This window comes from Battus philenor, unplaced genomic scaffold (assembly GCF_028537555.1).
Source record: "Battus philenor isolate CCGP_79_NKW_IND1 unplaced genomic scaffold, ilBatPhil1.0.hap1 SCAF_2, whole genome shotgun sequence".
In the NCBI taxonomy this organism is placed as follows: domain Eukaryota; kingdom Metazoa; phylum Arthropoda; class Insecta; order Lepidoptera; family Papilionidae; genus Battus; species Battus philenor.
The window spans coordinates 16,338,896-16,483,074 of NW_027181682.1; the positions used below are offsets into that span (position 1 = coordinate 16,338,896).

The 144,179-nt window shown below is 34.8% G+C and overlaps 3 protein-coding genes across 5 annotated transcripts; 1 reads left to right on the forward strand and 2 right to left on the reverse strand.

Moving 5' to 3' along the window:
• Positions 1-1,444: 1,444 nt before the first annotated feature.
• Positions 1,445-10,539, reverse strand: Atg3 (Autophagy-related protein 3). The gene is made up of 7 exons (XM_068765077.1): positions 10,342-10,539; positions 9,571-9,759; positions 6,101-6,214; positions 5,604-5,753; positions 4,757-4,915; positions 3,015-3,142; positions 1,445-2,269 (listed from the first exon to the last, which is right to left on the reverse strand). Exons 1-7 carry the CDS (start codon positions 10,411-10,413, stop codon positions 2,116-2,118), a joined length of 966 nt encoding a protein of 321 aa, XP_068621178.1. The 5' UTR covers positions 10,414-10,539; the 3' UTR covers positions 1,445-2,115.
• Positions 10,540-10,973: 434 nt separating this feature from the next.
• Fis1 (fission 1 protein) lies at positions 10,974-16,161 on the forward strand. Its single transcript, XM_068765118.1, has 5 exons — positions 10,974-11,146; positions 11,220-11,333; positions 12,392-12,562; positions 13,842-13,978; positions 14,678-16,161. The coding sequence occupies exons 1-4, from the start codon at positions 11,102-11,104 to the stop codon at positions 13,962-13,964; spliced, it is 453 nt and encodes a 150-aa protein (XP_068621219.1). The 5' UTR covers positions 10,974-11,101; the 3' UTR covers positions 13,965-13,978; positions 14,678-16,161.
• A 1,276-nt stretch (positions 16,162-17,437) lies between these two features.
• LOC137922108 (protein abrupt-like) lies at positions 17,438-54,054 on the reverse strand. Of its 3 annotated transcripts, none has more exons than XM_068764984.1 (14): positions 53,941-54,054; positions 53,033-53,263; positions 45,818-45,963; positions 42,400-42,515; positions 42,068-42,209; positions 37,968-38,134; positions 32,064-32,196; positions 30,748-30,919; positions 29,548-29,592; positions 25,422-25,563; positions 23,751-23,888; positions 22,913-23,109; positions 21,993-22,181; positions 17,438-21,321 (listed from the first exon to the last, which is right to left on the reverse strand). In XM_068764984.1, exons 2-14 carry the CDS (start codon positions 53,046-53,048, stop codon positions 20,918-20,920), a joined length of 2,007 nt encoding a protein of 668 aa, XP_068621085.1. In that variant the 5' UTR covers positions 53,049-53,263; positions 53,941-54,054; the 3' UTR covers positions 17,438-20,917. The 3 variants fall into 3 exon arrangements, with proteins under 3 accessions (XP_068621085.1, XP_068621081.1, XP_068621082.1); XM_068764980.1 differs by having other exon boundaries at positions 45,818-46,005; XM_068764981.1 differs by lacking the exon at positions 53,941-54,054 and having other exon boundaries at positions 45,818-46,005; positions 53,033-53,310.
• Positions 54,055-144,179: the final 90,125 nt, after the last annotated feature.

Consider the following 144,179-nt stretch of genomic DNA (forward strand, 5'->3'; position numbering starts at 1 on the left):
TTTCCTTGCAGACTTACTGCCAGAAGTTACTGGTCGATCGCACTCTTATAGGAAAAATAATGTAATATCTCAGAATGATTCAGTTTTTGATGATACGTAAAATTCTCACTTTAAAGCTTTTCTTAGGAAATCGGCCCAATACCACATTTTTTTATTCTGTGGACCCACTATTGGTGACCTCTACTTCCACGCCTATTTGTGTGGGAACAGGGATTTTACTTTCAATAATTTTTCTCACATTTCCAATACCACACTTAAACTGTGAAGGTTCCTTGGAGACGGCTTCCTTATTTCCTGAGGATTATAAACCAAGTATCTTCAAGGTCAGAGTGAAGTCACATCATCGCTTACCAACAGACCAGTTGGTGGTAGAATGCGGACAAGCAATAAAGTTACTAATTTTGGTAAGTTTTTTTTTTCATAAAATTTTCAGGCTTAAGATGGAAAATAACTGAAGACGCTTAAATGGCTTCTTCTCTTCTAGAAGGTGAACCTACTAGATATTGTTACTAAAACTAATACTCTAAACATATCTTGCTCCAATCCACTCAAAGTAAAAAAACTTTTAACTTTCTTCTTCAAGTTCGTACTGGTGTACTAATATAATTGGACTATGACGAAGGATTAAGTCTCATTCAATAAATAAAGTGAAAACATTTTCTCGCAAAATAATTTAATTGAGTAAACAAAACATAAATACATAACAGAATTAAAAAGCGCTATTTTGGCGCGAAAATCGAAACAACAAGATGGCGGCAATATGCATAGTTAGTAGTGTTCTTCCTTATAACTATATTGTTATAAAAATGCTTAAATTTATATTATATTATTCACTGGGTGGTCTAAACAGTGCATATTGTAATTATTAACTTCGATGACTTATTTTTAACTCAATTATAACACGTATAGCACAGCTCATTAAATATATTCTTTATTAGGGGGACCGGAAAGTATGTCGATATCTTAAGTTAAATTCACACGACAACATTTTTAACAAGTCTTTATTTCTAATCAACAATATATTCACCTTCGCTATCAACAACCTTTTGCCATCTAGTATACAAATCAATTGCAGAGCGGTAACAAATCAATCGATTTTTCTCTAAAATATGACAACAGAAACGACATTACTTCCCGGTCACCCTAATAATTCCATAATTAAAATAAAAAAAAACATTATTTTTTTCTTTTTTAACTCTCCAACGCTTGTTCAAAACTGTATACAGTTAATTCTGCATATTTTTTTTATAAAAAAACTTAAATGTCATTTCCGAACACACTTCAATTACCACAGACAATAAATCATAGATTAATTTATTATATATATTATGATTTAAATTTATATCATGCATTACGACATATTGAGCAGTTAATACAAATGTTATACATTATTTTTTTTCAATTTAAAATAATTACGATATTAATAATATCAAAGTGACTACATTTGCTGCCTTTATAGACATAAAGCGTCCAGCTTAATTTTTTTAAATTGTAATTAGCCAAAAGCCACGAATCACATCGGTATCATATTAAAACTAAAACTGATTTTTGTATCAGAATATATAAAAAAATATATTGTATATACAAATTTAAGACGCTGTTTATGTTATATATGCCACACGATATTTTGTTTGCTATATCTGTATGTGGTAAGGCTATTTATTGTGCTTCCTCGTATATCTAATATTTATATCTACTAAAGACATATATATATGTAGAAATGCATCAAACAATGTTACATGCTAGATGAGATACCTTTGACAATATATAGTCTAAAAGAATTGTACAGAGCTCACAGCAAAAGGATTGGTATGGTCGTATATGTCCCCATCTTTATGACTTAATCCTGGAATTGCCAAGTATTGTGGACATATGCCCACAGCTGGACACCGGCCTTCCCAATCTTCCAATAGAAGAGGTTGGAACCAGCCTTCATCCAGTGTCTTCCAACGGCTTCAAGGTCTCAGGTCCACGTTGTGCCGGCGCATTGATATTATTATTTATAACAATTACTAATACTAAAAAATAATTTTGCTCATGTGACTTGTATGCGATGCTTATATAATTGTAGGCAAGTTATGTGTAGCTACGTAGGTGGGAGTATGTGGTGGTGGGTTAGTTGATGGCAAAGTTCTGAGTAAAGTCGTACTCTATGGTGGGGATAACGCTCTGAACGAACTTGAGGAAGACTATCAGGTAGGAGTGCACGCCCATAGCACCTCCGCTCTCCGTCACCGTTTCTATTATCTTTTTCATCACCTCAGCGTGTCTACAGACATATAATAAAAAGGTTATATATAAATAATCGTTATAATTATGAAACAAATGAGAACTTGGTCCTAAGTCGACGGCTGTGTCCATAAAGTTGATAAAAAATTCGGACATTTTTTTTAATTATCAAAATGTGTATCGTTGCATGTTAGTGTTCCATATGACATTAAAATATTTAGAAAAAAATTTTAATGTATTTAATATGTATAATTTGTAATACTGTAAAAAATATTTAAACACTTGAAGGTGCACGGTACATCTCAAGTGGCGTGAGGTTGTGGAATAGCGCTATCGGCTCAGCAGATCTTTGTTTATATAACAGACATTCCAATGCGCCCACGCACCAACCACAGGAGCGCAGATTCATTGCCCGCGAGAAGGATCCTGACCTCGGTCGCGTTCACAAGCTATGTGACGTCTCATGCGCCGGGGTCAATTCGAATTTACGTTATAAATAATATTACATTATCATCGCTCCTTCCAACAACCGCAGCGCTCTCAAAATCCCCACTTTTGTAAGTTAATGTTATTAAAGTTAAGACTCATGGTATAAAATTATTACTTGGGGTTGTGCATAGCAGTGTTTCAGTATGTATATAAATACTATTTAAATTTGGAGATATTCAGATCCTTACCGTCCAGATGGTCACATATCAGCTCAAACTGTTTCTGGATGTGTCATTACGAAAGTGTGAGTTTAGTGGGCGTGTCTGTACGCGTGCGGTGGGCGTGTCCGTACATACCGACAGGGGTGCACGGAGGCCATGCTGGGTCCGGAGAGATGCGGGTGCGCCTCCATGGTGACGGTCTTCTTCGCGTGGTCCTGCGACACGTCCTCGTACATCTGCTCCACGCTCAGCAGCCTCCTCTCCTGCAGGGTGTATATACACATATATTACACTCATACTAAGTAAACTCGACTCTGTGTTTGGCACTAATCGGTGTAACATAACTCCTGAAGATGCCCCGTGGAGGGGTGAAACACGCGTTGAGTAATTTGACGGTGGCGGTTGTGTGATTTGCATTGTTTGCCGCATACGCATTTATCAGCGGGCTGGCGGGCGGTGCACTTTATTGCATGACTTACCACTGCATTTGCGGAGGTGGCTAAATATTGGTCCTTTTCTTACTAAGTAAACTCTACCCCCTAAATCCTAAACGTGAGCTGCTTATAAATCTCTTAATTTAGAGTAATCCTGAACATTAGAACTCATGAGTTAGGTACTGTGTTTCTATGTCCATGTGGAGACTTACTTAAGAATCTAAATATCCCTGACGTCACTCAAGAAGACACATGTCTCGCATTGAAATACGAGATAACAGTATACAAGATCTTCTATATCCTATCCTAGTTTAATTGCACCAAAGCAGAATACAATACCCAATATCCAGTAATGCCCACTACCCTTTTTAATTAAATATATTTTTCTTCTGTTGCCGAGTTCGCTGTTTTCTTTACCTTCACCACTCACAGCAGAAACGGTACATTATTTTATATATACTTATGTAATATAGAATTATTTACTATTTTTTTTCATCACACTATTTTTTAAAGTTGTGAAATATATCCCCAAATTAATAATGTAAAAAGAATTGGGTGTATATAACGTATGTACATTGGTCATCAGCCCCTAGCACCGTATCATAATAGTATGGAGAGAGCTATCTGAATAGTGATTATTCTAACAGCATATCTTTATTATACAAATGTGCACTGAAGCGAATATGTGACCAACACTTGTACACACACCGAAGTTCAGAGTATAAGAGATATTTAATGTATATGATTTAACTAAACAATTTGCATTTTTTTCTTGTTAAAAAAACGCTCATCTTATTTTCTGTACAGGGATATTCTCCTATTTTCACCTTTTCTCTCTCATCATATACAATTTCTCACATTATATCCCCTTTCATCCTTCATATTTTCTATCATTCGATATACAGCATTCACCCACATTATCCAATCTCTTGCCACACTTCCTGTTACACGATTTTGTTTTGCCTAATTACGCCACCCACCACCCTGCAACAAACCACAAGAAAGTTTGGCGGCTCTCTTCTTCCAAAAGGAAAGCTATGTTGCCGCAAGCAATGCTCCCGTTTCCACTTCACAAGCCACTGTAAGTCTTCCATATGTGGGACAGCAAGTAATTACGTGCAACCCGGTCTGGTCCACTTATGAGTCACAGATGCACGAGGATCTCCCTTTGAGCTTAAACCTATACAGGTACTCCGAGAATCCCCCGTGCCCCGTGAACATTTGGACCAGACATGTCCAGCTCCAATGTGCTCAGCACCTGGGACGCTATTTCAGCGTCCGGGAAGAATGTCCTCGTTGTCGAAGCCTCCTCACCTTCCACATACCTCATATTATATTCACCAGGCGTACCCAGTCTTCAGCTGTCGTTACAATTTTCATTTTAGAGATGATGGTTCATGAAGGTGATAAAGACAGGTTGTTATATAACCTGGAGTGACCAACCTCGTCATAGCCGATGAGCCAGAGGCGCGGCGTCTGGTAGTACTTGTCGTAGGTGATATGCAGGTCGTAGGTGCGGGTGCGCACGATGTCGTCGCCGTCTGTCTGCCGTTTCCTCTCGCACTTCGGCTTCGAGTCCTTGCGAGTGGTCAGGTCCGTTGACTAAAACCAAATCAAATCCATTTATTTCATAAAGTTCATGTCAAATATCATGATGGTGATGATATTTGACATGAACTTTATGAAATAAATGAATGATGGTGATCACATAAGTACATGAAATAAATTCTACCATATATCTTCCCATCGTTCTCAGCTAAAATGACTGGATATTTTTGGTCTGTGACTTTACAATGGGTTTGGAGTTTAATGATGTATAAGTTTATTTTGCCATTTATTTTAATAAATGAACAAATAAATAAAACAAGAATTTAAACGCTTGTGTGACTTTGACGTGCTTAAAGTGTCACATGTAAATTTAAGAATAGATCTCATATGAATAAGGTGACAGTGTGGGACAAAACAATGTCCCCAGTTAGTCTTGTTAGACTTGCGATCACAGGTCTCAGGTTCGAATTTGGATATAATCTTATGTTAGGGGAACGGGAAAGTAATGTCGTTTCTGGCGACATATTTTACAGTAAAACCGATTGATTTTTACCGAAAATCTGTATACTAGATGGCAAAATGTTGTTGATAACGAAGGTGAATATATTGTTGATTAGAAATAAAAACTTGTTTAAAATGTAGTCATGTGAATTTAAATTAAGATTACTTACAAGATTATTACATTACTTTTCGATCGGGAAACAGGCCAAAAATATAAACGGACTAAGTTCATTGTACTCACCGGGTCCACCTCATCCAGCAGACCGGACTCCTGGAACTGCTCCATGTCTTCAGCCTCGCCATCTTCATCATCCTCTTCCTCGTCGTCGTCTCCCTTGCCTTCTTCATCGCTGTCTCCGTTATCAGCCGCCTCCAGGGTCATCTCACACACCTATAAGCAATCCATACAAATAAAACTTACTTTGCAATACAAACATACCTTGCTTTGTAATACAAAAATTACATTAAGGTAGGTATATAATTAAGACGTTGACCATATTTCTACCCTCAACACATCTGAAATTTTAAAACTGACGTACATGCGACCATTTCGACCATCAGACAGACAGATTTCTACCGCTCCAGCATTCAAAATTTGTATACTAGATGCCAAAGGTTGTTAATAACAAAGGTGAATAATATATTGTTGATTAGAAATAAAAACTTGTTAAAAACGCAGTCTTGTGCTTTCCGGTCTCCATGATATAATGTGATCAGGGCGATATATGCAATATCTACCTTTTCCTCTACGGTGGGTGTTCCAGTGGAATCATAGTGATGAGTATCAACCCAGCCTCCGTCCTCATCCTGTTCATCTTCAATTATTTTCTCTTTATCCTCGCAGTACTCTATCTGGAAAACAATATTTTTTTATTTTTTTAAAACAAAAAATATTTTCAAATTTCGAGATCTTTAGAATATTTTAAGGTTATGCCAGAATAAAAAAAAAAAAACAAATTAAAAATATAAAAAATATGAATGATATCACTTTGCATAATGAATTTTTGATTTATGTGTGATGATAACTTTTTTTTAGCTGTTAACCTAAAATGGGGCAAAGGTAAAAGTCAAGAAGTTCCACTCCGTGAACTCTGGTCGATGAAACTGTAAAAGCCTTAGGGCTAACAGCACTAACCAATCATGACTTTAGTTATTAGTAGTTTAATATTTAATCATGCAAAATTACACGAATACTACTCAATAGTTTTTTTTTTAAAGTTTAAGCAATTAAAGTATTATAATTACAGTGCAATCTCCGTAATTCGAGCTAATTGTTGCAAGAAGATGTTCGAATTATGGAATGTTTTCGAAAAATTAAAAAAAAAATTAATATACAGCTGCTGGATTTTCTGTCTTATTTAAATAATTTAATTTTGACCATAGATGACTGATGCCATGTCCGAATCTAAAAAGAAATGTAGACAGTACAGTGTTGATTATTTGAAATTTAGCTTCATTCCATTCCGGACAAACAATTGCCTATGTGCCTTTTATAAAAAAAAAAGTTTTGGACAATGACGCTATGAAACCATCTAAACTGCAAGATCATCTGAAAAGATGCCACCCTGATAAAACAGAGAAAGATTTGAAATACTTTCAAACACTCAAAGATAAACTACAGAAGAGACTGATCACAAAGAAATGATGATGGTTTGCGTTACTTATATAAAAATCCGGAAAACCACATACTATTGGAGAGAAGTTAATTTTGCCAGTCATTGAAGAGGTTTTAAAATCTGTTTTACACAAACTTGCATCTGATATCATTAAAAGAATTCCCTTAAGCAACAATACTGTTGAAAGACGTATTGATAAAATGAGTTCTGATATTGAAAGCTTCTTATGTAATTATTTGCAAACGAACCATTTCTCTATACAACTGGTCGAGTCAACTTTATCTGATAATGCAGCATTATTATTGGCATATGTTCGTTTTATTATGAATCAAGAAATCTACGAAGAACTGCTCTTCGCTAAAACTTTGATAACCGACACTAAAGGTGAATAGATATTTCATGTTTTGAAGGATTACTTCATTGAAAAAGCAATTCCTATATCAAATATAATATCAGTAGCTACAGATGGAGCACCTGCCATGGTTGGACGTTATCGTGGATTTATAAGCTATTTAAAACATAATGTGTCAGAGGTGTTAGCAATACATTGCGTCATCCATCGACAACATTTAGTTGCTAAAAATTTGAGTGTTAGATTTAGTCATTGATGCAGTAAACCGAATCCGAAGCAACGCGTTGAATACGCGGTTATTTGCGCAGTTGTGTGAAGAAAATGACGAACACTTTCATCAATTACTCCTTCTCACTGAAGTACGCGGGCTGTCGAAAGGCTTATGTTTGACAAGATTTTTTGCACTTTTTGAGACTATTTTAGTTTTTCTGGATACTAAAGAAAAATTAATGAAGAGGAAAACAGACATCGCCTATTTAACAGATTTGTTTACAAAAATTTAATATGGTTAATTTGCAATTAAAAGGCGACAGTTTAAATTTGAATAAAACAAAGTCCAACTTATCAGCGTTTCTTGCCGGAGTTAAACAAATGAAGCAAAATATTGGACGGGCGAATTTTCTGTGCCCCAATTTGTCACAGACAAGCTACCAAAAAGACGACGGTCAACTTACGTTCAACATTTAAATGCCCTCTATTCAGATTTTGAATCTAGTTTTGAGGATATTTTGAGTATGGTAATACCACTGTGGATAATTAATCCATATGGTGACATAGGAGAAACTAATGTCATAATACAAGAGGAACTGACTGAACTAAGAACTTAAGGTTCAGTTTAAAAATGGATATCAGCAATTCTGGCTGCAAAACAACATACCCATTACTTATCCCGTATTATGGAATATAGTGAGAAAATTTTAAATTTCCTTTCCATCATCATACCTAGTGGAAAGGGGGTTCAGCGTTGTTACCAATCTTATAACGAAAAAAAGAAACAGGCTGGACATCATTAGCCGAGGAGATTTAAGATTAACCCTTACAAAATTGAAGCCAAATGTTGATAATTTATAATTAAAGCTTCAGGTTCATCCTTCTCACTAAAAATATTGACTTATTGCTTATGTTATTTTATGTTTATTTAATGTTACATATATTTTACATAACAGATACAAAATTTTATTTGGAGTAGTTTTAATTTAAATTCAATTAATAAATGTACAAATTAACATATGTTTTTATTTTAAGTTTTTAACGCTAAACTTCACTACAGTTAGAAATTTATAGGAAATCAATATCAGGTAAGTAGGGGGTCTACCTAGCACGAAAAAACATGGCAAGGGCTCTACGACACAAAAAAGTTTGGGGAACTCTGGTCTAGATTGAAACTAATTATTATTATAGAAGTACCCTATACTTATATGATTTTCTTTTACTAGAAGTTGACATGGGCAATGTACAGGGTAGCAGTCTGCCTTCCTCGCTCCTGTACTGAACCTGGGGACCGCTCCTAGCAACTGCTCTACCTGTTGATACATGGTATATGTGGGTGGATCTTACACCTTGTAGTAGTAACTAAGCTCCAGACCTGACTGAATAGTCTAGATTTTGGCATTTACACAATGTAGTGGTCTTAAGATTCTGAAGTGGTGAGCACAGACTATAATGTGTTGCAATGGATATCTACCTACAAGGTGGTCAGATAAACTTATTACAGTCATTCGAGGACTTGGATGTAGGCCTCATCTATCCAATCCTTTTGGAAACCCACGGGGGAACATATATTATGTATAATCCATTTGTGAAGCTATCAAGCTCTTAAGTCACTTGGGTGGACACTGTGTTTGTACAACAATGTATGCACTGAGACATTCTATACAAATACTGATAACCTTATAACTTCTTTGTATCGAGAGAAAGTTGCACATAAATCTCTTTGTTTTATGTAAACTTTATATATATTTGCAATATTTACCATACCAATATTTATATGTATATATACATATGCATAAATATAAATATTAGTGAACACATTATTACATGTCAAATAAGTATATATTGAATATATATGTACATACACAAAATCTAACAAATAATTTATAAAAACTACTTTGTTCTTTTATTAAAAAGTGTAAGAACACTATTAGCACCAATGAGTTTCATTTCCAAATAAAGCAGTCATTGTATAAAAAAAGAAAAAAAAATCTCTAATATTTTCTAAATATAGAACTTTAATGAATTACTTGTTTGCACCGCCTGTAGCAAGGCACATTCCGGGTGATGAGAAATTGTTTATCAGATGGCAAGTATGGGCGCAGTTTAGCCTCTTCACCTCTTGCCCACTGCCAGGTTGGACAGTGGTGCACCAAATGATCACCAGCTGCCACAAACTCTTCTGGGGTGAGAACGCCTGTTTCATGAAATTTTGATTCCTGTGAAAGTAAAATTCTCAAACTTGTTTAACATTCTTTAAGAGATACATCTTTTTGAAGTATCAACAACCTATAAGGGTCAAAATAAGAAAGTTATAATAAATTAGTTTCTTAAACACAGAAATTCATTTTAAATAATTAACATAAGCATATTTGTTAGGTACTGATTTATTCTTGTAAATAATTTATTTTTTTTTCACTATCATATTATAAAATATATATATATATATATATATTATTTAATTCAAATTTGTTAGTTTGTTACAATAAATCAATTTTACTGATTTAAAATTGTGAACATAAATAATATATAAATGATTCTACAATAGTCTGTATCTAATTTTAAAAAATGCAGTCAAAATTGTCTACCCTCTGTATTTAATTAAAAATCGCTGGCTATAAACTATATTTAAATGTTAATCGATTTCAAATAAACAATGTCATTACAATTTTATCCGCCGGTTATAACTATAATTGTTAATTATAAATCGTTATAAATTATTTTATACGATCAGACTAGCTCTGCAAACAGATAACGTTATTGTTGATTACAATGAAGCGTTTTAATATTCCCGTACCCACCTTTAATACTGGAGTCAAATATCCAGCGACGCCCAGAGCGGTTCCTTTTACCGTGTTAATAACACTTTGCATCGTGCGATATCCGAATTTAATTAGTAATTGTTAATATAACTAAATATAATTATTCCACCAACGTATGCGGTATGCAACTTCGTTTGAATAAGAAACAAAGCAGTTGAACTTACACCGTATGAAACACCGAAATGTATTGAATGGTCCGGTCTGTCAGTATCAGTTACCAACTGTCAACGTCAGCTTTGTCTGACATTTATAACAAATAAATAATTAAACAAAACATAAAATAACTTGAAATATACCGTACGTGCTAAAAGATATCGGATACAGAAATACTAAATAGAAAAGACATATTGAAATATTATACATTTTCATAGTTTGTTTTTTTAAGAATTATCTTAGATTTAGAACGTTCTTCTAATGTCGATTACCAAGAGTTAGATTAACTTTATTAATTCCAGATGGTTTAATGGAGATAAAATGAAGTCATAGTTAAAATAATATGGATAATATTCGTAATCAGATAAAATTTATGATTGTAAGTTAAGATAATTTTATTTATTTCCGCTACCGCATGTAGCAGCATTTCTACAATTGTCAAATGTCAATGTCGCATTTGACAATAAGAGGTAGTAATCATTTTCTTATATCATATATATTTTTTATTCGTCATCGTCGCAAAATAATGTTTAATTGTTCGTCGGAACACGCGTAAATTGTAACGCTTGAAAAATTTCGAATCATTATGGAGGACGTATTAGATGAAGTTGTATCTTCCGAAGATTTACAAGTAAGTTACGATCTTATCCGGTAATTTGTAACAAAAGCGTTGTTATCAATTTAACCCATCTTTTGTTTTGTAGAAGTTCGAGAAAGTTTTTCACGAACAGCTGCATCAGGGCAAAGTGACTCATAAAGCGCAGTTTGAGTATGCATGGTGTCTCGTAAGAAGTAAATATCCTACCGATATTAGAAAGGTTTGTGCAACTTTGTTGTTTTTCGTCATATCATTCTCGACAATTCCGTTTATATATAACATCTAGTCATTTATATTTTCAATAGTGTTTTTAAAATTATGTAAACACAATAATGTGTAGATTTATATCATAACCAAGTGGTTCCGAAATATTAATTGCGTATCATAGACTGTGGGTCAACTCTGAGCAGATGTGTATTTTGTTTAAATTATATAATATTATGACTTCCACGGACAGTGAAGAACAATATTGTAAGAAAATCAGGATATATCACAACCGTGTACACTCTATGAGAGGTTAAGATTTGATCTCAACAGTGCAAAATTTAAAAGCTAATAAACATAACTTATTCATTATATAAATTCTGGCAAATGATGTCTTATTGTAATATATTATTTAGAATTAATAACAACATAAATAAAGTTTAAACAAACATAATTGCAATCTCTGGTGTTAGTGATACAGGCCTGCATTCCAGGTGCAAACATAAATAGTAATGATGCATTTTTAAATCTTAACTTATTTGCATCAAAAAAGACTTGCAAGTCCTCAACCAAAATTTAATAATGTATAAAGCAGGGATGGTCCTTAATAATTTGAGCCATTATTCAAAACTTGAAATTTTTTGCAAGCTGAAGTATAATATGCACTTAAAACACACAAATGGATTTTTTTTTACAAAAAATATATTTATTGTAATTTTAACAAAAGTACATAACATGTGTATTGAAGTTAGTAATAATGGCACACATATATGACAGCACTCCTAATAATACTTAAGATGCCAGTTAGTTAATTATGGTTGGTCCTTGGCTTTTGCTATTTTATGGTGGAATAATTATAATAATTGTTGACACCATTAATTTGTTTCGATTTCCCAGGAGCTGACATAGGTTATATAAATTTAAATATTCAAATATTTCGATAATCAATTTGAGTCAAAATAATTGTTCAAGGAGCTGTGTGTGGCTTGCAAGCTGCAGTTTGGCCACTGCTAATGTATAGCCCTCCAATTTTTGTGTAAAACGGTGTAAAACAATTGGTAATAATTTTTTCAGGGCATTCTACTCCTGAAAGAGCTGTTCAATTCACATCCAGATGGCAAAAGGGACTACTTATTCTACCTTGCCATAGGCAATGCTAGAATCAAGGAGTACAACAAGGCACTTCATTATGTCAAAGCATTCCTTGAAATCGAGCCGGCGAATCAACAAGTGCTGGCACTGGAGGTAATAAGATTTGTTTTTATGGCCCCATTTTTGGCACATTTCCTTCTCCACTAGACATGTGAACGGGGATCTTTTTTGTGATAATAATTTTTTCATGTGATGTTTTATTTTCATCTTACATCATTCTTAATGTCTACCATTCATTCTCATTTCTTTATGTACATTATCTTTCATTCCTACTCATTCTTTTCCATACATTAATGGCCTGACTTTCAGTGCCTTCTCTCTTAGATTCTACATTTATTTATTTATTACCTTATATCTTTAGTTTTAAGATTCTCTATCTTCATCTTCTTTTTCTTAGTGGCATCATTAAACTAACATTATACTTTGTACCCACATATTTTGTGTTGTTTACAATGGAATCATTGGACTTCGGTGAAAAAGATTAACACTTGACATGCAGGCAACATATTTTTACATGCTTTGCAGTGTGCCTCTGGAGCACTTTTTACATAAAGTTACTTTCTTAACACATTCTCCGCTAATGCGGTCAGTGCTGACTGATAGTCAAGTTTCCCTTTAGGCCTATAAAATTTATAAATCTGTTCAAAATATACTGAATTTTTTTTTACTTTTTAAGCTTTTATCTTTTACTAAAATTTCTCAATAAGAGCCGTTGTTTATGGAAATAACATCAGGCAGCATTGACTAACACAGCCTGGACAGAAAACTGTATTTTTTGTGACTGTGAATTTTCTAATTAAATAAACAACTTTCAGTAATATCTGTCTTTACCAAACTTGAAAGTTACTTATATCACATATTTAACAGTTCTATGTAATTTATTTTAGTGTGTGATAATATTATCTTTATACAAATAATAAACTGTACAACTGTACAGTAGTAATTATTTACTACATGTAAACATTGCAACACTGGGTTAATCTGACAAAAATTACACTATCCGGCGATAAATATTGCACATTGACCTTTGGAAAGAGACAATCAGCTAATTTCGGCTTCATAGAGCGTTATCTCTGTCCCACACTACCTATGTGACGTTTTGTCGGTGGTTGTATTTCGTGCGACAGAGTCGCCGGGTACTGTACATTGTTGCCCATTTAAATAACCTTGTAAATAAAGTCGAATATTTCTATTGTTCATACTAAAAATAGTAAAATTATATTTTTCTTCTATTTGGTTTTAGATGTAAATTAGTTCACTAACATTAATCAACAATATTATTGTTAAACGAAAAATATGTTCTTTATTGTATAATATTGATTATACGAAATTATCTTGTATATAATAGACATGGATTTACTATTTTCTTCAGAGGCAAATTAGTAAGCGCATGGAGAAGGAGGGCCTGATGGGTATGGCTGTAGCTGGTGGAGCAGTGCTGGCAATCGGAGGTCTCGTGGGCCTGGGAATCGCTCTGGCCTCTAGTAAAAAATAGCATTTAGCCTTGCTGTGAGTATAGTCAGATTTTTTCAAATTTTAACTAAGCTGGTGATTGCGTGCAGAGTTAATAAACTGCCTTCAATAATTACAATTGACCAAGTTACTTCAGAAATAAATTATAACACCTTAAAATCTATGTACATATATTTATAAATAAATTTTTATTTCCTTGTTCATGTCGTAGATTAAAAATTACTTTACCGATTAAATGCAACATTTTTTTTATAAATTTTCCACTGATTTTGTGATAGTTTCTTTGAAAGAAAATTGATGCAAAATCTCGAAAATTTTTAAAAAATGTGTACTGAAACTTCTAACTTTGCACATATGACTAAAGTTTAAATGCAATGAAAGAGAATCGCGAAATACATGTTTGACGTGTACATAGTTTGTGAAGTTTTTTAATTGTTAAAAGCCAATGTTTGAAAGCATTACAAAAGAGATTACTACTATTACATTTATTGAACTACATTTAACCGCTTGCATTGTTGGTTAAACCAAACATTTTGAGCTGTCTCCTGGTGTAATTTGGTAGAGAGATGGTGCTCTAAGAAGTGATATACAATATTTATCGCTGGGTACTGTATGTACTTATTAGATCCGTGAATAGTGAAATGATGGAAGTGCAAATAAGGAACTTTTACTGATTTTACAGTTGTTTATAATAAAAAAAAATGATTGATAGTTTTTTTACTGTCTTTTTTTCAGAATGAACGTCCTTGTTGGCGTTCATTGCTTCTTCACGAAGAAAAAGGAGATAAAAAAAGAGTAATGCTGAATAGAGGCAAACTCCACATATAATTTATGTTATAGAATTTTCCACATTAGATTTATATCACTGTACAAACATAAATCTTGCTTCTGGTCAATACGGTATAAAGCTATGGGATTTCAAATGCACACGATTTCATTATTATATATCATTCGCTATTATTTTGCTGATATTTTAGAAATTTAGAAAGATATTTAGAAAAAAAAGTCTCTCTTTAGTCTTTATTTAAAATTTTTGGGTAAATAAATAATCTTAGGTCATACTGATATTATCAGGTGAATAAAAAAATATATAGAAAGGAAAACGGTTTAAATGTATAGACATCATGTTTTAGCCCTTTTGAATATACATATTAAATATCAGGGGTGACCAACCTGCGGCTTGCAAGCCATATGTTGATCTTTGAACGATTCTTTTTGGCTTGGATTGCTTGTAGAATTATTTCAATATTTAAATTAATATTAGATATATCATAGTCCTGCGGAAATTGAATAATTTTGAAATAATTATCTATATCAATCCTATACATATTTTTAATAAATATTACTTCTGTTGTAAAAAATGTTGCCCATTTGTATCTTTTAAATGCGTATTTAATAGTGCTAACGAAATTTCTCAAATTTCTAAAAATGACTAACTGTCAAAGAAATTGGCCACCCCTGATATAACCATAGCTAATAGATGAGATAGAAAAATAATTAAATAGAGTTATAAAAACCATTGGGTACTATTTCTTAGTTCATTTTATTTTATGTAAAATGTTACATATTTACTTCAATTATAATATATTTATTATTTCACTTCATTGGCATAAAAAGCGCGGTAAATTTGATGTAGTCACAAGTGCTTTTGGCCATGAACAATTTATTGCAAAAAAAAACTGCTAAATTTATTCAAGTTCTTGCCGATTCATGCTAAATATACATTTCATGTTTGATAAATTATATTAATATTTATAAAATAAAAAAATTTAATTGTAATAAAGATATTTTGCCGGCATGTTAAACTAAAAGACATCAACTTTTTTTTTGGGAATTTATCTATTTAAGAATAATTATTAATGTGTGTAAAGAAGAATTGATTTGAATTTTTTTCTAAAAACGTTCCGAATATTTCCAAATTTCTAGTGTTTGTATCTTGTAATAAGAATTATAAATGTTATGTTTATATGATAGTATTTATTTCCTTAGCTCTAGGCACTCTCGTAGTTTAAAGGCATGTGATGATAATTAAATGTAATAAAATATTTTGTCGATGCAATTCGGTGTAATGTGGTTTTTGATTTTGAAAAACGAATTCTAGCTTACAACGATAACAATTAGGTTTTTATAGATGTTACAATACAGACCAAGCAATAGATGGATGGATATGATATGAGTTCCCAAGTCTTTCTCATCAAAATTTAGCTGATTCTACCATATCTCTTTCCCACTTATACCATATTCTAAAAATTCGTTATCTAATGAGAAAGTTAGATCTATGGAAATTTGTGTTGCAGACGAGATCCAACCGCAAATAAAATGTTTTAGGGAAAAAAGGGTGAGAATTAATTGGTTAATTAATTCAGCGATTGTCATTAAAAGTAAATTGTTGACCTTTTTAAAACATTATCTGTTGTCATTGATGAAGTCAAGCCATCATTTTATTTCCTTATAACTTTAGTAACTAAGAGTCTAAGTTACGATTCAAATTAATCTGGCATAATTTTTAAAGTATTGTCTAGAAGCTACTCCTTGAAAATTTTAGTTCCATTAGCTAAACGATTTTGTTTAAATAATTTCCAGGTGATTTGTATATTTGGCTATGGTGAAATTGACTTTCCATAAGTATACTATCGAATCTGAAAAATGTAAGTTTATATTGTTTTTGTTTGAAGTTTTTAATAAATAATAAGTTATGATTGAATTTAGAACAAAATATAAATTTTGTTTATTATAAGTTGTAATCACAACAATTTAAGACTTCTTGTTAGTAGATCAAAATGGCAGGAAACAATATTAGAAATATATTTATAATGTTATCTAGAAAACAACCTTAAACATTTGCTCTCTAAAATAGATTTTATACTGTGCACTTAATACTTAGGTAGAATTATGATATACAAACTCTAAAGTAATTTATTTATGCAGTTGAGTCATAGCATGGTGTATGTTCGTAAACATTACTATAGTACTAACATTTTGCAAAATTCAGAATTTAAATAAATAAGTGGAATAATTCGTAATGCTCTTTCTCATAAGTCGGTCCAATAATATGGCAGAAGTGAAGATAAGACTGTTTGGCACTAATCGGTGTAACATAATTCCTGAAGATGCCCCGTGGAGCGGTGAAACACGTGTTGAGTGATTTGGCGGTGGCAGTTGTGTGATTCGCATTGTTTGCCGCATACGCATTTATCAGCGGGCTGGCGGGCGGTGCATTTTATTGCACGACTACTACTGCATGTGCGGAAGTGGCTAAATATTGTTCCTTTTCTTACTTAGGATGGATTCCATTAAATATATGAGTGAAGATATATCTCCCTGAAAAAAAAAACTTTCAAAAGAGTACAAATAAAATTGAAACGACAATATCAAAACAATTACTTTTATTATTCTTGTTTATTATAACGTATCGAAGCGGCATACAGCTAGTACACTACCGTACATCGGCGAAGGCGTGGCGTTGAGCAGCGACTCAAATGCTTCGATCTTAACGACCGTAGTGCGTCTATTGCAAATCACTGCGTCCGGCTAAAACGTAAGTACACCCTGTGAAGTGGCAACACTGACTACACTAGCGCCGCCACAGTCAACAAAGCAACGGCAGAAAACTAAATTCTTAATTTAAATGAAACCAAGTGATCACGATCTTAATTTTATATAATAATCTGTGACAGGCTGCGGGTAAAACAAAACATCGTACAAATTAACAAATCAAACGTCAACTCAACTAACGCTACTGCCACGCTGCTCCTTGTTTAAGTAATTTGTGCCCATCTATTTAAATACATCTAAAACATCTCGTAAATTTTACCGAAAAATAAAATAAATACGAAGAAAGAAAAAGCAAATTGATACTACATTACCAGGCGATAAATATTGCACATCGACTTTTGGAAAGAGACAATCGGCTAGTTCGGCTTCGTAGAGCGTTATCTCTGTCGCACGACTGACAAAACGTCACATAGGTAGTGTGCGACAGAGATAGAGCTCTAAGAAGCCAAAGTTAGCCGATTGTCTCTTTCCAAAGGTCGATGTGCAGTATCGCCGGGTGCTGTACATCTTAAATTTCAATAATTAAAAAAATATTTATACGCGGCACGGAAAAGTTTTTGTAAAATGCTAATAAATTTACGAGTATTAATGTCAAAAATAAACATACAATATCATATTCGTTCCTCGAAAGAATCTAAACTTTTTTTTATATTTATATAATATAGTAGTATATACGCATATAACTTATTGCTATAGTTTATATTTATTCTTAAATACATTTTCTTTCAATAGAAGACATTATAACAAAAGAAAAGAAATATTTGTGCAGAATTATATATTTTTTTTACTCTTAAATATGTTGCCATAACCTAAACGTCAAACGGATAGGTTAGCTGAATGAATATATAATGGAGGCAGGCGATGAATCTTTCGGGGAACGGTGAATAAGACAATTATCATAATGAGTACACGATCAGCTAATGAGGTAAAGTAGTACAATTAAAAAATAAAGAAAAAAAAACACTAATATTGAACTTCCGAAGTTCACAAGGTAACTAAACGTAGTTTATACATAATACGAAGAGCATAATCATTTATTACAGACTTAAAGTCCACATTATTACATCTTCACTGGTATATATTTCAACAACTCTGCGGCGCGACAAGAGTTACATCGACCCATTTGTATTTTATGATTTTAATACTTTTTTTCATTGCAGAAAATATAAATATTTTATCAATAAATTTCGCCAAGTCATACATAAACACCAAAGCTTTTCTCGTTCCAAAAATAGCCTCCATAAATTTATAAAAGTTTGCAACAAATCCGTCGAAGTAACTCTAGCACGCGCATATTCAACTTGTAGCATGCAAAAGTGTATCTGAAAAAATATATGGTTATTTCCTTAAACATATTATTCTGGTAACTGTCTATTGTAGTGTAGCGTGCGTCAACCACCTATCAAGTAATCGAATTATTACATTGCCGAATATTTAATTCTAAATAATAATAATAATAATAAAAAAAACGACAATCCATAACGTAATCGTGGATTAAGCACACCCTTCATCTAAACAATCAAAACTTATTTATATACAGTCAAAAATAATTACTCACTATGGCAACACTGTTAACTGTCAACAAGGTTATGTTTTCGCAAACCAATCCGACGCAAATCGTCAACTCTCACTAACACACTAAACGAAATTAAATTCAATCAACCCGTAGCGCTTAAAATCGAGCTAAAATATTATTATCTCTTACCGTCCGTACGTCCGCACTCGTTGTGCGACTAATAACAACTGTCACGTCTGACAGCTCGCGTCACTCATCTGACAGCCCGCCGAGGACTGACAGGCAACATGGCGGCGCAATAAATTCACAATCGTACAATCGTATTCTCATATAAAAGATTAAATGCTTCACCTATTGCTCTATATTCTTAAATAACGTGAATTTCTAATCGGGAAGTAAATATTTTTTTTGTGACTTCGCTTACATCGTATTCCTTACCACATACTAAATAACTATAACATTGTACTCTAAAAAATATGTATAAGTATCGAAGGCTAATATGAGATTGTGATCACAGTAATTGTTACTCAAGTAACGAGCCCACGTCATTACTACAAAATAAACTTTCTTGCATCTATTACGATCCGTCCATCTGTCCGCGGACCGACACAATCGGACTACCCACAATATATATATATACATATACACGAATCCGAAGGCAACATCAAGGTATACATTATTTATTGCTTTTGTATTACATTATGTACTTTACATATCACCACAGTTTATATACAACGTAATATTATGTCATAGGTATTGCATCGTAATTACTTTGAACTCTCGCGTACTTTAGAAACTTAGTTGAGACGAAAAAACATTTTGTCTCAAGGCAGCTGTGATAAATTTTAGTTAATTTGTGGCGCTTGTACAACTTTAAATAAGTAAATCGATTTGTTTTCCTCCGCCCAATCGACCTGTGTAAATAGTATCAGTACATATAAGCTCTGTTGTTTGTTCGTATACAAGATATCTTCCTAACGCTAGTGCGTCCGGCACGGGGGTACTCGCGGGTGCGTGTATGCTCCTCTAGTGAGTGCGTCTCCTATACAAATGATAACACGTATCTAAAGGGCAGCGCTAAACTTCGCCTAAATGACTTGCACAAAATTTTACCTACAATATACTCTATATAGTATATATAAATGCAATCTGCAAAATGCATAAAACAACAGTTATTATATCTATAAATTGTATAAAATATTAAATAAAATCTATTGAAGTGAGGTAGATGGATGGAATTTCACAATTTGTGTGGATTTTTTTTTTTAATAATTTATAACGTCGCCGCATTGGCCCGATTGCTGAGGTAGTTGGATGGAATTACTATGTAAGAGGTCCTACTCGTGACGGGACCTCTACACGTACGATACAAAATCACTACTTGCTAGTATAACCTACTAAATCAATCTCGCGGGTGTCGAGTCGACGGTCTGGACTAAGTGAATGCAGGTTTCGCTAGGGAAGGTGGCTCCGAGGTATCACAGGGACGAACGTGGTCTCTACAGTATAGCACTGCAGTCGGCATGTGGAAGAGTTTGAGTCTCTTTCCTCTCGTACCGTCAGCGATGCTCTTGATGATGCAGTTCCTCGCTCCTGTTTAATGCAGCCCTAACATTCGACATTATCAACCAAGTCCTTTGCTCCCAGACAAAAAGTAAGTCACATGTCCGGTTTATTAACGCTACACGAGGACCCGGTTGGTAATGACGTCACAGCAAACGACACGAGCCCGACGCGTCCAATCTTACATTTAATATACATAACACAGTTAATGGCACCAAGGACATTCCACGGGTCAAGAATTGAAACCGTTAAAAACGAATCGGCTAACAGAACACACAAGCACCGTTTGTAAACAACAAAACATTTGTCCTTCCAGCATTCAGTTCCTACTGCGTGCCATTTCATGAGGCGGTCTTGTGTTCGTCCTCCGAGTACTCTCCCTCCTCCTGGCCGCTGTTCTCGTGCTCCTGCTCGGAGCTGTTCACTCTGTTCCTCTCGTCGTATTCTTTGTTGTAGTAGTCCTTGTTGGTTTCCTTGTCGAGGTCCTGCTTGTCGGTCTCGAGGTCGCTGATGCTGTCGTTGCGCTGGCGCTCCTTGCCGAGGTCGAGGGGCTCGTCGGCATCGCGCATGATGTCAGGCTTGCCCATGTTGTCGGTGTACTGGCGCTGCATCTGCTTGAGGAAGCGCTGATGCGCGAGCGTGGTGGGCGGCGGCGGGAGCGATCCCATCTGCGGCGACGGTTCGTCGTACGTCTTCCTCTCCATGTGCATCGCGTTCATTTGTGCCAGTTTCGCTGCGTTCATACCTGCAATTAATGTAATTGTTTATTAAGTTAGTCAAACTTCGAAAAAGATCATTTACCGGATTGTCAGCACTCAGGAAGCTTCTTCTCTAAAATACCACAACGACTAAAAGCAAAGGTTCTTGGCAAATAGACTTTAGATTTGGTCGTTTACGATGGACCTTATAAGGCTTCGAAGGTCACACAGAGAACAATAGAAAGGGCTTTGTCCAGATGTCAGATCGAAATAGATTGTCACTTTATATATTTCGACAAAATAGGCCTGCCCCAAAGATAACAATGATGATTGATCTTGCGCTATCAACGTCCAACGACTTTCGGCGACCACGACTTTACGTAGTAGTTGGTTCTCCTAGTGGGAGGCCTACCCACAAGTGGTCTACCGGCTCATGGACGATCAGTTGCACAAGCAATGCGCCCCGCCCGCCCACTGCCACTAGATATGAAATTTTCCGAGCTACATCGGCGACTGGTTCTCCTGCGCATTTCATTTCTGGTTGGATTCGAAGCTAGCATAGCCCGGTGATGCCTAAGACCTCCAGTCTCCTTATAAGGTCCATCGTAAACAACCATATCTCAGGTCCATAACTGATCCAAAGAGCTTAGTCTTCAGATATTTCGGTATTTTGTATGTCAATAAATGTAATAAGCAAAATAGCATTCGTAAAACTCACCGAATACGTTCTCCCCGATATATTGCAAGTACGTGTCCAATATGGCGGAGCCCCCACCGAAGCCGGGAGGATAGTCGTCGTGCTTCATGACGCCGCTGAGTCCGTGTGGAAGGTTCTCGACCGCCTTTGCGGTCACCGCCCTCACCGCCGGCACCTTCGTGATGGTTGTGTTCGTCAAGTTGTTGATGTCTGTGAACAATCGAACCTCTGAAATACTTTGCGTGGTCTCATTAAAAACACTCTCAAATAAATCCTTAGGTATGTTCCCGAAAGGCTGTGTAAATATCACAATATAAGCAACAGTAACCGGCGATAAATATTGCATATCGTCGTTTGGAAAGATACAATCGGCTAATTTCGGCTCCGTAGAGCGTTGTCTCTATCGCACGACTTACAAAACGTCACGTAGGTAGTGTGCGACAGAGATAACGCTCTACGAACACATATATACAACTCACTACTCGCCCACTTTACAGCTGTTTCGGACAGTTACAGTCAGAGAAATAACGTTTAGATCTTATTAATTAAATATTAAAAGTTTTGTTTTTAAATTTAAATACGTTATGTACTCTCATAAATTGTATTTTAATCGCCAGGTCTATAAGACAGTTGTGTATATATATTAAAAGAAATAGAGTACGACAAAATTAAAAAAAATGTTGGGTTAGAAATGTTACCCTGTTTGAGCATTTTAGGTACCTTTGTCTATACTCAAGGTTCAAGTAACAGATACACATTTATAAATTAACCTTCTGTTAGTGCAACATTGCGATTCTTGTACCCATTTGTCATTCAACGTTGCCAAATACGAAACTTAATGTCTCTGACGTCACTTCTCCACGACGCACTGGAAATATCAAGACACCATCTACTATCCAAGTATCAATTGATCAAGAGTTCCGAGATGTTACAGGACTTACGAGGTGGTGAAACAGCCATGCTGTCCTGGTACCGCGACTGGCTAAGATCGTCGTGCTCGGTGTCCCCGCAGACGGAACTGCTCTCTGATGCAGCGGACTTGGCGTCCAGCTTTATGTCGGAACGCCGAGGTCCGGTGGGCGAAGCACGAGCTCGAAGCTGCTCCGGTGACACCTTCACACCTGCTTTAGCTAGCAACCTGAAAAATTACACACTTTATTAATCCAGCTGGAAGAACTAAAACAATATATGTGTATATATATATATATCTTATATATAAAATTCTCGTGTTACGGTGTTCGAACTTGAACTCCTCTGAAAAGGCTTGACCGATTTTTACCAAATTTTACATGCGTATTCAGTATGTCTGAGAATCGGCTACTATCTATTTTCCATACCATTTTTTCATTTTTTTTCCATTCCATAGTGATAAGGATGGTCCACCCCTAAATTTTATTTTTAATTTTTTTGGTTTTTATTTTATTATGATACAGCATACAAAAATACATACAAACCTAAATTTTCACCCCTCTACGATCAACCCTTATCTTACATTTGTTAATTAAAAACTTTAATTTTTTTGCAAAACAACGTTTGCGGGATCAGCTAGTCTAATATATAAAATTCTCGTGTCACGGTGTGCGTGATTGAACTCCCCCGAAACGTCTCGACCGATTTTCGTGAATCTTAAGGTGCATATCGACCAGAGTGAAGAATCGGACAACATCTATTTTTCATCCCCCTAAATGTTAAGGGTGGTCCACCCCTAATTTTTTTTATAATTATTTGGTAGAGTTGGTAGTTTATGTATGACATAGAAGATATGAGTGTGCTACTTACTGGCTGGCGAGTTCAGGGTCGAAGCGCGTGGGCATCTGGAGAACGGGAAGATCCTTGGTGGAGATGCCGCGATGCTGCCGCGACATGTGCGAGTGCAGCGAATTGCGGGACTTCGCCACCGTGCCGCAGAGCACGCATCTGTACATTCATGTATTTTATTCATCCACTTTTAGATACAGGCTTCATTCATAGATCTTTGATATTGATCCTGTGTGTGTTTGTTGTTGTCTGTACCTTGTCAGTGGATGTGACAAAGCCAGAACTTTAAGAGCTTGGTGTTCACCTGTCATATTGCTCACTGTCACTTTAACATGCCAGTTTGGTTAAATCAGTTAATTTCTTCATTACCGATTTAAAATCGTAGAGAAATTTAACCCCCCCCCCCCCCCCCCCCTTCAATGGCTCTTTAAGCTTGTGAAAGACATCCAAAGTGACAGATCACGTTTCTATGCAAAAATTTCAATGTCATTATCATATAACAACTTGTTCGTTGCATTTATCTCGCTCGTTTTATTGCAACAGAATGAGACAAAAAATATTAGATGTTTCAATGCTCCTCTTACGTCCACCAGTGGACTTTATATAATGGAATGATTTTGATATATACTATTGTAATCAATGCTGTCTGTACGTTTGTGTTAATAATTTCTGATTAGAGATACTTTTAACTAATAACGTCTCTGAACCAAGGTCACAGATATAGATTGATCAATTGATCGTCTCAAATGGCAGTTGGCGGAGCACGTTGCTCGTGTACCATTGGCCCGAAAGGTTCTCTAGTTGCAACGAGCCGTCAGGTGGACCAAAGACATAGTAAGGTTGAAGGAATCAGCCGGATTTGGACTTGTAAAGTAAAATTATAAAAGGAACAGTAGAAGCCTTATTAAGTTCTTAGGTTGTTAGGATAGAGCAGTGATTCCCAACGTGGTCTATATCGACCCCTAGGAGTCTATGACAACCTGCAAGGGGTCTACGTCAGCGAAAAAAAATTTGGGGCTCCATGAAATGAAAATGGGGGTCCACGATAGTGGATCTCAACATATACACTGATAGTACCAATTTACTTACATCATACTATCTTATAATATGAAAATATTTACATTATTTATAAAAGTAACTATGAAGTAAAAAAATTATTATATATGTTTATAAAATTGTGTAAGTTGTAGGATGTTGGTTTTCGCTTTGTGGTCGCAATACATTTTGAACTTGTAAAAACCTGAGAGTCGCAGTCTCAGAGCTTCGCTACCTTGCACTGACTTGTTCAATTCGTCACTCTATAAATACAAATGTGGGACAAACAAATAAATTTACAGGAAATCAATATCAGGTAAGTAGGGGGTCTACCCAACACGGAAAAACATGACAAGGAGTCTACAAAACAAAAAAGTTTGGGGAACTCTGGGATAGAGTAATTAAAACAGCACTGGCAGAGTGAGCACGTCGACCATAAGGAGTGTAGGGCAACGAGAACAGAGAAAAAAGAACAGTCCCTTCCTTCTCTTCTGCAAGATGTTCCGGTTGTTGATAAGACTAAAACGAATTCCACTGTGTAAGACAACGAACTCGTCACCATTGTGCATGGGGGTGGCGATTTTTAAGGAATGCTTTTCCTTATGGCGTCTACCATCATGATGAAATTCGAGGGTTTGAACAGAATATAGCAATTACCGATAGCCAGGGCAGACGGTGTGTTTATCTTCTAGATGTGTCCGCAGCGTGTGCGCAGAACGATAGATCTTTCCGCACTTGGGGCAAGGTCGTGGATCGGTCGCGCGCACGCGGAGCAGGTCCTGAGTTCTTCGACATCCGCCTGATGATGAGAAAAAAAAACTTTTTATTTCATGACACGATATATATTGTTCATTATATATATGAACTTCTTACCTCTGTAACTGTCAAAAATGGGATATATATTTATGAATTAAAAAAAGAAAAAAAAAAGGTTTTATTCTACTTCGTAGTTTTAATGTTTAATTGTTTACATAAGCAGACACTTGCTTTCGGGTAAAAATTAAATAATTACGTATATATCGTATCACTAATACAAAAATCAACTAGATTCGTTTAATCACGTCGAACATTTGGTTATTTGAGATTATTAAATTTACAATGTATTACAAATTAAATATATTAATATATATAGATAATGCCTCACAGGCCTCAGGAACAATTTCATCTACTCGCTAATTTTACGAATACTTTTTTTGTTTTATTCATTCGAGATCTATGGCAACACTTTCTATCGCATATATTTTTAAAAGGCAATGCGGCGTAGGTCGACGAGCCTTTCTGCCATGTGTTATTAATTTTTTTTTAATTTATTTCGTCTCAATATTATTGTGTTATATTAAGCGAACATTATTAATACTTTTTATATTATTATTATTTTCTAATCTTAAATCCACTTGAATGCTAACCTAAATTAATCACACATACATAAGTCTTTCTAAATATTTTCTTCGGTAACGAATGACCATCGCTTTTAGCATCTGCTTCCAGATAACTACAATATACATTGGGTAGGTATACATCTTATATTTAAATTTAATAACTAATTTGTTGGAAGCGCTTCATTTGAAGTAATAAAAACACCGCGAGGCACACTATTTATTATTAAGAGTAAAAAAATATATGCGATGGAAACCGGGCATATATACACACGACGAGACAAATCTCTCACCTACAATGACTAGATATGTGTTATATTGTGCTCTTAATAAATGACTTCTTAACGAACACTTACCAAAAAATAATCACTCTATAAATTGAAGTTAAACGAATGCTTAACGGTATGGCATTAAAAGGCATTACTTTTTTTTAATTATTTTTAATCTATTTCGTATTGTCTTATCTATGGTCGAAATTATATAGGGCACGTACAGGATGTACAGGAAGCGGCATGATTGTCAAATGTAGGAACTGTCATTACTGAATCTATAAATCTACTAATACTCGTATTTTAATTTTGATTATTCGGAGTATATATATAATTATTATTTAAAAAGTTTGTAATGATAAAAAATATTGTTTATTGCTTATCTATTGCATACCGCTTCCTGTTTTGAAGTATCAGTGTTTAGACGCCCTGAGTGACATATGTCAAAAGGTTGACAGATAAAAGAAAATAATTGCGCTCGAATGTACGCGTCAGTAGAGACGGATAATCAGGGCAATCTCAAGAGAGAAAGAGTAAGAGAGTATTAAAGAAGTCGAAGCAACTATGGAAGTCAAAGAATACCCGAGTTGCATTTCATAACCTATTAGTGGCACCAATCATCACAAGTTATAACGCGCTTAATCAACTATAGCTGAATACACTGGATAATACCGATCCCTTATATATGACCTCGTATCATTTGACGGTGGTTTTATAAAAAAATATACACATATATATATATATATATTCTAAAATCACTAACGCTGTATTTTTGGTAGAATTATTGCATGTATGTACAGTCAGACGTGTCGACTGTACCGTATTACAAATGCGCCGCTGACTGTACGAATATTTTCTTAAATATGTTGTCTATTGTCGTATGCAGCCGTCAAACCGCCAGTGTATTCGCAGCCGTACTTAAACGATATCAGTCTATTCTACTACAAAAATAATTTTCAGTCGATTTCTCCTACAGCTCTATACGTGAACCAGCGAACATTAGTTTGATCTGGCGTACACCGCTGTCCAAGAGGTTTGGAGAGAGGGGGCAGAGGGCGTTTAGCCTAAACCTTTTAAGGTAGCGAAGCTCGAAGGCTCTCCGAGGAGACCGTCAAACCTGCAGATCACACGGACGAACACGTCAAAAAGCGACCTGACTTAGGATATCACTCAATACTCGTGTAGCGTTTCTAGGGTTTCCTCCGCCATCTGTTTACCCTAAGGAGCCTCGACACGGGTCGCTACAGTTTCACCGGATGGAGTGTATGAGAGTAAGTGCGTGAGGGATGCGAGGGTCGGCCAGGGGCTCAGTCGGCCCACCCACAGCTCCACTTGAGCGTTTTCATGCGCTCCCACTGGCGGCGGTGCTTTATCCGCATGTGGTTGCGGACAGAGTTGGGGTGCGCGAAGAGGCGCGCGCAGCCGGGCACGGGGCAGACGGGGCTGTCGCGCGGGTAGTGGGCGGCCAGGTGCCGGCGCGCGGCTGCCGGCGAGCGCAGCGGCGCCGCGCACAGCGGGCACGGCGGCCCCCGCCCCCCGCCCGCCCCTGCAACGCCCACACCACGTCAGTACACGCCCCCCTGCCCGCGTCACCACCAGCCCGGCGGACGGCCCTCGCGCCTCTAAGAGTTCTGCCGCTGGCGGATCCCGTGCGCCTGCAGCTGGTGGTTGATCAGGTAGTGTTTTGTTTTGCAGCGCTTCCCGCAGTGCTGGCACGGGAACCACTGGTCGCGGTCGGTCTGCGAGTGTACGTTGAGCATATGCTGGCGGAGGTTCGACGTGGAGGAGTACACGCGGCCGCAGAGCGGACACTGCGGCCGGTAGCCCATCGCCGCGCCGCCCGCCAGGGCCGCCCCTGTAACACAGAGGCGGCGGTCAGAACACACAAGTGGGCTGGCCGGCACCACCGCGCGCGCGTAACGCCGGCGTTACTGCCGAGTGCCGACTGTCGACGGCCGAGACAATCGTCGTGACGGCGATGGGCTACATATATCGCTTTGCTTTTGTTCAATCATTCTCCTAGCCTCACTGAAACAGTTATGAACGTCTCCGGAAGAGGAACGGAGAGCTATCTGTCCATCGGGGACATTGTCTTAATAAAGCTGCGCAGCGGGCGCGGGGGGCGTGGGTAGCGCGGGGGGCATGGGCAGCGCGGGGGGCATGGGGAGCGCGGCGGGGTGGTCGCGGTGCTTGAGGCGGTGGATGGAGTTGGCGTGTATCTGCATGTACTGGCGCGTCTTGAATGCCTTGCCGCAGACGGGGCAGCGGTGCAGGACGGTGGGCGCGGTGTGCACGTTGAGGAGGTGCTGCTTGAGGTTGCTGGCGCTGCTGTAGCGCTTGCCGCAGGCCGGGCACGCGGGCCGCCCGCCTGCGCACAGTGACCAGCCTCAGTGCCTCCGTCCCTCGCCCTACTACGCACCAGTCTACCGGAGAAGTGACTCCGGTCTCTACCCTCGAGGGTAATCCTACATTTCATATACATTATACCGGACTCCTAAGACTCCACTGTCTTCTTTTGCTAAGACTGCACGAACGCTACAAACTACCGTAGTTTTAACGGCGGTGGCTTAATACCTCTATGTCTTAGGATCGAGCTGCCCTTCACACATAACCACAAGCGACCAGATTTAGTTCACGCGCCACTGCCGGGCCAGGCCTCACGTGGACATCACCATAAATCCGTCACCATATGGGGGTTGGAGAAGGCTCTAACGCCTGCCTATACGATCCCTAAATATTTCCATTATACAATCTATCACTCATTTAAATCGACGATAAATTCATACCTTATCGTTCAATAATTACTCATTGCATCACTAGATGTCGCTTTAAGTGTGTTCATATAACGTAACTTTCATAGTTGCTATCGACTTCATTCGCGGTAATAAGTCCGTGTGTAATACGTCACTCGATATTGAGTGTCCGCGCGTGTAAGATTCAGTAATGACTAATTAATGATGCAGTTTACTGTTCGTGCCCTTAATTTCGTTTTGATTGTTGCCTTATACATGTCAAACATCGATAATGTAATATTTAACTCAATTTAAAGATTATTTATAATGGTTAAAGATTATATGATTACAGTGCGGTCAAAGTTAGTAAGTGGTTAGTAAGTGGTTATTTTAAAATGGTACTCACCAAAATTATCCGGTATCCCTGATGGTCCTGGAAGCCCGGGAAATCCTGTAATCGGACGATTTTTTTTGTTTAATTTTTATAGTTCAATATCTTAGTGCCGTGCCTTCTTTCGTGCCGGCAGAAGTTATTTGCCTGACACAGTCCAATAAGAAATTAACCATCAATGCAGATGCCCACCTCCACTGCCCACAGACCCTCCACCGTCCCAGATATTTTTAATATGATATAATACATTACAATAAACAGTAAAATCTAGTCAAAATTGTGGTAATATACCAAAATGTGATAATGTAACAAAGTGACCTAGAAACGAAGATGAGAGGATGAAAGTGATAAATGGGACACGATTTGAATGCGAAGAAATATAGAAATTGTAAAGGATGAAAGGAGAAACTGAAATAATAGTAAAAATGAAAAAAAAAATCACTTTTTATCAGAGTTGAAACATCTCTGTCCCACACATGAGAGAGTTGAACAAGAGATCCCCTATGGCACGTTTTGTCAGTCGTTGTATTCCATGCGACAGAGATAACGCTCTACAAAGCCGAAATTAGCCAATATCTCTTTCCAAAGGTCGATGTGTAATATTCATCGCCGGATACTGTACACATATAACCAATCACCCTGTATTCTGTACTGTATTTATGAAATATACTCAAGGCTCATTATTGGTTGTTTTTCGTTTATGATCCTTGTTCCAATATGAAAATTGCTATATATTAAAATTATATTTAAATATATAGGTTTAATTGAAATTTAAATGGAACTATTTTTATTTTAGAAAATTATTTCTTTTTTTTTTTTACTAAAAGCACGCTGTGGTTGCTTGTGATTAAAATTAATGTTAGTAATATTTTATTTAGTTTTTTTATTGGTGTGTAATATTGTAAAAAATAATTTTGCTACCTCGACATAGACAATGGTTAAGCCCTGGTTAAATTGATCAGCGGATATCCTAACGTGTCGAGGCCAACCATTCAAGCTAGTCAAGATAAGTTGGCTACCAGTTGAAATATAATTATGAGAATTTAACCATAAGTTACATCGTCAAGCACCATTAAACCTGGTAAGCAATAAAAAACCAGTTGACAAGTCTTGTAGTGTCAGGTGAGTGAAGGTCGCTCATTGGTGGTGGCATTTTCTCGTGGTATCTTTAGGGACGTCCAGCCGCTGATATAATTAAAGTTTGATAACACATACCTGGAAGATTGAGGAGGCCTGGAAAGTTGTGTGGGAGGGCGCCATTGGTATGCGCAAGCGCAGCCGGGTCGTCGTAGTCTATAGGCTCCTGTTTCGCTCGCGGTTCACCCTCCGTGTCGCTGGCGCCGGCGTCTGATGATGATTCCTCTCCCTCCCCGTCTCCAGAACCCGACTAGAATCGAAATATAAGCGTGTTATTCAAAAACTTACTTAATTTCAATGTAATAGGGTCCAAATTACTTTACTTGATTAAAATGATTATAATCACCATTGGTAGAGGGTTTCACAGAAGTACTTCAATCTATGATTTTTTATTTTTAGACTTGACTCTAACTGCTGGTCAAATGACATTTGCAATTTGGACCTTAGAGGTCATTTAAGGTAGTGAAGCCCAAGAGTTGCAGAGGTAGCGTCGACACAGGCCACTACAAACATGTATTTCACCAGATTGATGGACCGAGCTCTTAGATCGATACCGTGGACGCTCCATGGGACTAGGGTAAAAGAGACCTTCGTTGAACTTTCCACGCATCGATCATACTGGCTTAGCATTTCGACACAAGTGCACCCAGGCTCTTGACTTGGTTAGGTGCCACTATGGTTGAAATGGCATTATAGTAATTATAGTGATGTAGTAGAGTAATGAGAGATTGAGATAGTTTCAATCTAAAAAAAAAGACTTTTTTTGAATCACGATAAATTGTCTAAATTACTAATAAATCTAAATGATTTTAAAGTATTTTTTTTTGAAGATTAAAAAAAAAATCTCAAACTTAATTTATTTAATAACTTGATGGGTACAAGAAATATAATACGAAAGTAATTTTATGGAATTTTTTACTAATTAAATACTCTGACAAAAGGGCGTAGAAGGTCTGTGTTCAGCTGTTAACATCCTATTTGTAATGATGATGAAGTAGGCTTTCATTTTTTTTAGTAAGAAAAGTACCACCGTCAATTCACTCAACACGTTTCACCCCTCCAAACACCGAATCACTAATCGGTGTGACATAACTCTTGAAGATGTCCCGTGGAGGGGTGAAACAAGTGTTGGTGATTTAACGGTGGCAGTTGTGTAATTCGCATTGTTTGCCGCATGCGCATTTATCAGCGGGCTGGCGGGCGGTGCACTTTGTTGCACGACTACCACTGCATGTGCGGAAGTGGCTAAATATTGGTCCTTTTCTTATTTAGGATGGACTTCCGCAAGGTGACGCCTGATTCCATTAAATATATATTTTTAGTCTCATTGTCATTATCATAAACGTTCACGAGTTAAATGATGTGGAGGAAGAGAACCTCTCGAAGCAACTTACCAGGTTGTTGGAGACACCGGATAGGTGGGGGTTCTGTGTGCCGTCGAGCGTGTGGCCGAACAGCGCCATCTCGTGGCCGTTGGTGGCGAGCGCCTCAGGGCTGGCGCCCTGCGCTGCTAGCAGCTGCTCCGTCCTAACCCCGTAAATCGTACATCTTGTGAGTAAACGACTGGACATTCATTTTTATCATACATACATACTCGGCCTTTCAATTGTGGAATGATTTACCGCTGAATATAACACGTGGTAAATCGCTACCTATTTTCAAGAAAATGTTTAAGAACCATTTACAAGACTTGTAATTATCTATCTGTTATTTCATTTCTTTTTCTTCTTCTGTTTCTTTCTGAGGCAAATGCGATCGAACCAATACTGATCGAAGTCAGTTAGATGTTTTTTATTTATTATTGTATTATATTTATAATATGTATTAAACCTTATTTATTATAAGTATATAATGTTATATACGTATGTATGTATATATATGTCTATGTTCGTTTGTAAATATCTATTTTTTTGTACACGTAAATTACCCATTATTAGTACTTTTACCTTTTCCATACTATGATTGTCTGTAAGAGATTGCCTTGTGTGATAAGACCGCCTGTTGTACTTTTTTGTATATTATTGTAAAACTTATTAAATGTATCTTAACGTGTACAATAACGAATATTAAATAAATAAATAATTACTTAACCAATAACGTGATCTAGTTACAAAGACATTACACTGTAAGACCGACAAAATTATTTCGTTTAGCATTTAGTTTTAAATTCCCGAGCGATGGAGAGGGGCGAATTTCAGGACATTTGATAGAAACTCTAGAATCTTCTATCAAATATGATCGGGATTTGGGTCATGGTCTTTTTGAAAATCTAATTACATTAGGCGTTACGTATAGTCCTTTATGCAGAGCGTGTTCGGAAGAATACTGCTGCTCACGTATTACTTCAATGTACTGGAGTAGCATCCTACAGAGCTATTCATCTCGGATCGCCGAGGTCTACTGGACTTTCTCGAGGAGTTGGATTAGTTTGACCAAGGCCAACCATGAGGAAAAATGACCGCAGTGACGTTTGGTTGCGGAAACCAGGCTGAGACAAGAAGACGATCTCCCGTTTCAAAATGCCGGTGAGTTTTTGAACTGAAACGTTGGTTGCATCTGCAAATGGGATTGTTCGGAGAGTAATTTCGTTTTTTTTTGTGGTGAAAATGAAAATGGATCTTCGTATAATGAGTAGATATTTAATTAAATTACATATTGGTCATTCTGATCCAACACCTTTTGCCATCTTTCTGGTAGTAGCAGAATTATACGCTCATAAAATTTTTGGTCTTTGCTGGTAAGAAACTGAACCAGGTGATTTTTGACGTGTTCATTTGAGATAAAGGTTTTATCGTCCAAAAAATTTTGCAGTGACCGGAACAAATAATAATCCGAAGAGGCCAGGTCTGGAGAATATGGTGGGTGTGGCAGTTCATCCCATCCAAGCTGTAAAAGCTTTCGGCGAGTGACCAAACTTGTATGAGGTTTCGCATTATCTTGGTGAAACACTTCACCTTTTCTGTTGAAGTGCTTCAGTCAATTTGTTCAGCTGATGACAGTAGATTTAAGAAGTTAGAATAGTTTAACCGTCGTCGCGTCGACCCGAGATATATATTTTATTTCGGTCTTAGGACGGTAGTGTTTGAAAGTAAAAGATGGAAATATTTTGTAGATAGCACATACAACGACAAACATTTTATGTGATTACTTATCTTACGTTAATATATTATTCATATAACGCCATCTATTGCAATATTTTGACACTAGCATTAATATTTTAGTTTTCAATATTTGACTATAGTAATGTTCGATCATGGGGCCCTCCATTTGACCATCATATGCAAAAAAAATAGCTGTTAAGGTTGCATGCGTTCATAATTTTATTATATAAAATAAAGTTAACATACACCTAATAAGTGACGCAAAAGTAATGTCATAATGTGAACGCGCCTTAATTTTTAGAAATGGCGCCAAATGTCACTGCGCTTTGATATTTATGATGTAGATATATAGAGAATTAGTTGTCAACAAGTAGTAGAGCGATATACCCGTTTTATGACAAGATTTCAGTATGTAGTTTTACCGCATCAAGCGTTTGGCCAAGCGCCTCGTGCCAAGGGTCTACTAGAGATGTCGCAAGTGGCCACGCATCTTACAAGCATTGAAAGCTAACATTAAAGAATATATCGCCAATTTGAAGCTAGATGTTTTGCAGGCAACAATACAAAATATAAATAAAAAGAGCGCATTTATACATTTACTCGGGAGGTGGACACTTGAGTGATACTTTTTTTTAAATTTATGTCATCAATGTTACACTTTCAAATACATTTTTTCAGGAAATTACTTTTGCACCATCTGTTATTTAGACAATACTGTCTTGTATTGTTTCTGAAGATCTGGTTGTTGTCAGTTGGGGGAGGTTTTTTATAGCTTCATCGGCATTGAGTTGGTGGAATTGAAGGCTTCTCACGCTGACAACCGCACGAAGGGCCGCGCGTAATTATAGAGTGCAGTAAAAGTGGGTGTCGTACTTGGGATAGCAGCGGGTACTACTCGGCGATCGAAGATAGGATCCGAATCGTGGGGGGGTGGGGGTGGGGGCAGGCAGCCGTCTACGAAAGCGAAGCGGTTTTCGAGATGGGTTGTATTTGATCTTGTTGCATCGCACGCTCATTTGTGTGCATGTGTCGTGGGAGTGGAGTGTCTGTTACAGTGCTGGAATTTCTGCGGAGGATTCCGTGTAGCTCTTAGATTGTGGAAGCCTTCTCTTAAACATAAGATCTATTTTCAGTTATTATAGATCTAGACCTCGTGGTAAGAAGCGTTTTGTTATTGCATCTAATATGTAAATTTTTTTGGATATCACAATGGTGTTACGCTTACAATGTATTTTTCTTATGTTTACTCTACGGAGGTAGTTGGGAGAGAGGTTGTTGCTATTTGATACGAATCTTTCTTCTATCAGCTGCGAGTCACGCGATAGCCTTTTATGGTATACAGAGTAGGAACGCCCACAGCAAGGAATAGACTCACTCCGAAGATATATACCAGATATACCATAATCGCCACTTTTGGTAGGCGGGTTGGGGATGGCAGTGTGGTATTATGGTACGCAGAGGACGCTGCTGCCCATCAAATGGAAACTTTTTTCTGAGCAGAATTAATGCACTAATTGTGAATTATTCAAGATGCCTCAGGATTCGAACCCGCAACCGCGCTCTCTCTCTCTACCAATGAGCTACTACTGTTCAATTCTACAAAATATTTCTTATATTGTATTTGAAATGGCTGCTCAAGCACTAGAGTCCGTTAAATTTTAAAACAATGTACTTGGCCATAATGAAAAGATTTAGAGGTTAGTTTTGCGTTTTGTTATTGCTTTTAAAAAATATTTTTCTATATTTGAAACACTTATATAATTCAATTTGCATTATCAAAACGCACACTAAACTTAAGGAAGTTCAATAATAATAACATAAACACGATGTTACAACCGAGGAATCTGCCCGCATGATGTTCATCTCGAACGCTTCGAGTTATATAAAGCAAATCGATTGTCTCCGCACGGCTCGGCGGTCATGACCAAAATGCAATGAAATTTTACGAGCCGAGAACGACGGATGGATTTTGCATATTTGAACGCTCGCCTCCCCTCCCTGCTTGCCTCCACTTACCCCTATAAGGTGCGTCCCGAGTCAACGCGGAAACGCTCCGCTTATAAATTTTAATTTTGGAATAATTTTAAATAAACGAAATCTTTGACCACAGATAAACATAAACTAATAATAGCTCGAATAATTGCATGTCTGTAGTGACAGTGGGCGGGGTACATCGCTTGTGTAACCGAAGGCTATTGGGGCGGAAGTTTCTCGATTGGTGACCACGAGCCGGTGGACGTGGTGAGGGTAGATCCCACTAGGTGGACCGAAGCCAAGGATGTGGGAAGTCGCTACATGTGAACAGCGTGGGATCGGTCATCGTGGGGATCATTGAGGAAGGCTTTAGCCGTGCAGTGGTCGCCTACCGGCTGACGTAATAATGAACTTCACATTATTTTTCTTTATTGTATAGAACCTTACAGTCTTAGATGGTGAACCCACGAAATAGTGTTCGACTCACAGATTATAAACACTAGCTTACACCGACAATACCATACTTATTTCATAACGAGCTATCTAGACAGACTGTCACAAAATCTCCAAATATTTTTCATGTAAATCATTTTAATTAAGTCTAATATACATAATTTAGCCGATGCATAGGTAAACGAAAATATATTTTGGTGCGCGCGAACTTTCAAACACGCCATGTTTTTTCTGTGCAATTGTTTAATTTTCAGGCGTTATGCGTTTTGTTTTATTTATTTATTGTGCGTCTCTCACTATTTTATGTATATATGTATATGTACATATATATATATATATACATACATATAAGTATGCATTATGTATACATATTATATATATATATAAAATCTGACCTCTTTGAGAGCGCATGTAGTGAAAAATTGGTCTATTTTATACAAAAAATAAAAATAATTCTAAAAAGAAGCAAATAATACTCGTTTCAACAGCTCCTAATAGATACTGGACTGTTTGTAATTCGTGCGACAGAGATAACGCTCTACGGAGCCGAAATTAGCTGATTGTCTCTTTCAAAAAGTCGATGTGCAATATTTATCGCCGGGTACTGTATATAAGTTTTGATATATTGACAATATGTTATCTCAAAATACTGATTCGGGTTATTTACCGTTCAGTTCGGAAAATTATTCTAACCATATTACTCTGCATTAAAACACTTCCCCAAATAAAATACACAGCCGTTGCAATATTTATTTAAAAATAAAATTACCATCGACCGTTGCTCGGGACATCGGTCGATGTAATTCATAACAAATATTTTAAACGATCCGTTCGATGCTTCTTTTAGGTGTTCGAAAATCAAATAAATTCGACATTTAAATATACAGATAAAATATCGATAATAACAAATATTAAAAAAATTTTACGTATACGCATCTTAATAATTTTGTTGTGAAATAATTTAAGGAAGTTTATATAATTTAATGCGCTTTCGTTTGGCACAAAATATGTAAATAAATCATTGGCGTTTAAAAAAAAATATAACGCGGGCCATGTTAGAAATCCAAGATGGCGGCATGGCGATTCAGTGAATTTATTTATAATCATCGCAAACTTTTCGTTTTAATTTTAAATCACATCCCGCATATTATTTAAATAGAAATAAATATTAATATTATTTTAAAAATTAACATTGATCTGTAAATAACTGTAGAATTGTATACGATGCATCATTTCTAACATTTTTATGTAAAATATTTTTACTAATATATCTATAATTATGTATATATAATGTATTTATTATTAACATATAAATAAACGTATACGTTAGTTTGTATATATTTTTATTTTTTATGCATTTATGTATTTCTTTGCTGACATGTATGATGAAAAGTGTTGAATAAATAAATTCTATTTTTAATAAATAACTGTTGAGTTTGTCGGCTTTTCTCTGCAGATCAACGTTCCGAGCCGTTGGTAACTTACTGCTTATAATGTTAAAATAATCGACGATTCAAGTATGCGAATAAAGATATCATAAATAAATGTATAAGAATATGAGCATAGTGATCTGAATGGATTCCGTGATACGGAAAGATACAAACAATGGATTCTGCTCGTAGGTTTTTTTTTAAAGTTCGTGCAATTGAAAGGCAGTGACTCGTCTATCAAGCGGTCAGAAGACAGGTCATGGGCGCAATTTCAATTCACGGGCCGGCGTGAAAAATCAAACACGACTGTTCTGTATCGCAAATGGGGTTTGGTACACACCTGGTCTTCAACTGCGCCTGGTACAAGTCTGAGGAGCGCGCACGCTTCGGCGGCGGCGTGCTGGCGGGCCCGTCCTCCGCGCGTCGCGACCTGCGGCCCTCGCGGCCCTCCCGACCCTCTCGGCCCTCACGTGACGCTGCACTGCCCTCCGTCCATGATGACGCTGACTGTTGATACATCGCAAGGTTACTTACCAATACGTAATAAGAAAGAAAATTGATATATTAGGGGGACTGGAAAGTAATGTCGCTTTCTTAAGTTAAATTCACACGACTAAATTTTTAACAAGAATTTATTTCTAATCAACAATATATTCACCTTCGTTTTCAAAAGCCTTTTGCCATCTAGTGTACAAATTTTCAATGCCGGAGCGGTGAAAATCAATCAGTTTTACTGTAAAATATGTCCACAAAAGCGACAGTATTTTCAGGTCCTCCTAATATATATAGTTAGCAAATGATTTTTTAAAAAAAAATAACATTACTGAGGTGTAAGCCATTTACCATAAAAAAATCTAGACCGCATATGAAAAACTCGCTGTGACATCACTTCTCGGATAGCGATTACGAATGTTCTTAATGTACTTGGGCAATAGTCTTTGGTTTATTACCGTAAACGTACTTTCACATAAAAAATTCCAATGTCATGAGATCTAGGTTCCGGGGAATTCCCTTGATTTTAGTTTTACGTTTAACATTTCGTTTTTTAAAACTTCAATAGATTTATGACATGTTGCAACACGTTTTTAGAATCTATACCAAAAAAAAGTTATTTAACCCTTACTAGCCCAGAGTTTCAATTTTGATACCAATCTTTTAAACCGAATGTTCACATTACTATTAGTTTTTTTATAGGTTAGCTGTACGTATTTTACTGTTGTATAATATTCTTTCCAACGAAATTAGAAAAAAATCTATTTTTCCCTTCATCTAGACCCTCAAGCAAACAGTAATATTAAAAAAAAATCACTTTCGTAAATCAGGCTATTAAGGGTTAAATTTGATTTTTTTTACTTTTTGGCACATGTATCAAGATGACGTCATGCCGCAAGCCACAGTAGCTATTATGTAATATTGTGTAATCTGTGCATTATGTGCGATTGAGGTATGTGGTTTACGTGTCGACTTTAATGAGGGTGCATTTAAATTCCAACGAACATCGGCGACATTCCAAGGGCGCCATTTTGAAATTTTGCGTTTTGTTTATGCTATTAAAGTAATAATTGAATAAAATATAATACGAATTTTTATTATCTATTGCAATTTTAAAAAAAAAAACTTTTTGAAACGTTTATAAGATTAGTTATGTCGTAAAAATATTGTGCAATATAGTGACAAAGATTCTTCGAATTGCTCGCTCATGTAAATTACCTTCAAATGGAGTTATATTGGTACAACAGAGAAAGCGTCTTTGACACGGACAAGTGTGACTCACTCATAGGTGAAATTCTTTTATATGTAGATCTTCGCAAATGTGTCTCCGGTATGGCGTCACATGCGCTCCTTATATGGACATTAATTGTATTTAATTCCGTTTGAAATTGAACCAACCTCATTTGAATTGTATACATAACAGATGTGAAACGATTTTAAAATACTTCTAATCTAATGCCTTGGTACAGATTAAGTAAATATTTGCAATAATTTTTGGCGCCAATTAAATGACAAATGTCAAACATGACATTTACTTTTTTTAAACATATTCCATGCTGATAATTTAGTATTTTATTATTAGAAACACTTTGATGTTTTTTTGGAAATTCAACGCGATCTTTAAATAGAGCTTTTAATTACGGCATACTCCAGTGAGGAAAGATTTTTCGTAAATTATCTGTGATTCACGGAAACGTAAATGTCAATGACATCAGTTTTGAGCGGAGGAGGCTCCATCTGTGTCGCGATTCCAAAAAAGAACAATACAAGTCCATACGCGTGTAGAAAAAAAATTGGAATAAGGCTTACGTGACTTTTAAGAAAAATGTAATAGTTTTTTTTTTCACCCCGATTCCTTTCTTAAGATTTTGAATTTGGAACGGTAAAATTGTTTACACGATTCTCTCACCTTTTGTGAGATTTAATTCAATTCAAATATGTAATATCGGTTAGACTTCTTTGAGGTAATCTTGTGTGGGACAGACCTTGCTATAATATTTCGAATTGAATTTTTAAAGTATTTACAATTGATGAGGGTAATCTAATATGTGATGCCAGATACAGTACCCGGCGACAAACATTACACATCGACCTTTGGATAGAGACAATCGCCTATTTTCGGCTTCGTAGAGAGTTGTCTCTGTCGTACGAAATACAAACAGTCTCGATATCTATTAGGAGCTGTTACAACAAGTATCATTCTTTGAATAAAAATAATTATCAAAAGAATAATATATAGATATATATGTAAATGAATGAAAATGAGACATTGCAATAAAAATAAGAATAATTCTGATTATCAGTTACTTCCATTTCACTATCTGTGCTTTTAACAATAGATATAATAGGGTTTATTATGTACAGTTGTAATTTTCTTAAATAATTAAATACTCAAATTGAACATGTTTTTTTTTATTTTACCTCAACCTAAAGCCACCACTTATAGAAAAATTGGTGTTGAAAATAATTATCAAACGAAGCATATGATACTTGTTTTAACAGCTCCTAATAGATACCGGACTGTTTGTTTTTCGTGTAACAGAGCTAACGCTCTACGAAGTCGAAATTAGCCGATTGTCTCTTTCCAAAGGTCGGTGTGCAATATTTATCGCCGCCTGTACATTGCTAACACTGAGTTTAAAAGAAAAGTACTTTTATTATCCCGTAAAGACACTAACAACCTGATATTTTGTAATTTTACATTTAATATATTCATCTTATTATACGCTAAGAATCATTTACAACTGTCACTTGTTTATTAGTGAGGAATATCAGAGATGCCATATTTATTGCAATGTTCTTTCCTATAATGGAATCCTTTAACTTATGTCCGGGTAGGTTAATATTTTATTTGTGGACAGGAATTGAACACAATAATAGAGGAGTTCAAGTAATTAGAATCTTTAACCCTATATAAGGATTTTTTGAAAGTATTTGTTAAACATCTCAAATTTATTTCGTGATAATTATTAAATGTTGGTTTTTTTTGTTGACCTTACACTTCTGTACAAGTGACATTTGTAGATACCACACTTGCGACGGAGCAGGGCCTTTAGCATAAAACCTCTTTTAAGATAGCGCAGGCTCCGTGGGGAGTTCTTAGATCGCTTCGGAGAATAGTCCTCATCGTCACAAGGTTACCTCGACGTGGACTCTCACGTCCATAATACCCGCTTAGCATTCAGACTATATGTTTTGTAACACCATACACCATAGTGTTTCCCAACGTGTCTATATCCCACAATGGGGCAATTCATAAAATGAACAACACACTTTTAACCCTTTAGATTTAATTTAAAAATTACATAGGAGTCGTAAGTATTTTAGAAAGGCTCAAGTGCATAGCTCAAAAAAGGTTGTTAACACTGCCATGAACAATTGCAGTACGTATTTCAGTTTCATAAAAGCGTCTTAGGATGTACCTCGATGGTGTTATGAGTTTAATACTATTTATTATTATTTCTTTATAGCCTTTAATTATAAATTGTTACTAATATTCGACGGCATCACTAGTTTGGTGTTTTTGATATATTTTTTTTCAATACGAAAACAGAGTACGTTCTTTTGGCCAACAAAATCACTGATTTTTTTTTAAATGAATTTCACGAAGTATTAATAAGATCTAAGATGAAGGAAATTAGTACAAACCTAGAGAAAATATGATTTTTTTTATCTATATATATTTTGACAGTTCTTTTTTTTAAATAAAAGTTTGGCCAAATGTCGTCGTTGTTTCAGCCTATAGACGCCTACTGCAAGACGTAGACATCCACTAAAGAAATATATGACGCCACAATTTTATGCATCGCAAAACAAAATTTATTATTTTTACTATAACTATGTTATTATAAAGTATGATGCTATACGGAAGATCGTGGTGGATTCTGGCTGGTGACATATTCCTTGAAGTGATTTTCTATCAACTGATATACTGATGATGGTACTGACCGGAGATGGTTTCTGGTCGAGGGTGGGCAAAGGCGCCGGAGGTGGTACATCCGTCAGCCCCCGGACCTGCAGAAGCTGTGCAGCCCGCAGGAACTCCTTAAGCTGTTCCTGTCCAATATGCACCTCCCCTTGATACATGAACCTGGACATAGATGATGTGTTTACAGCAAAGAAGAAACATGATAATTATTGTATATGGCATAAATATTTAATCATTTTGAATTTATAATTAAAAATTACATTTAAAATATGTCATTTTAATACTAATGTTTATATAATGCATAATTTAATATGAATGGCTGCGTAAAAATTGTTTTTTTTTTTATTCATACCTGAGCAAACTCTCCATGTCTTTGTCGTGTACGTCGCGAAGTATCACTATGGGATGCTGGCAAGGGTTTGCTTTCAAAAGCCGCCGGAAGTATGGACTGCACGCTGACAACACCACCTGTTATAAAACCATCTTTAATTAAGAACATAGCATTCGTGTCTTCGATCATCAAAGTCTATTGTTTTGAATACACGTAATAAGAACGTATCGGTTATTAAATTGATTCCTTTTTCAAATCGAACAATATGCTGGTTTGAATTTTAAAAATGGAATTCCCAATACAATAAGCCATGTGGTTATGATCGGGATTTCACTTCGAAATCGAATCGAAAGGAGATAGACGAACGAAAGTATCCGATATAAACCAGCTGATCGGTCGAAGTGGCACTGAGTAGCATAGTTCGCAAAATAGATAGCCATTGAGGTCTTAAAGGTCTGAACTTGAGACCATTGACCAGCAGAGAAGAGGGTAACCATAATGTGGACAAACGACTTTGTTAAAATTGACAAAAGAGGCTTAATGCCGCCTTTGAGATATGTCCAGCAGTGGGCATCTTATAAATTGATGATGATGCACGAAATATGTAAATAAAAGATATTAATTTGACTGTATTTTAAATTCGAACAATTTGCAGGTTTAAATTTAAAAATGGAATTTCCATCATATAAAGAATAAAGTATGTAGTATATAGCAGTAGACAATTGTTTTTGATTTACACGTAAATGTATGGCAGTATTTTAAAATACAGAATTATTTACAAACGTCGTACAGGTTCAATTGAAAATAGGTTATTGCTCTTTGAGTCGGTTTTTCTATTTAGTTTTATTTTTATTATTTAGAAAAACACTAATTAAAATGAGTATAACGAAGTATTATGATTACAAATTTTGATGTTCCTGTAAAGAAGAGTATGACATTTAAAATATTATAAGAAGAGAATGAACAACTCATGTATAATAGAAAAAAGAAGAAAATAATTATTATAAACAAATTAACTTCGAAACCTGCATAAGATGTACCAAAGAAGTTAGAAGACTTGAAATCATCGCAAAGTCAGCAGAATTCGGATTTCAATTTCATATAACAAAGAACTTTAATTAATCATTTATTTCAATCAAATTTTTAAAATTTATTTATGAATGTTGTCCACTATATCGGGTAGGAATTTTAGCATCATAATGACGGAGAAATATTTAAAATTCGAACGCATAAAAAAATTCCATTTCATTTTTAAATTATACTTTTCTATGCCAGCGACAATTAAGAACTACGTAAGTACATTCTAATCGTGAGAAACTAGTTACATATACAACATATACAATTAAGTATTTATTTAAACGAATGAGCACGTCATATTTCTCCGCTAACCATAAACAAGACGCGATACATTCATAGATAACCGGCCAGTACTTTCATACATGTTTTACTGTGTCATTAACGTTATAAAAAAAAAGTTAAAATTTTTGAGGGCGCATATTTCATTTGAGCGCTATCTCTAAAAATGTCAACGCAATTCTTCGATTAGATAAATCTCTTATTACAGGTAATAAAGTAACAGTCTCTTTTATAATTATTCAATGTTTCACTTTAATTTTTTTATATATATCAGACTTGAGTTGTGTGAGATTATAGAATAAATAATGTCAAATTTTAATGCGTATATCTAAGATATAAACACCATATCCAGTTTTCGGTGTTAATTAACTATTATGTTTTACGATGTTAAAATTTGATAAAGATTAAAATTAATGATGTACCTCGATTGGCTGTAGGAAAATATCTTTGCCTCCTTAAGATTTTTTTTTTTAATTAACAAAATGTGAAGCTCACTAGGTGATCTTATTGCAAACAGCAAATTCTTTCGGACAACCATTGAATGGATTTAAAAAAAAAAAAAGAAAAGCGATTAGTCATCAAGAGATAGAATTGGTTTGGAAATGGATATGTGTGTACATATACCATATTACAGATTATACAAGAGTACACATATTTATTTATAGAGTACACATATAGTACACATATATATATATGTAGTAAATTCCAAAAGCATTTAAAAAATTAAAACTTTTTTTTGTAAAAGTTATATGAAATCTGAATAATCTATAGTATAATTTATTCGTGTAAAATGAACAAAGTATTGCAAGCCTCAAAAAGTATATAATTAAGTTAAAGCAAGCGTATCACTCGAGTGGCAACACAATGGAAATGTCAAAATACAATGGCTGTTATTTCGGATACTTCCGAAGAGAAAAGTGCCTTCGGTGTTACAATAAATTAAAATTAACAATTGAAGTATTTGAATTGCGTAATTAAAAATAATTGTATTTTAATTACTAAACACTTATTTTAATATAAAACGATAAAACTTAGTAAATAAATAAAATTGGTGTTTAATATATTTTTACCGCAAACCAGTTCCTTCAAAAAGTACTAGGAAAGCATAGATATGAGGAACCATATACCATTTAAGCTTATAACTGTTTTAGGGAAGAACATTTTTATCAATGTCGATGCTTCCGTGTATTTATGTTTTCCTGGTACTATTCGCCATTCAAGTGAAAGTTTTAACTTAATTTTTTTAATCCAAATTACACTGCTGCTCAAGTGTCTTTGACAGATTCCAGGGTCCAGGGGTGCAGAAGACGCTTATCCAAAAATATCTTTTAATGAATGGGCCGGATGGGCAAGCCGAGGTTTTAGTTCGTCTAGAGAACGCTCTATGGAGTAATAAGGCTCAAATGCCTCTAAGAAGGCACGTTGACTAAGGCTGTTACTCCTCGATTATACCAATTTAGCATTCGTCCGAATGGGCGGCCGAGAGCCTGTTCTGTGAGTGGTCTGTTTCTATTATGGCTTACATTACTACCATTTTTTAAAACTATTGCGGTGAGAGAAGAAATGTAGGAAGAAGCACCAGTAACGCTTCTATCTAGAAATCTGATACAAGAAACAACCTAGATTCGACGAAGTTGGTTGGTTTTCCACCGGCTGTAAACTATTTTTGTATAAGTCTGTATCTATGGAACAGTGAGCGGGGAGCGTCGCTCGTGCAATCGATGGCTGTTGGAGCCGAATGGTTCAGGATGTGGCAACCCAGAGTAGATACCCCGTGGACCCCTCTCCCCCACCCTCAGGTGAACCGATAAGTCGAGGATGTCGCTGGATGTAGACAGCACAATACTGGTCAGTCCTGGCAATGATCTTTGGAGCTTTTGAATAATGGGTCATGCTGTCCTTCGGTACAGTCAGGTGTGATCCATGGGTGGGTCACGTCGCACCAAAGAACAGTCAAGTGTGACCCACTGGGGGGTCACCCCGGTGCAAACGTGTTAGTAGTGGTTTATTAGGTAGAGTCCGCCAGAAAGGGCATATTGACTAGATGAGTAGTACCAGGGCGACATAAATTGGTGGAAGTTACCTTGTGCGCGGAGAAGGTTGCGCCGGCGCAGGCCAGCGTGACGTCGACGAAGTCCTCCTCGTCGCGCAGGCGGCGGAAGGAGGACACCATGGCGGAGTGGAAGTCGTTCCAGCGCAGCGAGTACTGCTGCTCCGCCGCGGCGCCGCCTGCGCACACACGGTCACTTGCACTGTAATACGCGACACTCGCTGTGCGGACAAAGGGCAAATGTTACTACATTTCTAAACGAAAACAATCAATTCGTATTTTATGTTTTTAGTGGAAGTTAGTTTTAATTTACTTAAATTTAAGTTAATGTTTTGTTGTTAAAGTAAGGGGATATATAAGACTACCCTATCTTATTCTAAAGTTTAATGGAATCAGGAGTTACCTCGCGGAAGTCCATCCTAAGTAAGAAAAGGACCAATATTTAGCCATTTCCGCATATGCAGTGGTAGTCGTGCAATGAAATGCACCGCCCGCCAAACAATGCGAATCACACAACCGCCACCGCCAAATTACTCAACACGTGTTTCACCCCTCCACGGGGCATCTTCGGGAGTTATGTTACACCGATTAGTGCCAAACACAGAGTGTTTAAATATTGGTCCTTTTCTTACCTATTCTAAAGTTGTCTATCTCTGGCTTTGACCAGAAATTTTCCGCATCTTCCATGATACCATTACTCCATCTTTTAACAAGTCTAACTCTGGATCTTTTCTTGTACAAAGGAATGAAACTGTATTCTTTTTAACAGTAATTTGTGACCACCTATAGCTTCTAATAATTTGTGACCACAAATTGTTTTTAGTAATTTGTGGCCATCTACTGTCTTTTACCGTTTGTATGGTTCCTCACCACTTCCATTTAGCTTTCCAGCACAACTACTCCAAATGAATTAAGTAATCGTGTCACCACGAGAAGCTGCATGAGAAAGGACTGTGCTCGGGATTCTGTTTTAGATCGAATCGAACAAGTTGAAGTAGTGGGCAAGGTACATAGCGTGCAGAACTGGTAGCCGCTGGAGGCTGACTCAAAAATTGGAAATTTATTGGAAATCTATATGAGAGGTCTATGCCCAGCAGTGGGCGTGTTCGACTGAAATAATTGTCAAATAGCAACAGATATTGTCCTGTATTAGCTATGAATAATCAATTCAAACGTTAATATTTATTGAAATAAGCATTGAAAAACAAAATATAGATTTTAATCAAGCCAAAAAGGTCTAGGATATATATTAAATATCATCAGTGGAGATTCAGTAGATATGAATTGTTCAACGGAACGTCATACCGTTCTTCAGTTTCTTCTAGATTTTATTTCTATAAGTCAAAGAACAGAAATATGTAACTCCAAAGATATTAACCCAATCCGCATTGCAGGGTAATTGATTATAGATATAAAAGTTTTTTTTTTAATTTATTTACTTTTTTATTAGACAGGTCAATAACATCTGGCAGTACGAAGCCCGCAGGGACAGATAATAAACAATAATTAATTTTAATATTATACATTAATAATTAATACATTTATTGTTTATTTTTATTTACATTCTTCTTTAGGAAATAGAATCCTACTGCAAGGCACAAGCCTTCCTCAAATATGGCCACTTAGATTTATCATGTCTGCATCCAAAGACATCCCGCCATCATAACTATGTTGTTTCACCAAGTCGGTGATCACCAATTGAGAACCTTTTGGCCCCAGAAACCGTCAGATGTACAAACGGTGTGCCATATCAACTGCCACTTCTGACGAGGAATTCTTCGAGCTAGATCGTGGACCTTGGTTATTCAGCGGATCTCCTCGTTTCTAATTCGATCTCGCAACGAAATTCCGAGCACGCAATAAACACGAATAAACTATACATACATTCGACCCTTTTAAATAATATACATCTATATCATCCTGTATATTAGAAAATGCAACGCAGTGTCAAAATCATAAAACTTTTGTCTAATTTTTTAATTTCATATATGGAATCGGACAATTTAATAATAATAGCGAGTAAATATAACAAACTAACTGAACAATTTTAAATAGACCTAGTTCGGTAAGGAATAATTTATAATACGTCATAATATATTAGGGAGATTTCAAAACGATTCTGCGTATTTAAGTGTATAGATGGCGCTAAATTCAATTTGACGTTTCGTTTCAAATCTCTAAGACTACTTTAGGAAATTCTGCTTGGACCGTTACGTATTACATTATTATCGGATTGGACGAGCTCTTGGATCGCTAAGGTAGACGCTTCATGGAATGTCTTGGCCGCAAAGCACCAGAAAGGGTACCTCGCTTTTGTCACCTTTGTCTCGTCTCTGCAAGCTGGTATTCGCAACGAAACTGCTCTGCGCATATTTTAACATAAACACCGGTCAGGAATCCGTGGGTGAATTGACGGTTCACGTGTTTCCAGTATATAGAATCATTGGTAATAGATTTAAAAAGTAATAAGTTGGAAGGTATGATTATATAGCCTTTTGAAAGCAAAAAGTTGTATAACATTTATATATTTTTTTAATCACTCGGTTTAAAGTGATATCTCTGTACATTAAATATCAGGAAATAAGTGTTAACCATATTAAATCTTTTATATCTATATCCAATCATCATGCATATTTATTTTAAAGAAAAGTGAGAATGTGTTCATTGATCAAACTAAAATAACCTAAAAATAATTGTTAGTATATAACAAAACTTCAACTGGTTTAAAAAAAATGGAACGTATTTTTTGTGCATAAAACTTTATTATGATGCGATTTGTACACCTAAAAACAGCTCAATATACCTGCTCTAGATATAGCTTGAACTTGTCACCGTAGAGAAATAATTCCACTTATTGAATTATTCCTATTATTAATATTCAAATTAAAATATTATATTTTCAGCAATCTTTTTCCACTATTAACTTGGAAGTCACGATTTACAGTTTAAAAACTATTTAATTACACATTGGCATTTTAATTTGCAAAAGGAGAATAGTTATTCAAAATCACACAAAAATGTTTGAAAATAAAATTTAATTTGATGTGACATCATATCAATAAGAATCTATTTACCAAAAATAAATATTGTTTATTTTATACACTTAGCATAGAAACGACCGATTGTATAATTATAATAGCTAGTTATGTATAAATAATATTTAATAAATATTTATAAATAACCTAAAAAGAACGGTAATTTGTTGAAAAACATTGCCATTAACTATCGCTAGATGGCACTCACCACATTTCCTACAACTATTAAAGTTATTTATAATATTTTAGCACAAAAATAATAAGAATTATCTTATAAACGATATTGTGAATGTGTTACGTGACATTTAAAAGTTAAAAAATATGTGATTAGGAAAAATAATTGTCATTTTTATGAACGTGCTACAACTTTTTTATAAACGAAAATAGCCCGGACAAAAACAATCGAACGTTCTAGAGCGAGGGAAATCATTTGAATATTAAATAAACAAAAGAGAAACCAGTGTACGTAAGATACACACTAATTATCCGTAACGATAAAATAATTATAAATTGATTAATAATTAACTAACACATTAATTACATATTTTTACTATTCTGTTTAAAGTTTTTTTTTTTCTAAAATTATCGTTGTGATATTTTTATATAATGCGTATGTTATGAATTCGCACGTTCTGAAACATGGGTTTTTTATTTTTACCATTTACATAACATTAGATGATTAAGAGAAATAAATATATTCATAAGCAATTAAAAAAATATATTTTCCGGTCTGATTTGCAATATTTTATAGGTTAATTTGGCAGTATCTGTTTTATTTTATTTAATATCCGCTTTTAAACAAAATCAAGATTTTAATTAAAATGTATCAATGAATTTTAAAAACCGTTATTTATGTAATAACGGTTAAACGACATTTTAAACTACTAACCAAAGTCCACAAAAGTGATATTTTTAGCAAAAGAATAATTGTCAAAACCGGAATTGTCATTAACAATTATATCTTTTTAATTATTCTTTATTAAAACTTTCTATTGTAGCTTACGTTTATCTTACGCAATACATTTATATTATAAAATCGATTTAACAGTAAGAAATATTAAATCAAAGTTACTTAGAGTAATTAAAAAATTGTAAAAAAACGTCTGCTGAAAATTCCGGAACGAACCGCTCGCGTTTCCGAACACAGGTCGGATGGATGTCCGAGCGTCGAAATCGAAAGTGTTCCCGCCAGCGACACGACGCGAAATGGCGGGATCATTCAACAGAATATGACGTGCTGTCATTCATCAAGGCTGTTGGTGCAGTGTCATTTTTAAATAATATTAATTTGAAAGTTATTAAAAATTAACAACCTTTTAATTGTAGTGTCTTATAATTATTTGTATAATATTTTGGGTTCGTAATGTAAAACTGTAAATGTTAACAGCACTTAAAATAATAAACTGTAAGTATTTGCCTGAATTAAAGGAATTAACTTTAAAAGTTAACGAAAATTACGTAGCAAACAAATTTATAAAATCAAGTTGTAAAGTATATTAAGTATTTAAAGAAAACATTAGGAAATAATTAACGTTGGGTTCTGTTTAAAGTTTTAATTTTAAAACTGAGAATAGTCGGAAATAAATTTGCTGTCTTCAACAGCTTGCACTAATTACTCGGATCGTTATATTAATTTACGAAGTAATACGAACTTTACCGCTTACTTATTAAAGTCCAATATTAGAGAGGGCCCCGAAACGAAGTGAAACAAATTTCCAGACAGGAGATATACGTATAGTGAAATGCAGACAAAGGGCATTAACGTGTTTAGAGTGTGTGCACGCGGTTTCGCGTCTGTGTCGATCCTCCCTCGCTCCCCGCCCCACCCCAACGACCGCGCGGGGGTGACGTCGCATAGATTGACAAAAAGATACGCATCGAATTTTGATTTAAATTCTTTATGAAAGCGGCGATCAGAAATTTGCGCTCGATAAAATCTATGTATTTATAGTGCTGCAATTTAATATAGTATAATCTATTTTATTGCGCATTTAGATTGTTTTAAATAAAAATATGCAAACATTTATAGATAGACTATTTAAAAAAAAAACTTTATTCAAAAAACGAATAACTGTTTGTCGTGGAATCGATAGTTTTTAAAAGCGTGCTATTTAGAAGATACGCTATAACGGCCGCGATAAAATATAATTAGAGAACAAATGCGCAAGAGGAAAAACAAAACGCAAACGTAATTAAGAATGGAGGCCGTCGAAACGTTACAAGATTGGTTTGTGGCGTCGACGAAAATGGGCGTACCTGCGAGCCATTAATATGCGCAGGATGTTATCGAAAAATGTTTATTCTAAGCAAATAAAATAATATTTGCATAGCGTATTTTTTTTTAATGTAAACGTTTAGTGGGGCTATTTATTTTAAACATTTATAGTTTTATTTATTGCCTTTCAGATTACGACGCATAGATTGTTGCCTGATTGATCAATCAACGTGATCTTCGTAATATATACAGGGTGATCGGTTATAAATGTAAAAGCTTTGAAAGGGTAAATGTATAGCACATAAATCGTGAAATATTGTACAGTATACATTATTCACCTATGATATTAGAAATAATAATGTATTGATAATATATTAAGAAAAATAATTATTGTTTATTATCCGTCTCTGTAGACTGAACTGAACTGAAGTTATTGCTTGTCGCAATCTAAATTCGAAAAATAATAATGTGCAGTCAAATCTTTAGTTGAATTAATGTTAAATAGGCATAAAAATTAATGTAACATATTTAAGAATGATATCTTTTTATAGGATTATTGGAAACGTGTGTAAGTTTAAAAAAAATCCTGACAAATGACCAGTTTAAAGCTTTTACTACTATAACATAAATGTAAACGAACATTTAAATATCAATTATTATAAACTTTAATTTAAGTCGTATTGGAAACGTGGTGTGGGAAGATTTTCTCCATTATACGTCCAGTCGAAAGGAAAACAAAATCACCAAACATTCCCCCGCGATCGTGAGTAAACGAAAGCAACGTCATTAAACAAGTACCGCACTCGCCCCCCGATCCTGCGGGATGATCCCCGTCGGGAGGCGGCAGGACACAGGGGGTGTGGGTGGAATATCAACGAACTCATGTACCGTACGAGTGACGGGTGGAGGCTTACGCTCGTCATATAGAATTTGTTAGTAAACAATTGCGTTTGTAACGCGTAAAAATATCTCATGGAAGTTTCTGGAATCTTTACATTCTATCTTTCCATCCTACTTGTTTTTTTTTAATGACAGAAACGAAAGCATAAAGCTATAGATATTAATAAATCACAGATAATAAATAACCTCTTTAGATTTACATGTAATTTTTTTAATAAAAATATAAATTTAACTAAAAATAATTTTACCAATAGGAAATATAAATGTTTTACACACAGTAATTCTAATAAGAATTTCTAATTTTTTGAAGCTAAAATCTAATTTATCAATAAAACAGTTCGAAACATATCTGATTCTATTTCCCAGAATTCACCATTTTTATATTAAGTTTTTCACGATATATTTAAATGTAGAGAAAATTTGCTTGTCTTATATGATAACGGGTGTTATATATGTATGTTTTAAGGGGGCTAATGGGTAGTACATTCGATATCAATTAATGTTAAGGTATACCTTATCCAAAAATCAAGTTTCCGGAATAACATAGTACGAAAAGGCGTTTCCAAAATTCGGATTACAGGTATAGACTGTACTACAAGAAGTAATTGATCTGTCGCATTCCAATAGAAATAATAAAATTATCTAATAAGTAGATCAAAGTGATCATTTTATACAGGATGTTTGGTAATAGATGTAAAAACTTCAACATAGTTACTGATAAATAAACTATAAATCGGGCAGTGGTAGCCCACAGGTAGGGGTTTGAGACTTGCGATCCAAATTCGCGGGTCTAATTGATACAATCTTATATATAGGAGCTCACAAATAAGTTTCACAAAAATCAGCGTCTTCTGTGTACCATAATATAACACTGCCATCGCTAGCCCGCAGCTAAGTGTGGCGATTATGGCATATCCCCCCCATAGATATCTTTGCGAGGCCTATACGGTGAGAAACCATACATTTACCCCGTTTAAGAATTTTCTCTTATATACAATCAGACAGAATCATCGGGTGGATAAGTATATTAGGGGGTTCCCCTTCCTGTTGGATTCAGGAAAGGCTTAGAAATATTGATATAGATACTATAGCACTCACCGGTCTCGGTCGCCATGGCCGGTAGTTCTGAGGGCGGCACGGCTGTATCTGGGCGTGCTCGCGAACTACACGAATCCACTCCCGCGCATTCCAACTCGATCTCAGCGGCCACTGTGAACTGTGCTCACACTACTGAACGTAAATCGCACCTTCTAACGCACCCCTTCTTGGATGCTCACCTCTTGGTTTCAATCTCTTATATCTCATAAAGCGTATACTTGTTTTGTTACCCTGAAAATACGTTCACTGTTAATTTTTGTTTTAACGTCCTTTTGGTTTTGAGTGCAGGGTGAAAAGCGATGCAATGTAAACACTGTTTTATAACGGTCATCCAACGGTATACGAATTCAAATATTTTTAATTTCACAATAATTTTTTTTCATTTACTTAATAATTTTTCACGTCTGATTTAATAAAAAAAATATGATGTAATATTTATTTCACGTTAAATAAAACTTGTACACTCCGATGCGTAACACAGAAAACAAATTAAAAATAATATGTAACACCAATACGCGTCGCGTTTAATAGATATTAAATTAATTGTTCGATTTCGAATCGATTAATAAATAATTATATATAGTTGATACGTTTCGTGAACTAATTGTCGTTACGTATAGAATCCGCGTCGGGTCGGAGGCGGCCCAGTAAGGTCCACTGCACGCCACACGCACTGGGAGTCTGTTCAGGCGACCGGGGTGTTAATTCAGGGCCGGTGCAACGATCGATGGCGCGCCCTGCATCGCACAATAAGGGAGGCGCGGGCAGATAGAAATCAATACGATGTCCATCACGGGTTGCACCCTCCCCTCAGCCGCGCCGCCTGCGCCATGCACCCGGGAAATGCATTTTCCGCGACACCGCTTTTCACCCTGCACGAGAAAATCCACGCGCGTCCGCAAACTAACCCTGTCGTTTGTTGTTGGCCGCGTGTGTGCTGGTTTTTTTTTTATTCCGCCCGCTCGATAATGAATGCACCTTACGCAGTCTGCGGTTTGGGTTGACGACGCGCGTGCGTTCAGTTGCGCGTCACGCGGGCGACTGTCGCCCCGCCACTCGGACGAGAATAAACAGCGGGGCGGGGGGCGCAGCGGGGGAGGCAGGGCGCCTGCAGGGGCTGGTGCGGGGCGGTGCAGGCTGCACGCCCACCGCCCGCCCCGCCGGACACTTGCATGAAAACGCGCGCTGGGTTGCCATTTATCTCGCGCCTTCCGCGACAAACTTGCCGCACGCGACGCGCGCCGCCGGCGGGGTGCATCCACTCCACGCACTTTTGTTTACACATTTATTTATCAACTATAACAGAACATAGCGGCCTGTCCTGAGGATCCTTCATAGAGTTCACTACCTCAAAAGAGGTCTAAGACAGCCGCCATGCCTTCGTGAATCCTCTGTATCTACAAATGCCATTCGAACAAGAGTGAGAGTCCAATAAAAAAATATTTATTAAATCGATTTAAATAAAAACGACTCAAACTTATATATCTTTGAAGGAGGTTTTTGCCTTGCAGTTGGCGTATATCGGCTAAAATGATAAGCATTCATTTATTAAAAATATTTAAACCACATAAAACACTTAAAAAACTTGCGATCAGTTTTTATGAACCTTTTTTAGTTTATTAATACCGAGATCATATATAATTCACTTCCATTATCTATTTACAAATATTCTCTATAAACGGAATCTTAGCTGTCATTTTCGCTCATTGATGTCCAGTTCAAAGTATAGACCTCCTAAAGATACGAAAATATGTGATATGTCATAATCGTCACGCTTGGGTTGGCGATTATGGTATGGTGCTGCATATGTTCTGAAAACCTGTTTGTGTGCAGTGGTTATCCTATATAATTAATGCGAGTGTAAATTGTATAAGATTGTATCCTGGAAATCGAACAGACGATCTACAATCGCAACTCTCACTCTTGTTCCGCTGAACTACCACTAACACCTAATCTTAGTGTCTCAAAGTAAACCAGCTAAGTTAATCTTAGGCTACCGGTGACAAAATCACGAGAGGATCTAACAATAAGTTAAATGCTTAGTTGTAACACCGTTAGCTAAGTCACAATTAAGTCAATGATTAATAACTTGCAAAGGTCAAACTTATTATACTTTCTTTAAACCAACAGTAAGGACTCATTCCATTATGTATTATGTATATATAATAAAATCAAAATATTCTTTATTCGAATAAACTGTTACAAGCACTTTCAAATCGTCAATCAACATAAAATGTCGACATTGTTGTTCCTACAGGAAGCTACCAGCTCGGAAGGCAGTTCTGATGAACGCCGGCGAGAAACTCAACAGTTGCTCTTTACAAATATAGTTTTATAAAGAGCGCGCGACAGTGATTAGCTTCCGTGAACATCAACATTTAATTCCACGCATTAACATCAGAATAGTATTGTTTAAAACAATAACATACATTTTTAATAATATTTTTTAAATATCTGTTTGTGGAATTTTAATTTACATACGTATATCGTATATACTAATCTTGCACTATATTGCAAATATTATTTTTTAATCAAATAACTAAAAACATATAATAACTACGTAATAAACTATCAATTGGGGATATGAATAGTTTTGCTTCAAAAAATGACATTTGCCATTTTTGTATAAAAAAACAATTATAAGGAGTCACAGATTATCTAAAAAAAAATTTGCTATTGGCTATGATTGTCAGTGCTTTTTAAAATGGATGCGGTGACTTTTAAATAAAATAAATTTAAAAATAAATGTATTTATTAACAATATGAATTAAAAGGTTTAAATCTACGAATCTTTTAAATACATCTCTGAGTTTACTTGTGTAATATCTGTGGACTAAATGGTTTAGGTTATATCCAAAAAAAAAAAAAATCCAAAAAAAATTGTCCCAGTTTCTTATGGACTCTGTGGGTATTCGGGAGCATCTTTGAAATAAGTCTATTATAAGAGAGTCCAATTAGATTCTTGTTTTTTCTTCTCTTTTATATATTCTTCTCAAGATATGTTATATAAATGTTCGTAATACGATCATTTTTAAATTTAATACTATGGTAAGCGGTGTTTACCTAAAAATTATTTAAATATAAATTTTATTATACTTAAAATATAATAAAATTTGTACATATACAATAAAACATGAAACTTGTCAAGTTTAATTGTAAACCCCTAATAGAAAATACGTATTAAAATAATAATACAAAATCTTTCTTTACATAGTTACATTTCAATATTACGTCGAAAGCATTTAAAACGAATAATAATTTTACTAAGATCGTATTACCACAGATAAACTAAAAAAAAAAAAGATTTTTAAACATATTGTGTGTTTAGGCATAATTAATGCGTTGCGTATTCCAAATTTAATTTTATCGCGAACCGAAACAGATAATAAAGAAATAAATAACAGTTAATTAATTAATAAACATTATAATTTCCAAAAAGATATGCCTAAAGAATTATATCTTAAATGTTACACCATAAAGAAAATATTTTAATAGCATTATTAAAAGATACAGATAATTAAATCTTTTAATATTATTCTCAGATACAAAATGCCATAAAAAAGAAACTACATTAATAAATATAATTGTCTACGGTTAGTATTATCGGATAAATCTAAAAGTCGTTTATCAAAACAACATGCAAATTATTAACATGATTTGCAATTTCTCCACGAAACAAATATATACCTTTTTAAAAATTTAAAAGTTTTACATTAATATAAAATATTTCGTTTGCGACGAAATATACGCATTATAAAATTATTTATCAAGTGAAAGACTGCGTCGGTAAAGCCGTGATCATATTGTTTAACATTAAAACAACATTTTATTTAAATGTCACCGCTTTACAATTTAGATAACGTTCGGAAATAACGAGGCGTTAACCTAACCGCTTTAGTCTGTGGCCTCGCGAACTCTTAGAAAGAGTTACCCGTTGTTTGTTATTAAATCCATATAAATGTATCTATGGAATCATTTATAATCTGTTAATATACGTACACTAACACTATCTGTTAGTTTTATCTGTTGTATTATAACTTACATTGGTATGATTAACATGAAGATTTAAACCACGCAGATATAAAATTGTTTGATTAATATAAACCCTGTTTGGTAAAAGGTTTAAAAGCGTTAATACTTTTACACATATTTTAAATCACGCTGTATAAAATGTTCATTTGTGAAGTATGTCACATTAATTTATTTTTGCCTATTGGTATTGTACAAAGTCTGTAGGACAGATTGTATATAATAATTAATTTAAGTGTGTATTTTATACACCTTCACTATTATTGCATATATATCATTGACTTTTATTTTTATTACTGGTCACATGAAAATGTGGCATAATAAATACGCGATTCTTCCGAATTAGTTCTGACTGTATAAATAAATTCCGGAGTTGCTGATAATCAATGGGCAGCTTTGAAATCGCGACACGATTTTTCAGTCTTACATGTTAACAGCGTAACATATGTTTGCCTTACTTCCCTTTTCAATTGGTTTGAATTTTTAATGTTTCAAAAACGTCAGTGTCAAATTTTGAAAAAGAAAATGGTTGTCTTAGAAAAAAAAAATTTGGCATTTAAAACTTATCCCATTTTATCCTTAATAAAATTAATTATTAAAAAAAAATGTAAATACTTTACATTATTTCGCCTGCAGCTGAAAATATATAAATATTTCAAAATGGTATAAAATGAATTAGTTTGCAAACAAATGGAATGGAATTTTTATATAGTTTTATTTATTATACTACGTTTTTTAAAAATAAAATATAATAAGCAAAATATTAATGAAAAATTGTAATCATAAATTCATATTAAAATAAAACGAAAGTAACTGAATATTTGATATATAAAAACCCACAAAATATGCTAGATCGTGATCGCATTATTAATATCATATTGTAGTTCACTAATAAAATTAACAATCCATAATAAATATTACGCGGTGACATTTTGGATACGCGCGAAACATTTTTTATCTGTGGGGCCGTTTTGAAACGGCGCCATTTGCATACATGAGCTTTCACGCCTGTGAAAGTGATGCGGCGCCCTTGACGGACTTCGCTGTCTTATCAACGGACCATTAGTTTTGCTTTATTGTCATCAAGTGTACATTAGCCTTTGAGTTTACATTTCAAACTATTATATATCCGTTTGGGACTTTCTGTTTTTTTTTATTCTCCTTACTATTTGAATTATTGTAATTATTCACTTTTTTTGTCTAGCCTTTTACATATTATTTATTGGTCATGAATTTTGCGATGTAATCTGTCAAATTAATGGTTGTTTTTTATGTTTATAAATATATATAGATGTTGCCTTTAACACAATTGTCATTATTATCGCTAGGATTATATTACTTTTGACAAATGGGTTATTGTACCGTATGAATTGTAACTTATTTTTAATCAAACGACCTGTTGATATAGAGCCATCTGATAAATAGATATCTTGATATTTCAACGTAAGTACATTAGTATTTCACAGTTATATATTTTTATTGTAGGTTTTAAATAAATATACTATTATTATACGTGTGGAGAAAACGATATAGTTATTGGAAATGTAAACCTTTTTTATTGACCCTTTTTTTTAGATTTTTACGATTGAAATAGTTAATCGTTAAAAGTTCCATCTCTTCATCTCCATCGTATCTGCTATAAATTATTATCGGCTATGTGGATTGCCCTGAAATGTTCAGTAAAATAGGACTTACCACTAGTTCACTGAAATGAGGCAGATCCACATTGGAACCTGTTCATAGTGTAACCATAATATATTTTGAAAATAGTTTCCTTATACGAAAGTGCAGAGCAGACTTTTCAAAGAGCTCTCACGTGAATTACGTGAATTCGATTTAGACTTGTTTGAAACAAATGTCACATAAAAACAGATAAAAAAATTTTTTTTGGACGTTGCTTCAAAAATTATTAGATAAATAAAATACGTAAGTCTGAACTACTAAACACTAATTATTTTTGTTTTTTTGTTTATGTTACTTTTATTTTTTATTAATAGATAAGCGTTGATGGAATTTTTAAATAAATATGTAAACAGATTTGTATATTTACTCTACAGATTGTATAATTGTTAATAGTTTTTTTTTTTATCAGTGAAAACTTTTAAATGAGCTTGTTATATTTATATCCGTTTATTTTTTTTATTTTAGTTACAAGTTTTCCGGAGATTATAAAATAAAATAAATTATTGATACGCCAATTTAAATTTGGAAGCCAGCAGCGAGATATACGCCGCCATTATGTTCGGGTCAAATTTATGATTTGTGAATGGTATGTATAAATATGTAAATAAATTTTCTCATTCACAACTGGCTTAAGGAACAAAAGCGTATAAGGTTTCAGAGCGCCAACCGCATAAGTAACTATGGCAACATTGTAACAAAGAAAACGTTAGAAGAGGGTCATCCAAAGAGTTTTAGTCAAAGAGGTATTATAAATCTACTAGTGGGATTTTTATTTCTGATAAAATTTATTCGGAATGTATTTTACTATCTGATGCGATAGAGTTTGTATTCTTAAAAGTTACTGTAATCATTTGAAAGAATAACAAAGAAAATACTAACATGACTTGTTATGTCATGACTATGTTTATAATAAATATATTAAAAATAATAAATAATATAGTGAATAGAAAAAATGATGAAGAAATAAGTGATTAAATAAATTAAATAAAAATAAAATCAAACGAAACTAGAGAAAATGTATACAATTATAAAAAAAAGGAAACTGGTAATCGCAGTTAGTGAGTTCGATTCCCAGGATACAATCTTACGTAATTTTGTGCATTGATTGCATTGTCACTGCTCACAAATTTACTGCACGCGCATTTATCAGCGGGCTGGCGGGCGGTGCACTTTGTTGCACGACTACTGCTGCATAGCGGAGGTAGCTATATATTAATTCCTTTCTTACTTAGGATGGACTACCGCAAGGTAACGCCTGAATCTATTAAATATTCAAGATTTTAATAAAGGAGAAATATAAGTAAACATTAGTGTAATATTAAGATATATTATATAGTGTTTTTGAATATGTTCATGGTACCAGGTATATGTATGTACAATAAATTTCAGATTTAGAAGCAATATTAAAATAGCGTTATTGAAAAATTATTATTGTATTCAAGAATACTATACTGATGTTAATGCGAGGAATTAAATGTTGTTGATGCTCATTCAAGAAGCTAATTATTGTCGCGCACTCTTTATAAAACTATGTTTGTAAAGAGCAACTGTTGAGTTTCTCGCCGGCTCTTAGCAGAACTGCCTTTTGAGCCGATGGTAGCTTCCTGTAGCGACTACAATGCCGACATTTAATGTTTATTTAAGATTCGAAACTGTAATAGTCTATACGAGTAAACTGAAAGCATTCTTTTAGACCGAACTTATACTGCTGCCGAAATAACATTTGTAAATTCCGCTAGTTCGTGATAGTGGAGGCCTTTTGGAGCAGAGATCACGGATCGTCAATCTCATTGTCGCAGCGTGGAAGAGCATATACACACGAGGTGGACAAATGGCAGTTCATCCAACTTCTTAAAATTAAAATGATTATAATTATGATATATATGGGGAAAAATGTTTTAAAATCTTGTATTAAAAATATAAAATAAGATACAGAAATGGCGAAGCCATTCGACTATTGCACATAGCAACAAATTTAGCGATATACAGTTTTAAAAATTCATGCGTAGATTAAATGTTCATATGTAGTCATAAGAATTTTAACTTTAAAAATATGCTATTTGCGGTTTTAAATCGATCATTTTAATTAAGTTATCTGTGGTGTATGTTTTTAATCTGGCAATTTGTATCAATTATTTTTCGGTCATTGACTACTAAACAGTTTTTTTTTATAATCTATGTTGTTTGTTAAAAATCAAACTTAAACATGGAGAAATTTAAAATAAAAAAACATTAGCCGTACGTCGACCTTATCGATGACTCACACGCTCTCGCGGAATAGACGAATGTTAAGATTATTTTAAATCGATATAAATATTTGTCTATGATTTTTACAGTTGTAATGGTCGAATCATCGTTTTAGGAAAGTTTTTTTTTAACTGTCAGAATGTCGTGACATCTTTTTATTGTGTCATGTTTTCATCTTTTTTGACGTTCCGTCATATTAGACATTACCTTACTTTAAAAAAAAACTTTTCATTCATATGTACTCCTCCGATGGTAACTTCTAAAAAATTGCCTTCATTTTTATAATTTTAATTACGAAATATATTCTGTATACACCTTTATATAGAACTATTTGCAAATTAAGAGAAATAAATGACATGAAAAGCTAAATAAATCATCTAAAATAGGCAAAAGAAGATTTTTTACATAATTTATAATCATTTGAATTTTAAAGGGCTGAAATTTAAGATTATTCTTAATTATTTTTATTCCTAATTATGTTTCCAAACGGTACTTTTGGAAATCTAGGAGAGAGACGTGTCCTGAAATGATGATTATGATGTAGCGTTTATTTAAGAACTCTTCGTATTGCTGGCCAATATGGCCACAATACTTTTTTTAAAAATAATACTTGCGCGTTCCAAATCCAATCATTATTCAAATTTTAATTTGAACGCACCGAATTCAAATTCGGACGGGGATTAAATTCGGACGCTTCCAGTAATGGTAACGTGGGCTTTGAATTTGGAATAATTTTTGAGAAACAAATACGTGGACGGGTGGTAGTATCCAAATATTCGATATACACGAATAATAATAAAATATTAAACCCTATTACACTGTGAAGTCCCTAATTGACAATAAATAATAGTAATGAATTTTAATACAACTTCTTACTAAATTATTTTCTAAATATCAAATTTTTTATGATAATTCAGACCCATAAAGAAATTACTAATTTTTGTTACCTAGAAAAATGTACAACAAGCTTATCTTCATTTCTAGTTCTAACCCTGCATATAGATACGTTATTTTAATTTTTTTCTTTTCAAGTACATTGTTATAAATTTTAGAAGGTTGGTTTTGAAAAATATTTGAAAAACAAAATAATTTGTAACATAAAACTTTTGCTTCCGCTATAACCATGCATGCATACAACATTTTGAGGTCATTTACAACAATTGGTGTCATTTACCTTGTAAAATTACTTCATTGGCATTTTTTATACTTGATTACGATGTCATTGACAATTCCTATTTGGAACTAAGCAGATAAATAGAAAATAAGTTAAGAATAATAGATAAAGATAGAAGCAGATTTCATTGGTCTACCATTTTGGAGGTATACCATATGTATATGCTGTCCATCCTCTTCATCATCAGGGCCGAAAGGTTCCCCACTAGGTAGACCGACGGTAATTAAGGTAGCAAGAAGTCGCTGGAGGAAGAGGTAAGGATCACTCCTGGTGGCGATCTTTACGTGAGGCATACTTCGCAGTGGGCGTCCATCGGTTGGAAAGAAAATGAAGAATAAAAAAAAATAGCATTCTAGAAAGTAATTTAAATTAACATCTACGTTTAGTACGTATAAGAATTATTAAAATAGTTTTTATAACTATATAATCATTACGATATACAATGCTGGTTTATATTAATAAAATATTCTAATTAGTATACAAAGTCTGTAATGTATGTAGCTTTATGTTTCATATCTACAGTGACGTCACAGTTCGGTATTTACGAAAATATATGTGAGTTATGTGAATAAAAAAAAAATAATGTCCGAAGTGAATCAAAGTACAGTGTACAAAGGCGACGCGTGGCGTGAAATAAAACGGGTGGTCGGTAATCCCGAACGCCTTTTCGCAGCGGGCAAGCGCTCGTCAAACGGCGCGCTCGGCTGTAAATCTTAGGGCGGGCGGGCGGCGGGGCGGGCGGGCTTGCGTAACATCCGGAAGTGCGGATTAGGAATCAATAGTGGCCCGTAATGATAGTTGTATAGTATCGCCTTTAACTGCGCTGTTTGTATGCGCGAGAAATACGTCAGAAAAATATGTGAATATACGATAGGGATGGAAAAGATATATCTATAATAAAACTGTACAGAAAAATACATGTAATATTACATGTTCACCCCTTTAAACTAAATATTTCTTATAATCGAAAATAATTTTATACAAATAAAAAAAACTTAAGAAATAGCATAATAACTCAGTTTATGTGTTATCGCTCGACTATTTTTAATAAGTAATATAGCAACGAAAAGACAGCTAATTATAATAGTAGATCAAAATTCGATGTTATTTCGCTGCTGCAGTTGTTTGTATCATGGTGCATGTGTAAGATTTTTAACAGATAATGCAATGTGTATACACACAGACACACACACATATACACACACACACACACACACACACACATATATATATATATATATATATATATACGTAGACTTAATAAAAATACGCTTTTTACTATTAAGTTCTGGCAACGAAACTGGCAGCGATTCTGCCCACAGCTGCTCTTTCTCTTTTTTTTTTTTTCTTTGTTTATCGCTTCTCTTCAGGATGTAGACTGACCTAGAATGCCCCCAGTATCGGCTTTTATAGTCGTCAACAATATTGAATCAGGCGTTCTAGTATGTAATAATTTTTATATAGGAAAATTTGAAATTATTGACATTGTCAATTTTCTTGCAAGACAGATGCAGTATAAAACCTTTGCAGTCGTTACAAAACTATAATCACGATACTATTTCTAATAGATTTTAGTCATACCAACTTCTTGAACCTTTTCTAAACATTTTATCTGTGACAGCTATATTGACGTTTCTTACCTTTGTGACAATACCATAATAATTATTCCAAAATATAGTATCTTTCTGTTTGCATTCTGTGTGCTTTTTTCAAATGAATAAAATTAATTCAATCCCAACATGAAATATAACTATTTTAAAATATCAGCACCAGCAATATATTTTTTAATATTTAGTATATGTATGTTAGTATGTATAGTGTATTTATGTAATAATTTTATTATTAAATGTATTATATATTTTTCTTAGAAATTTTAAGAATTACGTAGTTACAAATATGTGTTTATACAACAATGTTTATTTTTTTTAACAGTAAAGTGATTTTACAATGTGTTCACATCGACAAAGATACAGGTGTCCGGTGACAGATTAATATTTTATAGCTTTAATTAAAAATGTAATATTAAATGTATTGTTTTTAAAATATCATTAAACAATAGAATAAAAATGCGTATCATATTTTTTATAATATGTTATTCGAATATATACCTTAGTGTAGATGTAAAATATTTAAAAGAATGAATATATAGCTAGCTAGTCAGCTAAAAGCTGAAAGCTTTTACAGCTATTTCTAATCAACGATAGCTGTCACTCTGAAATATGATATATTTATATTAGAATGCAACAGACTAAAAATATTTCAGGAACAGATAATAAATAACTTTTAATTTTAATACATAAAAATTAAAATTTTGAAATCAATCGTTTTTTCTTTATTATATTATCATTTCGTTATTATTTTTGAGCATACCATACACTAATAAATAGCAAATCAGCTATACATTAAATATTAAAGCTTTTTTACCTATAACGAAACACGCTGTATAATTGATAATAATTTTGACAAGACAATTAAATCCATTATAAACATTTACGTTTCGCTATGATTCATGTAGTCAGGAAGTTAAGATTCTTAGAAACTGAATCACATGCGACCAGGAAAATACCGCGAGCGATTTGCTCTTGAAGACGGTTAGTTTTTTTAGCAGTTGCTTTAAAAATACTTTGGTTTAATATCTAATTGTTACTTCAAAAGACTGAACATTGATAGGGAGTTGTAAATAAAAAAAAAGCACCAAAAAATATCGTCGGTGCGGCTGAGGTCGAATCAGCCTCAAGCTGAACTTCCTAGTAGTGCGGTTGAGGCCTTTTCTGCCTCATGTTTCAATCATTTTTTTTACAATATTGAGTCAATGCTTCGCAGACATAAAGAAAGCTATATTTGTCTTTGTCATACCTCATACGGTTGAGTGTAAACAGCCGCCGCACTAGAGAGAAAACACGAGTTTTACGCGCCGCACCAGTGCAAAGTCTATCATGAGGCTGCATCGACCTCAAGCCGCAGTGAACGTGTTAATTGTTAAGACGTGTTGCTTGCCAGCAAGCAGCTGTGTTGGTATTTCTCATGAATTTTATTCAGTTAAAAATAAATTATAGAAAAAATAACATATGAAAATTTCTTTGAAATAAACAAAAGTATAATTTCAATGAATGGTTTATTCATATTCATATGTAAAGTAGATGTACCCCAGCTGTATAGGAGTGAAACTTGCTATTGTAGGTCGCGGATTCGATTCTCATATAATATAATATAATATAATATAATATAATATAATATAATATAATATAATATAATATAATATAATATAATATAATATAATATAATATAATATAATATAAAATAATATAATATAAAATAATATAATTCACACTTTATGAACACTTTATGCATTAATTATACAAGATTTTCATTACTAAGAAACAATTTTTCAGAGTATAGACTTCAGCGTTTTTTGGGTAGTGTATTACCATATTGCAGTCGTCAAGATTTTTGGTCAAATTTTCTTTGCAAAACCTAATCAGGAATGAGGAGATCAGCAAAAGAACCAAAATCACTGACATAGTTCGAAGAATTACTCGTCTGAACTGGCAGTTGATTTGGCACATGGCGTATACAACCGATGACGGTTGGTTCTCGAGTGGCAGTCAAGAGCTGGTCGACACGGGAATTGCTCTCTAACGTCTGCGTCTCAAGTGGCAGTTGATGTGGCACATGGCGTATACAACCGATGACGGTTGATTCGTGGTTAGACTCTTAACTAGATGGGTTGGCGATACAGTTAAGATGGCGGGAATTCTAAGTTAAGTTTCGTAAAAGAATGTGTATATATAAGCAAGAATATTTCTTTATTATCCTTATTCTTTATACTTTAATATGGTTCATTATTTAATCTTCTTTTCAAACGTTTCAAATTTAGTACTTGACGAACGATTAATGTTGATGTTATGTTTATTTATTTATTTACTTTATTGGAGATAGACAGTAACAAAAGGCAGTAAGAAAGTACAAACTTAGAAGCTTAGAAATATAAAATTAGTTACAGTTGTTACCTTATAACTATCTCACTGTGAACATATAATGATTTATAGTCAAACAATGAAATAACAAATAAAAATAAATAAAATGATACATTTTTGGGTTTTCACCAATGTTCCATATTCTATAGACTCATGTTCTAGTCCATTTAAAATCTATGGAATGGCTATTTTGTTATATATAACATATTTGGAATAATAAAGATCGACAAGGCTAATTCAGAGGTTTCCTGGATTTTAAAAGTTTAAGAACAAAAGTTATCTATTCTATTATTTTCGTGAGTAAAGCAAATGTATCGGTGTGTGTCGAGTGTTATCAATGCGATGTATTTGAGGGAGGCATTGCTTATTCCCGTGCGTGTCGCACCCCGAAGGGCGGGCGGGCGGCTAGGCGGGCGGCGGTAACGCGTGCCAAAAGGTTAGACGATCTTTTGCCATTACACTTGAGAAATTACGTACGATTAACTGGTGTTAAGTTATTTTATTTTAAAGGTTTCTGATCGCTTTTCATTTTGTTTATTTTTCATAGTATATTTCTTTATCCTTTATTGATGAAGCATTTGAATTGTATCTCGCCTGATGAAGTGAAGAAAAGGTCGATACTACATGCTTGTCTAGAAGAAACCTTTTCACTGTTGTCTTGAAGACTCCTAAGATATAATTGACTGGAAACAATGAGGTTGTTCGACTTCGTAGCAGTTTGCACTATAAAAGTGTTAGCAAAACACTTAGAGGGTGGAAGGAATATCAAACGTGTAAGGATGTTGTGAATCCGTATGTCTTGTGGTCCGATGAAATAAAGGAGATGGTGGAATTATTTAGTGTAATGTCGCTGCACACTCTTCAAAATACAGTCTGTAGAATAACAACAAACTGTAAATTTTTCTCTGATGCCAAAAGCTCAGCTTCTTGGCTCATCTGTGAGCAAGTATTTCGTCGATCCATCATATATAGCTTCATTATCTTATCTCAGCAAGTAATTAGTTGATCTAATAGATTCAGGCGTTATTTTGTGGAAGTCCATCCTAAGTAAGAAAAGGACCAATATATAGAGCTACTTCCGGTATGCAGCAGTAGTCGTGCAATAAAGTGCACCACCCGTCAGCCCGCTGATAAATGCGCGTGCGGCATACAATGCGAATTAAACAACTACCACCGTTAAATCACTAAATACGTGTTTCACCCTTCCTTGGGGCATCCTCAGGAGAAATGTTACACACAGTGTCTGTGTTTGCCACTAATCTGTTATTGCACGACTACTGCTGCATGGCGAAAGTAGCTATATATTGGTCCTTTTCTTAATTAGTTGATGTTTTACTAAAAAAATAAGAAATCGACTTTAATGCGATTAATACATCATAATTTTAGCCAAAGGATGTTTACTAGTAGACATGGACCTCCACATAAATTTCCAATAAATCTGGTTTGAAGTGGCCTGTATGCAGTGTCTTCTATCGATCTTAACCGTGTTCTCTGTCCACCTGAAGACTGGACTTCTTTCGTAAAGAGGTCAACAGAGTATATTTTTTAAATTCAACCTAAACATTTATTTATGTTTATATATTTAAGAGATAAATATATAAGTAAAGAGTTGAGAAATCTTTATAAACAAGACATATTTCAGCAAAGACGCCCCCTGCATTTGCTTCCTTAAAGATAAAAAGGAAAGATATAACATAATCGCCACGCTTAGCATTTGGGTCGTCGACCTAAGTATGTTATTATGGTATGCAAAGTACGCTGATAGATATAAGTTTCAATTTCATAATATATTTGAATATATTTATTTATAAATCAGTTATTTTGATTTGGAGGGTGTTGTACAATCTACTGCAATTATCTTTGTAGAAATTTCTTACTTTGTACTGTCTAATTGTGTGCACTTGTTATTTTTTATTTATAATATTAATAATTGCATTTGAAAAGCAGCAACTGTTATGTTTTTAGTCAGTTTTTATAGGCAGATCAACGTTTGAAAGTAATGTCTATAACCTTTTATTAATCGACGATTCAAAAGTATGATTGCGTATTAAATTAATGATATTTGTAATTTGAATTTCATTTATAATTACGTTCAGAAAGATTAATGCGATTGTTTTTTAACAATCAGGTGCGCTAGACCAATTATTCTGGTGATCTTAGGGGTTTATTTCCTGATATGATGTATAAATGAAGGTGTTTACATTTTACGATTTTACAACTTTATCGCTCCGATATATATCGAAGTAATTTCTTTATAAAATGAAAGACGGAGGTTTCTGAGAAACGATTTAGGTTATTTAGTTAATGCAGGGGTTGGGTCGGTACTGTTGTTTCGTTGGCGAGTAATTGCGAGCGTATTGCGGCTCACGAATGGGCCGATTACACAATTCATGGACCGTAACGCGCGATGTAGCGTGCCCTGTTCTCCACCGCCGTGTACTAGTGTTGTTGTTTTATCCGTCGACGTGTATGAGTTATACACTACAAGGGACGCCAACTCACAACGTATTATATAGAAGTTTTGTAGGAATTATTTCTGCGACTTCTTTTAGCTTGTCAGAACAGTTCTATTTGTTGAACGGTTGTATATGTTCAGCAGTTGGCGTCCTTTGGTTGAAATAATGATGATGTATCTTTATTTCTTAGATCACATAACTGAAGACCGGTGAACTCGGTGATGAATTGATTATTGGATATTAATATTTAACGCATTATCTGACCGTAGATGTGATTACATAAAACTAATTCAATTTACTCGCTATGGGCAGGCCATAGTTCGCAGAACAGATGGAGCAGGACATTTCCAAGTTCTTCGGAAGATGAAGAACTCTCTGGAAGAGTCGTATGTCTAACAGTGTACGTTTAGAAAAGAATATGACTCTAAAGTCTGTCAAAACATAACTCCTGAAGATGCCCCGTGGAGGGGTTGTGTAATTCGCATTGTTTGCCGCATGCGCATTTATCAGCGGGCTGGCGAGCGGTGCACTTTGTTGCACGACTACCACTGCATGCGGAAGTGGCAAAATATTGGTCCTTTTCTTACTTAAGATGGACTTCCGTAAGGTACGCCTGAAGGCTCCGCTTGCGCTCGCATCCAGCTACTTCCCGCGACCCTAACTGTGTCGTTGGTCCACCTAGTGGGCGACTTGCCCACACCGCTTCCGGTTCGTGGTTTTTATTCCAGAACCTTTCAGCCCCAACGGCCACCTGTCGCACGAGCGATATACCCCGCCTACTGTTTCAGACGACCATTTCTTCGAGTTACGTCTGTGATCCTCTTTCTTTTTCTTTATTAATATTCTCTACATTGCCAATGATTACTCGTCTCTGCTGATATTCTGTTTCTTCGTGCAATGTGGCGGTGAACGTGGTTCAAGGTGTGTCATATCAGCAGATAGTCCCCCTCTACAAGGCTTAAGCCACTCCCCCAAAGATCGCCACGACGTCTTGCGTTACCAGCATCCAGTGGCATGCTCGTATAAAAATATGGATTTTTGAAAGCTCTATGATCGGATATTATTGAATATATAATATATACAGAACCCTCAAACAGTGTCTTACATCCTTAAAAAGTTGAACAGACTTTAGTCGCGTGACGTCACGTCGGAGGGACTGCCTTCGTGAACTTCCGCAACCAAATTACCAACGAAACCACCCTCACGCACGGGGAATGCGCCTGATTACTCGTAATTTTCTATTAACGGTTCACTACATGTATAAACATGTATACAGTGTGATTGGTTTTAGATGTTAAAGTTATAAAAGTTTAGTTCTAAAGCTCTATTGAAATGCAACATGACAAAAACTTCTAGCAGTACAAATTCTGCATACATAGTAAATAATAATTAATTTTAATATGTATTAATAAGAATTCTGAAAAGCCTTTTCCATACTATATTATTATTAACCTATTTATTATCTATGAAATTATAAATTTTTAACATCGTCCATCATACATTTATTGGCAGCTTAATAAACTAAACACCATGTATATATACGTATGTTTCGTATGCTCTATATAAAAATAAAAGCCTCTATCGTTGTTAGATTTGGTTAATCGATAATTTTTGAGATTGTTACTGCAATTCTTTCTACTATAGTAGTACATCTACCATCAGGTGGAACGTTACACAATTCTGTCGTAACTTTTAAACTTAATGTTTCGCTTCAATAAGTTGAAATTAACTTGATCAAGTGAACACCTCACTCTTTAACTACCGATGTGTTCAATAATGCGTAATAAAAATAATTATCTGTTACCATGCAAATTAAATTATAATAAAAATCATAGAATATTTTACCACCTTTCATATCAATAATGTTAAAAATGTATATCATAGATTAATTTTTAATTCGGGAATATGCTCCATTTGCCGCGTAGCCTGGTTGACACTTGACGTTGATTTATGGGACACTCTTTATGTTCTTAAAGCTAAATTATAAAACCGCGTACCTTAGCTGACTTCTTTATCATCTCAGCAGTATGACGTCATAGTTTTCTAATGGGATCCAACTATTTTTTGGTCCCCGTTTTAGTGGACCTTTCTTTGCCCTATCGTTATTAGAGACAAGGACTTTGATTTAAGTTATTTTTTTTAGTAAAGTTTCGTTTATTTTTCTTTTATCTTCCTTCATATTTTCTTTTATTATTATTGCTTTTAAATACCTTTCATGTAATGCCTTCAATTTCTCTCGTCAATTCTCTTTTGATTTTTTTTTAAATCACAATAGGATCGCTTCGAAGCGACCAACTTTCAGTCTTATTCGACAACCTAACGAGGTATTTCGATCACCTTGGGAGTGAACGTCCTTATATATATACATATTACTATTTGTTCAACGCACTATGTGGCTAGCCCACTGCAGCCTGTCATTCGTAATTTTGGTTATTTTCCAGTTTTTTGGTTTTCTTATTTCAAAAAGAAATTATTGACGTTTTATTTGTGCTATCGAAGTGACAACAAATCTTTTTGGAACGGGCCAGTTTAAAAGTAATATTTAAAATAAATGAATAATCGAAAATAGATCTCTTTACTAATCTTTTGAAGTATATTACATTATACTTTTATTTATCTGTAAACATTTTCTAAAAGTTGCGTTTTAATGTCATTATGAATTTAAGACGTGAAAATTGTATCAGATAGCAGTTTTTTTAACACTGCTATTGCGTTGTAACTGACATGCTATAATGCAATGATAACATAGTAATTAAAATTACAAAAAATACTATAAAAAATAGGAATTAATATGGTTTCTATAAATTTTGTTTGCTTCTGTAAGATTCGTACGTATACCACTGATTTGAAAGTGACTAAATCATACAGTATTGAAGGTTTCGCCCGCGAAGTAGTGCGTGTAATTATTGCGGGTGTTCGCGGGATGAGACCTGATTAGTGACGGTCAGGTGGGCGCGAGAGGGGCGCGGGGGGCGGTCGATACCACCCCCTCCCAACTACTCCCCCCACAGCAGGGGGACACGATCGCCTGAACTTAAGTATTGATTCGCGCGAAACGTGATTTGTACGCACTCATCTTGAGGTCGACTCGGTTCGACGCATCGGAAGCGTATCGTTGCATTTCGCTCACCATCGCCGGGTTAGCTCCGCGGTCGGTTCCGTGGGTCGGTAGTGGAGATTTAATGGATATTGTGCGAGGCGATGGGAAAGTCGAGGGTGGGATTGGAGTACGGGGTGTTTACGCGCTAACCGCGGTCAATAGGGCCGCGCCGCACCTATCTTGTCTCCTCGCGTAACTCCTGTCCGTCACGACATCTAGCGAGTTATTGCCGCGGCGCGATCGCTTTCGCCCCTCGCCCAGAGTGCGGGGGGCATGCAGGGGGCCGGCGCGGGGGCCTAATTGACACCGTGATATTCAAATGTCGTAATATTAATAGCCGTGTCTATAAATTCTAGGATTTTATGCCGTTGTTTGCGACTGCACGGTGTCTGGCTGTTTTCTTTTGTCTCTACGGCCCCGCCCGCCTACTATTTTGTTCATTCGTCTGATCGACGATCGCATTAATGACGATGTTATTTCTAACTATATTAAGTTTCGCTGTATTTATGTACTATTGATAGTCTATCAAAGTTTTCTATGTCCTGTGGAACCATTTATCTGGACATCGTTGATCCTACCACAGTTGGGGCAGAAAGACGTGTCGTAGATAGGCAACCAACTTAATGGACAGTCGTCATAGACGAGCGAGTCACTGTATGTGGCTAGGTCTTGGGGAAAACCGATGCCTTACACCAAGTGTCCATCAACTGACATGACTGACACACAATTGTTATGCCATTAAGCTAAGACAGGTGACAGCGATAGAAGGGATGTCTAGCCATATAACCACAGCGATCGCTCTCTGCGTGATGTAAGGGATCGCTGTATTCTCCAGTTAGGGATCACCATGCGATTGTTTCTCACGCTTTGCTAGTCCACGATGCCCTTGAAATAAAATCGTAACTTAATTACATTGTGATGAACAATCAAACATTATGTATAAGAGTAATTATATATAGCTTCTTGATTTGATATCTAATGGATTCAGGCGTTATTTTACGGAAGTCCATCCTAAGTAAGACCAGGACCAATATATAGGTACTTCTGCCATGCAGCAGTAGTCGTGCAACAAAGTGCACCACCCGCCAGCCCGCTGATAAATGCGCGTGCGGCAAACAATGCGCATTACACAACTACTACCGTTAAATCACTCAACACTTGTTTCACCCCTCCACGGGTCGTCCTCAGGAGTAATGTTACACCGATTAGTGCCAAACACAGTCTCTGTGTACATCATTGCACGACTACTGCTGCATGGCGGAAGTAGCTATATTTTGGTCCTTTTTTTACTCTTAATTTGATTTTAACATTGAAAATTTTTATTACTTTTTTTAGACCAGACTGTTTGATCTGTCCAAATGGTATTTGCATATTTCTCGGGTTTCAGGTGACAGTGCGCAGAGAGCGAACCTTATCTTGTATAAAGTAAATAAACTCAAGATCTCCCGGGAGAGCTTCCACTCGGGCCACATGCTATTTCTCTTAAATCTCTTCAGCGCTTCATGGAGTGACTAAGTTCAAGGGTTCCCACTAGGGCACCTTGCTTTGGGTTGTGGGCGCCCGAGACAGTCAAACCACAAAACGATTCTGTCGACTTGAGTATATAAAGAGCGCTAAACTCAATCTGTCGTTTTGTTTCAAATCTCTGTCTCCTGTCTGTCCAAATAAATAGATAATAAAGACAAAATAAAAGCAAAATAATATGTTATATAATACTGTGATATAAAATAATTATGGAATCTAAGTAATAAAAATGTGATAAAAAAAAACAATGTAATTTAAGAAAATGTGAAAAGAAATAAGGAATGAACGAAAGGTGATACAGAGCATAAGGGAAAGACAGTAGAATTGTGGAATGAAAGAATAGACAGAAAGACAATGTGAAGTATGAAAGAAGAGAAAAAAAATCTGTGATAAATTAAATTAATTTGCCCAAAAAGTCCCTGTCCCGCAAAAGAAAGGGGGTACGAGGGGCCCCCAATAGCGGAGGCCATTAAAAAAATCTCTGGCTCCTTTAGGAACTTCGGCTTGGACCGTTACGTATTACATTACTATCATATTGGGCGAGATCTTGGATCATTTACGTGGATGTTTCATGGAGTGTCTTGGCAGCAAGAGCTAACGAAAAGAGACCTCGAGACCTTGAGCTGACACTTTCTTCTTATCTCTGCGATCCCTGGTTTACGCAACCGAGTGGCTCTGTGATCATTTTAGTCGATGTTAGTCTTATTCAAATCAACCCAACTCCTCTAGAAATATCAATATTATCTGTCGCTTAATACGCGTAATATATTCAGATTAATTGGAGCACGAGAAAGCTGCATCTCGGCTTGGACGATTGCAATTGCCTGGGCTAATATTTGCTACCACTTCGGAAAGTGTAAGCGCTGGGAGAAGTGACGGAAGGAACTACAACAACGCTTCTATGTAGTATAGTCAAGTCTATTTCTTGTATCATGTTATTTTAAAATTTAGGATAGTTGACACCATAATTAGGTGGTCAGTAAGTCAAAGAGTAAAATTTAATATTGATATGTATAAAAACGTATAAATCGAAAAGCTTGCAGAAAATGCATAATTTTGCTGTTTAACAGTTGTGATTTTATTCAATTTTTTTTAGGTGTACACAGAAATAAAATGCATTGACAAGTTAAAATATTTAATATATTAGGGAAACACAGTTTTTTTTTATTTAATTACAACATACATTAAACAGAAGAACAAAAAATAAAACCAAAGGTGTTTTATTATACCTTTATCACTGTCAGAAATTACTCTCATTCATTTTTTCGGAATCGAAGGTTCGAATTCACTCTCATCACTCGAAGTTATTTGTGCCGATTCGATGTTTGAAGCAGAAATGTTTACATTATGAGAGATGGTAATAAAATCAGTCTCTCTCTCCGAACTTTTTGTGAATAACGTGTAAAACAAGTACCGTGTAAATCGGGGGATAGGTGTATATATGTTTTAGTGAGCGCTAAGCCAAAAACTGTACATATATATGTAATGCATTTTAAAGAGTGTGTATTGAAGTTAAATTAATTAATTTCTCCAACTCCTTTCTTCTTTTTGACATCAAGACACACGGATTCCTTACATCCATATACGGTTGAAATTCTCTCAACCCACACTAAGCCTTTTGCAAGTACTTTCATAGTGCGAACAGCCAAAGATTGATACAGCCTACAGGTGTCTATGTTTTCACCTAACTATAACTTTAAGTCTTCTAGTCAAAAGTGAATAGGTTTCTTCTAGACAAGAATGTAGCATCGTAGACTTTGTCATCGTTTAACATTAGTCGAGACAGAGGTATTCGACCTTTGTCTCGCCTATAAACAATAAAAAATATAATGATAGAAAATGTAAGAATAAAATAAAGATTAGAAATAAAATTGTACGTAGCCACTTAAGAGTAAAAAAGATGAGAAAAGGAAGGCGATGAAAGCAAGAAGGAATGAAAAAACCAAAAAAATTGCAAGATATTGTAAAGGATAAAAGAAATTCAGAAGAATGAAAGTGAGTGTAGAATAAAGATAAAACCCTGAAAAAATTATTTGTAAATAAAGTCCCTGTCCCAAACAAAATAGGGGTACGAGAGGCGAATAGCGGGGGCCATAAAAAAAAACAATAAAAAATAGTGACATATCCGAGCCGGTATACGCGGCATGGGTAGGTTTCCCCTAAGATGGACCGACTAAATTGGGTTGCAGTTATGGTGGCGTCAGGTCCTGGTAGCGGTTTTTGGGGGAAGCCTGTGAATTGCAGTAGGCGTCCATTAGCTGAAAAAGAAGAAGAAAAAGGACACTTGCTAAGATTTGATTTTTCATGTTTTTTTTAAGTTTTAGATTCTAGTTTCTGTCTAATTAGACTTCTATGATATTCCACGCTTGTGATCATCATAATTGTTGTTAAAAATATGAACATTCAGAAGCAATCACCGAGGCACGGAACAAATAAATGAAAAGTTGAAATGGCAAATCAATTAAATCGCGAGCGGTGAGTAGAGTGTGTTGTTCACTGTATCTGAAAATGTCTGTCAAATGGACTGCGGTCGGCTGAACCGCGCCCTACCCTGCCCCGAGGGTGGGATAGCCCCCGATGAGAAATGGCGCAATTAGCCGCGCAGACAGTGAAAAACAAGTGCACTCGATCTGGTCGCTGCCGAAGCGCCCCCGTCCTCTGCCCCTCTCCGTCGCCCCCCGCGCTGCCGGCCGCTGACGCGCGCCCCCCATTTACAGCCCGAATGACAATCGACTGTTGCTGACTTCTTGCGGTTAAGGCTTTGTTTGGTATTCAGGCTTTAATATTTTTAATTCATTACAACGAGAACTTTTCAAATGCTACTCAAATAATTTATAAAAACATTTCATTATTCCTCAATTCAATCATTCGTGTTATTTTTCTCTTTGGGTCATATTATATAAAATAAATAAAAATAGAAATATCCTTTAATTCATATTACAAAGCAGTAGTCGTCTCTTTTTCCATCACCCTTCCGTGTCTCATGCATCCAAGGTTCCACATTTTCCTTGGATCATTCTCTTTTTTTGTGTTCATTGCACCTCATTATTGATGTAGTTCATCATACATATATATATATATATATATTGCCCAACGCTGGATTATATTTGTAAACTAAATAGAGGTCTCTAGTGTGTTGTAAACATTTTAAAGGATCATTTGTTAACAAAAAAACTTTAAAAGCTTTGAAAATACAATACCTGCGTATAATCACACAATATTGTATTTCATCATCATCTTGATAATTTCAGAAATGAAGTCCACTATTGGATATGTCTCCGTTATTGATTCTAAATAGAACCAGTTGTAAGTCTGCATTCAGCGTCACATTTTGAGAGGACCTCGTGCCTGTACAGACCTGGCATGGTCTCTCTTTCATAACCTCAAGGACCTTGCAGCTATGTGTTCAATCATAATATTTCGTTTATATTAATTTTTTTTTAGAAATTTGAGTAGAAATATAGAAAACAATATCTAAGTTGCAAAACGTAGAACTATCTAACTTTACGTGCGAATATTCAATTAAAACTATTAAAATGTAAATTTAAATAACAATTCCTTTATTATCTATATAAATATATGAAATTGGATTGTCCGTTTGTAATATTAAAGTAACGGCTTTTTATTACATGCATGTACATATATACGATACATATACCTAAATAATTTTTATTATAATTAATGTATTTCTGTCTGTCTGTTTATTTCGGCTAATCTCTGAAAGGTCTGGATAGATTTTGATGACACTTATACTGGCAGATAGCAGATTTAATAAGGAATAACAAAGGATACTCTGATTTTTGAAAAATTCTCAAAAAAAAAATAAATGCTTTATTTAAATTCCACAGGGACGAAGTCGTGGACACAGCTAATATATAATAGTGTTGGTATATTACAACATAAAAGTTCTATTATAAAAATAAAATAAATAATTTTTTTTAAGAATTTTTGTAAATAAAAGTTCTGCAGGGACAGAGATAGTAGACGATAATTAATTTAAAAAAATTCGAATTTCGAAAACGCTTTTTCTTATCTATGTCATCATTGTATTATTTATTATTTCTGAAACCATTGATTTTGGATACAGTGTACATTGTGTCCACATTATTTGACATAAAATTAGTTATGTATTCACCCCTTATCTTTTACATCTATAACCAATCATCCTGTACACATAAACTTCAGTTATTAAACACACCCTTCATGAAACTTATATAAACTATTTTAAGTATTTTTGTCTAAAAGTAAAATACAATTCCGGTATTACTTCCGGACACGCTGTATAAGGCTTACATATTCCCCGCGAGCTATTAACAAACAGCACAATGAAGCTGTAAAAGCCGGAACGAATAAGCTGTTAGCATACGTATGTATAGTGGATCGCATTAGGTCGATGCGATGTGGGGTGATGTGCATTGATATTTGAAAGCCACCATGTTTCCCATGCAGTTTATGACGAGTAATTTAAATTATATATATATATATATATATATATATATATATATATATATATATATATATACATATGTATATAACCTATTTATAACCTGCTGAAGGATTCAAGCCTATTAAAAAAGGATCATCAGGTCGTTTCTGGAACGAATCTAAATCAGAATTCGAAGGATCGTTTAAAATTACGTAAGAGAAAGAGAAGTCGAGTGGGTGGAGGTGGACGTCAACGCCTTGCGTGGAGACGTTTCTCTTTTTTATTCGGTTTCTTGGGTGAAATTTTCCGGATGTTCAAGATACCATGCCTCTAGAGGAAGAAAAGGATTATTCTGGATTCCTACTCACTAATATCTCCTCGCTGGTCGATGTCAGCGCTTTGTGAATGATCACGGTATCTTCCAGTTAAGAATTGCCCTCTGTCTCTTGCGTAATTATAGATAGCCTGTCCTGGGGTCTACGTTGTCCATGCAACCATTGAAAACCCTCGTGGTATAGATTAAAGTCAAGAACACATTGACCCATCCGTCCGACACAGAGTCGCTGAAGCTAATGCTTTAGAGCAGTTTTTCCCAACGTGGAGCCCACGCCTTACAGGGGGGCAATTCGAAAGTGAACTCGATATGAGTTTAACCCTTTCGCTTTCATATAAAAATTATTTACATTACATAGTGGGGTGAGGGGGGGGATTTAGAACTGCTCCGGTTTGGCATGGCAGTGTAGGGTCCCTAAACACTCTCCACTTCAAGGACTCTAATTATAGTGGGGTAACACCAGATACAATCCGGAGAACCGCCACGAGATGCCTCCCGGTATCTGTCTTCTACCTGTCCTGTTCAGCCTTTTCTTTCTGGATCATGACGTTATCACAGAAGGCCATGGATTGATAGCCTGCTCAGCATCACCGACACGACTGCGAGCAACGGAAGGTCCTAAACGATCTTGTCCTTTAGGATCCGCCAGATCCGACTGCCAGGAGGCGGCCGTCCATAACCTGCTATTCCTACCGAGAGGCGATGAATAAAACTAATTTCTTTCTACATCTAATATATCCAGGTGTTACTTTGCGGAAGTCCATCCTAAGTAAGAAAAGGACTAATATAAAGCGACTTCCGCTATGTATCGTGCTTTTTAGTTCCTCAGCCACCACCGTCCTGACTGTACTACCTTTTTCATTCATCACGCATGCAATCTCTGAATCTATCGCTAGTTCCTCCCTCTCTTTTTTTTGTTAGATTTGTGTTAGATTCGGTGTTATGTTATATTTGATAATATAGCGGAAGTAGCTATATATTAGTCCTTTTCTTAAATTTCTTTCTATTTGTAAAGCTTTAAACAATTTAAATTTTTTTGTGGTTATTTAACTTTGGCATTAGTTATATGTTTGACATCTGAATTATACTTTTATAACTATCTTAGTTTAAAAATATAAATATTGCTACACAATTAAACTTTGTTACTTTACAACTAAAATAAAGTAATTTAAAATTACATGAATTCCGTTCTCAACAATTATATCATCAAGTAACAAGAAAAAATGGAGAGGGCGAACAAGATATAGTGAAGATTGCAAATTGAACCTCATCCCAGATGGCACCGCAATTCCTGGTAACGACTGCAGCCGTGGAGGTGCTATGAATCCACGGTAGAGATCCGGATATCATTATCAACGGATCCGAGATGATATCGCTCACGGAGGCTAAGGTTGCCCAGGGAGCTGTTCTCGGAGTTTCGCTGCAAGAACGAATCAGAAAGTAAGATAGACACGGCGTGTATAGTCTAACTACTAAGTGGACCTAGGAAATAGTTAAACTTGCTGGAAGCCTCTGGATGCAGGCAGCGAAGGCCCGTCATCTTGGCGATCTTTGAGAGGCTCATGCCTTGCAGAGGTAGTCCATCGGCTGAAAAGAAGAAGAAGCATGTATAGCTTGTTCTCCGTCAATTAATCCATATTATACCATATCATAAAATCAATGGTTTCTGAAATAATAATAACCTAGTAATATAGTATGAAAAAGCATTAAAATATATATTTATTAGATATAAAAATTAATCATTGTTTACTATATGTCCCTGCAGACTGTACTGCTAGAAGTTATTGGTCGGTAGCATTGTAATAAAAAAAATAATGTAACGTATTTCAGACTGATCATTTCATATATGCTATATATAAATAGATGTAAAAGCTCTAAAGCCAACAAAAATTGTATAAATGAGCTATACAATTACTCCTTTAATGAGTTGGATTTTGTTACCTAAAAGACTTCTCAGAGAAAAACGTTTTGTTCAATAAAAACAAATAAATAGAGGTAGTAAGTAAGTACAGAAGTTTTCTTCGCTGAGACTGGAATATCGCAAATCGGTCATTAATTTCGCATGCAATAAATCAATAAGGTCCCCATTAATTTTGCGCAACGAATTCCTCGCTGGCGCTAAATAATGGACAGCCATCGTCTCTCATTAGCGCCGACAGGGGGCGCTATGGGCGACAGGACGCCGGGCGCCGGCCGACCTACCCCGATCGATATCACCCGAGCGCCGCCGGAACCTCACGAACGACGCCGAAGTCCCTCGAAGCGACCCGAACGGAGCCGAACGGGCGGCGATTTCGCGCCGCACATGACAAGTGTCACTGTACTTCCCTGCAGTTTTCAGGGCCCTCGGAAAGTCGTGGAAATTCAGTGGAAAAGTGCATACATATAACTTTTGTGATTGACTACAGTTTTGTGATTATATATCAGTTGCTGTGCTTCATTAGGCTGATCCTTGAGTTGACTACAGCGTGAGTACAAACCCCATATGTTTGTTTTCATCGGTTTTCCCTAACCCAAAAGTCTGTACTAGTATAACCTTAAAAATACACTCATTTTAACTTGTTCTTTTTTCATTTTATACTCCTAATTTATACTAAATATTATTCTACGAATTGAATACAAAAATCAATTGTCATTTATTGTCTTATTTACAATTACAGTTTCCCATTGTCATGTTTTGTTAGTTCGTGTAAATATAATCTAATTGTGTACTAATTAAGTGAAAATATTATCAATGATTTTTGTTCGTTTTCATATTAAAATATCTAATTTTTAACGTTTGCAATTTTGTGAAAATTAATGAATTAATACGGTCGCTTGTACTGCGCATGTCTGTGACAATAGCTTTGCGTCATGACTGTTTTTAAATATTTCTATTATTATTTTATGTTGCTAAAAGTTAAATGCTATAAGCTATTTTTTACATATGATAATTAAAACTTATTATAAATTTATCGAAATAGACATAAATATATTGCTTTTTTTTAGATACACTAAGCAGATATAAAGTTAATAAAAATGTCTTAATGGTTTTTATTTAACCTAAATAGATTTTTAAATTAACATTATAGTTTTATTAAAAATTAGTGTAGATTTTATTTCTTTAATTAGCATATCAATCTGTTAATGATGTAGCATGTTGATGTTTTAACATGCTATATAATAGCACTGCTATATAGCTCGCTACGGCTATTTTGGACAGCGTGGCCTTGACCGATATGCATCAGTAGCCTTGTAGGCAACGTTGCAATGCGCCACTTTCCAAGGGCCCTGCCAGTTGCCGCGTGTCCCAGATTATACCGCCCCGATGTATTGCGGCCTGGGGATGGCGCGGTTCATCTGAAACTGGTCGTTGCAATAAACTGCGACAAAGGCTAGATGCAAGAGTTGTTCTAGCGAATGAGATGTTGTTATAAATAAATATCACATGTATGTATTATTTAAAAAAAATAATTAATTTCATGTCATTATTTACGAGATGTTTTGTCGAAATAGATTTTTAAAGGTGCACTAACAAGCTAAATTTGTTGTTTTTCTCTTATAATTATGGTGGTACTATTTGATTCCATAATAAGTACAAAGGACTTCTTTTCAGAGACTATTATTCCGATGTACATATAAACCAGGGGTGGTCAACATGCGGCTCGCTGTAGTTCCGTCCAAAACCTATGTACTGTCGCTTCTGACCGGTCTACCTTAGTTATTTAAATATATGCTAACGTGTATAAGTCAATTAAAGCAGCGAGTCCACATCAGGGGTATTAAAAGATAGCTCGGATCGTATAGGCAATACCTAACTTTAAGCCGTACCAATGTTCATAGAGACGATATTTTTATTTTTACTATTACATTGAAATATTTATATATTAACATTACTTCTTTCTTTTAATGTCTGTGCTATTTCAGGAAAGATTATATAAGTCGATATTACTTTCAAATTTAACCCGAGTTTTAATAATACAGTTTTGGACATGAGATAAAAATCGATTAATAATAGAATATATTGCTCGCATGGAAAAAATGATCTAAAAATTTCATATGCGGATTTAGGATTTTTTTTAAATTTTCATTTCCATTTACGCGCGTACGATTAATAATAATAAAGATATAAAATTAATAGTACATTATTAAACAAATCTCATAATAGCATTCAATAGTTTTTAGTTGATCGAAATGTATAGAACTTTGTTTGTTAATTTACGTGTTTGATATTATAATGTACACATGAAAGATTGTTAAATTTTAATTAAAAAAGCAACTGTTGAGTTTGTTCGTCTCTTCTCAACAGGTCAGCGCTTCCAGCCGGTGGTAGCCTTACATAATGTTAAAATAAACGATTCAAAAGCGCATATAAATGTCTACTTCAATAAAGATGTTTTGAATTTAAAAATCTGGTTTATAAATCAAGTAAAAAAAAATTATGCATGCTCTTTGGCGTGAATATTGAAAGGGCCGTAAAAATGTCTATCTAGGTGTATATATCAAAGAAAAATTTTCGTCACTCGAAAAAATGTGATCAGCGAGCGGGCCTGCGTGGACAAACAACTTTCAAACACCAGCAAAGTTGACCTCCGACCCGGCCGCGTGCGCGCTTTTATAAATGAATTTTATTTCATTTTACATTCGTCGCCCGTTTAAGACATTCGATTTAATTTAAATCAAACACCAGCTGCTCCGCTAGATTGTCAATATAATACTGTGATCAAAAATTATGTTGAATTTGTTTATAAAACGTATTTTTTTTATTCATCTTAATCGATTATATTCCCCATTTAGAAATCCCCGTCACTTTTGTCAACGCTTTTTTGAGTCCTCAAAACAGTCGGAATAATCTTTTTCCGGTATAGCCTTGAAGACCTTCGAATCGGTTTATATATCCTTGATAGTTTAAAAATGGCGTCCCCGCATTTGACTTTTGAGTTTGCTGAATATCCAGAAATCGCACGGAGACAAGTCAGGCGAATACAGTGGTTGTGAAACGATATCAGTCGTGTTTTGCCACGGGGCCACGTGGGCCAAAAAATTCGCGAGGAACCTGCAGTATGACATCGACCAATCGAGACTCGCGTTTTAGACACAAAACATACTTCAGAATGGTCTGGACTTAGTTTGTGCTGAGCCAAATGATATTCCAACACCATCTATGAGGTTCAAATCTTTGATTTTTTGGATTTTTTTGGACAAATTAACTTAACATTTTGATCACAGAACTATACACTTGTAAGTTAATACCGTGGGGAACAGATGTTCTCTGGTATTTTAAGTTTTTGGAGTGGAGATCAAGGTCCAATAAAGTAGATATGCCATATTAATGTTGCTAGATGCAGGTGATGGTGAATGCCTATGTCCAGATATATTATTGTTGTAATAATGATGGTTATACTCGTAGAACAGGGCTTCTTAAACTTTTGTCATTCACGACCCCATTTATGATTGCGAGTTTCTTGGCGACCCCATTCAAATATAAAAAAAAAGGTAAATTAATATCTTTTGATGATTTATTTATTAGGTAACAATATACATATACATGTGAAAATATATAGTTTTAGAATTCGTTTTTAAACATACAAAAATCTAAAATTAAAATTTACACCAAAAATTATAAAATTGTATTTATATTAGTTATTAGTTGTAAGTCCACTGTATTCCGCCAACTCTAGTGATGTTATAAAATAGTATATATAAATATTTGACATTAAAATCTCTCGACCCCAGAATTTTGCTACGCGACCCCATTTAGGGTCGCGACCCATAGTTTAAGAAACCCTGTTATAGAAGGTCTTGTTCGTCGTACCGTCCATCTAAAATACAACTTCTGACTGCAACGCTGTCAAAAGCGTCAATACGATTCCAGTCTGAAGCAGTTCACTTTGCATCACCATAACGAAAAATTGAAAAAGTAATGTGTAAAATGGACAATTAAGAATAACATGAGGCGTGCCAGATGGATTTATATCATATATTTATTATGTTAAATAATTCAATCAGGCAGACAATTAAAAAACATCGAAACCGTGATCTTGTACGGAATCAGTTAATATGTTTTTTAAGGTGCCCGTTATTAGCAACCTCTATTTTTGTTTATTTTTGAGACAGGAATATATTATTCAACAATTTTTTTTCATTTATCCTTCACAATCTCTTTTATTTTTCCTCTCTCCTTCCTTACATTATCTTTTTCGATGGCGTCATATTTTCACATTTTATTTATGTTTCATCTCACTCCTTTGCCAAAGTTTACGCAATTTTACATTTTTAATTTTCTTTATTGAATTTTTACATTGTTTATAATCGCTTTTTTATATAATACAAGCTTATGTTCACTTAAAATCTTTCCTTATTACACTTATCACAGAATGTCCTGTATTTTTTATCAGACCTATGTCTAATATTGTTTTTAATGAATATGTTAGTATTACTACTGCATTTACTTCATTAGATGCTGGTAGGCCTCCGTTAGGTGTTTCGGTGTAATGTCCATAATCACAGACAAGAAGGGAGAGAGAGGACAAAAGAAAGGGTTTAGGATACCTTGATCTAACTAGAAATTAATCTTCTGTTATAAATCAGGACAATCTAATTTTTCGGTAAAAATCTTACACTTTAATTATTTTAAATGTTTTAAAAAGAAACTTATTCTAAAAAAATAATTTATTTAATACTTTTTATAGATATATAACTATCACAGATAATGAAAGCTCCGACCCAGACAAAGCTATTAGCATACAACGAAAAAATAACTGCGAATTCGTTTTAAGTTATTAATCGAACGTTTATTATTTGTAATCTGTTATGTCGCAAGAACGGTGCGCTATCGAAATTTCTAGATAAACGCTCGACCATAAGTGTGCCGCGGATCGTTCCGCGATGTTCTAGAACGCAAATGGACCGAATAATGTACAAATAATCTTTATAACTCTTCTATTAACGGCAATTATTGAATATCAGCGGAGCGGGTAATTTATGCGGAGAGATTCGGACTCCGGTTGATGACTTTAGAACGCTGTTGCTATATTATTTTTTATTTTTAATTATATGACAATCCGCCGCGTAGCCATATTGTTGTGGAACGTCACTGACATTTGTTTTTTTTAAATAGCATTTAAAATAGCAGCAACGAAATAAAATTTATATGCTATTTATATTTATACTATAATAGTACATTGTTTTATATTTATTAGAGTAATTAATTTATGATTGATTTAATTTTTTAAAAGGATTCATTAAACAACACTTCGGTTCTGAAATATTTAAATATTTTAAAGTTTTTTTTTGCCAATTATTAAGATTTTAACCCTTTAGATTTGGGCTATCGAGAATAAAGGTTTTATATTTTTTTATTTAATTTTGTTTTACTTGGTAAAAATATCTGCATACTCGCCCTAGTGGCGACGGGTTGATTTTTCCTTGTATTGCAAGACATGTATTGGGAGGATCGGAAAGTAATGTCGTATCTGCCAACATATTTTACAGAAAAACCGATTGATTTTTACCGCTCCGGCATTGAAAATTTGTATACTAGATGGCAAAAGGTTGTTGATAACGAACGTGAATGTATTGTTAATTAGAAATAAAAACTTGTTAAAAATGTAGTCGTGTGAATTTAACTTAAGAAAGCGACATTACTTTCTGGTCCCTCTTATATACATGTAGTTCTAGAATTTTCTTTCTATTCTCAATTTTGAATTTGTAATTAAGGGCTTTGTTGTAATGAATTTGTTGCTGTGTTTATAGCGCGGCGAGGCGGCTACGGGCATGCGGCGCGCGGCGGCATGAGCGCTGCGCGCGCGCATGAGCCCCGCGACCCCGCGCGCGCGCCGCACCGCGCACACCCCCCGCACGGGCAACAGGTAACCCATATCCCTCAACAGGTAACCCGAATCCCCAACAGGTAACCTCAATCCCCAAATAGGTAACCCTTACTCGACCTATCACAGGTAACCTACGATTCTACCCCTACCACTACAGGTTTTAAACGATGTTTATATATTGTATATAATTATATATTGTATATAATTGTTTACAGTATGTATTCCACCGACAGTAACCTAGAGATATTATTAAGCTTAAATTATTTATACTTTTTTGAATAACTTTAATCTAGTTTGCTCCACATCTCTCGATGGTAAGCGGGTAACCTTGTATCTCACAACAGGTAACCCTTAACCTATAAACGGTAATTGCACATATATCTGGTTTAGTGCGATAAATAGCGTGAAGTTAAATTAAAACTCTGTTTTATATTATTTTTGTATAATAAAATAGAAATTGTAGGAAGATGTTAAAAATTATTCCAGATGACATACGTTTTCAGTCGTTTTCAATAAAAACTTCTGAATATAATAATACAGAAAAACGATAGGAGGAAATGAGATACAACACACAAATAACCGCTTCCGTGCATTTTCAATTCAATCAATAAAATTATGAACAAAATAGAACTGAAAAAATGTGATTTATGTATTATAACATTCAATAATATAGAAATAAAATTAGCGGTTGGTATGTAAATACGATCAAAATAAAAAAATCTCTGAATCAAATGAAAATTAAATTCTTGTCATTAACGCGTTCGTTTCGAATTGACTATATGAAAGATTTATCATGTTATATGTATATTATATATATATAATATACATATATTTCTCTCTTATAAGCCGATAGGCGCCTACTCCTATGCATACGCCGCCTCCAAAGTTATTTACGAGAGGATATAACACAGCGATCGCAGTAATATGGTGCAAGAAGGAATCTTGCACATCTGGAAACTTGTTAATGTGTAGGTAGGAATTGAACTTGCTACCTACGATCCTATGATCGCAAGTCGTCTACCGCTGACCAACCGTTGCTTATATACGTGAGAAACAGTAGTAACAGCTTTTTAATTATGGTCAGAACTTAACAAAGATACAAAAAATATCCAAAGATTGTGTGGTCTAAGGTGAAGTACTAGAATCCAGTAGAGCAAAGGATATGACAACGAAATCTTTCTATAACTTGTCAAAGAATTTAGGGCTGTGAAAGACGAACATCAGCAAGCTTCTGGAAAGTTCTTCTAAAATAGCACTCGTAGTATTATTAAACAGTTGGATAGATAAAAGGATCTAATCAGTAAATGTGAACGCATGCATGCACTCAATACTAGAATCAAGTAGAGCAAAGGATATGACAACGAGATCTTTCTATAACTTTTCGAAGAATATAGGGCTTTGAAAGACGAACATCAGCACGCTTCTGGAACGTTCTAAAGCAGTATTGGCAGTATTATTAAAGAGTTGGATAGATAAAAGGATCTTATCAGTGAATGTGAACGTATGCATGCACTCAATACTAGAATCTAGTAGAGCAAAGGATATGACAACGAGATCTTTCTATAACTTGTTGAAGAATTTAGGGCTGTGAAAGACGAACATCAGCAAGCTTCTGGAACGTTCTAAAGCAGAACTGGTAGTATTATTAAACAGTTGGATAGAGAAAAGGATCTGATCAGTGAAGGTTAACGAATGCACTTAATTGCAAGTAGGTAGCGTGTGTGCTCTCCTCACAAAGTGGATCGATTTTTTGGGAGAGCGTTATGCCTTGCAATAAGTATATGGGTTGAAACGATGACCAAACGACGTCACTATGATAGAGTGTCTAAGTAGGAGTTTCAAAAATAAAAAAAAACCTATAGTCTTTTGTTAACAAATTGAAATGTTGGCGAAGAACTTCTTGTCTTTTTACATATTAGAACTAAAGAACCGTTACTTAGGAGTTACGATTTTTTTGATTAAAATGAAGCGATCGACGGATAATTAAATGTGATAATTAAACATATGTAGAAACGAGTCAAGTCAGTAGAGTTCAACCGCCCACGCTCATATTTAAGGGGTAGCTCTTCTGAACTGACGCCTTCATTTTAGTATTAATAAAACATTTGACAAATAAATATGGTACACCCTTAAGTATATAAGTTGTTCTGATCTCAAGATTCAGGTCGGAATTTTGGTTTCCATGGGTGACGTCAACCTACGCACATTATTTCTAGAATTTAGCAGTAAAGTGGCACAGACTACAACAAATAGAAAAAATTCCACCAGCCCGCTGATAAATGCGATGGCAGCAAACGATGCGAATTACACAACTACCAACACAGAGTCTGTGTTTGGCACTAATCGGTGTCTAATTACTCCTGAGGACGCCCGTGGAGGGGTGAAACACGTGTTGAGTGATTTAACGGTGGTATTGCATGACTACTTCTACATGGCGGAAGTAGCTATATATTGGTCCTTTTCTTACTTAGGATAGACATCCGCAAAATATCGCCTGAATCCATTAGATATTTTGTTTACATTATTACTTATTCTATTTCTTTATTCATCACTGGTAGTACACTTTCATCGTAGAGTTCGCAAGCTATTTTTGGCTAGCATAATTATAATAAAGTAATTAAGCTAAGGTTTGAATTCTGAATTGGATACCAAGGGCACATGACCTTGTTAGATCGACGAAAGACACAAGATAATGGATTACAATGGTCATATTTGAAATCTTTATGGGATGTATATATCTAGCAGTGAACGCGGTATAGTTGAATCGATGAAGGTGATGAAATAATAAACATAAGTAACTTTTAATAAAAATTTCAACTTAATTGTGCCGTTCCGTGTATCGGAGCAATTAATGTGTTGAATTTGCGAATTCTGAACAATTACTGATAATTATAACATACATATATGGCCGTGAAGATTGTCTAGGTGCGTACCAATTTGCAAACCATATCTGGACGTTCCAAATTTGAATATAAGATGTATTATTTTAATAAATACTATCGACTTGCTGACCAATTGTGTTATTTGATTGGAAATTTCTTACATTCTTATAGTTTTTATATGATAGCTACCACGTGAGATTAAGTGCTATCGGGTGCTGTTGAACCAGAATATCAAATATAGTAGGTAGGGTTCATACACCAGGTAACTCCATAGAGCGTTCACTTATTTAAAAGTTTGACAAGCTTTCTAATTTGGTTCAAAATATAACAGTAGCTTTGAACGCTTATAAGACAGCAGTAAACATTAGTAATAAAAAACATATAAACAATAACACTGTCTTGTTTATAATAATAAAGTTTGACCACTAAAACTGCAAAATTTTCTGGGTACTTTATTTAAAAGTTAAAAAGTTTTACTTGATTATCACGTATAAATAAATAAATAAATAAACCAATAGATAATGTTCTGCGTTATTTTACAACAATATATTTACAATAATAATATTATTTATTGGTCAAATGTGTAAAAGCTCTGATTTATCAGAAATATGTTAGATTCATTTATTTTCTCTATTTAAACGCGAAAAGCCAATAACTTCTGGATATATAAAGTCTAAACATGCAATAAACAATAATTAATTTTAATATATAGAAATCAAAATTTTGTCGCTTTTTTTTGATATATAATCATTACATTATTTATTATATCTGAAACTATTTTTGTATAGTGTGTTTTATATATTAAATGTCTTCAAATAAGCTATATATAAAGCTACATATAGTTACTATGTTGTACAGATATATAACTTCAGTTCCCTAATCAATCAAAATACGAATATGAATCGAAAAATAGAACATTCTAGTGCCTTCGAGACGGGTTGGAGGTAAATAATAACCCTACATTTCGTATTAACTCTACCGGCCTCCTCCCTCGTCGCGGGTCCGGTGGGCGTGTCCACTTGCGTCTGCGCAGCGTTCCGTGAATCCTCCAAGGCCGTTCGACCTAAGTTATGCTACTTGCTTTGCTTTTATCTCTACCCTACAGAATAACGGACAGATATTCGACGTGTATATATATATATTATATAATGCGGTTGAATGCTTTTACGTAACTAATTTGTTTTTGAATTCGCTACGTTTGACGAAAGTTTGCATTCGAATGCATCAGATTCGTGTCACAAAAGCATTTTATATATTTTTTGTTTCGATTTAAATGGTTTTGTATATTTTATCTATGAAAATAAATAAAAACGGTTTGTCTGTTTGTAATGTTAACATAATCGATTTTTAATACAACATATATTGGTTATGTATATAAAAATTATATTTTTATTAATTTTCGTCTGTCTGTTTGTTCCGGCTAATCTCTGAAATGGCTGAGCCGATTTTGACGGGACTTATATTGGCAGGTAGCTAAAGTAATGAGGAGTAACTTTGACTACTTTAATTTAGGAAAAGTATTAACGAAAAACTCCACGGACACAGTCGCAGGCACAGCTTGTTTTAAATTATATTGATAGTTGAGACAGTGTTTTATAATCCTTTCATTACGATGTTGGTCAAACATTTATATATTTATGTATATTATTACAGATAAAGATTTTTTTTAAATTAATATGTAAAAAAGTAACTCTCTTAATCTATTTTAAACACGCCCTAATAATGTTCAGATTTTTTTTAAATACGTTTCATGCGACCACTTTTTCATCCCTTATTCCATATTATCATTCTTAGGTTGTACGACAGGAAGTCCATGTTAAGTAAGAAAAGGACTAATAAGTAGCTACTTCCGCACATGCAGTCGTAGTCGTGCAATAAAGCGCACCGCCCGCCAGCCCGCTGATAAATGCGCATGCGGCAAACAATGCGAATTACACAACTACTACCGCTAAATCACTCAACACGTGTTTCACTCCTACACGGGGCATCTTCAGGAGTCATGGTACACCGATTGCTCATGTGCATGCGCATGTGCGGAAATAGCTATGTATTGGTCCTTTTCTTACTTATTTCTTAATTGACCATAAAGGAGGAACAATGTTTATGAAGAAAAGACAAATATATGACAACCTATCTTTATAGTGCTAGTATCACATACAGTTTTTTAAAAAGATCAAAGAATCTTTGAGTCTCATTTTAAATATTTCACACACACACAGTTATATTGTACCAATATGTACATATAATACTCTTAAACAAAGGGGTAGAGCGAACACATATAGAAATTTCGCACACATATGAGAAGCTCTGCGCTTTTTCAAAGCGGTTACGTAAGAATAGCGAACATAACTGTGCAGGGGAACCGAACGCATACCTCGTGGTTGGCAGCGACGGATTATTCAGTAGTTTCTCGGAAACACCAGCGCCCGTATAATAAATTGGCGTGGTCCAACTCCTCATTATGCGGTACGGGTCTACATTCCTGCTGTTGTACGATCATGCCGAAAAAAAAAATTCGCTCAAGATTATTGTCTCAAGCGGTTTGTTGATGGCGTAGAAAAGGTTGATTTAATTGTTGCTTCTTCCACCACTCGTTCTTTCAATTATTCAAAATCTGTACACCAATATTCACAGATTTTTCTTTAACACGTTCACTGCGGGCCCAATTTTGAAGAACTTTCAGCTGGTGCGGCTGAGGTCGAATCAGCCTCAAGCTGAACTTCCTAGTAGTGCGGTTGAGGCCTTTTCTGCCTCATATTCATCAATATTTTTGCAGCCGCCGCACTAGAGAAAAAACACGAGTTTTACGCGCCGCACCAGTGCAAAGTTTACCATGAGGCTGAATCGACCTCAAGCCGCAGTGAACGTGTTAAACGTCGCAATTGTAGTCAAAACCATTAGAACGTAAGAGCGGATTAACACTACCAAAATTATTTAATGGAATCAGGCGTTACCTTGCGGAAGTCCATACTAAGTAAGAAAAGGACCAATATTTAACCACTTCAGTGTTCCACGTTTGCCGCATACGCATTTATCAGCGCATTGGCGGGCGGTGCACTTTGTTGCACGACTACCACTGCATGTGCGGAAGTGGCTAAATATTGGTCCTTTTCTTACTACCAAAATTAATGTATCCTCTTCCTAGAATCTGTCTTATCCGATAACGGAAAATCTTCACTAAAATTGTTTTTCCATAGAAATACTATCTCAGTGATATTTCTAAGTCTATTAGGATCTTTTGGATCTAGGATATATAGAGGCACAATATATTCTGATACCATGAAATCAAGACTGCCTTAGTTGTAGATGTCCACTTTATGGTATAAGAAATTTAAACATTTAACTCAACAATGTATATTTTTCTACGAGATCGTATCAGGAATGAGTAGATAGAGAAAGGAATCTAAATATTATAGCATTAGAGTAGCTACTTGCTATGCTATACAGGTGCTTACAATCGGTCTTATTAGAAATCTCCTGAGACTTCTATTTCCAAAAGTGATCTTTCTATGGTTGAAATTATGATAAAGAGATCTTTTTGCTGTATTCTTTTTAAATAAACAAGTAACAACTATTAATAAATTTAGTATCACTACATATTTTCACGAGAAAATTTTTGTTGTATGATTTTTGCGATTTTCATTGCAGTGTCATCAACAAAGTTAATTACTAAATGTCTTGGGGAGGGGTTTTGTTCAGACGTGGACGTCTTACAGCTAAATTAATGGTGTATTCTTCACAAGGAATACATAATAAATGTAGGAGTAGTTTTTAATATAAGATTGCGTTGAAAAATATTTTTAGGCGCGCGACCGGTGACGTCTCCATGGTTTCGTTAGCTCCGAGGGCCGCGACACAAACAAAATACGAGCATCGGATTATGGCTATTATTGTTGGCATTTTTCTAAGTCAATTAAACTCGGACAAGATGGCGGTGCGGCGGTCGTCGGCGACGGTTTTTTGGGCGTCCATTAGAATGTTTTACTGTTATTAATGCCTTTGCTTCGTAGCGGGAAATTTTGTTTGTGATTTGTTGTTTTGTTTGCATTATCAAATGCTTCCTATTGTTCGTTTATTTCGAACTTCATTGATTATTAATATATCATTTATTTTTTCACATAAAAGAACGCTTGAAATTATTGAAAGTAAAATACACTATTGGAAAATTATGTGAAATGATTTTAGAGTGGTTTTCGGGAAATAAATTATATTTTGATTAAAAACGTTTTGTATTTTTTTTTCTTTCATCTTAATATTTCTCTTTGAGTTTATTCATATTTTTAATTGCGTTGTTATAATGTTTTTTTTTATGGCGGCTAGTGTCCGAGGATTTCGGAGTAGAGATACACAGACAGGCAAAGCATAGGACGCTAGGAGATTGCTGGAAGATTCTAGAAGGTAGCTTCTTCCAACTAGTTATATGAGAAATTTGTGACGGAGGCCTATGTCCAATACTGGATCTTCTACTGTTGATATGACGATATAAGTTACAAGAAATTCCATATCCTACTTCTTTTTTGGTTTAGGGAGGATATCGTCCAGATGTTCAAGATATCTGTCTTTACAGGAGTTCAGGGGTATGTGGTATTGCTATCCAATTAAACCCCCTGGTTAGTTATTCTTCGCGCTGTCATAATACATACTGGTAATTCAATTGGAAAAATGTTTTAGTACGACATATATACTTTATTTTTTGTTTATAGAATGGTAAAACTTTTTTTAAAATGTAACCATAAGTTACGAATAAAAAAACAATTTACGATAGTTATACAGATATAATATGTTTATTATATAACTAACTACGCCCCGTGACTTCTTCCGTGGAATTTAACAAGAAAAATTTAGCTTATATTGTTTTTATTTTCATTTTTATTATAATTTCACAATATACATAAATTGTTATGTCATCCACAATTCGAAATGACGTCATTCTTTCGATGTTTTCATTTCAATTTGAATCAATATGAACTGTCACGGTTATATATGAAATTTGTTGATTTCAGTTGCGAGTTTCTGTTTGAAAATTAGTCATACTAACTTAGAAACCTAAGTAGACTCATGCAAAACAACTTTGCTAAACATTATGATACGATCAAATGTATAGTTTATAATTCTATAAAGGACATACAGACAAACATTTATTTTTATATATGTAGATAATTTTACACGAGGCTACATGTTAGACGGTCTAGTTCGTCGGGGTTGACTATTATTATATCATGAAGTTACTGGGCCAAAAGGTCACCCATTTTAAGTTTCAAGCCAACGATCGTATACGTTTCGAATTACTATTTAATTATGAATTTATTTACTAAAAAAAAAACATTTATAATTCCAAATATAGTCTGTGATAGCTGTCCACATGAGTCAATGTAAATACGTTGTTTTAAAAAAAATTGTTAGAAAAACCTTACACAGAAGCAACTCTATTTTTAGTCCTAGTCTACTTAATTCTAGAAGATCAATATTTGGCTATCACTCTCCTCTAAATTGTGTAATAATATTGACATGGAAACATTTGGTTAAAGTTTATTTATATATATCTATTATTTTAATTACATTTTCTCTATAGATGTTGTTAGCCATAAGGCTTTTACAGCATCATCTGAATTGGGTTCACGGAGCGGAAGGGTCTGTGAACTCTAAAACTTATAAACTAGTAAAATAAAGCTGGTAGGGCGCCTACCAGTTGCACGAAGACATTTGCATGTAGCAAAGGTTCTTCACGAGTAGAGCTTTGATGGGATATGTTGCTGGAGTGTGCATGCATCTTGGGACGTCAGCGTGGACCACAGGCGAGCCAGGGAGGGATCCGGATCCAACCACGGTTCAATCACGCTGTTCGCGGTTAGGGAACGGGCGGCCGCTATAATAATTGGTGTTGTGGCGTGGTGGGTGGTGTTTGCTTCTGTTGTGTACAACCAGGTGACCTGTGTAAAGTCTCGCAGGTGTAGTGGTTGCTGGTGGTGCAGTGAGGTATGCGCTTGCAGTGTTGTGTATATCTACAGCGTGTGCCGTGGTTATTTTATTTTAATGTATATAACCTACAAGTGTTTACACTTTTTAATGGCTACCGTTTTTGGGGCCTTCTCGTTTACCCCATAATTGGGATAGGGACATTGTTTAAAATGCAAGCCTTCGAGTTTCTTCGACGACTTTTGGTTCTTCTGCGAATCCCTTCATTTACAACCTCCGTGTATATTCTTCTCTGTTATCCTGGGTTACCTTGAGCCTTCGTCTTAAATCTTCTTCTTCAGTTATTGCGGTTTTGACAAGTTATTTCTTTCTGAAAGTTTGACTTATAAATCCTGATGGTTTGTCTCAGGAATAATCACCTTCGACAACCACTGGAATCGTATCATCGATAGATGGATGTTAGATATTGAGTTTTTACTAAGAAGAGCATTACTCTGGTTGACCATGATCTAAACCATTATGAATAAATATACTTTATATGTGGTATAATAAGAAATATATGTGTCACTCGTAAAAATGCCCACACGGCGCATATGATTTATTGCCAATAAATTACTTTTAAGTTTACAGGTAATTACTTTATAGATACGTGTGGGAATTGTGTACACGATTTGTCAATTTAGTAGTATGACGTAATGAACTGTCCAACTAAATTAATTTATTCTTCTTTATTGAATGCATTCCAAAATAGTTTACGCTTATTATTATTCGGACTTTTATCTGGTAGTACTTGTTGGGTTCCCTTTATGGGTCGCTCTCAATTAGTTACAGTCTATTTAAATAAATAAATGTCAATTTAATGTATACATATCATCATTATCATCTCCTATTCGACTGGAGATAGGCTTCCCAAATAGATGTACGTATAACACGACCTTTAGAAAGCATGCAGTGTTAGTCGTGCAACAAAGTGCACCGCCCGCCAGACCGCTGATAAATGCATATGCTATAAACAATGCGAATTACACAACTGCCACCGTTAAACCACTCAACACGTGTTTCACCCCTCCACGGGGCATCTTCAGGAGTTATGTTACACCGTTTAATGCAACACACAGAGCGAGTTACTGGGAACTGGCGGGCGGTGCACTTTGTTGCACGACTACCACTGCATGTGCGAAAGTGGCTAAATATTGGCAATTTTCTCAAACAGAATTAGAATTAAGATATAGTCGTTGTAGCCGAAAGGTTTTCGAATGGCAAGCATAAGCCAGTAAACGCGGCGTGTGCATGCTCTCCTACTAGGTGGACCGACATAGTTACGGTAGTGATAAGTCGCTGGGGCGTCCATCATCTGAGAAAAAGGTGATGAATAATTGACTTTTTATAGATAATCATCAATATTTCCACAGTAAGACGTCCACACAACACAAGCCATCTGCTGCTTTTCTCTCTGTTAAGCTATATATATGCAAATGCATGAAACAGCGGCAGTTAGTAGAAATATACATTTATGAAAACTTGTCAATGTGAACACGGCTTTCCAATTTAATTTTATAGGTTATGAAACCTAAAGATTGTTATATGCGATAGGTTAATACCTTTTGACAGTACAAAGTCTGTAGGAACAGATAATAAATAATAATATTTAGTAATATGAATTCAAGAATCGATTTTTTTAATTTTAGGTTATGTAAGACAATAATTGACAGGATATAAGTGATATATTCTATGCTTTAAAAGTTTAACACCGTTAATTAATGATTGTATGTTTGATAAACATTTCTGACGAAGATAATGTTTCGAATTTAATTAACCCTTAATAGCCTGATTTACGAAAGTGATTTTTTTAAAATATTACTGTGTTTGCTTGAGGGTCTAGATTAAGGAAAAAATAGATTTTTTTTTTTTAATTTCGTTGGAAAGTCGGAAATTATACAACAGTGAAATACGTACAGCCAACCTATAATAAAAAAAACTAATTTTAATGTGAACATTCGGTTTAAAAGATATCAAAATTTAAACTCTAGGCTATTAAGGGTTAGATGAAACCTGGTTTTAAAATAATATAAACATAATAGACCACCTACATGTATTTCTTTATTTAATGACATTAAATTATAAAAAGAAACAATAAACGGAATTACCCGAAGAATCTAGTGTTGTATTGGAGTAATTAAAGTCGTGGGATGTGTCAGAGACATTTACACGCGGCGGCCATTTTATTTTATCTGTAATATAAAGGATAAGCCGAAATTATAAATCAAGGAATTTTTTTAGCGTTTTACGACCCGATTCTTCGTGTGTATCGGTTTACATAGGTTTTTTTTTCGCCATTCCGTAACAGATTAAACTCGTTAAGGCAATCGTGAATAGTGGATATAAAATTTTTCTATTTACGGAGCATTGAAAGTGTCATTACCATATGCTAGTGGAGGAGGAAGGGAGCTGCACTTGCAGCTCTTTGAAATATTATCTGTTTTGAAATTCAAACATCGATCAATATTAACTAATCGGAATTTAAAATGTGATGTCGCCAATTACTAATCAAGTTTTAAATAATAATCAATAGAAGTAAAATAAAAAGGGAGTATTTTTCAATTATATCAATTATTAATATCTCTTCTTCTTCTTTTTCCTTCCCTCTTCCCTTTATTTGGGGGCGGGTCTCCTTATCAATTTACGCCAGGCTACTCTATCCTGGGTTGTCCCTGCATCAAGTTGAAGGATTCCCAGTTCCTTTCTGATATTAGACCACCACGTAGCTTTTGGACGCCCTCTCCCTCTTGGGAATTCTGGGAGGCTGAAGGCAGTTTTTATCACGAGGTCATCTGGTTTTCGTTGAATGTGGCCATACCATCAGAATCTATTTTCCTGTAATTTGCTGGAAATCGGAGCTATCTTAAACGAACCTCTGATATATTCGTTCCGTATTCTGTCCATTCTGGTGACGCCACCCGACCATCTAAGCATCTTCATCTCATTGACATGAAGTGTTTGCTCGTGACTCTGACATACAGTCCAGCATTCCGAGCCGTAGAACATAGCTGGTCTGACAACGGCTTGATTGATTTTGATAATTATTTTTATACGTTTTTTGCATATATTTTAATGGATTGCAGCTCGCCAATGTTTGAAGTTTTTCAACTTGACCATCACTGTTATAAGCAACAAATGTAAAGAGTTAATCAAATGAAAAGTAGTTTATAAGTCAAGTATATTGCGTATATTTAGCAAATATTAGGGGGACAAGAAAGTAATGTCGTTTATGTCGACATATTTTACTGTAAAACAGATTGATTTGTTACTGTAACAGCATTGACTTGTATACTAGATGGAAAAAGGTTGTTGATAACGAAGGTGAATATATTGTTGAACGTACATGAAGCTGCCACCGGCTCAGAAAGCAGTTCTGCTGGGAGCCGACGAGAAACTCAACAGTTGCTCTTTACAAATATAGTTTTATAAAGAGTGCGCGACAATAATTAGCTTCCTGGGAGCAAAATTAAAACTATATTATCAAATAAATCTTATTATAGCATTCAAGAGTTTTTAGCTGATCTAAATGTGTGGAATTTGGTCAGTTGATTTATAATATTAATATAATGTACACTAAAAAAATGTTAAATTTCGTTGTTGAGTTTCTTTGGCTTTTCTCAACTAATCAGCGTTCCGTGCTGGTGGTAGCTTACTAAATAATGTTAAAATAATCGATGATTCAAAAGCGTATATACATGCATACTTAGATAAACATATTTTAAATTTGAATTTGAAAATAATATGTCGACTGTAGGGTTTAACCAAAGATATCTCTTATCGACTCCAAGTCTTTGTTAACAACTGTCTTCGAAGTATCTTCGGTATATACTGGCCTGAGAAAGTCTTCAACGTAGATCTCTGGAAACGCTTCGATGAGATGCCGATCGACCAGCAGATCATGCGCAAGTGAAACTGGATAGGCCACACGCTCCGAAGGAACCCTAATCACATACCGAGGCAAGTTCTAGAATGGAATCCTCAAGGAAAGCGAAGACGTGGCCGCACAGAGCTAACCTGGTGGCCGACGATCACTGCAGAAGTGAAGGCAGTTGGAATGACGTGGAGCGAAGTAAAGCGCGAGTCTCAAGACCGCTCGGGATGGCGACGTACTGTGGACGCCCTCTGCTCCATCTTGAGGACATAGGAATAGATGATGAGGGTTTAGGCCCCGTCCATAGATTTCTAATAAGACTAACCAGAAGCAACATGTACCAAGCGTCTTTCAATATATATATATATATATATATACATACTTATATTTTTGGATTTTTTTTATTGTCAACACATGAATGTATTACTTGAATATAATATATATCTGTTATGAGTATGTAAACCGTTAATTTTTCTTTTTTAAATATTTTCAACATTAACAATTGCACTTCAGAGATATTTATATGAAAACTTATATATATTCGAGTTATATTCAGTAATGTCGCATGACAACAGAATAGGGTACCGCTAGAGCAATAAATCTGAATACTCCCCGTCATTGCGCTCTGTGCAATCATATTGTCCATTTGTGTTAGACGCCTATTACTCAATTACACGTAAAATATCTAATAACACTTCAAATGAAATTGTATGTACATTTGTCAGTATGGTATTAGATAAGCTTTTTTTGGCCAGTACACCGGTATGGTCAAAAGGCAATATCTCAAGACAACAAGATTGTACAATGTATGTTGATACTATTTGTTTTTAATATGCGTCGGCGTCACTGCGTAATAAAATATGATTATAATATATATATATACTAGCTGACCCCGCAAACGTTGTTTTGCAAAAAAAAAAATTAAAGTTTTTAATTAACAAATAAAAAATAAGGGTTAATCGTAGAGGGGTGAAAATTTAGGGTTGTATGTATTTTGGTATGCTGTATCATAATAAAATAAAAACCAAAAAATTTGTTTAAAAAAAAAATTAGGGGTGGACCACCCTTATCACTTAGGAGTATGAAAAAAGATAGTAGCCGATTCTCATACCTACTGAATACGCATATAAAATTTGGTAAAAATCGGTCGAGCCGTTTCAGAGGAGTTCAAGTTCGAACACCGTGACACGAGAATTTTATATATTAGATATATTTATAAACCTAAAAGACATCTATGGAAAATACCCCATAAATACATATTCAGAGAATCTTATACTTCCACTACAACGCATGTACCTTCTACAAAGATATCTGAAAGGGTTATACCACAATCGCCACACTTGAAAGGCGGGTTGGGGATCGTAATGTGATGTAATGAGTTATACACTCAACTTTTTAAAGCCTTTATGTCACCTGTATATTGTGAAGTATTTAAAATACCCGGCGATTAATATTACACATCGACCTTCGGAAAGAGACAATCGGCTAATTTCGGCTTCGTAGAGCGTTATCTCCGTCGCACGAAATACAACGACTGATAAAACATCACATAGATAGTGTGGGAAAGAGATAACGCTCTACGAAGCCGAAATTAGTCAAATGTCTCTTTCCAAAGGTCGATGTGTAATATTTGTGGTCGGGTACTGTATATATATTTATTGTTGAACAGCGACACGTATCTTAATGGTGGGTCTATGAACTCAGTCCACGCGTACCTCTCCACTGTCTAGCGCGTATGACTCATATTTGCGTTTACATCGAATGTTTCCTCAATTCTACAGAGATTTCGACTTTTTAGTTGACTTCTCTTGATTTATATTAAGTTTTTTTTTGGGTTCCGTATCACATATTGTTGATTCAAAGTCCAATATTGTATTTCCTTTGGCTATATTAATTACATGATGTTTAGATCATTTGCGTTAATCTTAACGCAAGTGCTCTATAGTGACTTACCGTCGTCAATTGGTTTAACTACACCCCTTGACATATTATTTATGTGAAATAAGTTAAAGAAGAAGTACAATAATGTAAAGTAGTGTTCATAATGACCACATAGATGGGACTAATGTTCAAAGGGCTTGAATATGTTTAATAACAAGGTCGAGTTTATTAACGCAACTCAACTAAAAGTTGTACAGTTTAATTGCGTTAAATGCAATTCCTTACTTAGATATAACTGTTTACTTTCCCATGTGAACCTATAAGCATTTAGGAGAATAAATTACGATCGACAAATGATGTTATTACCTTTTTTTCGGAAAGCATTCTTCATTCATTATTCTTTTCCTGTCTAAAGCCCTTCTTTGAAAAAAACTCTAGCAAATTATTGTTTTCAACTTCAAGGCAAAAGTCTACCCAAAGATATCTATGGGGAGATATACCATAATCGCTACGTTTCTAGTTTGGTACTACGGTACGAAGAGAAAACTGCTGTTCATCCTCTGGAAACTTTGAACTAAATAATTGAAACACAAGTTGTGAATTATATAAGATTGTATCGATCTGGCGCTGCTCGTATATATCGAGAAAGAATTTTCCAGGTCTATTGGCGGAAGAAAACACAAGAATCTGTAGTAAGAAAAGGACCAATATTTAGCCACTTCCGCACATGCAGTGGTAGTCGTGCAACAAATGCACCGCCCGCCGCCGCTGATAAATGCACATGCGGCAAACAATGCGAATTACTCAACCGCCACCGCCAAATTACTCAACACGTGTTTGGTATATTTATATTGGTCCTTTTCTTACTTAGGATGGACTTCCGCAAGGTAACGCTTGATTCCATTAAATAATCAAGAACCTGTAGCCATACAAGAAATAAAAATAATTTCATACGGAACCGTAGTTGTAAAATTTACTTCGCACTTTATTGGTCAGCAAAATTTAATTTATGACGCTCCTAAATGTTCAAACAACGTGGGTAAGTTTTAAAAACTCGTATTAGGAATATAACCTAAAAACATGGCGCTCATGTATCGACAATAAAATCGCACATCTTTTAAAATTTATATTTGTATATGAATGTGCAAAATTTAAAATCGTTTCGTATTCATTATCTGCTATTAAGGAAGATATTTCTAAGAAATGTTACATCAAGACAATAAATGTAATTATATTCGTTGTTTATATAAATCTTACATAATTTTTTATGTATGATATTTATTGGACTTGGGTGATCTTTCTCAATAAACCTGCACACATGTTTTGGTATTAGAGTCAAATATATCATTTTTTTTATTTTTTTATTTGAATAGGCTAACATAAAATGTCGACACTGTTGTTCCTACAGGAAGCTACAAGCTCGGAAGGCAGTTCTGCTGAGAGCCGGCGAGAAACTCAACAGTTGCTCTTTACAAATATAGTTTTATAAAGAGTGCGTGACAATAATTAGCTTCCTGAGTGAGCATCGACATTTAATTTCACGCATTAACATCAGCATAATATTCTTTGATAGAATAATAAATTTATTCACTGTATTAACACCGTATCAACCACTGTTTTTTAAATAATTTTGAATGTTTTTGACGATAAACGAAATATTATTATAAATCGTGTATACAATAATATAATTTATAACATAAATTTCTGGCAAAAATGCCGGAAAAAGGCAAAGTTATCTTTTTTTCTAAATAAACAAGATAAAGTACAAACGAGAATAAAATTATTACACGAAAAGCGTGCTTTAAAATATAAATGTTGAAATATTGTTCGGTATAAAAGCTTTCAAAGTATACAAAGATATTAATTCATTTCATCTCCCTTGAATAGTTGAATTTTATGACATCTTTATTCGATGGAGGAGGCGATATATGATTAATACATTAGTGAAACAATTCCAAAGCTTCCAATATTAAAAAAAAGATAGTTTACACTGTAATAGGTATATTTACATGTGTTACTTTAGTTTTGTTGTCAGTTATGTCTTTCATTATCATTTCAGTCAAAGGATGTTCACAGCTTTGCACAGGTCTCTCCAATAGATTTGTTATAGGTACGATAGGAATTCGCCAGCATTCAGGGTCCAATTAGACAAGGTTGTATACAAGATGCAAGGATGGAGGTTTTATGCAAGACATCGGTGATAACAAATCTATGTGCCCATCCATGTCTTATAATAAGTTTATACATACTGGATAAATTAAAGCCTAATTAGGTGATAAATTTAAAAAAGGAATAACGAAGGGAAAGAGACGATGATGCCTACTCCGTGCCCACAATAATAGAAGCACTCAGTAAAGTAGGACATAGAGATATGTGGAGGCTTCTTCTTGGCCAAGACTTTTCATATAGGGTGCAACCTTCAGCAATGAAGATAAAGAAACAAGAGTAGAGATAATTAGAAACAGGAAATAATACACCTATCCCCCGATTTACACGGTACTCGTTTTACACGTTTTCGCTTTTACACGGTTTTCCAAAAAAGTTTTTTGTTTTAATAACCGATTTTATTACCATCACTCATAATGTAAATATTTCTGCTTCAAACATCGAATCGGCACAAATAACTTCGAGCGATGAAAGTGAATTCGAACTTTCGATTCCGAAAAAAAGAATGAGACTAATTTACTTTTTGTTCTTCTGTTTAATGTATATTGTAATTAAATTAAAAAAAAAAAACAGTTTTTCCGAAATATATTAAATATATTAACTTGTCAATGCATTTTATTTTTATTTATGTCTACACCTAAAATTATTGAAAAAAATCACAACTGTTAAATAGCAAAATTGTGCAATTTCTGCAAGTTTTTCGATTTACACAGTTTTGAACGGTCAGGAACGTATCGACCGTGTAAATCGGGGGATAGGTGTATAAATAAAGTGAACTTACTTGCGTACACTATAACTCGTGAACTATAAATAAAGAGATTAAGAAATATAACCGAGGATAATTGAAACGATACCCCAATGATGGGAAGTGCTATCCAGACGAGGCTGTCTTTCATTTGGATGTCATTGTCGGCGTCGCAACGGGGATACGTAATCCGTTTGCCGCGCTCTAGTATTACTCTTGGAAGATATTTTTGGATTGCACTCACCAGATTGTCCTTTTTTAAGAGTAACCATCAAGTTGTGTTTTCGTAGGACAAGTCCCAAAATGAATTACTTTTTTTTTTAGTTAAAACATTTTTAATTGATGACTCAGAAAAATGATTTTATATCTAACCAGATCATAGCATACTTTTTTACTTTACTTACACTGAAGTCCATGTGGCATTATCAGATTCCATGGGTTGAAGGGAGCAGAACAAAAAGTGCTTTTAGGCCAAAACCTCTTTTAAGGTAGTCAAGCTATAGAGCTCCTTGTTTTATCGGATTTAGCCGTCAAACTCTTAGATTACTTAAACGAAGGCTTTATGGGGTGACTAGTTGCATAGGTCCCTTGGGAGAACGTTGGCTTATATTGTCACATGTCAAATAAGTTTGAAGATCCCAAGAACAAAAAGAATTTTATTCAATTATTAATTTACTTTTACGTTTTTTTATTAAATTTTTTTGTTAATGCGTTAGCTTATAATTAATAGTTTAATAATATAATTTTCCAAAAAAAAAGAAAGAAAATGGAAAGAAAGGATCTCTTGCGATTACCAAAAGCCGGTAGACAAGGCGTGTGTACACCCCTGACAGATGTACCAATGACATATTAGTTTTGGCAACAGGAAGTTGTTAAATGCATGCAGTGCAAGATCGTTTATCACAGTGAAATTTGGGTGAAGCTTATACCTTGCAGTTGGAGACTCCAATCATCAGCTGGAACGATGATGATTTTTACAAAATATAATTGTGGCCTTAAAATTCATTATAATCTGTGCTAATCAAAAGGTTTTAGTAATTTATTTATTTATTTTATTTAATATTCTTCATTGTACACGATAAGATACATTTAATAAGTTTTACAATAATATATAAAAAAGTACAACGGGCGGTCTTATCACACAAGGCAATCTCTTACAGACAACCATAGTATGGAAAAGATAAAAGTACTTATAAAGGGTAGTTTTCGTGTACAAAAAATACATATTCACAAACAAATGAACATAAACATACATAGACATACATACATAGGTATATAACATATATACTTATAATAAAAAAGGTTTAATACATATTATAAATATAATACAATAATAAATAAAAACATCTAACTGACTTCGATCAGTATTGGTTAATAATGTATTTTAAATATTATCCCGCAATTGTCTTTAAACTGGACACCCTATAACTGTGACACGATGCGTTTGACATCGCGCCTTTGATGTAAATTGAAGTGCGCTGCAAGTGAAAATAAATTTTAATGAACACTACATTTCCCGCTTTCTATTAATGTTGGTTTCCAATAACACTCGCCCGCTGTAATGGATAACGTACGGTTTTATTTCTACTTATAAATTCACTGTACGGTACATTGGTGAAACATCTTGCAATTTACCGATTTTCATATGGTTTTTGGGTTAGGTTTGTTTTTTATATGGACCGTTTATTTTGAAAGTGGTATAAGTCCATTTTCTTTTGTTTCGAGAAAATTAAAGGATACTATATTTGTTGATTCAAAAATACAGTCAAATTATATGAGGTCTGGCATTGTTTCTATTGTTTTATCAACATTTAATTTGTTTATATAGATTTGTTTTTGGCTAATTAGACTACGATAACACATATTTATGTGCTGTGAAAGAACTTACACCACTTTCACTATCGATAATTATGCAATTTCATTTACCGACCGATTTTTAGCTCTACATAAATATATTTAAAAAACTTTTAAGTTAAACGGTTTTTTGATACCCATATTGTGGTGGTTGTGGAAAAATATGTACCTAGTCCGCCATATTGGAACGGCGTCCATCTTGAATTTTAAATTTTGACATAATCATCGTGTTTTACTAGTGTAGCACTTTCATTTGATACTCACTTTGAGAGGGATAAGGAAAAACATGTAATCCGCTATTTTGTATCGGCGGCCATCTTAGATTTATAATGTTATTGATTTTATTATATTGTATTGTCATCTAAATTAAATGTATGTACCAAATTTCAGATCAATCTGACAACGGGAAGGTGCTTAAATTTCAATTTCTAATTTTGATCCAAATAAATTCCGTACGGGTCGAACTAAATAAAACCGTTTAAAACCATGGGATTTTTTGAGAAATTAAACACGGACTAGTTATACATAAAAAAAATTACATTAAATTAAGCATGAATTACGTGATAGATCATTTTTCTCAAAAATGGACTTACACCACTTTCAAAATAAACGGTCTATATAGGATGATCTGTTATATGTGTAAAAACATTAAAATGGAGAACGTGTAACTCTTTTTCCATCAATTAAGGTATGGTACACACTGTCCAAAAGTATTTTTTTTTCAGAAATTATAAACAAAGTAATGATATTGTAAGTAAAATTGGTTCAGTAATTAGGACATCTATGTATTAAAATTAAATATATAATTTATTTAAAAAAGGAGATATTTACACTTCATATATACATTACAATTGGACTAATGTTGTATAAATTTAAATTATATAAAATTTCTATGAATATAAAAAATTATACAATGTATATAAAATCGTAGTTTTAAAATTTTGAATGTAAGAGGACATAATTTTTACTTATACCTATAAAATCTATAGGCTTACACTAAACACCGTTAGCTTCATGAATAATTCAAAATATGAATAAAAAAAACTTGATTTAAACAACCGCGATTCGGTCAAATCTCTATCATTGCTTTCTATATTCCTCATAACAAAATTATATATTATAATTTTACAAAACGTTCAAACTAAATAATCTTATGTCACCTTTTACTATACTACACCGATGTTTAAATCTTTTACACGTTTAACCATTCATTAACATACGGTATGATTCGTTATAGATATAAAAGATTTAAAGTGGTGAAAATATAGCTCATTATTCTGTAAAAAAAAAACTTGAAGCTTTCACGCCTATTTCAAATTAATTTTTATAATATGATCATTATGAAAAATAAGTAGAAAAGGACCAATATTTAGCCACTTCCGCACATGTAGTGGTAGTCGTGCAACACAGTGCACCGCCCGCCAGACCGCTGATGCGCATGCGGCAAACAATGCGAATTACACAACCGCCACCGTTAAATCACTTAACTTATGTTTCATGTGTGCATGTGCGGAAGTGGCTAAATATTGGTCCTTTTCTTAGCTTGAAGGATAACTCATTTCAAGTGGCAGTCGAAGTGGCACATTCATGCAACAGCGGGCTGCCAGGCGGTGCACTTTGTTGCACGACTACCACTGCATGTGCGGAATTGGCTAAATATTGGTCCTTTTCTTACTTAGGATGGACTTCCGCAAGGTAACGCCTGATTCCATAAATAATCCTTCAAGCTGCCTGTTAATCTTGGATCATTTCTGATTCGAAGACAAATTTCGAGAATGTATTGGTATATCAAAAATGTGTAGCAAAGAAAGTGAGCTGAGGTGAAAATGGAATGTATATAAATGATAAGAGAATGAAAAGAGAGTAATAGAGATAGCAAAGAACGGTAGAGGAGAGTCACAGACAGGCGATTGTTCGAGCAGTATTTTTATTTGAATCTCTTTATTTCTGATTTGACCTGGGACTTAGAATTGCCCTTCCATTGGTCTCTGGGTGACCTCGCGCCTTCTTATGTGGAAACCACATCTTGATTCCGTATACCATCACTGGCAACACACATTGGTCAAAGCTCTTCCTCTTCAGACATTGTGGTGTCCGAAAGCTGCTCATCCTGGATTCGGCCAGTGATCTCTTTTTTGAAGTTGGTTAACCAAGTTGGAAGTAATGTCCCAGGTATATTTTTGTCTACCACTTCGGGCATATCACGTCCGCCAACAATTTACTATATTATCATTACGTTAATTATTATTTCTGAAAATATTAATTTTTAGTAAGGATGTATCATACATTTATTACCCAAATATGCTATACATTCACTCCTTTAAACCTATTACACGTAACCATTACACGTAATCAATAATCCTGTATGTTAGGTCTAATAAAATTGTTAACTTTAACACCCTGAAGCATTGGACTATGGCACATGATAAAGACATATATTGTTGGAGAAAAAAAATAGGTGAAGTATAAAAAAATGGCGTCGTATATGCTGTTCATAATTCGTCTGTATTATTATTCTAAAATAAACCTTTTCGTAACGTAATATAGCTTATAATCGATTGTTTTTATCAATTGTTTACCAGACAAATTTTAATATATGTTTCAAATTACAATTTGCGTGAGTTTGAATAATTTTAAAGTAAATTTAGTGACCCAAGCAATATATTGACCTCAAATTAATAATTTCTATTAACAAGTGAGAATAATATAAGAAATATGACGTTGTTTTGTATAATAAAGAAAATTCTTTATATATATATTTAAAAATAAATATAAAATATTCTCAGGAATATGTAAAATATTAGTAGTAAGGATAATAATAGATTTATAGGAGACAGAGTTTGTACTGCCAAATGTTATTGACGTGTCGCGTTCTAAAAAAATAACGTAACATATTTAAGAGTAAATAAATAAATGTATTATAAATGTGAAATAATTGATTATAAAATTATATTTATTTTACAGATGCGATAATTTTTTTCATTAATATCTTGTTGCAGCATTTTTAATATTAATAGATACAAATATTCATGATTACGGATATTGTTTTGACCTAGTCAGCAAGATGTCGTACTCATTACACAAAGCTACGATGCATTTGCTTCAGGAAACTTTCCAACGAAAAGAGTTCAGACGCTTTGGGGATATCACATGGCCATCGATGTCACTAGATTTACCTCCAATTGTTTGTTATGGATCTAATTAAAAAGAGAGTTTCCAATATCAAACCTCAAACTCTTGCAAATTTATTAGTAAATGTTAGCAGAGGATTCAGTTCAATTTAACTAAGTTTATTGCAGCGTGTTGGAACACAAGGCTATGTTTTGAACTGTTTGCAACTTAACCGAAGATATACGGAGATTATATTCTCAAAATATAAATCCGCATTTATATTTTATCGCATAATGCTTTATTAAAATTATGTCTTAAATATTGGATTTTTAAACTAATTTTTAAGACCTAAATCTGTAACCATACATCTTATGTAAAATATTTTTATAAAACGAAATGTAATTGCTTTGGAATATTTACGCGTTTGACTGTTTGCTTAGAGCTACATTTGCTTATTAGATCTTAAAAATAATACACATATATTACCAACTATCACCGTTAATCTACTCTACACGTGTTTCACCCCTCCAGGGGGGATCCTCAAAGTCAAAGATATATAATAGTCTCGGTAATTAGCACTGGTCGGTCTAACATCTCCTGAGGATGTGTTGTGTTTCGCATTGTTTACCGCACGCGCATTTATAAGCAGACTGGCGGGCGGTGCACTTCATTGCACGACTACTGCTGCATAGCGGATGTAGTTGTAGCTGTCGCTTTCTTAGTTAGGATGGACTTTCGCGAGGTAACGCCTGAATCTATTAGATATTTAAAATATAATTCTTGCTATATTATTATTACATTGTTTATTATTTCTATAACAATAGATTTTTAGATGAAGTATACCATATAGGTGTACTGAATAATGACAGTCTGCAGTCATGATTAAACATCAGTGTTTCACCTTCGACTTCAAACATTTCGGTGTTTTGGGTGAATAAAGGTTACTAAGCTTCCTGAACGGTACACATCGATTGATTTGGCAAGTGGACCCTTATTAGAAGTTGGATTTACGAAACCTGACCGTTTGTCCCAGGCATATGTAGTCGTATACAACTTCGAATTTAGTACCTCAGAAAAATACTTGAGTAGGTTAGTAAGAATTCGTTTTATATATTGTTATTGTATTATAAATTTATGAAAGCAAATGATGCTATACAAGTCAAAAAGCCGGCTGTGGATCGCGTGTCGGTCGCGCGATCCTTTGCAAAAAGAACAAAAAGGGGTGCGGGACGCATGCAACGACACGTGCGTCCGCAACGGAGTCTGGCCGTGAAGTGGGTCAGCGTGCCCTTGAATACACGCCGCCTGCGCCTGCGCAGGACCTTTGGCCTTGGCGCGCGAATGCTCCAACGCGCCATTTTTCTCCGCCTTCCGGGAAATTTGAACAATAGAGAAATTATTTTATATCAAAATATCGCAGTTCGAGATTTATGTATACAAACACACACCCGTATTTGTGTGTATCTAATATATAAAATTCTCGTGTCACGGTGTTCGAACTTGAACTCCTCCGAAACGGCTTGACCGATTTTTACCAAATTTTACATGCGTATTCAGTATGTCTGAGAATCGGCTACTATCTATTTTCCATACCCCTAAGTGATAAGGGTGGTCCACCCCTAAATTTTATTTTTAATTTTTTAGACAATTTTCTTGGTTTTTATTTTAATATGATACAGCATATAAAAATACATACAAACCTAAATTTTCACCCCTCTACGATCAACCCTTATCTTACATTTGTTAATTAAAAACTTTAATTTTTTTTGCAAAACAACGTTTGCGGGATCAGCTAGTATACGAGTATATATATGTATATAAATTATACCGGTATAGTAATATCTGTATGAATATTTTAAATATTACAAAGTAAGGGGCAGCACTACAAGCTGAGGTCACCTTGCCCGCTGCGCACGCGACTTACCTTATTGTGTTCCACACCGGCGGCAGGTGTTTGGCACTGATTTACGAGCGAACTTCTTTGGAACATCCTGTTCTTATTGTCGATGTTCATTATCACCTCTGATTACACCTGATTGAGACAGATGGCGGGAGGTGACTCGTCTTATACCCCTAGTGCTGGAAACACTTTTCTTATTAAGTTGACTCAAAATACACCTATACCCAGTTTTTTACGGTAGATACGTTTCTGATAAAAACGTCTAAATCGAAAATTAAGAATTTTCAAGTTAAAACCGTGTAAATCGAAAAACTTGCAGAAAATGCATATTTTTGCTATTTAATAGATTCTTTTCAATATTTTTAGGTGTACACAGAAATAAAATTAAATGCATTGACAAGTTAAAATTTTTAATATGTTACGGAAACATTGTTTTTTTTATTTAATTACAATACATTAAACAGAAGAACAAAAAATAAAACCAAAGGTGTTTTATTATCCTTTATCACTGTCAGAAATTACTCTTATTCTTTTTTTCGGAATCGAAAGTTCGAATTCACTTTCATCACTCGAAGTTATTTGTGTCGATTCGATGTTTGCAGCAGAAATATTTACATTAAAAAAATTATTTGTGAAAACCGTGTAAAAGCGAAAACGTGTAAAACAAGTACCGTGTAATTCGGGGGCCAGGTGTATATCAGGTATAATAAAAAAAAAGTTAATGTTTAATGTCTTCGTATTGCATTATTAGGTGCGTGTATTTTTAAACTATTATATACACCAATACGTCACTTTGCGTCGTGGTTACGTTCCAAAAAAACACGACGCAAATTGAAACAACGCAAAGTGAATTAAGATTTTCTATAGCAAATCATGTAAAGATCGAAAATAGGTTCCAGGGTTACGAAAATACTACTTTTTAAAAAGAAAATTGAACAAAGTAAACATTTAAAAAACAAAAATAATATAACTCTGCCAATAAATAAATTGGAATAGTATTTACCTTTTTTGTAACCAGAAACAACACGTAAAAATGTATATAAATTTCTTATTATTCTCTTTTTAAAAAAGCACAACATTCTACATTACAACACACTACGTAATTGAAACTGAACTCTGAAATTAGCAAAACGAATTGAAAATAAAAGTTTATTCAAATTGCGTTGTTTTCAGTTAGAAAGGGAATCCCCGAGTTTTGATGGCATGGCGCAATTAGAAACAAGTGTTGCCATCTTTTAGAAAAAAAAGAAAATTTCCAAAAAAAAATTAAAGACCCGAACCCAAAACAACGCAACCTCGAAAATCTAACGACGCACAGTGAAAATTATTAATAATTAAGCAGCGACGCAACTTCGAAAAAAACGCAAAACGAAACGACGCAAAGCGATGTATTGGTGTATGTGCATAACTAAGTTTGGAGTTTCAGTATGAGATCGAATCACATAAGATAAAGATATTTTTTTTTATTTATCATTGAAACTTTTAGCGGAACTCTTATCTATTTTATTTTGGACTCTATTCCGCTTTGCATGGTTACAGTTGCGGAGAAGAACCAGAAAGAAACTCTACAACAGCCAGCATCTTTTAAAAGCTGAACTACACAATTTTATACATACACACTTTTTCATAAAGTTATATGGCCTAAACGAAATAAAAATATTAAAGTGACATCATTGTCAAGGATTTTTAGTCATTTTAATATTCAAGCTGTGTTTAATATTCTGTATTTTTTAAAGCAACCTATAATCCTGTGTCGTCTAATGGTAGAGATATAATAAAAATGATTATTGCACTATATTATAACCACATATATATGCACATATTTTTCTTTTTACTCCCTTATTAAATTATACCATTTTAATTATTTTTAGGGTGTATATTCTTTGTAGTTTTTACATTTAGGTTTAATATTTCCGAAAAAAAAAATTGTCTTGTTTTTGCATATTACAATGTTTACTAAGGATCTTAATATATTTTAACGACACCCTAGCAATGTGCAGTTTTAAAAATACTATTCGTGCGACCACTTCCTCATCCCTACTCCATATTGGCATCATCAGGTTGTGCACCAGTGTCTGTGTGGTTGCCGTATTCGTCACATCGTCGAATCTTGCGATCGCATCTTGAGTCTTGTCCGTGTAATATACGCACGTGTGTGACGTGATATTGTTACCACCGCGTGATGGACACTGTCATACAGCCCGAGGGTGTCTGTCTGACCGCTATCTTCAGTCTCTGAGCCTGGTGGATGTTGAGCATCCTTGAACCTGTCTCTGTACCGTAGCCTTGGCTAATGAGAACTTGTTTATCGGCTCCTGTGTGAGTAAGATACAGGGTGTGTTTTGGGATATTCTCTCCGGAGTAATGATGCCTGCTCAGGGCATGCACCACCTATATCCTATACAGATGGCGGTTTTTATATGAATTGACGTTTAATGCCTTTCACTGCGCTCTTATACGGAGAACGACCCCTTATGCAAAAAACAAGCGAACGAACACGACCTGATTTAATAAGTTAATCTTTAATGAAATATCACGGGGCGACAAAGGTACGATCATAAGGTTTTTTAACACCGATAAATGCGTACTAGTTTTCCTAAACCTGATATTTATAAGGTTTGTTTTTGCTTGCTTCATCGTGTGAAGTATTTGTGTAGTGTTGGAAGGAAACAAATAATTTGTGTGGAAAGATGGCGCGATAAGCGGATGTACCTGAGATTTGAGTACGGAATATAGGGTTGTCAATGATTTAGAATGTATATATAATAATGCTTCCGGCTGTATATTCTGGAATTTTCACATTCGCCTTTCCGAGTCAATGTTAATTCATATGTTAGTGATATTGATATATTCTCGTGCTCTCTCGTATCGTTTAAAAAACAATTTCTTTCGAAATTATTGAGTACATACAATGCAATTTAAACCATAATATAAATATATAAACAAACATAATATAAATATATAAACCATAGTCTTTGATCCCTGTTTAGTAATGTTTTTATTCTTATTTGATTTTTCATTGTTTTACTATAAATCATTATATGTTCTCAGTGAGATAGTTATAAGGTAACAACTGTAACTAATTTTATATTTCTAAGCTTCTAAGTTTGTACTTTCTTACTGCTTTTTGTTACTGTCTATCTCCAATAAAGTACATAAACAATGAAACTTGAAGTTATGGACGTTTTAACTGTCTAGTCCAAAAATACCATTACTGACACAAATGATAGAAAGCTTTGATTGTATATTGTATGTATTGTCTATGAAATTTGAAACATTTCTTTCAGCACTACATCTTCATAGCATCCATACGATTTCCAAGGTCCAATAAAACTCCAAGGTCTATACTCATAGATAAATAAACCGATGACCAAATGACTAGTTTTATTTTGGTATTTCTGGCGTTGAGTTTGTTTGATCATTTTCCGATATTACTTACAGAGATCTGGTAATTAAACCGTAAATATGATATTAATTAATTTTAGTTGAACTATAAATTGACAACCTTGAATATTGAAAACGAAACAGCCCCCTGAACCATCACCTATGTTAACATTCTATGCACACGTCATACGTTGTGTGCTTGTTCGTTTATTATATATTTATCTACACTTATTTACACATTGTTTAATAGCTCCGCTATTGAATTGATGCTTAAAAGACAGTTTTTTATCAGTAAATAGTAAGTTGGTAGGTTTCTACATTTTAATCATGAATGAAACCATTGTTTTTTGTATACGATGTACCATACTTTGACAGTAAATACCCTTTTATATATTTTAATAAGCGTTTTGTAATTACAGTACACCAATACCTCGCTTTGCATCGTTTCGTTTTGAGTTTTTTTCGAAGTTGCGTCGCTGCTTAATTAGTACTATTTTTCACTGTGCGTCGTTTCATTTTCGAGGTTGCGTTGTTTTGGGTTCGAGTCTTTAATTTTTTTTTGAAATTTACTTTTTTTTTTATAAAAGATGGTAACACTTTTGTTTCTAATTGCGCCATGCCATCAAAACTCGGGGATTCGCTTTCTGACTAAAAATCAACGCAATTTTTATACAGTGTTTTATTTTCACTTTGTTTTGCTAATTTTAGAGTTCAGTTTTAATTACGTAGTGTGTTGTGCTTTTTTAAAAAGAGAATTATAAATTTATTTAAATTTTTACGTGTGTTGTTTCTGGTTAAAAAAGGTTATATATTAATTTATTTATGGGCAGAGTTATATATATATATACATTTTTGTATTGCATTATCTTATCATTTGTTCCTATTTACTACTGTTTTGGCTACTGTTCTGCAGAAGTCGAATAAGGCTTTTCTACCTTCTTTCTCTATCAAAATGCTAATGAGAGGTTGGCGTATTCTGTGACTTTATATATATATATTTTCTAGTTTAGAAAATAGATACTCGTCGTTGCCACTGATGAAAAAATGTCGTGATAAATAAGAAAAACAAGTTAAAGGAAGCGCTGCATGAATTTTATAAACGAATACGTGAACGCGTGTCAAGTGGTGTAATTAAAGTGATCACAAATTAGTTTTTAACGGGTATATATAATAGTTACTAACTTTAGTTAACTATAGCAGTTAGATATCAAACAGTGGAACTGAACAAAAGACGGTCATAAGTCGCAAGACAATGGGCGAAATACACGACCGACACCTGACAGTCGAAGTAACGTCGACCCGGGAAACTATACTTTTTATGAACGTGACTTCAACCCTGTTTTTTGTCGCGTATCATTCTTACCCGGATCGTTTTTTGTGATATTTACGGACACTACAATGCAATATTCACTGTGTAGATAAATCGAATATGCGTGAAGAAAAAAAATACGATCTTAGGTTGCCACGTCTAATTTGGAGTGCTGACTTGGGCTAAGACGAAAGTGCGTCGTTAGATTTGCGATGTTTTACTCTATTGGATGCGGCATTATGAGCACAGTTCAAAATATCTACTTATGTATGTTACTATAAAGTAAGAATCATTTATAAAAGAACCCAGATAGTGTCAATAATACTAAAGTAATCTAAAAAAACAATTTGTTTATTCAGTTACATATTGGTTAAAAGTTTAAATAAATATACGAGGTGCTTTGTTACAGGTGGAAAATAATTTACACCTATTTACAATCATACTGTATATAGTGATCACTCTGAAATATGTTACATCACTTGATTATTATGTTGAAAAGCTAAAGGTTGATAACTTCCAGCAGTACAAAGTCTGTAAGAACAAATAGCAAATAATATTTAATTTTAATATATTCCGAATTTCGAAAAAGTTTCTTTAACTTTTTTTGGATAGGGTCATATATATATATATCGACAGTAAAGGAGTTAGTTACATAGAACAATGATAGCCCAACAGTAAGCAATGATCCTTGCGATCATAGGTCACGAGTTTGATTCCGGCGATGTAATATTTATGTAACTCAAACTTTGTGCATTAATTATATAGGAGCAGCGTCATATGCGTGTCATAATATCAGACTACGAATGCCAATTCATCTGCCAAGCGTAGTGATTATGGTATATCTTCCCATAGATATCTTCAAGGAAGGTTTACGTCTTGCAGTGGGCGTCTTTGCGCTGAAACGAGCTATACATTCACTCCTTTAAAGCCTTTGACACCTTTAAAAGCCTGTATGTTAGTAACGGATATTAACATTGTTAATATAATTTAATATCTATTGTTAGAAAATACAGAAAATTTAAAAATATATAATTGCCGCATCCAAAATTTATGCATCTGTTGATTTAGCATCAACAATATATAGATTCGGGTAACGAGATATGATATGATTTTTTGTGGGTCGCGGGTTGCGGGGAGTGGAGAAGGGCAGGGGGGTAAGGAGTCAGGTGCTTGTGACTTCGCATCGCATTGTCACACTAAACACGGACTTCACGTCGCTTGTTATTTATGCAGCCGCGTCTGTGGAGGTACGGAGAGCGTGCTTTACTATATTATGGCGGGAATTTTACTAATTTATATGCTATTTGTTTATTTTAATCTGTGGAATTATGTTAGTTGGTAATATATATGTATACTAGCTGACGCCGCAAACGTTGTTTTGTAAAAAAAATTAAAGTTTTAATTAACAAATGTAAGATAAGGTTTGATCGTAGAGGGGTGAAAATTTAGGTTTGTATGTATTTTTATATGCTGTATCATAATAAAATAAAAACCAAAAAAATTGTAGGGGTGGACCACCCTTATCACTTAGCGGTATGGAAAATAGATAGTAGCCGTTTCTCAGACATACTGAATACGCATGTAAAATTTGGTAAAAATCGGTCAAGCCGTTTCGGAGGAGTTCAAGTTCGAACACCGTGACACGAGAATTTTATATATTAGATATATACATACATAATTTTACGGTATCTGTTTTTGCTATTTTGTAAGCTGGTCATTTGTTGTGAATGTATATATGGTACACCCTATCTATGAGGGTGAAAGGTTTTGGAGTGGCGACCACAAGCTAGTAGATGCAGCATGGATATGCCCGTCACTAGGTGGAACGACTATGTAGTTAAGTTATTAGATAGAAATAAATACATATGTTATATTATTATCTGCATCCGCGGACTTTGTACCGTCTAAAGCAGTGATTCCCAAAGTGGTCTATATCGACCCCTAGGGGTCTATGACAACCTGAAAGGGGTCTATGTCAGCGAAAAATAATTTGTGGGTCCATGAAATGAAAATAGGGGTCCACAGACTGGACATCATTAGCCGAGGAGAATTAAGATTAATCCTTACAAAATTGACGCCAAATGTTGAAAATATATTATTACAGCATCAGGTTCATCCTTCTCACTAAAAATATTAACTTATTGCTTATGTTATTTTATTTATAGTTTATTTAATGTTACGTATATTTCACATAATAGAAACAAAATTCTATTTTGAGTAGTTTTAATTTAAATACAATTAATAAATATACAAATTAAGATATGTTTTTACTTTAAGTTTTTAACACTAAACTTCACTACAGTTAGAAATTTACATGAAATCAATATCAGGTAAGTAGGGGGTCTACCTAACACGACACAAAAAAGTTTGGGGAACTCTGGTCTAAAGATATTGGCATATTAGCTTGCAGATTGCAGATTCACGAGCACACCCTATGACTTGGAAGTTGTGTCGCTACAAGGCTAACAGCGACAATATCTAACAGAACTTGATAACAGACTGTTCCATATTTGAAAGACTTTGATCTATCTGTAAGATAGAGTTAGGAGAAAGGATTAAGACAAAAAACATTAAGGCAATAACATCGCCCCATTTTCTAAAGGTTGTTCAGAGCAATAAAACAGTGCAATATGTGGTAATAAGACTTATGTATGGCAGGGTCGTGTAAAACCACAATAGTGATTCATATATAAAGACAGACATACAATTTGTAATTAATATAGGTATTTACTAAAATAAAAACTAGATATGGACGCATGTCATAAATCAGTAACTAAATTTGTGATAATTAAAAAATCTGTGATAACTTTGGAAGGGACGAGAGGGATTTCATAAGAAAAAAGAATTACAGATATTATCTATAACGAAAAATAATATCTAATGGATTCAGGCGTTATTTTGCGGAAGTCCATCCTAAGTAACAAACGGACCAATATATAGCTACTTCCGCCATGCAGTAGAAGTCGTGCAATAAAGTGCACCGCCCGCCAGCCCGCTGATAAATGCGCATGCGGCAAACACGCATTGTTTACTACTAATTACACAACTACCACCGTCAAATCACTCAACACATGTTTCACCCCTCCACGTGGCATCCACAGGAGTAATGTTACACCCATGAGTGCCAAACACAGAGAAAGATAATGAACAAAAGAAAATATGAAGTACGAAATAATAAAATAAAATTAAGATCTAAACTAGTAATCTCACGTGAAGGGGTGAATTAGAGGTCCCCAAAAACAAGGGTCTTTAAAAAAACTGACAAAAACTAGAGACTTTAAGTATGCCATTATTAGACAGCTTAATTTGATTTTCTTTCTTTTTCCTCTGTTATTCTACTCATGATGTATAGGAATTATATTTATAAATGAACGTAAATGGATAATGATTCGAGAAAACTGAACAATGTTTATTCCTTCTTTTTAAATATTTAATGGAATCAGGCGTTACCTTGCGGAAGTCCATCCTAAGTAAGAAAAGGACCAATATTTAGCCGCTTCTGCACATGCAGTGGCGGCACATGTAATGAGTAATTTGGCGGTGGCAGTTGTGTGATTCGCATTGTTTGCCGCATAAGCATTTATCAGCGGGCTGGCGGGCGGTGCACTTTGTTGCACGACTACCACTGCACGTGCGGAAGTAGCTAAATATTGGTCCTTTTCTTACCTTCTTTTTAAATAACAAAAAAAAACATAGAATAATGTAGTTAGATGTAAGATCATTGTACACATTCAAAGTTTATTCATTTAATCTGTACTGAAATTCGTACTTTTTTATATTAATCTTAATTTGTTTATTAGCAAAATACACATTAATTATTACGTATTGAATGTCTTCTGATGTGGCGACCATTAGACAATAAACGTGGCAGTAGTGTGGGTATCTTTGAGAACCTATCCCTTGTAGTGGGCGTCTATCAGCTGAAAATAAGAAAGCCTATTCATATATAAGGTAAAAATAAAATTTTGTATTCCGAAATATCTTTGAATTTTTTGTTATAAAAAAACAAAAGTCCAAGTTTAATAAATACAAAGATAGATTGTCTGCCTGTCTCGGGTTTTAATTGATTGAATTGTTTCCATTTCACGTCTAGACTGGAGTGGTCTAAGTAGCATTTCTAAGTGGATACGTGTCTTTTTTAGCGTGTACATATTATATATTTATGTATTATTTTATTTATTGTTATATATTTCATATTCTTCTTTGTCTCTCCTCTCCATCCAAAGGTTGTCTGGTAGAGATCGTCTCGAGCGATGATACCGCTTTGTACCTCTTTATAAATTGTTTCTTTTACTTAGTCATTATAAAGAATGTACAATAAAGTGTAAATAAATAAATAATAATATATTTTGTTTATTGCCAACATTTAAATATTATATATATATATTAACGTAATTATGTTGTATTTATATAGACATTGAAAGGCTATATTTGAGATTTTTCTACAAAATCCAATCGGGAATACGTACACAGCTCAGAAGATTGACAAGTTAGTCGTAGTGGACAAATCATATATTTTTTATGGCACCCGTTTTTGGAGGCCTGTCATTTTCCCTATTATATTGTTGGGATAGGGACTTTGAATTTTCTGGAAAACTATTTTTTCATTTATTACTTTATTTACAGTTTTCCTCTTTCTTACTTCCATTCCCCAAATATTGTAGTTTTTATTCTTGTATTATTGTCACAGTTGTTTATTTCCTATATTTCGGTTTTTATCTCTTATTTATCTTAAATTCAGTTCTAATATTACATTAATATCGTCTTACACACTTTTACTACTTATGGTCCTTCCTGGTTGGATTCTCTAAAATTGGAAGACATTGAAACTTTTATTTTGACACTACCTGGAGTGAATAGGAGGAGAGGCTCCTGGGGGAGTAATTCAGTTAGGTCTATCACCCAAAACTCTAGTGGCATAACATTATAAGAGTCTCTGAGAGCGTCTGGCTATGTATTGGACCAGGAGACATCCACAGAGAATTTCGAAGTAGATCTATATCAATGCGTTTATACTTCTGCCACTATATTTATGTTATTCTCGACTCTAACCTATTTTTTATTTGTGGGTCATACTTTCTCTAAAGTTCCCAAACCTCGTTAGGTTATATCAAAGGTTACAGAACACCCGCCAGAAGTCAGGGACCTGTACGCTAAGACAGCGGTACTCTTTAAGGTGACTGCCATCTGTACCCACTACCTGACTGTGATAGCAGGTGATGGAACTACAAGGCTTCATTTCGATCAATAAGAACGCACTAACAATTCAATCCTCAACTCTAATTACTTAGGTTACGCCAAGAACTTCTTCAGGAGAAGATTTTATAAGACCAGAGTACTAAAATTATTTTGGTGAAGGAGTCGAGTTATTTTCTCTTGTAGAAGTGTACCTTAAATTTATATCTAAATATGGATTACAGTGTTTATAGGCGATTAGTAGATATTAATTCTCGCGTATATTCATTATCATAACGTATAGGTGCGCGTGCGCAGGGAGCGCGTGTGTGCGTACGTAGGTCGACGCAGTTCGTTACATTGACATCTTTATATGCTTTCTCCGGCATTGCGGCTTGTTTACCGGTACATCTTCACACAGAATTCTTTAGGCGTCACCCAGATCGTGGAAAGAGGTTATACGAGGTAATAAAGCTACTGGATCTATGCGTGGTATATTGTAATTTTTTTTTTAATTTGTATTGCGTGGGTTTTTTTTTTAATTTACAGGCTACGTATATCGCCGTTTCCTGTATCAAAGACCAATTTTTTTAATATTTATATATGTATTCGATGTTGATTACAGCCTGAAGACTTTAGAGATACAGATTTCGGAATATATAATGCATATAAAAAAATAAAATCCTTTATTGTTGAAATCTTTCAATAAGTTTGTGTTTTTTTTTAATTAGTTTTACAAAATTTCCTCTAACATAGAGAGAGTCTATATTTATATTTACAATTTCTAGATAGAGGGGGGGAATCCTACATAGGATGCCTGGGAATGGAGGGCCCAGGAAGTGCTAGACTCTTATTGACTAAAATCTCCCTCCGTTGGCTCTGTTACATTTAAGTTTCTTAGTTACATTTATTTATTTATATTACACTATTTATTTAACCTATTTATATGTATTTATTAATCTAATTAAATGTTGTTATTTCTATGTTTAATATTAATTTCTATTTATATATCCTTATTTATACAATGCAATGAGCTTAATACATATATTCTTAATTTCTATTATGTCTGTACATTTTTTTTATGGCCCCCGCTATTGGGGGCCTCTCGTACCCCCTATCTTTTGTGGGACAGGGACTTTACGGGCAAATTTAATTATTCTCATAATTTTTTATTATTTACTTTCACTTCTTTCATACTTCACATTGTCTTTCGGTCTATTCTTTCATGCCACAATTCTGCTGCCTTTCCCTTATGCTCTGTATCACCTTTCATTCATTCCTCTTTTCTTTTTACATTTTCATAATTACATTGTTATTTTATATCACATTTTTATTACTTAAATTCTATAATTATTTTATATCACAGTACTGTCTGTCTGTACATATTAGTTTAATGTTAGAGACAAAGGTTTAAAAAAATTGTTAATGTAATGAGAGAAATGAGGAGTATTTAATGGAATCAAGCGTTACTTCGCGGAAGTCCATCCTTAGGTTGTGTGATTCGCATTGTTTGTCGCATGCGCATTTATCAGTGGGCTGGCGGGCGGTGCATTTCATTGCACGACTACCATTGCATGTGCGGAAGTGGCTAAATATTGGTCCTTTTCTTACTTAGAAATGAGGAGATTCGCAAATGATCTGAGGGTATTGTCGGAGTAAATTACTTGGTTATAGTGGCAGTACGTGGGTAGTGGCTAGCGGGCAGTGACTAGTAGACGCGGTGTGGAAAAGGATAGTTGAAGTTAAGGTGCATGCAGCGCAAGATGGGTCTTCTTGACAGTCTTTGAGGGAGTATATCTTGCAGTGGTGCCTTCAGCTGAAAACAAGAAGAATAGATATTATAATTTTATCTCAAATATAGATTTCAATTTATTCATGACACACTGAGAGTTTAAAACGCCGTCGCATTCAGGTTTTACCACACAGGCTGTACGATTGTTGAATGATTTAGCGCTGAATATAAAACTTGTTAAGCAAAATGTTTTATTATTTACTGGACCTTTGGTTATTCATCCTTTAGAATCTTTTATTTTCTTTTTTTGTTTCTTTATTATTTCTGATACAAATGCGATTTAAGTCAGTTTAATGTATTATGTATACATATGTATGTTTTGTCTATATGTACACATTAACTACCTGTTATTTATCCTTCGACTGTTTTATTACTATGGTTAGAAAAGAACCAATATTTAGCCACTTCCGCACATGCAGTGGTAGTCGTGCAACAAAGTGCACCGCCCGCCAGCCCGTTGATCAGCGGCTGAACCACTGCATGTGCGGAAGTGGCTAAATATTGGTTCTTTTCTTGCTTGGGATGGACTTCCGCGAGGTAACGCCTGATTCCATTAAATATTACTCAGGTTGTCTGGTAGAAATTGCCTCTTGTAATATGACCATCCATTGTACTTTTTTTTCTTTACTATTATGAAACTGTGTATATATTTTCTAGCGCGTACAATAAATAATATTAAATTTAATGGAAACACCAAAAGATAATGGTGTTAATGATATTTTTATTTGACGAAATAAATATTGTTTCTCAATTTATATTTGACTTACCAATATTTATATTCGGCACGAATAAATAAGAAAATACGTCACACAATTCAACAGACGCAGCTCGGTGTAAAATTCAAGTTGTTTAACATAAAAACCAACTTGCGTAAGAAATATTTATTGCAGTCTTTGGTTCGACCTCTGAACTGCGACACACCGGAAGAATTTACCGGCCGTTATTTTTTGAAAATTGTGTTAAATATATTTTAATGCGACGCGTTTTAATGTTTTCTAAAATGTACGACATTTTATTTATCCGATCTCTTCGACACGATTCTCTTTGTTATTGGCAAGTTTATTTATCATTAACATATTTTTTTAATGGTCGCTTCGTTTTTGAGAACCTTTCATTTTTCCTTCTTGTGCGGACAATTTTTTATTTAATTATTCATTAACACACACACACACACATATATATATATATATATATATATATATATATATATATATATTAGTTCACTGTTCTTATGTTCATCTTAATATATCTCATTCTACATTTTTTCGTCACTATTTTTTAATTTATTATAATTATTGTAAACTTACTAAATATTATATATATTGTGAGGTCACAATGAGTACAGTGACCTTTTTTAACCTCTTTCTCAATTATATATATATATACATATATATATATATATCCCATAGACGCTATGAATTTAAATTTTTTATCATTTTTATTTGTACTAAATATTTATTATCTTTTATTATTGTTCTTATAACCTTTTTAAAGAAATCCTGAGACTTAAGAGATGTGACTTAAGAGATAGACTTTACTTTTTATATATTTAGAATAATTGGAAATAGGTCTAAAAATGTCTTCTACCAAAAGTTATTGTTCTATTGCGTTCTAAAAGAAGACATTAATTTATGTAACATATTTCACAGTGTTCACTTTATACAGGGTGATCGGGAAAAATCTGTAAAATTTCACAACTTCGACAAATAAGCTTTATATTTACCTTTTTAAAGTTACAATCTACAACTAGTCTCTTTGTTTAAATGGATATTTTGCTACAAAGGAAGCATCAGATATGATATATATATATATTTTAAATTGAACTTGTGTAACTATCTCTTATATAATGTCGGTGTTGTACCCACGCTCTCATGATGTCTCCGGGCGCGTGCAGACGCGGTGAACGCCATAATGTATGCACACATTAACACGAATACAGTGGATACAAGTAGAGATGATACTCGGGCTATATCGTTGCCATAAATAACGTATATTCAAATGTTTTCGATACGAATTCTGTACCGCAATTAACGCGCGAACTGGTTTCACTCTAGTGATGTTAATTTGCGCTATCGATATATATTTTTTTATTTATTTATACATTTCTTACAAATGAACATTACTTATAGAAATTGCAATGGTAAATATAATGTTGTAGGTAGCCTTTTTGACGAAGTAGAGATAAATTAATAAAAGCATCAACTAACATTATTGACTTTTGCACTGCAAGCGCTAAAACAAAGCATCGACAACCACTGCATCTGCGATACATAGCGCACAACACCGCGTTCTACGCAACAGAACAAAACATTACCCACCACGATACACGATCCCTATTTGGGGGGCGGCCTCCCGCCCTCTAACCTTCTAACTGCCAAGCTGTTTTGGCCATGACTTCCCCAGGTGCCAAATGGAAATATCAAGTGTAGGCTTTCCTTATGTGAAAATTTGGGATCTTTACATTCTATGAATGAATATAACACATTATGTATATCATTATGTACTGAGACCGCCGGCGATCTTCGTGGCACTTAAAGGCAACAGAGTACTAGGTGTGCCATGAGGTCGCCGGCGGGTCACGTTTTTGTAACACAGAAAACACGATAGGTTTTCAAAGCCAGCTTTGAAATATGAATAAATTGTGAATTCAATACAAAGAAAGGTTTTTAAGTACATATTCTAATGTAAATTTTATATAAAAAGTGAGACCGCCCGCGGTCTCATTAGCACCCATGGTAACCGCTTCTAAAACATGCTGCAAATCGTTTACCATCCCGTGATCCAATTGCTAGGTGCCTAATGAAGCTAATAATTACCGGAGGGTCGGAAAAAATAATATTCCTTAGATGTACAGATGAAAAATTGTGAGGTAGCCGGCGGCCCTCACGGCACCTATTGTTGGGTATCGTGGGGTAGCCGGCGGTCGTCATGGCACTTAAAAGGCTAACCGCGAACAGTGTGGGCGGTCCAGGGTAGGATCTGGATCCTTCTTTGATTCGTCATCGTGCATCTGGAGTACAGCTGCTCAGGTAAAATTATTTCTAAGTTCACGGACCCTTCAATTCCGTGAACTATATTCCGTGGAAGCTGTAAAAGTCCCCGGGCTAACAGCATTACCATCAACAGAAACAAAAAAAAAACAAAACAATTGTATATATGTAAAGGAATTAGTTTCTTTAGTAATTATATTTTGTATTGCGCCGCGCTTATTTAATGTCGGTAAAGCAGTGGTTGTTTAACCTTGACACTTCATAGATGGCGCTGTTAACAATGGTGTTAATACGCGTCCATTGCAGTCGTCGGTCGGTAAAGCAGTTGATATTGGTGCAGAATAAACTTTTTTATGCGGCATTCCCTTCTTAAAATGTGCGAGAGGGACGCCAAATGGAGCGCCCTCATTCGCACATATAAATAGAATTCATTTTTAGATAAAGTCACTCTCAATCGAAGTTTCCTGTTTTTAAACAAGCAACGTTAACTTGACAGCTGTCATCGCTAAAACTTTAAATGTCGTTTCTATGTTTTCAGAACAAAGTATTATTGTTTATTTGAAACATATACCCACAAATACCCACATGAGAGAAATTTTCTTATATGTATATAAAAAAAAACGAATATATTGTAAATGTCAGTTTATTATCGATTTTAATTCACATCACTGTCGACATTTAAAAATGGTTTTATACGTTCTCTAGCCAATAATTGTAATGAATCCGATGAGTACCTGTGGAATGAGATAATGTCTAATTTGCCTTACCGTGGGCATGGCCCGTTTTTATTAATAAATTTATATTTTTAATACCGGTTTTTTATTTCGTGTCACCGCACTCCCATCGCGTTCTATTCTTTATTTGTCAGCTATGCGACACTACCAGCTGCGGTTGAATTTACGATAAAATGATCAGTGTATTCTCAGACATAAGGTCGAATATTGTTCGATATAAACGTTTCGTATATCAGAATGTACGTAATTATAAATTTATATTTTAGATAATTACATCACTACAATTCCGTTTTTGTTAGATTGAAATATTCGTAATGTCTTCGTGATGTTAATGAGGTGTATTGGCTAAGTGAAATAATGTATGCGAATTGATACGTTTTGCGACATTTAACCGATCGCGCATCTTTCGGTACAGATCGGCTTTTGATGCTGTAACGTGATCTTATGCAATGTATTGCGTGTCCATGACAACTGATCGAGACGACGATTTAAAAAATATCGTTTTATAAACGCGATTTAATAGCAAATCTTTTATATTTAATGGAATCAGGCGTTACCTTGCGGAAGTCCATCCTAAGTAAAAAAAGGACCAATATTAAGCCACTTCCGCACATGCAGTGGTAGTCGTGCAACAAAGTGCACTGCCTGGCAGCCCGATGATACAATTCGAAATACACAACTACCATCGTTAATCACTCAACACGTGTTTCACCCCTCCACGGAGTATCTTCAGGAGTTATGTTACACCGATTAGTGCCAACCGTACCAATAATAGTTGGACTACTGTTTGGCACTAATTTGCCGCATGTGCATTTATCAGCGGGCTGGCGGGCGGTACACATTGTTGCACGACTACCACTGCATGTGTGGAAGTGGATAAATATTGCTTGTTTTCTTACTTGCAAATCTTGAGATTGTCTACCATACGTTCTACATTCTCGAGTACAATCTAGAATTTAGTCTTTGCGGTCGGAAGGACTCTCTACGAGGCTATTCGAGCCGAAGGTGGAATCGAACGGCGACATTAGTGTTTATGTAACATTACGTTAGTATCAAGAGATAGGAACACCTTACTGGTACTTGAGAAGGTTAGTAAACTGTTGATGGTGTCTATAATGTCTCCGATGCATATGCGAAAATCACGTCGACTTGCCTGAAAATGTCGACCGCAAAGGAATTAATCTTTGAATTTTTTTTCCGCAAGAATTACAACTTATGACGCTTCATAAGATGGCTCAACCAAGAGAACAATGGAAAGATCTATACTCTGAGTTTCGCTGCAAGAAGAAACAAGATCACCGACTTTGCTCGAAGAATTGCTCGTAACTGCCTGTGGGCGGAGTACATCGCTCGTGTAACTGATGGCGCGGGATGCGTAGGTACTCCACTAAGTCTACCGAAGACATAGCTAAGATTAAAGAAGTTGTTAGACGTTGACAGCGCAGGATCTGTCATCGTCGAGGCCTCTATCAGCTGAAAAGAAGAAGTAGAGCTGTGTATTCACCTCTTCATAGCTTCTATACTCGTTTCGAATCATCCTGTATATTTATTTGTATTGATATTAGGTAAAACAGAATCGATTACATATGTAATCAAATTTTAAATGAGATGTTTTGTTATTTAAATATTATTTTTATTGATTCAAAATTGTATATATTAATATTGTTTAAAAAAGGTTGTATATTTAATACTTTTACGTAAAAAAAAACATTTGAGAGGCCGAGTCGTGAAAGGTGCCACGCCGTCTCGTCCATCGACGCGTCGATGTTGAAAATGTATCCAAAAATTTTAATCTCCACACCACCCTGCCAACGATACTGAATTAAAATACATAAATTTAAGCTAGTTTCTTTAAAAATTTAAACTATAATTCAACGGGATTTATAACTAAATGTGATATTTATGAAACCATTTATATTTTATTAGGATGTACGATATATTAATTAAAAACAAAAAATGTTTTCAACGTCTGTAGTTTTGTCATTTGAGAAAGTTGTGCGTATTAAAGAAAAAAAAATCTTAAATCAAATATTAATTAACTAAAATCTTGTTTAAACTAACGCTCAATATGCCGGTCCAGATCTTGAAGAAAGGGGACCATCCAAGGAAGTTTAAATGGCTTTCTTTTTTGAAGACCTCTCGTTCCTCCTACCATGCGTGGGACAGGGATGTTAAATATTCGGATAAATATTTTTTTTATTCTTATTATCCTTGTATTCTTCAGAAATTCTTTCAGTCTTTTCTTACGTCTTTCACAAAATCTATTTTTCCATCGCTTACATATCTGCCTTTCATCTCCTTCCTTCATCTTCACTCCCAGATCACAGTTTGAATCACAGATAAACTTTGGTTTCACATTATAAAATGATTATTATTTATTTACATTTATTTCTAGTTTTCTTTCTTACAATATATACTTTACCTAACTTTCTTGACCTAGGGTCTTGTGTGACTCTTGGGTCATATTTTTATTTAATGCAAAAACCTATGAATGATGGGCGCAAGTGGTCGTCGCCCATTAGTGAAGCGATGTGATCTATTTCTATTTTTGTTCCCATCTCTTACTCAGAATTAGAGTGGAGCCCTCCAAACGAAAGACAGCTGGCGCCTGCAAAGTGGACAGACTTCTGCCATTTTATGCAGAAAATAGTCAAAATATTTTAAACTGATGAACCGAACTTTGACAAAGACGGCATTACAAATTTTCATAATAATTATAATTGTGTTTCGCGACATAAAAATCGTGGGATTCTTCCTAGGATTTGTAGGTTTTAGTTCTACACCAAGAAGTCTAAAATAGAAGTGTGTATATTGATTGAATTTGGCCTATATTTATACCGATTCATAAAACTACGAAAAAAAAAATCGACCAATAAAATGCGTCAGCCAATCACAAGGCGAGAAGTATTGTAGAGCGCTATCTCTTTCGCCCGATTTAAATATAGAACGCTCTGGCGTGGGATTCCCCTATTCGATGCGCCGATGTCATACAAAGTCCTCACATTACTAGAGAAGGATCTCAATGGGATATATATCCCTTTAAAGATTTAGATCAATAACTAATCATCCTGTATATGTTATAAAAACGAATAAATTTCTGTTTTAGTACGACCATATATTCCGTGTACTATGCATATTATATTACACGTTTTGAGATTTATAATCATTTTTTTTTTATAGTTTCTTGCGTTAATGTTATTTGCAAGCGAATTATATCTCGGCGATCTGATACATTATATATTTTAATATGTTAATATATTACTCCGGCTTGATAAAATAACGTTTCTTTAAGCTGCAATAAATTCTGTTTGTTGTATTTCATTAATTAATACACGAGAAATTCATAACATATCAAACATGGGAAGTTGTAAAATGTAAAAACTTAAATATTGTGATATAATAAGCATTTGGGTTGTGTTATTATAATTTCTTTAAATAATTCTTTATAATGTTGCGTAGTAAACAGTATTATATTTTTTTACAGTAAAATACATAATAATTGATCTATATTTAATGGAATCAGGCGTTACCTTGCGGAAGTCCATCCTAAGTAAGAAAAGGACCAATATTTAGCAACTTCCGCACATGCAGTGGTGCATTTTCAGGAGTTATGTTACAACGATTAGTGCCAAACACAGAGTCTACACTTTGCCCCGTGGAGGAGTGAAATAGTGTTAGGTGAATAAACGGTGGCAGTTGTGTAATTCGCATTGTTTGCCGCATACCCATGAGTGGGATGGCGGACAGTGCACTTTGTTGCACGACTACCACTGCATGTGCGGAAGTGGCTAAAGATTGGTCCTTTTCTTAATTGATCTATAGGTTGCAATAACAAAATCAGGAGTTTTTTTAGTGCATTAGTGTCATCGGAGATTGGACAATTTTACCCCAGGTTCGATTCCTGGGATACTATTGCTCGCAAACACCTTCCAGATGCACGCAGTGTCCTCTGCGTACCATAATACAAGACTGTGGTCACATACCCACCTGTCAAGAGTGACGATTATGATATATCTCCCGATAGATATCTTTGGAGGCCTGTGACTTGCAGTAGATAGATGTCTACGTGCTTTTATCAAATCATACGTGATTTAGCTATTATATATATAGCTGGTGTATATCTAGGCGGCTGAAAACCATGCGTCGATAGATTTTATCTTTCCTTCCTTTCATATTCTTTTCGATTTAAATTTTTTAATGCAAGCTGTATTTGTTGTGTGGTTTCAGGCTGAAACGACGGTGAGGTAGACTGTCGTCATTGTTATTTCAGTCGTAAAACTTTCAATGCTGGTTTACATTCCAGAACCTAAACCTCCAGCGGTACATCGTTTTTTGTGCTATGTCATTTCAACTGCAGAATGTCCTGGATAGATTTCCAATCGACCTAAATTCAGCGTCTTCTGATGTTCTTAAAAAGTCATTTTTACCATTTAGGTAGAGGAAGAAATTTAACACAGTCTAGTTTTTTTAGAGCTACGTGACTTGCCTACTGCTACTTCAAATTGCCAATTCACTGGACTACGTCCATTGCTTCCGTTAGTTTACGTATCCCCTTATTACTGATACGATCTTGTAGAGTGATCCCTATAGTGTTTCTAGAGCGACTGTGTGCCAATAAAGATCAGAGTTCCAGGCTTCATTTCAACGGTCTTTGGGTCGTGGTACCGGAGTTGACTAAGACAGCAGCACCTCTGGTATGCATTTGACTCACATATTCCTATGATGTCTTGACATACAGTATATCATACCTATAGATCGACTTCCCTCCTTCCTGTGACTTTGATTTGTCACTGGTCCATCTAGTGTGAGGTTTACCAGCTCCGAGTATACAGTACAGTACTCGATTAGGGAGATGGGGAAACTTAATGCAGTATATTTATTTTGAGAGCTATGTGACTTGCCTACTGCTACTTCAACTCGCCAATTCACTGGACTATGTCTATTGCTTGTCCTCACTATCTCCTATGGTTACCGTTAGAGAGACTCACATATTCTTATGTTGTCTTGACATACAGTATGTCATACCTAAAGACCGACATCCCGTGACTTTGATAATGGCACTGGTCCATCTAGTGTGAGGCTTACCAGCTCCGAGTATACCGAGGTCTTGGTCGCATATCCGTCGGCTTCACAAGCGATATGCTCCACCCTTTGCTAATTTAGACGAGCAATTCTTCAAGGTACATCGTTGATTTTGTAATATATGTTTGTAGGTAATGAAAGAATGTAAAATTAAGTAATGTACAATATAAATAATATATATGTAGTGCAATAACAGTATATCACAAACGAAGAAGAGAAATTATAGCTGCCGCACCTCGGTAGACATTTATTTGTAATATATTATCGACCGGAAACATAACGATTGCGGATGGTCCGCGCCGGACGTATTTGGTTCGAGATTGTGTTCGTTTCATATTTTTAAATTGCGTTCACGAATCGGCTTCTCTGTTTCATTTGACAGATCGCATAAGCGACGGCTTGTTTAGCATAACTTTCACGTGTTCCAACCGAGCTTTATGTGACGGCAGCTTTTCGATGCTGATGGAAGGTGATTTATTGATTTATACTTGATTAGTTGTCGTAATGGATTGGTAGATTTTTAATATTAGTGTCGTGAAGTCGTAACGTGGACATACCGATACATAAAACAATGGTTTACTAATTTGTTTTTGTTTATTGGAGTTATCCTCATTAATTCCCGTAGATGGAACTGACACTTAGATCTTCATTAAAGGAACTGATGGAACTCAATTTTACACTGCACGTACAAGGGGAATTTTTGATTTTGTCGGTCATAAAGCTATAAAAAGTGGTAATAACTTCGAAATTTGGTTACTGGAAAAATGGAAGGATGGCACGGATACCACATGCACCGAAGTAATACACAACGACGAAGCAATACAATGCCGAAGCTATACACAACGCCGAAGCAATACACAACGCCGAGGCAATACACAACGACGAAGCAATACACAACACCAAAGCTATACATAACGCCGAAGCTATACACAACACCGAAGCTATACAGAACGCTAAAGCAATACACAACGCCGAAGCAATAAACAACGCCAAAGCAATACACAACGGCGAAGCAATACACAACGCCGAAGCAATACACAAAACCGAAGCTATACACAACGCTGAAGCAATACACAACGCCGGAGCAATAAACAACGCCAAAGCAATACACAGCGGCAAAGCAATACACAACGCCGAAGACCGTCACAGATGGAGTAGCATAGTATGCGTCAAACTTTTCAAAAAGGGTCAAGAATCTCAGTAGTGAGAATACGACACAAGAAGGAATAATCAACACTTCAATTTTATATAGTGCTTGGGTGGTATTCCGCCCGCTAATCCTGTATACATCCTTTAACTTAAATCAATGATAAAGAGCCTACAAACTCAGCCTTTTTTCTAGTCACAATAACAATATTCATTATTACAACAGTGGTACTCTTAAATTCTAAGGTTTATTTTAACTTAAAAAATTATTTTTTATTAGGATTTATTATAAGTTTTTGTTTAATAAACTTATAAATATATATATATACATGATAATTCAAAGACATAAGGCATTAATATAATACCGTAAACAGTCGTTCACAAGAGACTGATTAATTTAATGAAACCTAGAGAAAGGTATAAGATAAAAGGTAAAGATAAAATTAATTTATTCAACAATAGAACGTTTAGCACAACTCTTATTGATCGTCAATTTTTTTATCTTTTTATTTTACTTCACTATGCTTCGCAAGGTGTTATAGTTGCGAGGAAGAAGTAGGAAGAACTCCACAAGAACACATCTTTTAATATAGTTTAATGCAGATGTATATATATAACTGTATCAGATATAGCCTAAATGAAATTAAAATAATCAAGCGACATCACTGCCAAGGATTTTAGTCATTTAAATATTCATTTATTGAATAATAAGACTTTTCCGTCAATTTACTTTTAATATGCGTTTTAAATTTTGTAAATGGTAGACCAATAAGGTTTTTTGGCACTTTATTAAATAATATGATCCTGTTTATATTAAATGAATTAGAGAATTTTTGCAATTGAAACTTTGGTACAGCCAGTCTTGCAATTCAAAATTTATTACAATTATTGTAAACGAAGCGTTCGGGAAGTTCCGAAATCTCTTCTTGTCCAAAATATCGCAATATCTGAAGATAGATCTCTTTTGTTACTCTGTGTTTGGTACTAATCGATGTAACATAACTCCTGAAGATGCGCCTTGGAGGGGTGAAATACGTGTTGAGTGATTTGACGGTGGCCGTTGTGTAATTCGCATTGTTTGCCGCATACGCATTTATCAGCGGGCTGGCGGGCGGTGCACTTTGTTGCACGACTACCACTGCATGTGCGGAAGTGGCTAAATATTGGTCCTTTTCTTACATAGATGTCTTTTGAACAATGTGTGTTACCGGTGATGGCTTACGAATCCAAGAGGCTGTCACGTACGATGGATTTCCTTAAGGCTTAAGATCACCAAGAGGGATGATCACCAGGAGGAATTAGAAATGAGGATATTTGCAAAAGAACCAAGCTCAAAAACGTAGCTCGGTTAATTGTTCATATGAAGTAGCAAAAGGGGGGGCATGTCGCTCGTGCAACGTGCGAATGGCGACCAGGAGCCGGTAGACGCGACGTGGGCATGTCTCCCACTCCTACTCCCAGATGGACCGACGACATAGTAAAAATCACGGAATGTCTGGTGCTTGTGTATTGCAGTGGGCGTTTGAAATGGAGAAAAAGAAGATTGTCAGCATACAAAATATTATGATAAATACATTGTGTGGCCACTGTAAGAATATTGACATGTTTAAAACGCTTTCTCGAGGAGATTCGCGACCCAAAGCCGTAAATATATGAAGTTTGCTTTATTTCTAGTACTTACTTTATGTATATTGCTATTTATTTTATTTTCCTCACTTTTCTTCGTTATTTGTCAATCCTAGTGTCTTTCAAGTTTGTCCTAGTTTTAATAAATCATCCAGCCGTTGTGATCATCTTACTACATTTATTTCCATCTAATTCGTATTCAATGTTTTACTTTTACGTACGTGATGAGACTATTTTTGTTATCTAATGAAATTGCTTATTACAGAAATTCTTCTAAACATATATCCGATGAACAGTAAATGTCCTGTTGGTGAACTCGACGATTTTAAATGCAATCAATCAGTGGATAAGATCAAGAATATCAGTCATATGTAAGAAAAGGACCAATATTTAGCCACTTCCGCACATGCAGTGGTAGTCGTGCAATAAAATGCACCGCCCGCCAGCCCGCTGATAAATGCGTATGCGGCAAACAATGCGAATCACACAACCGCCACCGTCAAATTACTCAACACGTGTTTCACCCCTTCACAGGGCATCTTCAGGAGTTATGTTACACCGATTAGTGCCAAACACAGAGTCACTCTGCGTTTGCCACTGCATGTGCGGAAGTGGCTAAATATTGGTCCTTTTCTAACTTAGGATGGACTTCCGCGAGGTAACGCCTGATTCCATTAAATATTTAACATTCATATGTTTTTAATACCTTCGTGCTTATGGAATAACATTTGTTTATTCTGGAATCTTCCCAGCTTGTCCATGTTAATATATACATTCGTTATAATTTTAATTGGATCCGAGATTTGTTTTGTAACCTTCTAGGTTAAATTTACTATTTGCTTATGTCACCAAAAATGCCTAAATAAAGAAAATTAAGTTCCAAGTTTCCTTGTGTTGCAAATAATATTATAACTAGTTATCTAATCTTTAACTTAAATATTCTGTCTACGTAACTTAAGTTAGTAATACATGTAAAATCTCTTTTGATGGCAATTAATATTCGGTACACCTTATTTAAACATTAACAACCTTATCTTGGATATATATTTTGTTCAACTAAAAATAAATATTTCTACCATCATGATATTCACATAAAGTCTTATGTAATTACCAAATCATCATTTCAACCAATAGACTTCCAATGCAAGGTACAACCTCCCCCTAATATATCTATGGGGGGATGTAACATAGTCGCCACGCTTGGTAGGCGGGTTGGCGATCTCAGTGTGGTATTATAATACACAGGGATGCTAATCCCCTTATCTGGTGACAATTTGTGAGCAGTGGCAACCCTATATAATTAATGCACAAAGTGTGAATTATATAAGATTGTACAGAAAATCGAACCCGCCAGAAATCACAAGTTTCAGTTCTCTACCACTGCGTCACCACTGCTTTACGTATCACAAAATTCATGTACAATACTACATTATAACACGCTTTACACGTGGGGTGGCGAGTGATACGGATGAAAGAAATAAAACTGTATAGAATAAGGTACTTAATAAACTCTGCACAAAATAAATTGTTAACTAATAATAAGAAATAGAAAAAGAAATGTGTAATAAAGAATTAACAAAGTATTATAAATGTGTAAATACAGATAAATTAAATGTAAGATAAAATTAAAGAATAAAAATAAATAAAATGTACCTAGCCGCCTTAGAGTGAGAAGATGATGGAAGAAAGGCGAGGAAAGAAAGAAGGTATAAAAGAGCAAAACGAAAGATATTGTGAAGGACAAAAGTAAAGAATGAAAGATATTGTGACGCGTGAAAGAGAGTGATAAATGAAAAAAAGACTGAAAAAAAAAATATTATAAAGTCCCTGATCCCAAAATGTTAGGGGTACGAGAGGCCCCCAATAGCGGGGGCCATATAAAAAAAACACGATTTACAATTTTTCACGAATTTAAGAACGGTAATGTATATGTAGTAATTACAAGAATTCGTCTATACGTAGGCGTGGTTAGTGGTCTGTGTTGCAAGGGCCTGTCGTATCGAGATTTACGACGCCGCTACACGCGTGGACTCACTTTTAGTGGAAATCAATAAGTTAATTTGATTCATTCTTCTTTTATAGTAATCTTGCATGCGTTTAATTTAGAAAATAAATTCTTTATTTGAAAAAGTATGAGGATTTTTTGATTTTTTTAAAAGTTGCTATGTGAACGCATCTTAACAGATATTTACATTAGTTGAAGCCAGCTACTATCATCTGTCTCTTTCATTTGTATATAAAAGTGTGGTTGAAATGGCGATATATTAACTCTATCTGCGAATATTTAAGCCTTGTTTTCAACTGTATAGTCTAATGTTAGTATGGTTAGCTTTTTCTTTGATGCGCCTTTTAGGGTGAAGGCTTTCATTTTCAACTTTCGGAATTCTCTGTTTGTAGCAAGGCTCATCATTATGCCTTGTCTTTGCAACAACATCATCAGTTCATTGTTTGGCTGGTCTTCCGACATTAGTTTTTCCTAATGTTACTTTCCAATAAGTCACTTTACAGGTCCACCTGTCTTCAATCCTTGAGATATGACGAGATGAAGTATGTAAATGTTATATTTATATTTAGGTGTTTTCTTTAATGACTTAGGTAGTTTAGTTTTGTAATTTTTAAAAATCAATACTTGTGGTAGAATATGCTCTGTTTTTACATTATTATTAACATATAATTTTTATAATATCCTGTAACCATGTTACTAGCAAATGATTTTTTTTATTTATTTATTTTAATTTATTCATTTGTGTACTTTAAGAGTGCCGAAAGAAAGAAAAGGACTAATATATAGCTACTTCCGTTATGTAGCAGTAGTCGTGCAAAGTGCACTGCCCGCCAGGGAGCCCGAGTCAAGGGTTAAGAGTCTCGGTGTTTGGCACTAATCGGTGTAACATTACTCCTGAGGATGCTACGTGGAGGGGTGAAACACGTGTTGAGTGATTTAACGGTGGTAGTTATGTTTCGCATTATTTGTCGCACGCGCATTTATCAGCAGGCTGGCGGGCGGTGTACTTCATTGCACGAATACTGCTGCATAGCGGAAGTAGCTATATATTAGTCCTTTTCATATTTAGGATGGATTTTTGCAAAGTAACGCCTGAATCTATTAGATAATGCCAAAAGAGCCCAGATTGATAGAAACTACAATCATTTTGACCACAAAATTCAAATTAAAGTATCGATAAGTTGAGTTACCGCCTGACCACACATCTGATCTTCCTTTGATGTAATAAGGTAGTAAATTTACCACCTGAGCAAGTTGGCGAAGAAATTTATAGTCAATATTAAATGTGATGATGTATTTACAATTTACACTACACTAATGGAACAGAAGCGACCACGTCACTAATGGCGTCCGAATTCAAGTTCCAACGTACAAGAATTATTTAAATTAAAATTATTGTGGTCTTAGTGGCCACCAATACGGAACGTAACCTCTATAAAGTTAGACAGTTCAGTGATCACATTTACAATATTCTTAACATAGTAATAGAGCAATTACTTCTCAAGCTCAAATAGAATAACATTTTGAATTACGAATTTTTGTTTTTTAATAAGAAAATTACATGTAAATGTATAATACCGTTGTTGCCTTCAGAAAAATTACTAAGTTTATAATAACACATATGTGTATATCGAAATTCTTTAGTTTCGACCGGCGTTGATAGATGGCGCTAGTAGTTCGTTAACGTATAAAAAGGGCGCCGCGCGATAGAATCGACATTAATAAAGTAGACACGACAACGACACGACGTGTATATATTTGACTTATGTGTCTATACCAATCTCCTACGATTCTACTTCTACGATCTCTTTATTCTCAAAAAGAGAGGTTATAATGATGGAAGTTCTTCCCTTCTCCTTCTTTTGTTTCTATATATATTATATATTCAATGTTTTGTAACGACTTACACTAAATTTGTTTATCGCAAATGTACATCTTGATCTTGTGCAAATTATTCTACCTGCTCACATGCTTTAGTATTGGAAATATTTCAAAAATAAAACGTTCTTTATTCGAATAGGTTATTACAAGTAATTTCGAATCGTCAATCAACATAAAATGTCAGCATTGTTGTACCTACAGGAAGCTACCTGCTCGGAAGGCAGTTTTGCTGAGAGCCGGCAAGAAACTCAACAGTTGCTCTTTTCAAATATAGTTTTATAGAGAGTGCGCGATAATAATTAGCTTCCTGAGTGAGCATCGACATTTAATTTTACGCATTAACATCAGTATAGTATTCTCGGATAGAATAATATATTTATTTCTTGTATTAACACCGTATCAATCACTGTTTTTTAAATTATTTTGATTTTTCTGACGATAATCAAAATATTGTTATAAATCATGTATATAATTTATAACATAATTTTCTGGCAAAAATGGCGGAAAAAGGTAAAGTTATCTTTTTTCTAAATAAACAAGATAAAGTACAATTGGTAATGAAAATATTACACGCAAAGTGTGCTTTCAAATATAAATATTGAAAGATTATTCGGTATTAAAGCTTTCATATAACTAATATTTACTTCGTCGTTTCTTTTGGGAAGTTATATTTTATGACATCTTTATTCGGTGAAGGAGGCGATATATGATTAATACAATAGTGAAGCAATTTCAAAGCTTCCAATATTTTAAAAAAAGATCGTTTACACTGTAATAGGTATATTAACAATTGTTTCTTTAGCTTCGGTGTCAATTATGTGTTACGTAATATTTAATTACGTAGTATTCTTGGATAGAATTATACACTTTTGTTTTTAAATTTTTGTTTGTAGTACATTATTGTACATACGTATATGTGTCATAAAAGTCGGAATTGCTTAGAATCCCTATAAAGAATGAGTTTAAATATATCTTCTGTGTTCTCTTTTTAAATCCATTTTAATTTTGCTACAGAGAAGGGTCATTAAAAACTCTTTTGTCATTTTAGCTATCGGAAATGTTCTTTCTTATTAGCACGCTAAAAGGTGTCTTATGGTGTTGTTGTTAAAATTCCATAGCGTATGTTCCATCCATTCTGTAATAAATTCTATTATTTCTTTCGAGATACTTATCGATAATAGATTTAAGAGATGTAAACTGGGATATTTACTCTACCATCGACTACCAGTATCTACATGCAGATGTCTTTGTTCGCATTATAGGGACAAAATGATTTAAATTCTTAAAATTATTGATTGCTAAGATACATTGTCTAATTTTGCGCTCCTGTAGAATAAGAAAAAAATACTTTAATGTTTTATACTATTTATTTATCTATATTCTTATATACAAATGATCATTTATTGTAACCGCTTGTGTACATCGTCAGAAGAATTTAATAGAAATTAGATTCTTATTGAACTCCCATACAAAGCATCCTTAAACTTAAAGCCATCAGGGTTTCAAACTTAACCTTGTTCTGAGAACATTTCAGAACAAACTCAGACGAGTTTTGTGTGGTCGCTTTTAATATCCGTAGTACCGTAGTTATGCAATTCATTCCCAAGTTCTACTGTGAATAAAAAAATATTGGCTTCGAGAAGAATTTACAACAATTACGATATATCGCAGGTGGTTTTTTTTTTCATTGTATAAATAGCACTGATGTATCACCGCTATTTAGACTAGCGTAGACAGCCCCTAGGGCTGCAAAGCTTGGGGTGTGACACGTGTCCTTCGCAGGGCGGGGGTGTCGGCGAGAGGCGCGCGGGGCGCGGCAAGCGGCCCTCCGGCAGCTCCTCAGCCTCTGGCTCTCTGGGCCGCGGCGCCCTCTCCGATCCTGACCTCCAAAGCCGGCTGCAGCCGAACCTCACCGCCTTCTGGGTATGTACACTGCTCTTTACGAACAGCTGATGCTGAACTTCATCAGCTGTTTTACGTCACACCCCCTTTTGATGATGTGCCCAAATGAAATGAAACACATTAAAATTTAACTAGTCTTTTGATTTCATATGGACGCGCTCTTTAGGCTTCAAACGCACAGCACCGTAGATTAGAGCTATCGCAATATAATACTAGAGCTATATAGTATATTGCTCTGCTTTAAAAATATTTATAATATTTGATATAGATGCCTAGTTTAAATACGAGCGAGATATAAAATCATGTCTATTGAATATCTATTCAAAACATTTTTGAAGGTATTGAGTCAAGTCAAGGCAGTCTTTTTGGGGACCGCACCTGGTCATTCCATTAATCATCCGCCCAAGTGATCTAAAAGCTCGGCTGCCTTCCGAATCGATGATGAATAACAGAGAGGAACTGATGCCTTGCTACTCATATTGAGTTCTATGTATATCCTTTACGCTCTGTCTCCTCGAGCCTGCTGAATCTGCAAATTACAGAAAGATCACAGTAGCCTTCTCTCCATAAATATCAGAAACTAATTTTAAGGCTTTTGTTTTACTTTTGATAGAGTTTTGAAATATAAAAGTATATTTATTTAAGTAGGCATTTACGCACAATTTTCTATAAAGTTTTCAAAAAAATCAGAAAAGGACTAATAAAGAGCTACTTCCGCCAATGCAGTAGAAGTCGTGCAACAAAGTGCACCACCCGCCAGCCCGCTGATAAATGCGCATGCGGCAAACTATGCGAATTACACAACTGCGACCGTTAGCATTTATCGGTGTAACGTAACTCCTGAAGATGCCTCGTGGAGGGATGAAACAACATGTTTTTTCTTACTTAGGATGGACTTCTGCAAAATAACGCCTGAATCCATGAGATATTCAAAAAGTCATTTAAGTCATTCAGTTCGTGAGTAAGCTACCGAGGTTCGGATAGCTGATCTGATGAGAAGAGCCGGCCAGAAACTCAAAAGTGTCTATATAAATGAAACAGTGTTTGATGTATATATTATCATATCAATCCCGAAAATGGATTTACAAACCAAGTTTCACACATTTCGTCATTTAGATGAACTTCTACATATTCCAAGGCCACCTTTGCATTGCCTATTTCACGTGATTATTTTTTCTATTTTTATGTACAATAAAGAGTTAAATAAATAAATAATAATAATTCTGCAGAAGGACCGAGATCACTGATTTATTTATTTTATTTTATTCATTTAATATTCTTTATTGTACACGATAAGATACATAATATACGGATACAATAATATACAGAAAAGTACAATGGGCGGTCTTATCAGACAAGGCAATCTCTTACAGATAACCATAGTAAGGAAAAGATAATAGTAATTATAAAGGGTAGTTCCCCTTTCCACTGATGTGGTTCATAAATTTCTCGTCTGTAGTGGCAGTTGGTACATCGCTTGTGTAACTGATGGTTAGGGTTGAAACGTTCTCAAGTAGCAACTCTAAGCCTCACTCCCCACCAGGTGGACTGATGACATGGTAAAAGTCGCTGGATGTAGGCAGCCCAGGATTAGTCATCGTGGCGATCTTTGGAGGAGGCCTTTACCTTGCAGTGGGCGTCTATCAGCGAAAAAGAAGAAGAAGAATGTTGGGAGAAGGCCAATAGTCACCCAGAGAGCAATGGAGAGGGCTATCCTCGGATTCAATTTATAAAACCAGATACGCGGAGATCCGCAGAGTAATCAAGACTACTGAGGTGGTTCGTAGAATTGCTCATCTAAAGTGGCAGTGGCCAGTGCTCATCGCTCGTGCAGCTAATGGCCGTTGGGGCCGAAAGGTTCTTTAGTGGTAACTACTATCTGGTAGACGCTGCGTAGGTAGACCATCCATTAGGTAGACCGATGACATAATTACAGTCGCAGGAAGTTTCTGGATGCGGGCAGTGCAGTACCAGTCATCGTGGCGATTTTTGGGAGGGCCTATACCTTGCAATGGGCTTCCATCGGCTGAAAAGAAAGAAAGGAAAATAATAACTTGTTAAGAAATATAGACTGATTGATAGTCTATGGGCTTTTGAGATTCTTGCTAGGGCCGCTATGTCTTGAGGAAGTAACAACACGAAGTCTGAAGTAGAAGTGTGTACATTCATTCGATCTTCGCCCGTATTTATACCGACGTAAATAAAAAAATGTTTCTGTGGAATTCCCCTTTTCCATGTACCGCTGATGATGACGTAATGTTGCCTGTAACCAAGTTGGTCTGAACCTAAAGGTGTACCTAGCTTATTATTATTATTTCTGTTACAAACCTTATACATTGCTATTTAACAAATATATTCTTATGTAGGTAGATAATGTATTGTCTTAATTTTTGTTGACAAAACTTTTCTAAAAGCGTCTATATGCTTTGTAATGTAAATTGTACGGAATACAGTAACTCTGTTTTAATATGTAATTATTTTTACTAGTTATTTATGTTTTAAGTAACATAATTGTGATGGAAATATTTTCAATGAATCGTCATATGGGTTCGTGGTCACTATTCACCGACACATAACCTAATGGCTATTAGATATCTCATTTGGTTTAGGTTACATTTGTTTATGGATCTCATTTTTAATTCAAAAAGAAATTCTCAGTTTGTCAATTCTGATATATCATCACAGGTAAAAATGCATGTATTTGGTGAAGAATTTTGTTTTTGGATATCAGCTCTATGTGACCAACCTAATGTTGTTTCAACTTCCCAATCCGCTGGGATATTTCCATAATCTTTGTTATGGTGAGATAAAAAAACAAAAACTGTTTATTTATGTTTGTATATATGTATGTTTTGTCTATATATACACGTTAACTGTCTGTTATTTATACCTCTACTGTTTCCATGCTATGGTTGTCTGGAAAAATTGCCTTGCATAATAAGACCGCACATTGTAATTTTTTCTTTACATTTATTGTAAAATCTATTAGCCAGGTCGTTCGGTTTAAATAAGATATCGTTGAGTATAAAACGTGCTATATCACTGTCAATTTTTAAGAAAATGATTACGTTAAATAATTGCTAAAAAAATAATTTTGCATAAATTCAATAGTTTTCTTTCACTGTTCCTTTATTCTTTCTAAGTCAAGTGCGATCAAAGTCAATTCGATGCTTTTATTTATTACTATATATATGAAATATATTATACCGTATTGATACAAGTATTTATGCTATGTATGTTAACTATATGTTATTTATACTTCCACTGATTCCATGCTATGGTTGTGTGGAAGATATTGCCTCGCGTGATAATACCACCCATTGTAATTTTTCTTTACTATTATGAAACTATATATATATATATATATATATATATATATATATATATATATAATTTTCTAGCTTGTACAATATAAAGAATAATAAATTAAATTAAAATAAGAATAATAAAATTGATTACAATTCTGTCCAATCAGATGCAATATTTTTAAATTTTAATCCAAGACGTCACTTAAAATGAAATTAAAAATAATAAACGAAGAAGTCAAATACTGTCCACATCCGCTTACCGAAGTATCGACACGAGGACAATTAATTCATTTGCATTGAAACCGAATGTCTGCTCTTAAAGTTTTCGACGGCAGCTTACCAAAAAATTAAAGTTTTTTTTTTTTATTACCAACACTTACCAAATAGACCGTATAGTTGGCTGCGACGCAAAATGACCCCAATGTATATATAAATAAAATCTATAAGCTCATTACCGTCCGTCTGTCCGTTTGCGTTATTTATTGCGCATTGCGTAGATACGAGTTCCCAGACGATATTCTAATATAATTCGTATATCGAAATGCCGAATAGTTTTAATAGAAATCACTGACATTGTTTATGTTGAAGTACCGTCTTCGATGCGGTTCTCAAACTTTTGGAAACATGACACTAATTAAAATACACTTCTATACGACATCAATATTGGTATTAATGATATATAATATTGACGCTAACTTTGAAAGAACAAAAACTGCTTGTGACGGAACGCAAAATCATGCGGAAGATCTTGGGACCAGCGGGAAATCAAGACGGATCTTGCAGGCTCCGAAAGAATGCCGAAATTGAGACTTTAGTAGCACAGCCAAATATCATTGGCGAATATAAAGCTCAACGAATCCGCTGGCTTGGTCACTTGGAGCGAATGGGATCGGATCGGAGCGTGAAGGTAGCGTACCTGGAAAAACCGAGGGGTCGAAGACCAATGGGTAGACCCAGGTATCGCTGGATCGATCGCGTTGAGGCAGACTTGCGCGAATTGAATGTCAACCAATGGCAGACGATGGCGCAAGATAGAGGAAAGTGGAAGTCTCTCACTTCGGAGGCCAAGACCCACTTTGAGTCACTGAACTAGCGGAGTAGTAGTAGTAGTAGTCTATACGACAAGTATATTTTCAATCAAATCAAGATCATCGTTTTCATCATCTAACCTATATCTTGTCAATAAGACAGGTTCAAAACAACCTTCGTCATTTTCCGAACAAGGTTACCTGTCTACCTTTTAGGAGGACGGTTTCGTCGGAAATGAAGTCGGATCGTAAATCACAGAGAGCTTCAACCACTGATCATAACAGAGGCATTGCTGGAACTTCTTCAGCCACTTCTTCTCCAAGCACTAACGCTTTCCGAGCTGATAGTCGATTAGATAAAATGTCTTAGTATAAAGATTCACATTTTGCTGCAAAAACCGAGCAGATATAAATTAGTCAATACAATACACCAGGCGACGCATCCGGATTTTGAATCCGCGAGCCATGAGTCTGAAGAAGCTGTAAAAGCCAGAACGGCTAATAGCTTCTAGCAATTTTGAATATAGCCGTTATAGCGCGTTGGAGGGATGCTTAACTTATGCGTATTTATTGTCTGTGATTTGGAATTTTTTATATTGATGCAAAGAGCATATATAGCTTTATTGCACGACTACTGCTACATAGCGGAAGTAGCTATA

Coding starts and splice junctions, on each gene's coding strand:
- Atg3 (XM_068765077.1), bottom strand. CDS start 10,413: ATGCAAAGTGTTATTAACACGGTAAAAGGAACCGCTCTGGGCGTCGCT. Junction 9,760..10,341: donor ATTTGACTCCAGTATTAAAG/GTGGGTACGGGA, acceptor TTACTTTCACAG/GAATCAAAATTTCATGAAAC. Junction 2,270..3,014: donor GCCTCCGTGCACCCCTGTCG/GTATGTACGGAC, acceptor ATATGTCTGTAG/ACACGCTGAGGTGATGAAAA.
- Fis1 (XM_068765118.1), top strand. CDS start 11,102: ATGGAGGACGTATTAGATGAAGTTGTATCTTCCGAAGATTTACAA. Junction 11,147..11,219: donor TATCTTCCGAAGATTTACAA/GTAAGTTACGAT, acceptor TTTGTTTTGTAG/AAGTTCGAGAAAGTTTTTCA. Junction 12,563..13,841: donor AACAAGTGCTGGCACTGGAG/GTAATAAGATTT, acceptor TATTTTCTTCAG/AGGCAAATTAGTAAGCGCAT.
- LOC137922108 (XM_068764980.1), bottom strand. Junction 42,210..42,399: donor GACATGGAGAGTTTGCTCAG/GTATGAATAAAA, acceptor ATCTATGTCCAG/GTTCATGTATCAAGGGGAGG. Junction 32,197..37,967: donor CAGGCGCAGTTGAAGACCAG/GTGTGTACCAAA, acceptor TTACGGGGTTAG/GACGGAGCAGCTGCTAGCAG.